Source organism: Rhinatrema bivittatum, chromosome 2, assembly GCF_901001135.1.
Source record: "Rhinatrema bivittatum chromosome 2, aRhiBiv1.1, whole genome shotgun sequence".
Lineage (NCBI taxonomy): Eukaryota > Metazoa > Chordata > Amphibia > Gymnophiona > Rhinatrematidae > Rhinatrema > Rhinatrema bivittatum.
Window position 1 is genome coordinate 795,930,984 of NC_042616.1, and position 144,179 is coordinate 796,075,162.

Consider the following 144,179-nt stretch of genomic DNA (forward strand, 5'->3'; position numbering starts at 1 on the left):
ATTCTGCTAGCATGTAGGCTCTGTATAGGGGATCTCTAGTAGTCCAGCTTGTTCTTTATTCTCGCCGGGAGGTGTATTGGTGTTTTAGGGCCCAGGTGGAATATTTGCAGTGTTGACTTTTCATGCGGGGTGGTTTGCTGATTGAGTTCTGGGAGTTAATGCTGTGTTGGTATGGCAGGCTTGCTATATAGGTTCTAAGTGACTTTTTTTTTTGCAGGGTTTGTGTGTTACTTCACAAAGTGCCTGGTGACTGGGGAACATTGTTTCAATGTAACTGAAGTGAAAACATAATTTGAATGTTTTTCCTACGGTGAGCAGTAAAGAGAAAATAAAATTCCAGTTCGGCCCAGCCAGCCGTTTCAGAGACTTACCTTCTACAAGGGTAGTATGAATATCTTTTAGGGGTCCGTATTCAAACACATTTAGCCAGATAACTAAGAAATCATCTAGCTAGATGAAAATCTGGCCACTTGTTTGGCTAAACTGTAGCTGGATTAACTATTTTCCAGCTAGAATTTGGCCGGGTAAGTGAGGGGCATTCCAGGGGAGGTCCAGATAGGCCGAGAAAACGTATCAATCTAACTTTAAAATATCCGGGTATATTCAGCTATATACATAAGTTTATCAGGCTATCTAGCAGAGCCGCACAGCGGCTGAATGTGGAGGCTCTTAATCGATACGTTTAGGTATTCCTTGGGATCTTTTTTAGTTTTGCAATCTCCTTCCAAAAATCGCAGAACACCTAGTCATCGGACACTGCGACACGATTTCTGAAACATATATTTTGCAAAACCAGTTTTAATATTTAAAAGTATGATGACTGGGAAGGGTCGTGGTGGGGAACCTAATGATAGTTCGGTTTAATTAAAAAACCTCAGGGGGAGCCTCTGAGCCTGAAAATTAATTGAGGCGGGTGCGCAAGGCTGAAGGACGGTGGGAAGTGGTCTCCCAAATCTGTTTTGGGGGACCCCCTGCCGCTCCTGTTTTCAGGATCCTGCAAGGAATAAGCCTGTGCAGGAGATGGGTCGGGGCTGCCTGGTGGCTCACTGGCCCTGGCTTGATTTTTAAGTTTCTTCGGGCTCTTGCGGCTGTCACTGCAGAGAGATCCTAGAGCATTGCAGGCCGAGGAGCGTAGGAGGCAGGAGGGACAGAGAGGGGAGTGGGGGGGGGGGGGGGGGGGGGGGGGGGGCTGCTGCTTGACAGGGGTAAAGAGGGGAGCCAAAGCAGGGACTGCTGAGTGGGGGAGGGGGGAGAGAGAGAAGGCTGCTGCTGCTGGGGGGTGGCAGATGGGAGAGAGGAGACTCCCACTGCTGGGTAGGGGGTGGCTGAGAGTGAAAGGGGGATGCGAGACAGGTAGTGTGTGTGTGGGGGGGGGGGGGGGGGAGGAGAGAAATAGGAAGACCTAGGGCTAGTGGTAGGGCCTGGAGTTGGGGGACAGAAAGAGGGCACAGAGTGCATGGAGGGGGGGGGGGGGGGGATGGAGAGCAACGTATGGGGGAGAAATAGGAGGATTCAGGGCACAGAGTAGAGTGGGGGGAGAAGGGGTTACAGAGGAAGGAGGGGAAGGGTTTGCTGGGCAGGGTTGGGGGACGCTGGGTAGGAGAGTTGAGAGACAGAGGGGGTGCTTTGCAGAAGCTGCCGCTGCTCTAAGAATAGCTGTGGCTTCGTAGCTAAAGGAGAAAGCGCCGTATCAGAGCAAACACCGACGAGTGAAAGGAGAGGGGGAGGAACCGGAGCATAATCTTATATATGCCCCCCCCCCCACCCCCCGGTACAGGAAAAGCTGGTCCCAGCTCTGTGACAGCGACACAAAGATAAAATATAGCAATTAATATGTCCATATCAGAACTCAGTGAGCGCTCTTATTTTAAACTGTGCTCCACAAGACGTGGTTACTAAATCAATTTACAATTTCTCTTTCCAAATGAGAAGTCATGGGCAAAAAGAATATATTGGAGCAGTTTTGCAGTAAAGAAAACAGTCATTGCCACACTCATGACAAAAAAAAAAAATACAATAAAATAAATAAAACAAGATAAAGAAGAGGAATGCTGATTATCCTAGTCCAGACTGACTTTGGTGTCCACAGACTGATAATTTGATCATATCTGTGTATTAATTGGCACAGGCAGGCTTGCAGGTGAACCTGTTGTGTTGGAAACGGCTGTGATTGTACCTGATCCCTTCGAACTCTTGTGAATGCTGACAATATCTCCGCTGGCTTGCTCAGGCTCCTGCTTCCTGAAGATATTCTTCATGGTGGACTGAAAGTTGTTGGTGACAAAACAGTAGACGATGGGGTCCATGCAGCTATTGAGGCTGCTCAGGGTCACGGTTACGTGATAGACAATCAGGCTGACATCTCTGGGCACGGACGGATTGATGCAGATGGCCGCCTGGGTGACATGAAAGGGAGTGAAGCAGATGGTGAAGATGATGAGCACCGTGATGAGAAGCTGAACTGCCCGCATGCGCCGCTCCCGACTCTGGTTCATGAGGCTCGATTTTGACAAAGCACACATGATTCTGAGGGTGAAGAAAGTAATGATGATGAGAGGCAGGAAGTACTCGAAGACTGTCAGGGCAAAAAGCTGGAAGAGGCAGAAAGACGGATGGTTTATGGCAGTTGTGAGAAAAGAGAACGTGACGACAATGGCGAAGAGCCAAATGAAGACGCAAATCCCTTTGGCACAGTTGGGATTCCTCCATTTTCGGGAGGCCTCCACTTGGACAATAGCCAGGTAGCGGTCCACACAGATGCATGTCAGAAATAGGATACTGCAATACATGTTCACAAAGTAGCTGAAAATGTGAACAAAAGAGCAATTCAAACAGTTCCCCCCACTGTAGTAGATGATGATACGCGTTGGCAAGGAGAGGCCAACCAAGAGGTCTGTAATAATCAGGTTGATGGTATAAATGACAGAAGTCATTTTTGTCTTGGTACGAAAACAGAACACATAAATGGCCAAGCTATTCAGCACGATGCCCACCAGGAATATGGTGGTGTTTGCAGCCATCAGGCCTATCCATAAGCTGTAGAAGTTATTGTACAAAGTTTCATCCAGATGTGCCAGCTGGAACAGGTAAGGCTCGTACTTCTTTGTGGGGGTGACATTTTGTGGCGCAGTGAGAGTCATGTTAGTGAAAGCTGGTTCCTGGGTGGAGAAGGTCTGCATATTGTCAGTGTTTTAATGACCTGGAAAACAAAAAGGAGGGATTCAAGGTCAGGACATATTTGCAAAGTCTGTTCCTTCTAACAGAAGACAGGCCTACCTTGCACCGCTTATATGTAACTCATGGTTACTAAACTGGCATAGTCTGGTCATCCAATTCTCAGTTTTTATTGGGTAGAGTTTGAGTGATTAAAAAAGATGCTTTGAGTTGAGCTGCTGGAAGGGAAGAAGTGAAAGCAGCAGAGCGGAAATGCAAAGAAGCCTATCCGTGTAGGCTTAGGGAGGCGGGTGAAGCAGTTTTAGAAAGTGTGAACTGAAGGAATTCAACAGAGTGCGGAATACGCGAGCTGTGTCAGCAATTCGGTCGAGCATTGCTAGCGCTGAAGGAAGACCGTGTGTTAAACCAACGGACTTCCTGCTCCATTTGGAAGATCAGCAGGGCGGACTGTGAGCGAGCACTCCGGGCCTTATCATGAGCACGGTGCAGGAGAGGTGATGTTACGCTTAACCGCATGCAGCGCGTAAATGCCAAGGAAGAGGAAGCATGGCTGTGCAGAGGCTTATAAAATTGTTTGGAAAGGATTTTACATCAGTCCAGTTGCTTTACTGCTGGCTGTGAGCTTGGTCAGTGCTGTATTACTATGAAAGGGCGTCGGACCTCACCGCTGAGCGCGGCGTCTTTCGCTGGCCTGCCTTGCACACGCTGACGCACAGTTGCGATGGGAGATGATGCACAGATAATCCCGAAGGTGTCCTAAACGAATGCCTTTGTAAGCAGAGCACAGTGAGCGAAAGGCACTTGCGGCACCCAGCAGTTAAATCACAATCAAAATCACCAAAAAAAAAAAGGATGAGCTGCAGGATTCACGGCAGCAGTAACAAAATAAAACACATTTTACACTTCTTCTTCAAGAAGGCCGTACTGGCTCTAGGGCAAATGGTGCTGCCCCTCCCCCAACTGATGCCCACCCCTGGCACCTGGTGTGGATTTGGAGGGAAGATGCAAGTGAATGGTGGGGGACAGGGGTTCCCACCTCTCCAGCATCCTCTCCCTTGCCTCTTACCCTTCCCAGCATGTTCTCTCCTGCTTCTTAACCGCCCCCATCCCCAGCATCTCCCTCCTGCCTTTCCCTCCGCCTCTTCCTCCAGCGCTCCCCCTGCTGCCACCACTACATCTGCCCATCCCCCATGTCCCCCCCCTGCCTTCTCCCTAGGTAAAATATCTGTTTAGAGGCACAGCTGAGCTACCGCCTTTCCCCCATTACTGCCGGCCCTGCGAGCATGTCCCAGACTCACAGGCCATCACTTCCTGTGTGCCGACCTTGTGTATAGCACGAGATCAACCTAGAAGAAGTGCCGGCCTGGGAGGCTTGAATGTGTTTGCAGGGCCGGCAGTGACGGGGAGGAGCGGCGAGGCAGACTCCGGCTGCTCCTCTCCATTGCCTGCTGGGAACGGCTCTCTGTGACTTGAGGGGCGGCGTGTGCAGCTGCTTCAGGAGCCCTCCTTGGCCACTAGGTTAATTTCCCACCCACCCCAAGCACATCCGATGTTTCTAAGACTGTTATCCTAATTAAGAAGTCAAGAGGGGCATTTTTCACAAGAGTCAGTCAAGTAACCCAGCTTTTATCACATAGATGATTTATTTATTTGTCTATTTGCAATCTTATATTCTACATCATCCCCTAGTGGCCCAGTGCGGATTACAATAAAATATACACAATTAAAACCAATACAATACAATGCAACAGTTAAAACACAATAAAACATTCTTAAACAATCTTCAAATGTATTGTTATAATAAATTGCTTTTATCTGTTTCCTAAAAACCTTAATGTCTTTCTCGCTGCACACCTCACCTGGCAGGGCATTCCACAATTGTGCCCTTGCAGGTCATTGCCAAACTAACATAAAATACATCAAATAAATGTAAAGGACTTTACATTAGGTTAAGCATCCCTACTCCCTTAGCAGCCTTAATTAACTAAGAACTCCACAATACTAAGATGCAGTCAGCAGTCAAATGGCAAGATGGAAAGAGCTCCTGGCTCTCAGAGAATGAGTCCGATCTCTGACATCTAGAATGGCAGACCTGGAGGAGCGGAGGCAGACAGAGAGGTACATAGAGACCTTCATGGACTTAGTAAACCGTTCCCACCTCCAGTCTGGCAGCCCCTGTGTTGCCTTGGAGGAGCAAGTCACCTGGAGGAGAGCATCACCGTAGGGTGGCAGGAAATGATCCTGTAGCTAGGACCTACACACCGAGTGATGCAGTATGCTCTTGCACCAAAGATATGTCTCCAGGAGCATGTGTCTAGGTTACGACCGCTATTGTAGTTGGTGATTCAATCATTAGGATTGCAGATAACTGAGTGGCTAATGGGCATGAGGATCGCTTGGTAACTTGCCTGTCTGGTTCGAAGGTGGTGGACCTTGCGCATCATCTAGATAGAATTTTAGACAGTGTTGGGGAAGAGCCAGCTATTGTGATATATGTCAATATCAATACATGGGAAAGTGTGTGAGGGGTGTTCTGGAAGCCAAATTTAGGGGTAGATTTAAAAAAAAAAAATGTGCGTCCATGTGTGCATGTTACCTGGCACCCACACATGGATGTGAACATTATAAAATCGTGGGTGGCGCACGCGGGGGGGGCAGACATACACAAAAATAGTGCGGCGACGCATCGTCCAGCTTTCCCAGTTCCCTCCAGTCCGTTCCAATCAAGAAGCGGACTGAGAGGGAACTTCCCTACCCGCCCCCTATCCTTACCCTAGGTACCTCTATTTTTTTTATTACCTTTTGCTCCTCCAAAGGAGCAGTAGCAAGTTGCGCGAGCCGGCACCCTGCCGGCGCGCGATCCCCTGGCACAGCGGCAAATGGCGGCTGTACCGGGCACCTCTAGCCCCGCCCCTCCCCGCCCCTTTGCCGAGGCCCGGCTCTTGTGCTCGTATCAGGGGTTACGGGCGCGGCTGGTCCCCTTTTAAAATGCGCGCAGCACGCGCAAGGCCAGACGCCCGCGTAACCCCTGTTTTTTTGCACACGCGGGCCATTAAAAATCGGGCCTTTAGGCTTGTAGATAGAATGTTGAAATCCAGATCCTCCGGGCTGGCCTTCTCTGAAACGCTTCTTGTTCTGCATGCAGGACCGCAGAGGCAGGCGGAGCTCCGGAGTCTCAATGCGTGGATGAGACGATGGCGCAGGGACGAGGGTTTTAAACTAGTTAGGAACCGGGCATCGTTTTGGGGGAAGGGAGGCCTATTGTGGAAGGATGGGCTCCACCTTAAGCAGGGTGGAACCAAAATGCTGGCACTTACATTTAAAAAGGTGATAGAACGGCTTTTAAATTAAGTCACGGGGGAAAGCCGACAGTTGCTCAGGAGCGCATGGTTTACTTCTATTAAAAATGTATAACCCAACAGTCTAAGAGGTTCTAAGCAGTTCACCAAAGATTCATCCATAAAATGAAAACATAAAAAACAGTAATATAAAAGATAAACAGTGGTTCAGAGTGAGGAATCTTCAAAAGATACTGGCATAACAGAGAAGTTAGAATATCCCCATAGTGAGGTTGTGAGAGAACGGAAGTGGCCCAGATGCATTTAAATAAAGAGCAGACAGAGATAATTAATTCCAAACTACTCATTTCAACTGTATGGAAGGCTGAGAATACGATTAAAAATCATAAGAAAATAAGATTTTCCATACTGGGTCAGTCCAAAGGTCCCTCAAGCCCAGCATCCTGTTTCCAACAGTGGCCAATCCAGGCCATAAGAACCTGGCAGGATCCCCATGATTCCATGCTGCTTATCTCAGGGATAAGAAATGGACTTCTACAACTCCACCTTGTTTATGCTTGTAACGCTTGTAAACTACCGTAAAAATCCCCTTGATACGTGCGGGTTAAAAATCTTTTAAAGAAATAATAATGGTTTAGGGACTTTTCTTCCACGAACTTCTCCCAAACCTCTTTTAAACCCATCTACACATCCTCCAGCAACCAAATTCCAGAGGTTGAATTATGCATTGAGTAAAAAATGATTTTTTCTCCTATTTGTTATTACCTAGTAAATTCATTGAATGTCCTCTAGTCAGACATTTCTTCTTCAAGCTGAAAAGCCCTAACCTCTTTAGCCTTTCCTCATAGGGGAATCATTCCATCCCTTTTGTCATTTTTGGTCGCCCTTTTTCTAATTCCATTATATCTTTTTTGAGATGCGCACAAATTTTAGCCAGATAACGAGTTATCCGTCTATAAACCCCCAAAATACCTAAAAGTCAGTATTTAGCTGGATAGCTCGGAAGTTTTCCCAGATAAATGTTTTTGAATTACGTGCCCCAAAATGACCAAAAGGTAGAGGTTAAGTTGGCAATATTGGACCAGGGTAAAAAGGACATATTACAAGACCAGAATTTGAAGCCTGGCCATATAAACTACACTAGAAGATTTATGGTATTAACACATGTATCAGGAGGTTGAAGTCCTTTCATTCACTAACAGATTAAATTGCAACTGTACACATCAGAGATGGTGGGTGCTGGAGCGAAGCAGGTTTTGCTGTCAGTAACAAATCACAGTGCGCCCACTCACAATCAGAGAGGATAATGGGGAGAAGCTCCTCTTGTAACCTGCATATTTCGAGACTAGGGGGACCTCTCTCACTAATACATCAATGTGTTTCCCACACACCTCAAAACACACAGTGGGGGGTGGGGGAGCGTGTTTCCCATTTAATAGATCACTGTGTATCTGCACTCGTCAGACAGGGGGCCATCTCTCACGAGAAGATCACTGTGTACCTGCACCTCGGAGGTTGCTGGTAGTAGGGGAGGGCTCTATCACTGTTAGATCACTGGTAAAGACACACACACCTCAGAGATGGAGGGGTGGGGGCAGGGGGGGAGGCCTCTCTCTCACTAGCAGATCATTGGATACCCTCACATCTCAGAGACACGAGTTCTCTCTTAAACGACTTCCTGATTAACTTCTGCTGATAGATTTGATGGTGTTATACTAGTTATCAACATAACCAAGGGAAAAAGATGTATCATTCAATCAAGCAATAATATGTTTAATACAAAAATTCCCAATTTAATGCAAATTAAAAATTCAAAACAAAACCCAAACCACTTAATTTAGAACATATTCAAAAATCAAAATGCAAATAAGAGCATTGCAAACCACCTTATTCTAAAAATGAACACAAATAATAAAGAATGAAAAACCACCCCTGAAAAAACTATAAAGAAGGCCATGATAAATATACAGAAGCCAAAAACACCTGTCATATATTTCCAATTCAAGTCTCTGGCACATTTAAGTCTATGGCTATGCAAACTGGTAACTATAGCAAACAAAGCTTGCCTATATGAAATCATAGCCTCCTGGGAGCTACGGCAGGTCAAGTTGGAATGGAGACCAGATGGAGGACAAATCATGGTGAAGCAACTTTTTAACTAGCCTATAGCTGCTATGTGGATCAAGTGGGTGCTGATGTCTTTCCACTGTAAGATCTGAGCATATTCAAGGAAACTCTCTATTTTCCCTCTCTAGCAATTGGTAGAGAAGGATTTATTTTGAGGAATCTCAGAGTTTAAAAAAGCCTTTTAAAAATTGACTTTTGGCACTGGTAAGGGCTGTTTCTGATCTTCTCTGCTGGTCTACCCACTGTGACAGAAAGAGAGGCAGTGGCAACTGCATTCTTTGCTTTCTATGGTTACTGGGGGAGGGCAGTAGTGGAGAAGAGATTGAAGCTAGTGATTTTTCTGTCTTTGAGTGGTCTGACAGACAAAGCTCAGTGCAGTGCAGTGAGGTCAGCATAGACTTTGGAGTGAAGAAGAGCCTGCCAGGTTACAGGCCTTCTTGGTTTTATTTATAGTTTTTTTATGTGTGGAAAAGGAGTCAGCAGTGCACCCTCACTGTATCTGTGTGTGAAATATGCATTTTGCACACACTAGAGTGGTACTTTATCAATAAGTTAAATTCCTTTGTGATATGAAAAACCCCCAGAAGGCACTTCAAATTTCATTATGCCACTGAGAGGAAAAGGCAGTGTAGGGAATGATAGGGGGAGAGGATTTGCTGAAGTGCCAGCCCAGCACAGTAGTATCAGTAGCAAGAAAAAAGCCAGTCTGCCTCTAAACTGAAAAAAGACTCTTTTAGCCTCAGAATGGCAGAAAATACAAGCCAGCCAAGGCAGAAGAGAAATTAAAATTTGAAGAAAATATGTCACTGCCACCTGTTCCTCTTCCTTTTGATTTGGAGCAGAGGGAATAGGTGGGGAAAGCCATCTAAAGTTGGCGTTAGCAGGGCAGGGGTAGCAGAAGTGGCAATGGCCTAAAACCAGTGGCATGATCCTGTATGGTTACTGCTTCCCAGGCAATGGAGGGAGTATTTTCATCAAATGATTCTGAGAAAGAATCTTGTCTGGGATTCCATGAATCAGAAAAAGAGCTAATAGCTGAGAAACTTTGGGAGGTTTAGTAAGTAGCGTTGTAGCCTCCCGTGAGGGTGATGGGGGAGATAGATGATACTGACGATGTTGAGACCAACTCCTAGAAAAGGTAGACTGTTGCAAGTAGAGAACGTGAGTGATGCCCTGGGCTTTTTTCCTCAGGGACTACCCTCAACCATACCCTCCAGTGCCAGCATCAGCTCCCAAGGATGCAGAGAAGAGATAGAAACATAGAAATGATGGCAGAAGAAGACCAAATGGCCTATCCAGTCTGCCCAGCAAGCTTTCACACTTTTTTTTTTCTCTCACTTACTTATCTGTTTCTCTTGGCTCTTAGTAAGCTTTTGGTTCTATTTCCCTTCCACCCCCACCATTAATGTAGAGAGCAGTGTGGAACTGCATCTAAGTGAAATAGCTTAATTTAGTTAGGGGTATAACCACCGCGATAAGCAAGCTACACCCATGCTTATCTGTTTATTCAGACTGTGTAATTCAGTACTTGTTGATCGTTGCCTGAATATAGATCCACCTTTCTTCATTCTCCCCTGTCGTTGAAGCAGAGAGCTATGCTGGATATGCGTGAAGTGTCAAACTTCCTCCCCTGCCGTTGAAGCAGAGAGCTATGCTGGCTTTGCATTGAAGTGAAATATCAGACTTGCTCCCCTGCCGTTGAAGCAGAGGGCTATGCTGGATATGCGTGAATTGTCAAATACAAGATTGTGCAAGACCTGCATTTTGCAACTGCCACCTGATGATGATAGGTTATGTAGAAATGCAATGAATTATAACCAAGGCTGGCAAGGCTATAGCAGATAAGCAAAGTAGTAAAGGTTTATATGACTGATAACAAATGGTAGAAGACCATAGATTACATAAACACATTAAGCTGATGCCTCGGCTATTCTGGTGCAACAGCTTTGGAGAATGACAGCTGGGCTTTAGGCTTCAGGCTTTGAGGTCTTATTTATTTATTCCCCTGTCTTCCCACTCATTTTCTGCTTGTGTCTGAGAACCTGCCTCCTACTCTGTTTAGTTTTCTGTGGTGAGTGTTTAGTTTTCTCCTATGATTTATTGTGATATTTATAATGAAGGGTTAAAGCATTCGAAGACCCTGCCTGAGTTACTTGGTTCGAATGGATGAAATTGTTTGGCAGTTTCATGTTTGACTTTGGCTCTGACTGGCCTAATATGGTATTCCGGAGAGAGTCCTGGGCCATAAATATGAGGTGATGATATCACTTGTTTTAATTAATGTTCTGGGGCAGTGGGGGAGACTTGCTAAATGATTGGAATGGCCTGTCAGGAGGAGGAAATCCTGAATAATGGACAAATCTGTCTGGGGGAGGAAAGGGGACTTGTTTTGTCTTAACTATTACATTTGTATTTGTATGTTTTATTTATTTTGTTATGTATGTTTATTTTACTTTATTTTATGGGTGTTGTTTTGTATAACTGCCTAGAAGTGTTGATAGTGCGGTTTATAAATTATATGAATAAAATAAATAAATAAATAGGGATGCACGTTTGCAATGGAAATTCATAATGAATTATCAAAGCAGTATAAATAGTGACTTCATGCATCCCTGAGGGGGAGAGCTCTTGAGTAACTGGCTGGAGTTCTTCTTGGTTAATTTCAGACAAGCACTGTCCAAATTGCGAGTGAGGGGCAGCCAAGGGGCCGTGGATCACTGAGCTCATGGAGAAGAGAGGGTTAGTTGCCTTTTTTTTTTTTTCCAGTTTCCAAGGAGCCCTGTGGGAGTACTAAGGTATTCAGATCTAAGCTGGTTTCCTGACTCCAAAGGTGGAGGGAGGACACAGTGCCTGGTCAGGGAGCTGATACGGCCGTCAGGTGGAGCGCTACCCTTTCTCTGAGTAGGAAAAGAGGATTTCCCTGGATTCTAAGGGCTTTCAAAAAGGAGAAGGCACCACTGGGAGAGAGCTAGGAGGGACCCCTACGTCCTAGCCTACACTCAAGGGGCTTCCAAGACTTCTACATATTATTGGGACTCTTTGAACTTATTCTTGGATAACGGCTATTTCTGTTTTTGTGTGCTGAACTTTTCATTCTCTTCAGTAAAATCTCTTTCTGTTTGGAAGTGTTTAGTTTTTTTAAGAGGGAATCCTCCATAGGGCCCTATAGATTTATCCTATCCCCACCACAGAACCCATGTCCCCGGTCCTGCAGCGAGTGGGTCAGTGCTCAGCAGGGATTGGAAGCGCAATCCCTTGGGGGTGAGATAATTTTCAAAGCGAACGTAAGCTCATAAGTTCACTTTGAAAAGCACTGTAACTTCATAGGTTAAACATAAGTGCTTTGGCAAGGTATAAGCTAAGCTGGGTTGTTATAAACTTACTCTCCCTGAGACTGGTCTGTTTATATGTTACATTTTGCTTTGAAGAAATAAAGTGCTGATGGGAAGCAAGTCACGTTATCTCTCCCTGGCTCAGGTACCCACAAGGATTGTAAGCTTTATGGTGCAAGGGATCATAACTGTGTGAAATTTGTTGGGTCGGCCTCTATAACATAAACGTAACTCTGGCTGCCGTCTCTGATCAGCTGCCTTTATTCTGCTTGTACAACAAGCCTGAGTTCCGTCCTGGAGGCATGGAAAAGGCAAATATTTTCTACCTCTTGGCCTCAGTGTTGGGAATTAATTCCAGCACGCCTGGCCCATTTCCACAACTCGGCCTGGAAGGGATGATGTGTCGGAAATGCAGGTGAGAAGCCACAGCGGCAGCTTGGTATTCACAATGCCCCAAGTTATTTCTGCAAAGCAAGCCCTCGGGCTGTACCAGCTGTCAGCGTTTCTCTCCACGGCTGAGGGGTAGGTTTGGGGGGCACATTTCAAAGTCAGAACACTGCAGGGTACAGCAGCAATGAAGAGCGGACGCATCAGGAGTGCGTGAACGCTTCCGCAGCCTTTTGGCACCCTGCTCTGTGAGTGCTTCCCAGGCCTATGCCTGCCTTTCTCGGGTCCTGTGCCATGGGAGCAAACACTAAAGGAAGATAGGCACTTGGAAACGCTGTTAGACTGCAATTTTGGAAAAAGCATTCATTAAAAAAAAAAACCTCACTGCATCCTTTATATATTTTTCATTAAATTATATTTTATTAAAACGTGTGTGTATATATATATTTTGTTTCGTTTCTGCATTTTAATGCACACTAATGCAACAAAATGAAATTCTGGTTTTGTATCATATTGTCATTTTGGAAGGGAAATGCATTGAAATGAAACAAATGGAGTTTTCCATGCCATTTTAAACAATTATTACAAAACAACACACACTCTCTCTCTCTTTCTCTCACTATATACAAAGCCTATGCTCTTTTACAAAATGTTCACCTTCTATTTGGTAGTTATGCACGTAAATAGCATGTGCTCACGTAAGTAGTATTTTGCAAACGCATGAAGTTCACAGGTACTAGCAATGCTGTGGGGAAATGTTAAAGAAAGAACAGGAGGCTTAGAGATGTTCTAGGGTGGGGTTCGGAAATGTGCACGTAAGTTGCTATTTTGTAAATGTATATGTGCATACATTACTGAATTTTTTCCATAGGCTTTTTGCACCTGCCATGGACTCTGCTATTGAAATCACACTTCTCTTTTTTGGATGGGAGGTTTAAGTGAACTGATGGAAGTTCAAGGAGAACTACTGGAGAGCCTAGGTGAACTGCTAAAGGTCTAGGTGAACTGGTAGAGGTATCGGAGAACTGGTGATTTCAAGTATGTGCACAAATAAGTATTTTCACAAGTGGAATAATCACATACTTTATAAAATATCTGCTTCCATATATACGTGCAGCCAGAAAACTTTTTTTTTAAATTTTTTAAATCATTTAGCGTTTTGTTTCCATTTAGTGCACATTAACTCAAAAATACACTATGCTAAATTGTACTGATTCACATGATGACAGGATAAAATTCAGCAGTTCCTGTTAGTTCTGTCTGCTGGACAGTGCCAAAGCAAAGACTCAATCACTAGCACCAAATGAGCTGTCAAAAGAACTAAAGTTATGGAAAGGCTCAGATCTGGGGATGGCTGTAAATGAATTGCAAAGTCATTGAATATCGCTCAAAGTAAGTATGGTCAAGACCATTATTAAGAAGTGGAAGATATATGGCACCATCAAGACCCTGCCTAGGTCAGGCCAAACTGGATGGCCAAGCAAGAAGGAGACAAGATCAGTGAGGCAAACCAAGAGGCTAATGGCAACTTTGAAAGAGCTGCAGGCTTCTATTGCTAGACAGGTCAACGTGTACATGTGACAACAATATCCCAAGCGCTCTGGAAATCTGGCCTGTATATGGGAGGTGTCAAGAAGGAAGCCAATATTCAAGAAAGTCCAGCTTGAATACTGTTTGAAGTATGCAAATGAGCACTCAGGGGATACTGTATTTATTTAAAAATACTTATTCAATTCAATTGATTTACAGCAGTTTGCAAATTTTAAATCATAAAACCCAATATAATATGACAAACAACCACACAAACAATAAACAAATAAATCCTCATGAAGCCCTTCGTAGGATGGTATCTTCAAACCAGAAAACAAATTAAAGAACAAAGCAATTTTTAGTTTGTAAAGATCCTGCAAAAGGTACGCTTTAACCTGTTTACAAAAAGTCTTATAGTCTAGTAAGTCCCTGAAATAAAGAGGAAAATAGTTCAAAGGGCTAGATCCAATGACTGCAAAAGCATGGTTATAGATTTCTTCTAATCTGACATTTGTAAATGATGGGACAAGATTTTGATACTGTAGCAATGTCTCAAAACATTTTGTGGTCTGATCAAACTCAAATAGAACTTTTTGTTTAGCACAAACCCAACCCAGTACATCACCCAGAGAACACCATCCCTACTATGAATGGTTACTCCAAACAGGAATTCGTGAAAAAAGCTGATGAGTTGGAATGACGATTATTAGTTCGAACCTCGAACTAATAATCATCATTCCAACCCTTATAAACACATCAAGAAAGCTTACAAACGAGCTTGGAACGCTGAGAGGCAATGGTTGCTGTTGGACAGAATAGTAGACAAAGAGGACAGTTGTATGGTGTGCTCATTGCTATATTCTGACAAGGCAGCTGCAGTTGCATCATTAATACGGCAATATTGGCCAATACTGAAAATACATGAGGTATTTCGGGAGTCTCCTATTATAACTTTCTGTCGAGGCAAAAATATTGGTGACGTGGTGATACATTCATTTTTGAGACCTATATGAAATTTAGACAACACATTGTCACCAGGACATTGGTCATGCCAACACTGTTCAATTTGCAGTCAGGCCATTGTAGGTGCCCAATGGACAGATGTACATGGGAACACACATATTGCACGAGAGTATACAGATTGTTAGTCTGCACAAGTAATTTACTTAATAGTGTGCCCTTGTCAATTATATTACATTGGGCGCACTAAACGTTCCATCCAAGTAAGGACTCACAGAACATCGAAGTTGTATCACAACGGGGAAGGTTTTAGCGCCGATGGTAACACACTGCTTGGAAAAAACAACATACGTTCCAGCAATTACAATGGAGAATTAGGGAGCAAGTTCCCACTAATCCTAGAGGTGGTGATCCAAACATTATATTAAATGAGCGAGAGATGCAGTGGATCTTTTGCAGGGACACAGTAGCTCCAGCAGGGCTGAATGCAGCAATCGAGTGGAATTCCTTAGGTTAATTGATTGGTGACGTCAGTGCCCTTTTTTGGACTAAAGTATAAGTCAGGTGTTAGATGAGTATGAATTTAGATTGCTTAAAAATGAGGTTCCGGGGTAGACCAGAAGTGAAATATTGGAAAAACGCCGAGAGATTCCATGATGGTATAGGTTGCCGGCTCAGTACGTTTGACCTAGGCTGCTCTGTAGAAATGTTGTTAACAAAAATTATAATTGGATGCATATTAAGTTTTCCATCATTTTGACGCAGAAATAGCCCTTGAAAAAGGACTCCGTTGTCCGAAACATGGCCCCGTGTCGGGCATTGGCACCGTTGATCAGCAGAATGGGCGAAGAGCATTTTGGACAAGATAAGTTCTAATATGAATGTCGACAATTGATGAATTTTAATGGTTATGGTATACACAATGGAATGAACGTTTAATAGCATGGGACACTTAGCAATATGAAAAATGAAAAAAAGTTGTTATATCGGCCTATGATTAAAAATAAGGCAGAGCAATAAAGTGAATCTTTGTTGTACAATGAAGCCTATTATGACGGCCAAATATTTGCGTCTTTAATAGACATAGATTGGAGGATTATAGTTGAACTTAAAACATTGAATTGTACATTTTCAGCAATCCCCCAACTTTAAAATGAAAGGCACTGGTTAGACATATTGGAAAACAAATAAACATGGGGATAACTTGATGATGCGGCGCTTACTACCCTTAATCGCTTACTACCCTTAATCGCTAAGCCTGATACTTTTGATGCAACTCCAACATTGCTTTCTGCTTCCACGGCAAGGGTTAAGGGAAACTGGATTCAAACAGCATCCAAGGGCCCTGACTTTTACGGTCTGGGAAACCGATAAGCATGAGGGTAACTTGCACAGTGCGGCAGATACTGGCATAAGCTTGCTGGGCAGCTGGGTGGATAATTTGGTCCTTTTCTGCCGACATTTCTATGTTTCTGTGCTGTTTACCACTGTCCTCTCTATTTGTTCCAAGTAGGTTTGAGTTCTGTCATTGTTCCTACATCTGCAGGTTGGTTATTCCAGACAGCCACCATCCTCTCCATGAAGATGTTTCCTCTTACTCGCTCTGAGTCTATGTTCCTATCATGATCCTTTCCCTTGCTCTTGAGCTTCTTTTTCTGTGGAAGGTGCAACCTTCTTGTTTTTTTGTTGAACCCTACTTAATATTAGAATGCTTATATAATTTGCCCCTAAAAACCCCCTCCTGGAGGGGAGGTGGGTAGAAAGCACATGATGACATTGAAGTGAATTACAATAGGAAAAGGCAGTGTAACATGAGCTGCCAGCCCGGGAAAGTCAGAGCAAGACTGAAAAGGTTATCAGACCCCCTTCTATGAAGATGATTGAAGAGGTATGAATCAGAGTTTCAGGTCGGTCATTTGCATATGACAACTCCCTATTACTGCAGAATTATATTGAAATATCACTTAACAAACAGATATTGGCAAAACGTTGACTAAAAGAGGGATTTGGTTTGGAAACAAATAGACCCTTACCCTAAAGGACAAGAGGGGTGAAAACCCTAGGGTAGCTGATTTTTGGAGCTGATTAAAAAATGCTGGACAGTATGAGAGAGTTTGTACTCTTTCTATAAGCCTACACAGGTCTTTCTAGTTGAGAAGATTAGCTAGTCATGGGTTTAGCTGAGCTGGGGTCACTGGAAAGTTATAAGGAACGAGCAAGCCATGGGTCTAATTGAGCTATAAAACTCAAGTAATGGAAAACCCCTTCTACTGAGCAAGAAAGCCTCAGGATGTTGGCTGTGCAAAAGTAGAATTTGGTCCTTCAGTAGGATGTGGATCCAGCAGTAGAGTGGACGTGGAGCAGAGGAGACAGCAGCAGCAGTCTGGATGCAATGGATCCCTCCCCTTATGACTGGCAATTACTCACTGGACCAGTTGCAACTGGTCCAGTGAGTTATATAACCCAATTATATATAGTTATATAACCAAATTAAACTTGAACGTATTTGTAAATACTGTCAGCCCTGGTTACAGTCCCATCTGTTTTTTGGGGGGTTTCTTGGGGTGAAGGGAGAGAAATCCCATCCATTAATATCACCTTCCCCAGGTAGAGGCACCAGATGCCAAGCACACAAGGACCAATGGAGACTGCCTGAGGAGAGGGGGCTCCCGCCAGATCAGCACACAAGGACCAATGGAGACTGCCTGAGGAGAGGGGGCTCCCGCCCAGATCAGCTCACAAGGACCAATGGAGACTGCCTGAGGAGAGGCTGCTCCCGCCAGATCAGCACACAAGGACCAATGGAGACTGCCTGAGGAGAGGGGGGCTCCCACCAGATCAGCACACAAGGACCAATGGAGACTGCCCGAGGAGAGGGGGCTCCCGCCAAGATCAGCACACAAGGACCAATGGAGACTGCCTGAGGAGAGGGGGCTCCCGCCAGATCAATCTTGAGCCCAGGAATGTCCCCAGAAAGTAAATGGGCACGGGGGCATTGCACCTCTTTTCCTTCTTTCTAAAGAAGGACTGGTGTGGAAATAGATATCATTTGCAAAATAATAGCGAAATCAAGTAATTAACCTGTTTCCTTTATAGTAACAATCTTTTTTTTTTTGTTTGACCGTCAGTTTCCTCCAGTTCCTATGGGCTTCTAGCTCAATCGGAACAGAAGCCGGGGATGGGTGCTGAGAGCCTTCATTTGCCTGGGAATTTTTCTCCTATTTATATATCCTCTCCCACTCCAGTCACTGTGGTAACAATCCTTGCCAGGGGGGGACCATGCACTAGGGTCTCCTTCTGGAAATCTGCGACCATGGGCTCTACATCTTGCCACCAGTTGCTGTCATCGTGCAATGACTGTGACTCCCTCTCTTCCACAGCATTTCCAGCCCAGTCAACCTGGCGATCAGAAGACCTGAGTCAGGAGCCGAGTCCAGATCCCTTTGTTGGCAGTGCACAGCTCTACCATTGAGCAACCGGGGCCAGCCCCATAGTGACATTTTTTTAACAAAACAATGAGCGATGGTCATCCTTTCTATTCACGTAAAAAATATTTAGACATTTTAGCATGATGTCCTAGCCAACTGTTTTGACACTGGCCATAAATAGGAAACAGAGAGTATGGAGAAGTTGGCCGACTGCCAAGCCCATCAAGTCTATTCATTTTCCCTTCCTGTTGCTATATTGCAGACCCTACTCGCACTCTGGCTTTCCCCTTGAGTGATAGCGCATCCGGTCAGGCAGCAGGCTCTCAAGCCTCTTTTGGGCAGCTCCTTGGCTACTTGCACATGAGGGTCCCATAGGAAAGGGGGTCAGGCTTTTAACTTGTAACTCTTGCTGCACAGATACAGAGGGCGGTGCAATAATTGCTTCATAGAGCCGACCCCGCAGCTCAGCACATACATCGCTGTCCTCTTCTCGTCTTTATTCCTTCACTATTTACCACAAGTCCAACTCCACCCCCACCCCCCAAGCTAGGGCACATAAAATGAAGGGTGCACGGTGCTGGGATTTTGTGGTCCTGGCACCAGCCTCTGTGGGTTCATGAAAACTACAGTCTGATTGGGTAGATGAGGGACTGGGCCTGGCTCAGGGCTAGTGGCAATATTTTTCTCATGCCTGAACTGGGAACATACCCAATAACATCTGCCTTTCTCCTTTATGACTATCAGGACCGCCCCTCCCCCCTCCCCCAACCAAAATCTTCAATCTTCTCTTTCTTACATTGGCAAACTCACCTCTCAAACAAAACCACCCGGTGTTTTAGCAGACTGAGCCTGGCTCAAAGGGTTATATTTCAAAATCATACAAACTTTTATTTTTCTGGGGCACCAGCAGTCAGTTCACAATAAAAATCCCTAAAAAAAAGGGACGAGTCATGGAATTCACAGCAGAGATAAACAGCAGCAACAAAACAGACACACTTTACACTTCCTCTTCCTCTAGTATAGCATTTAGTTCTCAATCTGCTTCTCTGAACATCATCTTCTACCTTAATCTCATCAATATTTATATCCCATCAATGAATTCTTCTCAGCAGGAACTCTAGGTAGGGCCACAGGATCTCCCACACTTTAGTTGTGTGATGTACTCCTTCCAAGTGCCTTTGGCAAATGCCAGTGAGCATATTGTTTGCTCTCCAGTATAAATGGTGACAGAGACCACTTCAGAGTCACACACTCCCTCTAAGAGCTTAGTCTTATATAACACAGGGCACACTCTTCCTAGAGTTCCTCCATACACCATTACATAGATAGGCAAACAATCTAGTGTCATACTCCCCTAACACCAAAATCACAAAAACAGAGGGTACGTGACACTATTGGACCAATTTTAAAGGACGTTAGTGGCTTAGGATTGGAATTTAGAGTCTGATATCCTACGAAAACTGCTAAACCCCCAATCAGCTAGCTTCTTCAACCCTTTGGCCTAGATATTCACTACCAGCGTGATAGCTCACGGGTTCTGTTTGACCTGTCTGGTTGGGCCTCAGCCTTGCTGGCCATTTCTAGGGCCCTGCTGCCTTTGTGGCTTCCTGGCCTCCACTTTTCTGGCTATTTCTCTAAGCGCTAGCCCTTTTTGCTGTTTCTCTCGCAATGTCTTGACTAGCTACAGCTGGATTTCCAGGTCCTTTATCCCCGGGGCTCCAAATCCCAGAAGCATTGACTTAAAGCATCTTTCCTTCTTCTTCTCTTTCAACATGTCCTCTAGTGCCTGGAGATGCCATCATTTCAGGGGAGAAATATATACTTCGTAATACCTTTGTTTCTTTGCAGCTAAGACTCCTTTGTGCTTGTCCCAGGCTTTCTTGAATTCTGCTGCTGATTTTGTCTCTACCACCTCCCACGGTGAGGCTGTTATATGCATTCACCACCCTTTCTGCAAAGAAATATACTACTACTAAAATGTATCATGTTTAAAGTGCTACAAGACACACTCAGCACTGTACAAACACACATAAGAGATAGTCCCTGCTCCATGGACCTTACAATCTAGGTAAGAGAAGCATACATGACAAACAAGAATCTGTAAGAAGTGTATTATAGAGAAGTACTTAGATTTTAAAGACAGTGTTGAAACAACAAGTTTTTAAACAGAATATGGCTAGAGAGGGAGCCTGACGCACCAGCTCAGGAAGTCTCATCCAGGCATACAGCACAGCATGCTAGAAAGCCTGGAGTCGTGAGCTGGTAGTGGAGGAGAAGGGCACAGACAAGAGCAACTTGCTGGATGAATGGAGTCATGAGGAAGGGTGTAGGGGAAAGAAAGAAAGAGAGATGCTGAGGAGCTGCAGAATGAATGCATTTTATAGGCAAGTAAGAGAAGCTTGAACTGTATGTAGAAGTAGACAGCCAATGCAGTAACTTGAGAAGAGGAGTTCCACGGTCATAGCGATGCTGAATATAATTTATGCAGCTGAATTTTGAAATAGATTGCCATGGAGAAAGATGGTTCAGTGAGAAGCCAGCAAAGAGCATGTTGCAGGAACCTAAGCGGCAGGTGATAAGAGTGGATGAGCATTTTGGACGGGACAGATTGGATGAGCAGAAAAGAAGGGACGATTTTCATGATGTTTTAGGGCAAGAACTGATGCACTTTAGCAGTGTTTTGGATGTGTGAAGAGAAGGAGAAAGAGACATCAAAGATGGCCCCAAGTTTATGGACCAAGAGAATTGGGAGGATGAGAATGTCATCCACAAAGAAAAAGAGGGAATAAGGTAGACAAGTTTTTGGGGAAAGCCATGAAGTTCTGTCTTGGCCATATTAGGTTTAAATTTAGATTTAGATTTATTTACCGTCACTAGGGACCCATCGTAACAGTTCACAAAAAAATAAAACATGCAGCTAAATATTCATACAACATTAATAAACCTATAGTACATTTAAAATACATTATTAACCTAAAATACATTATTACACCTAAAATACATCATAATAAACTAAAAACACATCTTAAATATCCTAAGGTTTACAGTGGCAGTGGGACATTCAGGCAAGCAATGTCAGACAAACGGGCTGGAATTTGGGATTGGATTTGTGATGAAAATTTGTGGAGGTTGCGGTCAAATGAAACAGTGGAGGGTTGCGGTCAAATGAACACCCTACACATCACCTTATTCAACACGTGTATATTTTATTTTATATTTTAGTTTCACAACACCAAAAGATAAGATATAATTATTAATTCATTTTTTCAGCTGATACGGATAAGAAAGGACAATGAGTTATCCACACCCACCAATTAGTATGTATTATGAAACTAGTGTTACCGATCTTGATGGCACCTGTTTAGTTGATATATTAATACATTTAGCAACATTAATTTTGTGCCTTATTGAAAACCGTTGTGACGGCATATAGCTTAACGACGGTATAGAAAAGATTTTAAATAAATAATAAATAAATAAAATAATATACAGAGAGGAAGATCTGGGGGGAGCTTGGTCCTGGAAACTTTGGGAGGAGATTAGAGTGCCAAGGGCGAAAGTGTAGATAGAAAAGAAGAAGAGGGCCCAGGACAGAGCCTTGAGGCACACCGACTGATAGCAGAATAACAGTTGAGTAAGAATCACCAGAGGATACAGGTAAAAATACGATGGGAGAGGTAAGAAGAAAACCAGGATAGAGCAAAGTCCCGAGTACAATGTGACAAGGCGTAGATAGTGATTAATGGTATCAAAAACAGCGGATAAGTCCAAGAGAATAAGAACTGAGTAAAGGCTTATGGCCTTGGCCACAAAGAGGTCCACTGGAGACTTTGGTGAGAGCAGATCCTGTAGCATGTAGAGATTGAAAAGCAGACTGAAGAGGACCCAGAGCTGCTGAGACAACAGAACGTCAAGACAGAAGAAATGAACTGCACACTCCAGTAGTTGGATGTAAAATGGGGAAGATGGGCTGATAGCTGAGTAGGTTAGAGTCCAGTGTAGGTATTCTGAAGAGCAGTTTGATCACAGGCTTGTTTGAAGGAAAAAAAAGAGAGTCACAATGGAAAGTGATTGCTTGAAAAATGTGACAGAGGGCAGGGTTGACTGTAGGAAGCTAGACCTGAGGAGCTGCATAAGAATGGGGTCAGAGGAGCAAGTAGTGAGTTTGGAGGAGGAGAGAAGATGGGCAATTCTATCCTCCATGAACTGAGAAAAAGAAGAAAGCATGGCAGAGGCCAAAGGAAAGGCGAATAAAGTGGGCAGTCTAGAGGAGAATTCATGATTATTCCAGTCACTTTTGTTATGGAAATAGTCAGCCATAGTCTGGACGGAGAGCAAAAGGGGATGGGAAGTGGAGGCAGTTTGAGGAGGGAAGTGAGCGTGGCAAACGAGATGGCGGAGGTTGTTGGAACATGTGCCTGTCAGATGGCAATAATAATCTTGCTTGGCAAAGGGAAGATGAGCATGAAGCTGAAAAGAATGGAGTCAGCATGGGATGGGACTTCAGCCATTGACATTCAGCAGAGTGGGCACAGGATAGAGGTCTTTAAGATCATGAGAGGTCTTGAACGAGTAAATGTGACTCGGTTATTTACACTTTCGAATAATAGAAGGACTAGGGGGCATTCCATGAAGTTAGCAAGTAGCACATTTAAGACTAATCGGAGAAAATTCTTTTTCACTCAACGCACAATAAAGCTCTGGAATTTGTTGCCAGAGGATGTGGTTAGTGCAGTTAGTGTAGCTGGGTTCAAAAAAGGGTTGGATAAGTTCTTGGAGGAGAAGTCCATTAACTGCTATTAATCAAGTTTATTAGGGAATAGCCACTGCTATTAATTTCATCAGTAGCATGGGTTCTTCTTAGTGTTTGGGGTAATTGCCAGGTTCTTGTGGCCTGGTTTTGGCCTCTGTTGGAAACAGGATGCTGGGTTTGATGGACCCTTGGTCTGACCCAGCATGGCAATTTTTTATGTTCTTAAGTGAACTCTGAAGGTGAGCCAAGGTTGGAGTTTGTCATGCCTTATAGGATAGCAGAGGGGTGGAACAAGAGCATCTAAAGCAGTGGAGAGTATAGAGTTGTAAGAAGAATGCCTCATCAACGGAATCAAAGATGTAGAGAAGAGGGGAGATTAGACATTACTGGAGAGGACAAAATGGTCAACAGCCTGAATATTCCTGAAGGTGCTGGTGGTGCTAGATCAAATATTTCATTATGCTACTCCTCAGCTTACATCCTTTCAGCCTCATATAATGATTTCCACCATCTAACTTCCTTTACAATGAAAAGATAGCAAAATAGTTTGACAGGGCAGTGGCAAGAGACAGAGGAATGCTAGAGTGAATAGGAGGAGGTATAACAAGTAAAAAAAAAAAAGGAGGTGATTATGCCTTGCTACAGGTCGTTGGTGAAAGCTGACCTGGCATGCTCTATCCCTAGAGACTTATCTCCAAAAGGATATCAGTAGAGTAGAGGCAATCCAGGGAAGGATTACCGAACTAGTGCAGGGACAGTGTTAAATCCAAAATCCCTATGAGACTTAAGGATCTACATATCTATATCCTAGTGTAAAGGAGAGACAGGGGGAATATGTACAAAGGATCCCTAGGTGCAATGGTGTGAAGGAAAAGCCCGAGATCAAACTGGGGTCTTGGACATTGCACCATGAAGAAAACTAGAAGGGCCTTATGGTCCTTATCTGACATCATATTCTTTGAAAACTATCTGCTTCTAGTACATTCCTACATTTCTGAGTGAATTTTCAAACGCATATATGCATGAAGACAAAAAATTAGCCTATAAAAGTATGCACTGAAGCATTTTCACGTGTACATTTATGCGAATTTGAAAGAGGCAGAGTTAGGGCGGGGAAACCATTTACGCACGTACTTTCTAAAATCAAAAGTATGTGCCGTGTGTAAATGTACACGTCAACGTTTCCACCTGCCCCCGTTCAGGTGGGAATGTGTGCGCGTCTGCTGCGCATGGGTTCACGCGTACCCGTTAATTTTCAAAATGGACTGACCCGCGTAAATCAGATTTGAAAATTAAGGCCAAAATCCACGTGGAGTTTGGACATGTGGACTTCAGCCTTCAGTGCTATATTAGAAAATTGGGCTCCTTAGGCTTTAAATTTCTTTATCATACCTCTTTTTTCCGCCTCTTCTTTAGGGTTTACATATTTAGGTCCTTAATGCTTATCTGATAGGGCTTTCAGTGCAGACTTGGCACCATTTTGGTTGCCCTTCTCTGAACCATCTCTACTCTGGTTTATAACTGTTTGAGGATGCAGTTTCTGGAACTGGGCGCACTATAGTGTATTAAATGTTGCATAAGATAATAAAAACATATTTTTTTATTCTAAAACCTCTTTGTGGCGTTCTTTGCATGTTTGCCATTTTGAGCAAGCCCCCTCCCCCTGCCTCCCCGGCCCCACCCAGAGACATCGCTTAACTTGTAATGGATCCCGCATCAGGGACGGGTATGCCTTCGCACCTGTCCTGGTTGGCGCTATTTTCCAACATGGCGCCGACTTTATCTTGCCCCAACCATGTGACTGGGGTAAGGTGCGAGGATTGGACTCAGGCTGGACGCAGGCCACGTGGCTTGAGTCAGATCCCGTGGGGAGGGGAAAGGCGGGGGCAGGAAAGAAGAAAGCCATGGTCATTGCTTAAGGGTGACACCTAGTGGCCAGATTCAGGAATTATGATTGCAGGGCTCCAGAAGGAGCACCAGGACTGTCACGGCAATGACCGGACTAAACGTAAATTGTGAGGTGTGGCGGGGGGGGAGACAAAATCCCCAGTAGTGACGAGTGAAGGCTCATGGCACCAGATCCCAGTCCTGGAAGTACAAAGGAGCAGGAGGAAACTGCTAGGTCAAAAAAAATCAAAGCTATTATGCTATTTTTCTTTTCTTTTTTAAGAACTCGTTGGAATTATTATACACATCGTTGAATAAAAAGTTTACCAAAATCATCCTCCCTCCCCCCAAACCATTTAAACATGCATTCAAAAGTAAAGTAAACCCCTTCGCCATATAAAAAAGTAAAATTCACATTACTTGACATTTTTCAATGTTTTGTGGATGTAAAATGCGTTAACTTTGCTCATTAAGGAAAAATGTGTCACCCCCACTCTGCTGTAAATTTGCTGTTCACGCTGAAGTCCGGTACTTATAGCTGTTAAGTTACACGAGGCGATGCCTTAAGGAAGACGTCCAACTGGACTTGGCTACAGTGCTCGGCATATTTTAACATTTCAGTGTAAATTTTACCTCCCTTGTGCCTGGAAGTTCCTCTGGTTGAAAATACTGTGATAATTTCTTTTGTAGATCTCTTGAATACATTTTGTGCTGGTATGAAGCGTTGCTAGAATTCTCCCATTTGCGGTTCTGGATGGTTTACTGTGATGCAAAGCTATGCAAATAGGGCCAGATTTTAAGATTTACGCGCGGGCGTAGATTTGTGCGTGCAACCTGGCGTGCACAAATCTACGCCCGATTTTATAACATGCGTGCGCAGCCGTGTAATTTACACATGTAACCCTTTGAAAATCCGCCCCATAGTCTCTTCTTGGAAGCAAATACATCACTTATAGGCTGTATTTTCCCCCCCCCAGTGGATCACAATTGATAGAGCCTGGGTTCCGTTCTCCTCTAAAGTTCACTAATATCATTTGCACTGATTTACCAAACTTGAAAATTGCAATGGAAACAAAGTTATTGCTAGGATAATAATAATTTTTAAAGTGTCATGACTAATTTCTGTCCACTGATTTTCTCCTGTTTTTGTTCATTATAATAAACACTGATCAATTCCCAGAAAACATAAAACAAAAACTGAAAACAAAGGTTCTTAAATGTAGGCCAGACTCAAGCACAGAGCAGGGCAGTGCAGAGAAACTCAGATTGCAGCTGCCCCCTCTCTGTACCTGTCCTGTGAATTGATGAAGGACCTCCGTCTTTAATGCTCGTAATCCAGCACCTTTCCCAATCAATAAGTTATTTAAAAAAAACAAGAACTTCTTTTGTTACATTGGTTGCAATCCAAGTAAGAGGACTTGAGTGATATGTCCACAAAATCAAGCCATTTTATTCCGTGTATGGGAGTTTTGCTTCGTTGAGATATTATTTTAAAACACTAGATGGCGCCAGAAGGAAATTTTTTTTACAAAAGCAGTTTGGATTTTGTGATATCATAGGACCAACCCATAACAATTCTACCTAGATTTTGTCAGCTTTTGGAGCCTCATAGCTGGTGTTTTCCTTAGATGTCTCTGAAGTTTTAGAGGGCAGGTCATTTTTATCCAAAGAAATACTTCTTTTCAAAAATCTTATCTTTCTTGGGCCCAATACAACAAAATAACATTTTAAGCCCAAATCCCTATTTGCAAGTGAAAACTTTACCCAAATTTATAAACGTTTGCCAGATGCTGTTTTTAGGTTGTGCTACCTCAAAATTTATTAATTTTTTTATTTAATAACTTTTATATACCGTGTTCGGGAACCATCACAATGGTTTACAGAGTTTTACAATAAATTGTAAAGATAACAGAGTGTAATAATAACAAATAAAATGCAGAATAAAAAATACATGATTAATAGAATAAAATAAAAGATAATAAGATCAAGGAAAATAAAATACTAGAGGCAGCTGTATTCAATAAAAGTGTGAACGGATAACACAGTCAAAAACTCAGGACCGAAACAGAAAAGCTCTTTGTTTCCAGTCTACGCATCATGATTCATCAAAAGCAACACAGATGTACGGGAACTTTTATTCTCAGGTATCGTTTATTTATTATCTGGGTGCATTACCCGCCTTTTTGAATAAGAAACCCACCCAAGGTGGGGTACAACACATAGGGAAGGCAGCAGAACATTTTGGGGTAGATTTTCAAAAACGGCGCGTTGGCGTACTTTTGTTGGCGCTCCAGGCGCCAACTAAAGTACATGGGATTTTAGTAGATACGCGCGTAGCCACGCGTATCTGCTAAAATCCTGGATCGGCGCGCGCAAGGCTACCGATTTCGTGTAGCCGGCGCGCGCCGAGGTAGGCTGCGCTGAGCTGCGCAGCCTACCTCTGTTCCCTCCAAGGGAATTCGCTAACGCCCTCCCCTCACCTTCCCCTCCCTTCCTCTACCTAACCCACCCCCCCCCGGCCCTGTCTAAACCCCCCCCTACCTTTGTTGGGGGATTTATGCCTCCCAGAGGGAGAAGTAAATCCCCGCGCGCCAGCGGCCCGCTGGCGCACCTAGACGCAACCCGGGGGCAGTTCCGGAGGGCACGGCCACGCCCCCGGACCGCCCCGGGCCGAAACCACGCCCCCGGGCCTGCCCCCGAAACGCTGCGTCCCGCCCCGAAAACGGTGCGCCGCTCGGCCCCGCCCCGACACGCCCCCCTCGGAAAATCCAGGGACTTACGCGAGTCCCAGGGCTCTGCGCGCGCCGGTAGGCCTATTGAACAGGGCCCTGCTCGTGTAAATCCGCCCGGATTTACGCAAGCAGGGCTCTTAAAATCCGCCCCTTAGAGATCAGTAGCAGCAGTTTTCAATTAAGAAGGTGCACAGTAAAAAAAATGAACTTGCACAGTAACGGGTAAAATTTTCCATGTGCGTGCGGTTCCTGATGTGCGCACATGGACGCTCCGATTTTATAACATGCCCGTGTCGACTCGAGCATGTTATAAAATCGGCTACCCACACGCACATGCGCGCCTGATTTCATAACGACGCACACATGTGCGCGCAAGTCCCGATTTGCATGCGGATGGAGAAGGGGGGATATTGTAAAAAAAATGTGCGGCGACACAATCCAGCCTTTCCCCGGTTCCCTAACCTCCTTTCTATCCTTCCTCCCTTTCTCCCTCTCCGCTCCAACCCCTAATCCCCACCTAACTAATCACATTTTTTTTGTTTTTATAACTTGCTTCTGCTCAGGAGCTGAAGTAAGTTGTGCGCGCCGGCCAACTGCCGGCGCGCACCTCATTGGACAGCGCCTAATAGCGCTGCCCTGGCCGGCCTCCGGCCCGCCTCCCTTTTAGGAAACCAGGCACTTCCGCATGTACCGGGAGATACACGCATGGCCGGGCTGCTCTGGAAATGCGCTCAGTGCACGCGTGGCCCGGTACAGGCTTGCTTGTGCTGGTGCTATGTTGGATTGTTTGCCTTCCTGTCTGACTTGGTCTGCCTAATAATTCCTTGTTTGCTGCCTGCCACGACTCTGGTTTGTTCCCTGGACACTCTGCCTTCTACCTGCTGCCTGCCTACGACCCGGATTGGTATTGGACTTACCTTGCTCTCTGCCTGCCTACGACCTGGACTGGTATTGGACTTACCTTGCTCTCTGCCTGCCATGACTCTGGACTGTTCTCTGGATATTCTATCTGCTGCCTGTCTACGACTCAAACCGGATTTGGATTTGCCTTGCTTTCTGCCTACCAAGACTCCGGTCTGTTCCCTGGACATTCTGTTTGCCACCTGTCTACGACCCGGACCTGAATTGGGCTGGTCTTGCTAGCTGCCTGCCTTCGACCTGGTCTGGAGTTGGATTACTCTGTCATATCAGGTTACACTGAACTGAGCCTGGTTGTGGACTCCACCTTGCCAGTTACCTCCACTCATCCATCAGGCCTAAGGTAAGACTGTTATCCATCAAGGATCCACAGAATCGTAACACATGCCACATACCAGCAATGTTTTCTTAGAACCCAGGTTCCAGCTCAGTAAAAAAAAAATCTTTAACCCCTGATTTTTATATTTTAACCTCTGGTTACAATAGGAAAACTATTACATGCCCTTTATTATTTTGGTCACCCTTCTCTGTACCTTTTCCAGTGGAACTATATCTTTTTTGAGGTGCGGCAACCAGAATAGCACACATTATTCAAAGTGTGGTCTCAGTTTCGGGCTATACAGTGGCATTATGAAATTCTCCGTTTTATTCACCATTCTCTTCCTAATAATTCCTAACTTTCTGTTTACTTTTTTGACTGCCGTGGAACACTGAACTGATGAATTCAATGTATTATCCATTATGACGCTTACATTTTCCTGGGTGGTAACTCCTAATATGGAACCTAACATCGTGTAAGTACAGCAAGGGTTATTTTTCCCTATATGCAACATCTTGCACTAGTCCACATTAAATTTCATCTGCCATTTGGATGCCCAATTTTCCAGTCTCGCAAGGTTCTCCTGCAATTTATCACAATCAGTTTGTGATTTAACTACTCTGAATAATTTTGTATCATCTAGAAATTTGATAACCTCACTCGTCGTATTCCTTTCCAGATCATTTATATATATATATTGAAAAGCACCGGTCCATGTACAGATCCCTGAGGCTTTACCCTTTTCCACTGAGAAAATTGACCATTTAATCCTACTCTCTGTTTCCTGTCTTTTAACCAGTTTGTAATCCACGAAAGGACATCGCCTCCTATCCCATGACTTTTTAGTTTTCTTAGAAGTTTCTCTTGAGGGGCTTTGTCAAACGCCTTCTGAAAATCCAAATACATTACATCTATTGGTTCACCTTGATCCACATGTTTATTAACCCCTTCAAAAAAATGAAGCAGATTTCTTAGGCAAGACTTCCCTTGGGTAAATCCATGCTGAGTGTGTCCCATTACACCATGTCTATCTAAATGTTCTGTGATTTTGAACTTTAGACATGGCGATTTTTTTTATCTTGGAGAGGTGAAAGTCTTTATCACTGTGAATAAAAAACAAGAGAAGAGAGTCACATGATGTGGTGAGCTCAGTGGCAGCTAGGAGACTGAGCTCCGGCCATCACCCCGGATAAATCCTCCATCATCCTCCCATATAAGGTTTTCCTCGTGACATCTTGATAGATACAGCATTCCCGGGTTCCTGGGGGTACAGTGCAAGTACCTATTCCTATTCTTATGGCGACTAGGACCGCACAAAAAGAAAAAGAGAAAACGAGGATCCCAGATGGTAAAATGGCCGCCGCAAACCCTGAAGAGGACGCTCCACCCGTTGAAACCCTGGAAGATAAAATATCGCAAGCGGTAGTGGCTGCGCTAGATATCCGTTTACACCAGCTATCCGAGCAAATTGCAGAGGTGCGTGCCTCCTAAACGGACTTTGATTCCCGGTTAGAATGCGCGGAAGGATGGGTTGCCCCCATGGAAGATGACACGGGGGCTCTCGAGCGGAAAGTGGCTGACCTAGAAAAAGCGGCGCAACTCAATGCTGAGAAGATCGATGACCTAGAAAACCGCTCCCGCCGCAATAACCTGCGGTTTGTGGGGTTTCCAGAGGTGCTAGCAGAAGCGGACCTCCCCCACCTCCTCGAAGCATGGCTCCTGGGCCTTGTTCCATCGTTGGCCTCTCCATCAGGAGGCCTGTTAGAGCATGCACATCGTATCGGCAGGAAACCAGACGGGGCACAGAATCGACGTCCCAGAGTGATAATCACCCGCTTTTTGCACTTCGCCCATAAATCGCTGGTATTACAACACTATCGGAAGCAAAGGGAATTCTTTTATGAGAATACTAATTTGGTTTTTCAAGACTTCTCACCGACTGTCATGGCTAAGCGCAAAGAATTTACTGGAGTTTGTTCAGATCTCATCGCTAAGAAAATAAGATTTTCTCTCCTTTATCCGGCGCATCTCCTATCAAGGATCTACTAAATCTTTCTTGTCTGTCGCTGAAACCAAAGCCTATGTCCAAATTCTGCATGTTGCTGTTGTTGAGGAAACGCCTTGATCTCTGCTATGGAATCATGGAGGATGGTGAATTGATCTTATTTCGGTTGCACGGCCCACCCTGAACTTTCTTTTGGAGGATGTATGACGTTTGCATGTTCCTCTTGGTCTCCCACACAGTCTTTTTGGACTGTTTCATTGGATACATTGGGTGTGAGGTACATGGCCATATAATCTGTTTCCATACACTTGTCAGTGGCTCCGCTCAAATTTCTATTATATACCTCTTGTCAGCTGGGAATTACTGGAGCTATGGTTTATGTTCATGTTTTCGGGGTAGGGTCATGCTGTATTGGGTCTGGGGGTGACCCCGGGGTGATGGCCGAGCACACTGGTGCTATCGTGTCTCCTCCCTATTGGATACCTATGATTATGGGGTTTAAGAGTGATCTCCCTAGATTCCTGTTCGCTGTTTTTTTCTGTGCTAGTGTTATTTCTAATAAATGTTGTTAGAATTGGAACCTTTGGAGCTGGGTGGGGATTGGGTGTACAGAGATTCTCAGGATTATGGGACAAGATGGTTATTATAACTATTTCATCATTACTAACTCATTGCTGATTGATATGGGCTGGACTCATCTCTCTCTCTTAAAGTTCTTCACAATGCTACAGAGCCTGAGCCACCTCACTCCATGGGGTTAGAACTCATTATATGGAACGTGGCCGGGTTGGGTACGCCGGTCAAGAGAGAAAAAGTACTCGCCCATCTCCACAAACTCCACGCTTTTTTACAGGACACCCATCTATCATCTAGTGAAGTGGTCAAACTGAAAAAGAAGTGGGTATCGCAAGTTTTTTATGCTACTGGAACTACTAAAAGCAAAGGGGTCGCTATTCTCATAAATAAATCCATGGCCTTCACAGCTCGTGAGACTGTCACTGATCCTCAAGGGAGGTATGTTATAGTTAAGGGGGATTTGATGGGTTCTCTGGTAATGCTTGCTTCAGTCTATGCCCCAAATACATATGACCATGCCTTTTTCAGTACTCTCCTGGCTCATTTTTCCAAACTTGGAGCCTGCCCCATCATTCTGGGAGGGGACCTAAATTTTGTGGTGGATCCCCAATTAGATAGATATCCTTCTAGGGGTGGTCATCAGGTCAGTGAGAGGAAAGGCCCTACTTTTCTTTGTAAACACCTGCAGATGCTAGACTTGTGGAGGACCTTACACCCGGGGGAACACGAGTTTACACACATAGCACGTGCTCACCCAACCCGGACACGCATAGACTATCTATTAGTCTCTGAAACATTATTTCCTCGCTTTTCCAAGACTTCCATTGGGTCCCTGGTGATTTCTGATCACTGCCCTGTAGTGGGTGAGATGACTACCGGGGATTCTTCTAGCCCCAGTCAATGGAGACTCCCAACATACTTATCTACTGACCCGGATTTCCCAGGGTACTTGCGGGGAAAATGGCAAGACTTCTTGTCTTTTAATGCGCAACACTCTACTCAACCCGTGTTACTTTGGGAAACCACAAAAACAGTGTTAAGAGGGGATATTATTTGTTATGCCAGTCATAAGCAACGTAAGGCGGATGAGGCCATCATCTCTCTTGAGAAAAAAATGAAGGCTCTTAAGCGCCGAATTAATATCCTGGGTACCGAAGATCTGATTCCTCAATACAGAGCCTCCCAAATAGCGCTTAATAATCTTTTACATGCGCGTGCTCAAAGGGCTTTAAGGCATAGACAATTTACCTTCTTTCAATTTGGAAATAAGGTTGGCAGCCTTCTTGCACATCTCCTAAAGGCGCAAGAACCCTCCAAATTCATAGCTAATCTGCGCTCCCCAGTGGTGACATAAAGTCTGCTTCCACTGACATTGCACAGTTATTCTCGGACTATTATCATACTCTATATTCTGGGGAACAGGTCGATGAGGTAGCCATTGCAGAGTTTTTGCGCAATATCCCTTTAACCACATTGACTGAGGCGTAGCGTCTTTCCCTGAACTGTCCTATTGAGACTCAGGAAATCCTGGAAGCCATAGGTTCTTTGAAAGATAACAAAGCCCCAGGACCTGATGGGATGACTGCGATTTTCTACAAATCCCTATCACAAGAACTTGCCCCTATATTACAATCCCTATTTGAAGAGATGGCTACCCAAGGCTCAATGCCTATCACTCTACGGTCTGCAACTATTGTGGTCCTCCCCAAACTAGGCCATGATCCCCTGATGGCTTCTTCATACCGGCCAGTTTCGCTCCTAAATTTGGATATCAAATTGTATGCAAAGATTTTGGCCAATAGGCTAAAGCCCATCATGCCTCTGCTCATTTCACCGGACCAAGTGGGTTTTGTGTCAGGTAGGAGGTCAGCAGTCATTCTTCATAAGGTACAAGCCACCTTGGAGAATTGCTCTATCTCTCTTCTCACGGACCCAGTGCTTGTGACCTGTGACGCTGAGAAAGCATTTGACAGGGTGGCATGGCCTTTTCTCAAACAGGTTCTTTCCAAATTGGGATTTATTGGGAGAATATTCGAGTATATTACCCTTCTTTACTCTAACCCTACGGCGAGAGTCTTAGTTAATGGTTTACTTTCTGCGGAATTTCATTTGGGACGGGGCACACGTCAAGGATGTCCTCTCTCTCCCTTGTTATTTATCCTGACGATAGAGCCTCTTGTCCGCAAAATACATGACACCCAAACAGTGACTGGGATTCCGGTAGGGAATCAAACTTATAAAACGCTACTCTTTGCAGATGATATTCTTCTCCTCTTAATTAATGCCCGAACTGCACTCCCTGAAGCTTTAAAGATTTTCTCTCATTATCAATCTCTTTTGGGCTTCAAATTAAATTTAGATAAAACTGAAGCTCTTGATTTACAAGGAACACTGGCTCTCATGTGGTCGGCTTTTCCGGTGAAATGGGCAGGCCCCACCATTATGTACTTGGGGGTTCAGATTCACCCGAATCCGGACAAATGGTACACTTAAACATCCCACCAGCTATAGACAAACTTATCCGTACTCTCCATAGTTGGCAAACTTTACCCCTCTCTTTACAAGGTAGAATTGCACTCATCAAGATGGTACTCGCGCCCCGTTAATATACTTACTCTCTATGATCCCATGCTTTCTAGGGACTAAAGATAACCGCAAATTGCAGAAGGAGATTCGATTCTTTTTTTGGAGGGGCAAGAAAGCCTGTCTAGCTTATGTTACGTTAACCGCACCAAAGGTCCATGGTGGATTGGGTCTCCCGGACTTTATGTTATATTCTAAAGCGGCCAACCTTCGCTATTTGGGGGACTAGATCCTTGGAACATCACAACATACAGATGCTCCATTAATCCATGCTCTGTGCGAGCCGTTGGATCCCAGATATGTGCTGCACTCTCAGTCTACTGAGTTGGTGGGGCCGCAACTTCGGTTCGGCTTGGTTAGAATCATGCATAAATTTGGGCCTACACTCGTACTGTTCTCAAGTTACCAACCCATGTCTCCACACAATATCCTCTGTCAAGCATATTTAAAGAATCTCACCTTCTTCCAAAAACCCACTCCTTCCGCATTTCTGATGGGTGGCCCCTGAATGATTTTTTGGCCCCCCAGACGGGTCAATTGCGATCCTTTCAACAGTGCCAGGAGCATTTGGGAATGCAGCCCCGACACTTTCTACTGTATGGTAATATTCAAGCAGCTTATACACCCGTGTTGAAAGGGTTTACTGGTCCTATTGACTCTCCTCAATTTTCTGACTTGATTAGTAGTTTTGTTGCCAAAACAGCCTCTTTGTCTTGTATGTACTCCTATTATTGTTTTGTACAGGTTTATTCTATATATCCTTCTCTACTCCCTAATTGGACGCTGGACTGTGGTGAGGAGTTGACTGTCCGAATGCTCCAAGATGCCTATGTCTCCATTTCTAAGATGACAATTAATGTTACTCTTCGGGAACTTCAACAGAGGATTTTCCACAGAACTATTATTTCTCCGGCCAGAGCAAAGAAAATGGGCCTCATATTGGCGGATTCCTGTCTTAAATGTCAACAACCGCAGGCTTCCCTAGTTCATTGTCTGTGGTCGTGCACCTCCATCCAAGCATTTTGGGAAGATATACAGAAATCTTTATCTTCCCTCATGGGAACAGACATCTCTTGGTCATGTTCTTTTTGTCTTCTGAACAACGAAGTGGGAGATTCCAGCATTTCTGTAGACAATGTTCTTCTCTTGTCCAAGGCATGTCTTATTGCTAAAAAATGTATCATGCTCAGATGGATAGAGCCCACTCCTCCTACACGTCAACAATGGTCTACTCTCAACTGGAATACGGCTCCCTATATGTAAGATTTTCTCCTGGTAAAAAGAGACTCTTCAGAGACATTTGGCAGGCATATTATGCTACTCTCTTGTCTTCTATTCAGAACCTCATGCCACTTGAGCTGAGTTCATCTGCTTCGGGGCAAGCAGAAATCTGAATGGTCCCATAATAAATAAAGGGAGATGGGTGTTCCATAAGGTCTGCTATACGTATATCCTGGTCTATTGTTCAAGTGCATTAGGGTTGGTATATTGTCATTATTATAACATTTTATATAGCCTCTCACATGTTGCCTATGCTTTACCTGAGAATCTCTGTACGGGATGGGTGGGCGGGGGATGGATAAGATTTAGAGGGGATGGGATAGGGTTGTACGGTGGGTGTATATTGAAAAGTTTTTTGAGGTGTTCTACTGTTCAGTATGTTTATGTTTGTTATTCTTCTGTCATTATCGACTCAATAAAAATTACTTTTAAAAACCCCAAAAACAAACCAAAAACCAGGAGAATCGGATGGAGTGTCCAAAAAATAAACTTTACTGTAGGTGTCTCTTAATAGTTAATGGCACATTTCACATCAGTTCTTTTACATCAGGTGGCTTTTACAGTTCTCAGTTTTCCTTATCTGTGCAAGGATCTCGTTTTAGCAGAGCAAGGGAAACACTCACCCTCCAGGACCTGGACAAAAGAAGCTCCCAAACGGGCAGGGGTATCCTTGTTTGGGCAGATTAAACCCCCTGCAGTCTGACCAGAAAGAAAGGATAACACACTCTCTGCACAGAGTCCAAATATGTTTCTTTTTCCACAGGGGTGAAGATTCCAATTGGGGGGTCCTCAGAATTAGTTACATTTTTGGTCTTACTCACAGTTCTCCAGATGTCTAGTCTTCAGATCCTTTGATGGAAAAGGATCCACTCAGGAACAGTCAGCTCTCCGATGCTCCTCCTTCAGGGTAGGAAGGGGGCAGGAAAACTCTTCCTCCCAGGTCTTCTAACCAAAACGTCTTTTCCCAAAAACTAAGTAAAAAAAAAACAACAACCCACCAGAAGGTCTTTGCAGCAGGTGTTTGCACCCTCCATGAGGGTGCAAAGAGGCAGATCTTCCCTAACCTGGGACCTCCACCCCCCCCCCCCCCCCCCGCCCAGGGAAAACTTTTAGTGACCTCTCTCCAGGCAACACCCAGGGGTTTCACAGGGCTTCTTAAAAAGAAAAATTCAGAAAAGGCCCAAAACAACTTGGAATGTGAACCCTACCAGCAAGGAAGTGGACCAGAGGGGCGGCCTCCCAACCTCTCTGAGGGACACCAGGCTGGAGTGCCCGGGCCCCCAAAATAGGCCTAAAAATCCAAAAAAAGGATAGGTAAAAGCTCCGGCACCTCCTATAACTCCAAAACGTAGATAGCACTGCCCCGAGCGTGCTGGGAGAGAGCTGCCAGGGGATGCCCATCCCGCGCCCTCAAAGGGAGAGCTGTGCCAAACGGTGCCTGCCCTTAATTTCTAGCCCATCTTCCCTAGCTAAAGGAGTTACTGGAAAAATGACACGCCTTTAAGTGAGCCTTGAGGATTAAAGAACCGTTTTCTGCCATGATTTTTGTAATCTGGACTATGTCTATTTTCTCAGTACCTGCTGAACTCTTCATTCTTTTAAGTTTAAGCAATTTTTCTGCTTCAAAGAAACCACCTTGAAGTAGGACTGTTTATTTTATTTTCAAGTGTGATCCTTTTTAGAGCTCTACAGGTTATCTAGTCTCCATCTGCATGTCCCCACCACTGCAATGAGTGAGATAGTACTCAGCAGTAAGCGAAGCTGTGAACCTCTTGTTAAGGGGCAGTTACATGTGTATAGGAATCTTGATTTGGTTAATTATAATATGAAGATTTATTAGACAATGTTTAGATTTAATTGGATTATCTCCTTTTTAGCATCAGTTTTTCTGTATATGAGTGAAGTGATACCCTTAACAAAAGTGAATCTTGTTATTTCTGGATGTACGATTAATCTTACGAAGATTTTGTCCCATCCCCCTTCCAAGAGCAAGGATTATATGTTCAAACTTTATATTTAAGTTCTTTTTTAAACTTTGTGAAAGCTTTGTTTTATTTATACCATTCGATGTATAGCATAAGACCACCCTGTTCGAATTTTTAATACAAAAAAGTCAATAAACATTAAAAAGTTAGCTTCAAAGTGCTGAAAGCATTTGGAGAGTAGTTTTATAACTCCCTGCATAGCAGTGAAGGCTGCGTGCACAATGTGCATGCAGATTTTACTGAGATTTTCAAAGTGAATTTTTGAGCTTAAGTTTGCTTTGAAAATCTTTCCTTCATGGGCAGGGTACATGTGGCACAAATTTCTCCTGCTGCAGGGAGGGTATAACTTGTGTTTGGTAACTTACACGAATGCTTCTGAATACAGGAAAGCACACATGCAAGTTGTATTCCTGCTCCAACTCCACCCTCTGGAATGCGTTTTATGTGTGCAAGTCGCTTTGAAAATCGGGCCTCAATGCGTAAGCTAAAGCACAAGAGCATGTACTGATATTACTCGGTTTTGAGAACTTGGATGCGCTAGATCTGCCCTATGCTACACGGCACCTGCACAACCAGAGACCTGCCTTCCTCTCCACTTGAACGAAGTGACATAGAGGTCCATGTTCAAAAATGTGTCTGGCTAACTTTGGAGTTAGCCAGATAAATCTTCTGAGTTTAAATTTTCCCACTTCCTCCGACTGTGATAAATTTATGTAAAAAAAAAAAAGAATTAAAATGGCAAAACTTTGCAAAAATTCACTGTTTGTGCAGGGCATAAAAACAAAAAGAAGGGAAGTTTACGAATGGAGCACAAACCTGCAATATAGGGCTGTTTCTTTTTTTTTTTTTTTACCTTTTCATTTTTAAAATTTGCCTTCTCTGGCATAAGGAATTTGTGACAGTCGAATGTTTCCACTAATTATGTTGCAATTATCCTTCTTCTACTGATGCTGCCATTGCTTCCTCTGTGCTCTTTCTGTTCCACCCTGCTGTCCGACACTACAAAAAAAGCCAAGTCTATTGGCCATGTCCGGCCACAAGCATAACGACCTCGCCTCCTCCTTACTCTGCCTTACAATTAAGAATTCTGCGATTATTGTAAACTAGGATATGATTGTAATTGCGATTAACTTTCTTTTTAATCTGCCTTGGAACCATTTGGTAAAAAAGTGGAATATTGAATGCCTATCAATAAACAAAAATAACATTTTAGAGGTGAAATTTGCTCTGCACAGCGCTGTGTATTTTCTTCCAGAAAGATGCACGTGCACTCTCCCTCTTTCTCTCTCTCTCTCACACTCACATGCAATTATCTATGTAACTAGGTAAAATGAAAGGGGCAATTTCAAAAACCTCCTTCAAAATCTGCTCCTCCTCTCTGCGGGGAAGAGTTTGTGCAGTGCCCATAGCATGTGTGCTTTTCCCCCAGGGGTGTGAAGGGCCCACTGAAGTGCGGGTGGGGGTTTTTGTTTTCAAATCCCAGTGCATTCTTTACCTTGCATGCTTTGCACCTGCAGAGTGCATGAGTTAAGACTCCCTGTGGCGATCCAGGTTTCGAACTCCAGAGGCCCAGCTTCCAGAGGCTCCACACTCTTTGCAGTAGAAAAGGACCAGAAGCGCGTGCTGTTAACCTCTCAATCCTTTCAATGAAGATCAACTTAATGGTGGTTGAAGAGGATTGGTAAGTAGAGCTTTGGGAAATCTTAGGACTTAAAACAGTTTGGAGAGAGGTGACATAGTGAGATAATAAGCAAGCCAGAGGGAGTTAATTCTAGTGTCTGTCTTTATCTCCTACCCACCCCTAGCTCAACCCTTGATTTTTAGGCAAGAGACACTTTCTCATTAAAAATCAATCAGGCTCTTCTCTACATCAGCCTATTGCACCAGCCCTTATTGAGAGTTTAATCATCCCCTTGTAGGTCACTAGCAGATTAATTAGTGAATACACCTATACATTTAAAGTGGTCTAATTCTAACTCCCTTAGCAATCTAAACTTAACTAGGAACTCAACAAAATTAAGATGAAGGCAGCAGTCCAGCAGCAAGATTTTGTAGTCTTTTGCATCGAGTATAACATGTATGATTTTTTTACTCGCTGGTGAAAGATTTTATGTGTGTACCCAGTGGAAAGAGTTCCTGGCTCTCAGAGAAACAGTCTGATCTCTGGAGGCTAGAGTGGCAGACAGAGGGAGGAGGAATAGCCTAGTGGTTAGAGCAGTGGACTATGAACCAGGAGACCAGGGTTCGAGTCCTGCTGTCGCTCCTTGTGACCTGGGGCAAGTCACTTTACCCTCCATTGCCTCAGGTACAAACTTAGATTGTAAGCCCTCTGGGGATAGAAAAATACCTACAGTACCTGAATGTAAACTGGTGTTATATCCCAATTGAGATCAAATGTCAGTATATAAAAATAATAAATAAATAAAAGGTACATTGATGAGTCCTTCAGGAACATAGTAGCCAAATCCCAAATCCAGTCTGGCAGCCTTGGATCAGGAAGGGCTCCCAGTTGGAGAGCATCACCCTGGTGTAGCAAGAAGTGATCCTGTAGCAAGGACATGCTTTCCAGGTGATGTGTTGTCCTCTCGCACTGAGGACAATTCTCCCAGGGCTACAGGGAAGGGTTAGGTCAGCCATCATAGTTGGTGATTCAATTATTAGAAATGTAGATGGCTGGTGGACGTGAGGGCCTGCCTGGTGCAAAGGTGGCAGACCTCACATGTCACCTAGATAGAATTATAGACTAGGGATGTGAATCATTTTTGAACGATTAAAATTATCGTCAGATAATTTTAAAATCATCCAAAATCGTTAGAGTGCACGATACAATACAAATGCCCCCGATTTATCGTCAGGGGCATTTGTATTGTATCGTTAAATAGGGTGCGGGAAAACTGGCACACCAAAAAAACCCTAAAACCCACCCCAAACCTTTAAAACAAATCCCCCACCCTCCCGAACCCCCCCAAAATGTTTTAAATTACCTGGGGTCCAGTGGGGGGGTCCCGGCGCGATCTCCCTCTCTCTGGCCATGGCTGCGTTAAGAGAAATGGCGCCGGTGGTCCTTTGCCCTTATCATGTGACAGGGCAAAGGTAGCGCCGGCGCCATTTTGGTTCCTGGCTCCCGACGTCACGCGTGCAGGAGATCGCCCCCGGACCCCCGCTGGACCCCCAGGGACTTTTGGCCAGCTTGGGGGGGGGGCCTCCTGATCCCCACAAGACTTGCCAAAAGTCCAGCGGGGCCGTATTGCCAATCTTCAAAATGGCGCCGGCGCTACCTTTGCCCTCACTATGTCATACGGTCGATATTGACTGGGTAAATGTAACATCAGGACATGCTAGAGACAAAGAGTTCCTGGATAGAATAAATGACTGCTTCATGGAGCAATTGATTCAGGAACCAATGAGAGAGGCAGCTATTTTAGATTTAATTCTTAGTGGAACACAGGATTTGGTGAGAGAGATAATGGTGGTGGAATCACTTGGCAACAGTGATCATAACATGATCAAATTTGAACTAATGACTGGAAGGAGGATAATATGTAAATCTACAGCTCTAATATTACATTTTCAAAAGGGAAACTGATAAAATGAGGAAAATAGTTAGAAAAAAAACTGAAAGGTGAAGCTGCAAAGGTTAAAAGTGTTCAACAGGCATGGGCATTGTTCAAAAATACAATCTTAGAAGCGAAGTCCAGATGTATTCCATGCATTAAGAAAGGTGGAAGGAAGGCAAAATGATTAATGGCATGATTAAAAAGTGAGGTGAAAGAGGCTATTTTAGCCCAAAAAAAAATCCTTCAAAAATTGGAAGAAGGATCCATCTGAAGAAAATAGAAAAAAGCATTAAGCTTTGTCAAGTTAAGTGTAAAACATTGATAAGACAGGTGAAGAGAGTATTGCACCACCCCTTATTGAGAGTTTAATCATCCCCTTGTAGGTCACTAGCAGATTAATTAGTGAATAATACACCTATACATTTAAAGTGGTCTAATTCCAACTCCCTTAGCAATCTAAACTTAACTAGGAACTCAACAAAATTAAGATGAAGGCAGCAGTCCAGCAGCAAGAGGGGGGCTTTCTAGTCTTTTGCATCGAGTATAACATGTATGATTTTTTTACCTGCTGGTGAAAGATTTTATGTGTGTACCCTGGGTGGCCAATGTAACCCCAATATTTAAAAAGGGCTCCAGGGGCGATCCGGGAAACTGTAGACCAGTGATCCTGACTTCAGTGTGGGAAAAATGGTGGAAACTATACTAAAGATCAAAATCACAGAGCATATAGAAAGACATGATTTAATGGAACACAGTCAACATGAATTTACCTAAGGGAAGTCTTGCCTCACAAATCTGTTTCATTTTTTGAAGGGGTTAATAAACATATGGATAAAGGTGAGCCAGTAGCTGTAGTGTATTTGGATTTTCAGAAGGCGTTTGACAAAGTTCCTCATGAGTGGATTTTATGAAAACTAAAAAGTCATGGGATAGGTGGTGATGTCCTTTCGTGGATTACAAACTGGTTAAAAGACAGGAAACAGAGTAGGATTAAATGGACAATTTTCTCAGTGGAAAAGGGTAAACAGTGGAGTGCCTCAGAGATCTGTACTTGGACCAGTGCTTTTCAAATTATTTATAAATGATCTGGAAAGGAATACAATGAGTGAGGTAATCAAATTTGCAGATGATACAAAATTTTTCAGAGTGGTTAAATCACAAGCGAATTGAGATACATTACAGGAGGACCTTGCAAGACTAGAAGATTGGGCATCCAAATGGCAGATGAAATTTGATGTGGGCAAGTGCAAGGTGATGCACATAGGGAAAAATAACCCATGCTATAGTTAATCAATATTAGGTTCCATATTAGGAGCTACCACCCAGGAAAAAAAATCTAGGCGTCATAGTGGATAATACATCGAAATCGTCGGCTCAGTGTGCCGCAGCAGTCAACAAAGCAAACAGAATTTTAGGAATTATTAGGCAGGGAATGGAGAATAAAATGGAAAATATCATAATGCCTCTATATCACTCCATGGTGAGACCGCACCTGGAGTACTGTATCCAATTCTGGTTGCCGCATCTCAAAAAAGATATAGTTGCGATGGAGAAGGCACAGAGAAGGGAACCAAAATAATAAAGTGGATGGAATAGCTCCCCTATGAGGAAAGGCTAAAGAGGTTAGGGTGTTCAGTTTGGAGAAGAGACGGCTGAAGGGGGATATGATAGAGGTCTTTAAAATCATGAGAGGCAGGTAAATGTGAATTAGTTATTTACTCTTTCAAATAATAGAAGGACTAGGGGGCACTCCATGAAGTTAGCAAGTAGCACATTTAAAACTAATCGGAGAAACTTCTTTTTCAATCAATGCACAATTAAACTCTGGAATTTGTTGCCAGAGGATATGGTTAGTGCAGTTAGTGTAGCTGGGTTTAAAAATGGTTTGGAAAAGTTCATGGAGGAGAAGTCCATTAACGGCTATTAATCAAGTTATCTTAGAGAATAGCTTCTTTTATTACTGGCATCAGTAGCATTGGACGGGACATCATACCATCTGGACATTACAGCTTGACATTCATAAGAATGTCACACCTATAAGATATTGAATCAATATTTTGGTTATAAATAGAAGAACAAGAGATACTTTGTTAGAATGCTCAATAGTGAATGTGATGTCTTATTCTGCATTTAAAAACATTGTCCTAACTCAGGTTAGTTTTAGATTTGTAGCAGTTTAGATTTGAGGATTAGTATTGTTTATTTTTGTACTCAACATATCAATGAATAGCAAACATGTGTCTAATGTGTTTTAAGATATATATAAGTATTTTTAGGAACTCTTTAAGGATGAGCATATGTAATCTGTTCTTATGAGGTTATTTTTTGAATAAAAAATTGCTTTAAATACTTATATATTTTTCTCATTGGAGAATATAGATGTGCTTTTTTCCTTCTCCTTTTGGAGTTTTTTTTGGGGATATATAACAAGCACTAGTTAGCTCTATACATTGACCTATTATATATATATATATATATATATATATATATATATATATATATATATATGTGTGTGTGTGTGTGTGTGTGTGTGTGTTTGAATATGTAGATTGAATTTGAAGAAGCATTAGATTTTTTGGAACCTTTGTATTATTCTCAGTAGCCTGAAGTAGAGGTTCCTGCTCTTTCTGTATTGTTACAACAGGCTTAATACCATATGGATTCCAAGTGCCTATTTTGCAGGTTTTTCTGTTAAGTACCATAGCAGTGCGTGTAAATAGAATACAAATGCTGTATGTTATATTTTTACCTCAGAAGACTGTACTTTGAATGTCCTTTTCCATGTCAAAACCGGTTATAAATGCTTAATTTTTAATTATGTGTGTGTGTGTGTGTGTGTGGGGTGTGGGGGGTGTCGCACAAGGCTGCAAGCTTTGCCTAGGGCAGTGTATCTCAACAGGTGTGTCCAGGGGTGGATTGCCCTATTGGGGGATCGGGCATCCCCCGGTGGGCCGGTCGCTCTAGTCACGTGGTCTGCCGAGCGCGGCTGTGATAGACCACCTGGCATCTCCTGGGCTGGCCTGGGCAGCGAATCCCCGGGCCGGTCGTCACAGCGGGAATCCGCCCCTGGGTGTGTCAGGACACAATGGTGTGCTGCGAGCTCCTGGGTGAGGTCACTTGGCCAACAAGAGGCTGCCGTCTTCTCATCAGCCCGGGTGGGAGTCAGCTGACTGCTCCTTTATCAGGTCTGAAGCTTCTCTCGCTTCCTTCTTTTCTTTCTGGCCCAGTGGGAGGCTGTTTCCTCCTTCACCCATCGCCAGCTCCCGTTCTTCTGAGCCCGAGGGGACACCCGACTTTATCTTCCCCTGCTGGGCCTGGAAGTGATGCTGCTGATGGGGGGGAAGGAGCTTGGGATGCTGGGCAGGGAGAGGTGGATGAGAGAGAGGGAGTGTGGTGGCTGCTGAGCAGGAAGGGATAGGAAGGTGGGGTGTCTGAGCAGGGAAGGGAGAAGGGAGGAAGGGGGCAGGGAGCATAGGGAAGAGGATGCAGGGAGGAGATGTCGGGCATGCTGGACAGGGATGCAAGTGTGAGGGGATGAATAAAATGGAGCAATAGGGAGAAATGAGGGCTGATGGGGTCATAGAAGGAGAGGGAGGGGTTCAAGAGCCAGAATATGTCAGTTTTGGGAATGGGCATTTCTTCTATCTTTGTACTTTTCTTAGCGTATTTCTGTTTCTAGCTCTCCAACTTTGCACTCATGCAGAGTGGCATTTTGGGATTTCCAGTCCCGGTTTTGTCTCCACATTTGTAATTTGTGGTCTCTTATTCTATGTTTGGGGAAGCTTGTAACATCCTGGATAAAAACCTCCTCCTCCAATTTCATTGTGCCCATCCGGGCAAACCATGACCTCTTGCGTGTGCCGGCTGCGGCAGGCCCGCGGCCAGGCCCTCTTACCCTCTGCTGCCTAATCCAGCGTCTGGCTCCACTTCCCTTGCGACTGTAGGCTGCCGGCTCCGTCCCTGGGCCATCTCCAGCGCTCCTGGTTCTACGATGGACTCCTACGCTCCACGGCAGGCCTCTCCCCGAGTGGCCCACGGAGAGAGCCGCCGTCCAGCACCGTGCCCGTCCCTAGGCGGGCATGCATGCATCTCTGCTTCCTTTAAAGGGCCCCCGGCGGGAACTTGGCCGCGGCCCCAGATGATGACGTCGCTGAGGCTCAGGTATATAAGGCCGGGCTCAACTCCTATTAGTCGCCTTTGCAACAGGTCTCCATGCTGGTTGTGTACTTCATTGCCTCCTGGTGATTCCTTCGTGTTCCTGGTTCCTGATCCCTTCAAGTTCCTGTTCCTGGTTTGTCTTCTTCGTTCCTGTGTTCGTGCTACCCAGCGTTCCTTACGGATTGATCTTCTCCTGGACCCGACCACTGCTTTGCCTGACTACGTTATTGATCTTCTCCTGGACCCGACCACTGTTTTGCCTGACTACGCTATTGATCTTCTCCTGGACCCGACCACTGCTTTGCCTGACCACGCCACTGATCATCTCCTAGTCCAGACCTCAGCTTTGCCTGATCACACTACGGATCACCTCCTAGGCCAGACCTCTGCTTCGCTTGATTACGCTACGGATCATCTCCTAGTCCAGACCTCTGCTTCGCCCAACCACGCTATTGCTTCTCTCCTGTACTTGACTTCAGCCTTGCCTTGCCACCGCTCCTTGATTGCCGCCTGCCCTGACTTCAGCTTGTTCTACGATGCCTCCACTGTCTTCATCCTGGATTTGGCCTTTCAGGCTTCGGCCTGTTCTTGCTCAGGTGCCCCCTGTCAGACTTTGGTTCCTATTGGTGCCTGGGTCTCTGGGACGCTGCTTTTTCCAGTACAGACTCTTCAGTTTCTCTGTTGCTGCCTCTAGGCTGACCTCATCGATGACTACACATGGAGGCCCACTTAACTCCAGCTGGCCCCGGTACCCAAAGGCTCAACCCGCGGGGAACGAGGGCTGATATTGGCGAAGCTCCAGCCGGCCTCCATCAGTCAGCCCACTCTGCCTGCCAATGGTGGGAACCCGTAGGATCTGTCCTACGGGTAGCGTCAACCCCACCTCGGCGGAAGGGTCCAACTCCTGCGCAACAGGAGTCCTGTGGATGCAAAGCATATGCTTACATTTAGCCCCATGGCGGTCATGAGTTCAGTGTGTCATGCATGTGAGCACGATCTGTCAGGAGTGGCCCGATCTAGGGACATAATGCCCTTGTACCAGCCCTGTGATGGTAGTGGTGGATAAATGGGTGTGATAGGTGAAAAAGACGAGATAGTTTGTGTGTGTATGGGGGGGGGGGGGGGGGAGTTGGTGTTGGGATGCATGTGGGAATATGTAAACTCATCTACCCAATGCAGAGGAATCTTAACTGGGCAAACTGGCTGGACCAGTCTGGGCTTTATCTGCCATCATCTGTATCTTACTATGAGACTTGATCACTGGCTCAAGGGATAATCAACAGTAATGGAGCATAATAGATTTAATGAGCTATTAGAAAGTTTGTGTGGCCAGATAGATGGCAAGCACTTGTGATTCATCAACTGTATGTTTTCCTAATGGTGCGGGTTGCAGTTATTAAGTAATTGTAATTTTTCTGAATGTTCTATTGGAATGTTATTGATGTTTTTATATTTGGGGTCTGTACTTCGCTTTGTACACAATTTTCTAGTAATAAGACAAGTAATAAGTTTTTCTTTTTAATAAATAGTCATATAAAAGGACAAAAATGAAAATTTTACTCCGTGCATCTAAGTGTTCAGAATTTTCACAGTTGAAAGTTGGCAACCCTACTCTGAAATGATAGTTTTCCCTTCCAAGGGACAGATTTACAGCAGCTTCAGATGGACAGGCATGATAAAAATAGAAAGATAAAAATAGATGTTTATTCAGTTTTGGCAGATTCCAGATACAATTACAAGCTGGTTCTTAATGGTTATACTTGTTAACATAGAATGATTGCATGAGTCATAAACAGGAGATTAATATAAGAAGGGCTTTTTATGACCGAATGGGGGTGATCTGGCAAGCTATAGACCGGTGAGCCTGGCAACAGTGCCTGGAAAAATCATAGAGACTATTCTATTCTATTCCATCTATGTGGCTCGCTTATAACAGCAAAATGCCATCCTAAGCAAGGAACATAATACATAAACATAGTTTGTAAAAAATAAATAAATAAACAGACAAAATTACAGAACCATATAGAAATATCTGGGCTAATGGGACACAGCCAGCATAGATTTACACAAGGGAAATCTAGATTTACCCATCTGCTTCATTTTTTGAAGGGGTTAATAAACACGTGGATAATGGTGAGCCGGTGGATATAGTGCATTTGGATTTTCAGTAGGCATTGACAAAGTCCCTCATTAGAGACACTGTGGAAAATTAAAAAGTCATGGGATAGGAGGAAATGTCCAGTTGTGGGTTTATTTATTTATAGATCACTCTTTCCATCAGTCTAAACGGAATGCTTAAAAGATAGGAGACAGAATACAACTAAATGGTCAGTTTTCTCAGTGGTGGAAGGCAAATAGTGATTTACTCCAGGCATCTGTACTGAGACCAGTTTTAATATATTTATAAATGATCGGGAAAAGGAAACAAGTAAGGCGATCAAAATTATTCCAAATTGTTAAATCACAAGCGGATTGATAGAAATTATGGAGAAGCCTGTGAGATTGAGAGACTGGGCATTCAAATGGCAGGTGAACTTTAATGTGGACAAGCGTAAAATGATTCACAAGGGGAAAAATAATCCAAACTGTAGTTACACGATGTTAGAGTCTATACTAGGAGTGTTATGATCCTGGAGATGGACCCTTAGTCCGAGGAAGGGTTAGCGCTACCTAGGAGAGAGTAAACCCTCTTAGGTCCCTACCGTCGGAAGGCAAGGCCGGGAACAGCAGATGTTGAACCAGTACTTCGCCACTGGAAGCCCGCAGTCCCCCCAGGAGGAGCCCGTAGGGACCTGGGCTGCTTGGACAGGAGAATCACTGAAGACTGAAGATAGGTCTGGATGCAGGCGCCTCCTGCAGGTCGTGGGATCTAGACAGCTGGTGCCGCCAGCAGGTCGTAAATCAGTCCAGGAGTGGAGGCCGAAGAATGGTCAGAAGCCGGTCCAAGATCAAGCCAGGAGAATGGTCGGGAGCCAGTCCAAGATCAAGCCAGGAGAATGGTCGGGAGCCGGTCCAAGAGTCAATCCAGAGGAATCAGTCCAACGAGAGAGAAGAAGCAGAAGTGGAAACGGAGTACAGGAACAAAGCCAAACAGCGGAACCAGGAACTCAGAACCCAACCAAACTAGAAGCCTCAATACCAAGGCAAAGTTTGAAGAGCAGACCTTGCCTTAAATACAGGAACTCAAGGAGGAGTCCCAAGGAGGAGCCATGACAACTTCCTGTCATTGCTCCTTTAAATTTACTCTTCAGCCGCGCGCACGCAGCTCTATGCAGCTCTGGAGGGGGAGGAGTCAGCCTGGCAAGGAAAAGGCCAAGTGTCCAGGTCTCATAAGGCAACGACCGCGAAGGGAGCGTCGCGGGAGGCTGCCTGCTCCCATAGGAGCCCCAGAAGTGTTCCGACTTCGCAGGTGTGTAGTCGGCCCTGGTTGTGGACCGCCGCGGCCATGACAGTGGGGGCCTCGGAGGCGGCCTGATGCCGCGGATGGGAGGCTGGCCCTGGTTGCGGAGTGCTGCGGCCGGCGGCCGTAACAGGAGTCACCACCCATGAAAAGGTTCTAGAGATCATTATGGACAAAATGTTCAAATCATTGGCTTACTGTGCAGTGGTGCTAAAAAAAAGCAAACAATTTTAGGAATTATTAAGAAAGGAAAGCAAAATAAAATGGTGAATATCATAATACCTCTGTACTATGCCATAGTGGGCCTGCACCTAGAGTACTAAGTGTACAGTTCTGGTCTCTGCATTTCAAAAAAGATATAGCAGAGCTAGAGAAAGTACAGAGAAGGGCAAAAAAGTGATAAAGGGAATAGAATGGCTCCCCCTATTTGGAAAACTAAAAAGATTAGGACTTTTCAGCTTGGAGAAGAGGTAGATGAGGGGAGATATGATGGAGGTCTATAATAATCATGAGCGGAGTGGGATGGGTAAATGAAGATCGGTTCTATACTCTTTAAAAATAAATAAATACATAAATAAATAAATAAACTAGGGGACAAACAATGAAGTTATTAAGTAGCACATTTAAAACAAATAAGAGAAAATATGTTTTCACTCAATGCACAATTAAGCTCTGGGATTCATTGCTGGGGGATTTGGTAAGGCCAATTAGCGTGGCTAGGTTTAAAAAATCGTTTGGACAAAGTTCCTGGAGGAAAAGGTTTTTTTTACACAAGGCCATTTGGAGCCTCCTCCCGCTGCACCGTGGCGCTCCCGCCTGGTGCTGCGCCCTGAAGCTCTGGCATTTCCCTTCGTCTCGAGGGCTCCCTTTACCACTGCTGCGCGTGAGCTTTTCAGGCCGCTTTGCCGGTCTTCCTCAAAATAATGAAAACCCTCTGCCTTGGCTTTACTATGGTAATTATCCTCGCCCCGCCCTCGGAAATGAGTAGGGGGGGGGGCTGCTCTGCTTGAAAACGAGGCACATGGAGGCGGTGGGGTTTGGGGGAAGCGTGTGCGGGCCTGACAGGGGACCGGGGGAGTCAAGTGCTCGGCCTCCCGATCATCGTGCATCATCCTGCCTGGGCCGCCGGGGGTCCCTCCCACAGCACAGCGGCTTTTCACGTTTATTTCTGTCAGGAGCCTGGGAGACGGGAGTGTGGGAACTTTTTTTTTTTTTTTTTCCCCTCTCCCCGAAAGCAATGGAACAAAAGGTTCCCTTCTCTTGTAATCTAAGCAAACCGAGTGACTATGAGAAGGGCAAGCCGAGCCTGTATTAATAGAAAGTATTCACGCAGGGTGGATCCGCTGAGAAGCAGCTTTAAGTTCTCAGGGATATCCTGTCCCTCCGGTATCTTTCCCAAAACACGGCCTCCTTGCCAAATGCCAGAGCGGATGACCCAACAGTAGCTCTCCTAACGCGGGCAGCCAGCGGGGGTGAATAGTTTATTCACTGCCCAAACTAAGTCGTTTGTGCTTTTCAAATCCTCCCCTACCGGGGCACTTTTCTTTGGCTTTCGTATGCAGATCTGGCCTCCAGCAGTCTCCCTTTCTTTATCCCCCATTTCCCTCTTTATACAAATGGTAATAGAGGAGGGGACTGGAAATTACAGGCCACTTAGGCTGACTTTGGTGCTGGGACAATGCAATGGGGACTTGGGGGCAGGATAGCGAAGCATCTTGAATCCCGTGGGTTGTGCGATCCAAAGCAGTGTGATTTTCCTCGAGGGAGATCACGATCAGATGAATCGGGATCAATTTATTTGACTGGGCCACCGTATCAGGGGTAGGCGCTGGGTGCGGTTTACTTGTATTTCAGCAAAGCTTTCCATACTGTCCTGCATAGGAGAATGATAGATAAGATGAGCAGTCTGGGAGTGGACTAGATTAAAAAATTGGTTTAGGGCTGGAGGGGGGTGAAGAAGGTCTTTTATTGCTGTCAGTACTATTATATGCAATCTGTTTTGCTGCTGGTGTTGTATTTGACTATATAAATGGTTATATTATTCTGGGTTATCAATAAAATATGAAGGATAAAGAAAGAAACCGGTTTAGGGCTAGAGAGGGCAGAGCACCGTGGTAAATGGAGTTCGCTCTGTAGAAAGGAAGGTGATGAGTGGAGTGCCTCAGGAGACAATTTTATATCTTTGTCAGCAATATTGTGGCAGGATTAGGTGAAAATGTTTGCCTTATCATGTGTCTGGTACGCTGTCTGTAAATAAGGCTTGTGAATAATTTATTGTGACCGACCTTGATATTTGAGAGAGGCAGGATAGAAATGCTTTTAAATAAATCATTCTTCCGGACGACGGTATGAGAACTGGTCTAAGAATGCTGGAGACATGGTTGGCTACTTTGAAGTTAAGTGTCAGAGGGGTGTTATGGACTGTACTCTCTTGTAAAAAAAACAAAAAAGGAGACTCTGATTCAGCTACGAAACAAAGGCTTTCTCCCCTGTGGCACTAACTCTGTGGTATATCTGATCAATATTAGGTCAGAACCCAATTATCTTGCCTTTTTCCCCAGTGATAGGTACTTTAGGATACTGGGAAAGGTATTTTCTATGGTAGGATGGCTAGAAATGTGGATGGGCCCAAGGTGTTGGGATTTTTGTGTTCTTATGTATATTGATAAACTGCAATTACTACATAGACTGAAACCATTACCGACGCACGTGGACTTCTGCATGGTCCGGCAAACCCTCATCTTCTCAAACTTAACAGGGTCATTCATCAAAATGCGCTATACGCCATAACACATGCGATAATCGCAGTACCGCATGGCACGAATGCAAATTTTTGAAAGGGGCGGGATTAATGAAAACGAAGAGTGCTATTGCATGTTTTTGAGCACCGGAAATAACTACCCTGCGCTGTGCGATATGCCCGAATTTGTGATAAAGACTGCTATGTCTGTTTGGCAGGCTATAGGCTTCTTATCTGGAACGGATTGGTGTAGCGGGTTAGTGGTGGCCCTGGGGAGCCATCCGAAAAGGCCAAGAGAAATTGTTACCTGGATGTTCAGGTAACAGTTGCGCTGGTGTTGGTGGCAGTTTAGATTATTGTGGGACCTTGCGATTGGGAGGAAAGGGGTATTATTTGGTATAAACTAAAAATAAATTTTAGTTTATACCAAATACCAGCGCAAGGGGATCTAGCATGCTTAGTTACACAAATGGGTGGAGTACGGTAAAAGCTGATGAAAAAAAATGTCTTGGATAAGGAGTGAGAGCCTAGAGATAGTCATGCTCTGTGGCTTTCAGCTTCACTGATTCCTTGACAGCAGGGAATAACTGTGCAGAATGGATGGCCTAGATTGTCTTTTTCTGCTGTCACCTACTATGTCACTAGGGGGCGGATTTTCAAAGGGTAACGGGCGTAACCCCGAAAACCCGCTCTTGTGCACGCCCAGCCTATTTTGCATAGGCCCAGCGACGCGCGCAAGCCCCGGGACGCGCATATGTCCTGGGGCTTGAAAAAAGGGGCGGGGAGTGGGTGGGGCGGAGATGTCCGGGGGCGGGGGCGGGACCGAGGCCTCTGGCACAGCGGCTGTGCCGGGGGATTGCGCTCCGTCACTCGGCATGCGCGCGCAACCTACGCCTGCCCAGAGGCAGGCGCAACTTATTTAACAAAGGTAAGGGGGGGGGGGGGTTAGGTAGGGGAAGATGGGGGAAGGCGGAAGGAAAGTTCCCTCCAAGTGTGCACCCCCTTGCGCGCGCGCCGACCCAGGATTTTATAACATGCGTGCGGCTGCGCGCGCATGTTATAAAATCGAGCGTAGATTTGTGCGCGCCGGGTTGCGCGTACAAATCTACGCCCGCGCGTAGGTCTTAAAATTCGGCCCTATATGTACTCCTTCCATCAATCTCTTCTGATCGAAAGAGCAGGATGCACTGCAGATTTGTAAACATCCACTTAAACTGATGGTGGACAGACACATACATTAGTATTAAAAGCTACAATTGAATAAACATAAAAGGTTACTGAATATCTTGGACATCACGTTACCAATTGAATAAACATAAAAGGTTACTGAATTCTGACAATAGGCAAGATCATCTGACACAACGTTTGCTGACCCAGAAAATGTTGAATGATAAACTGCAGCAGAGGGCTACGTCCTCAGTTTTTCTTTACAAAAACATCTGCTTTTTCTCTATGAGAACAGATCGGGCAAGATGTTGGCTAATCTTGTGAGGGGGTTCTGTAACTCCACTTATGTTACTAGTCTAAAAAACAAACCAATCAGGTGAGGTAGTCACATCTTCTGATGGTATCAGTGAAATCTTTCCAGAATTCAGAGGAATCATCTCTATACAGCAGAAGGAGAAGACCAAATGGCTAGGGAGAAATTCTCAAGGGATATTACTCTGCCTGCCCCTTTGGCTAACTCAGCTGGAGAAGTTACATGCTCCCATTCATCTCAATAAGACTGGTGTAGTGATTAGAGGGGTAAAGATGTTTCGAGCCCCTGGTCCAGGTGGTCTGTCCACACTGTTCTACAAAGCTTTGAATCCTTGTGCCCTGGGGAGTATCAAGGAACTCTCTGATGCCGTGATGTCACTGAGCCCAATGCCAGAAACTCTGAGGATGGCACATACTATTGTGCTCCCTAAACCGGGTCGTGATCCTTAATTGACTTCATCTTACCATCCAATTTCTTTACTGAATCTGGCCATAAAAATGTTTGCAAAGCTTTTAGCCAATCATATGGTAGATGGTCTGCTTACACTGATTTTATAAAAGGGAGATCATCCACTAACGTGAGGCGTACTCTCTTACTACTAGATCTTCGTAAGAGAGCATGCTTTTGGGGTTCGACATGGAAAAGGCCTTTGATCGGGTATTGTGATCTTCAGTTTATTTTGGGTTGGTTTGGATTCTCCGGGTTTATTTTACAGGTAACTCAGATTCCATATGCCAATCCTATGGGTAAACAATCTTTCCACTCAGTTCTCACTGGCGAGAGGGACTAGGCAAAGGGTGCACCATTCTCCACTGTTGTTTATCCTTACTTTGGAGCCCCTTGCTCAAGCTATTCAAGTGGTATTGCAAGACCAGGCTAGTTTTAATAGCTTCTCATTTCTTTTGACAATGCTATTTGTAGACGACATACTATTATTTATTCCTGAAGCAAAACAGTTATTACTGAATATCTTGGAGATTTTCCAGTTTTATAGCAGCTTTTGCAGACTAAAATTGAACATAGAAAAGTCTTAGGATTTGGACATTGGAGGCCATCTACAAGAAGATTGGGTCAACTTTACAGTGGGTGGGAAAATCGATCAAATATTTGGGAGACACCCACTCTCTCAAGTGACACAAGTACAAAATGCCTTCTCTGTAATGGATAATGAAGAAGCTCTAGCAATGGAGATTGAAGTGAAAGGAAAGAAGAAACCCAATGCATGCTGAAATCCCATAATACAACCAATAACCATAAGAAAAAGCTCATTGGGCTGGGTGACTCCAGGGAGGACGAATCAGAACCGTCAGGAAATATTTCTTCATGGAGAGGGTGTTGGTTGTTTGGAATCCCCTTCCAGAGGAGGTAGTGAAGACAAAAATGGTGAAAGATTTCAAAGGGGCATGGGATAAACACTGTGGATCCCTAAAGGCTAGAGGATGGAAATGAGAAAAAGAGTGCATCGGGGTAACTTGCTGGTGTGGCGATTACTACCCTTAACCAATATCTTAACCAATATCTCAAAATGCCTGGGCCCCTTTCCTAAAATACAAAGGGATTGGCAAATTCAAAATATGCATTTTCATTACCTACTTTTGATTTTGCTGACTAAAACTTAATGGCATTATTATATCAATTTTTTGTGTACATCTGTTACCAGGCACTGGCCATCCCCCCACAAACACCACCTTGCAACCTTGGCAACACAAACAAGTAACTAAGGAGACAGCCAATGGGAATGCAGAACCATACTGTAATTATAAGAAACACCAGCTCCCTCTTTTTTTAAATCTTTATTGGAATTTAAACAAAACATTACATAAAACAAAAAATAAGAAAAAAGAAAACTGAAATACAAAACTATATTGAAGAAAAACTGTTAAGGAAACATAGTCTCAATTTCTTCCAAGTCCACAATAATGGAGCCTACAAAGGAAATTTAAATAAGTAAGAATATTAAAACATAAGACGTTGCCATACTGGGTCAAACTGAGAGTCCATCAAGCCAAGCATTCTGTTTCCAACAGTGGCCAATCTAGAATTCAAGTACCTGGAAGTACTACCAGTAGTAAGCAGTTACTATTCTCTAATTCAAAATGATTAATAGCAGTTTATGGACTTCCCCTCCAGGAACTTATCAAAACCTTTTTTAAACCCAGCTACATTTAACTGCCCTAACCATGTCCTCCGGCAACAAATTCCAGAGCTTAATTGTGCATTCAGTGAAAAACAATTTTCTCCAATTTGTTTTAAATGTGCTACTTGCTAACTTCATGGATTGCTCTCTAGTCCTTCTATTATCTGAAAGAGTAAATAACCAATTCACATTTACCCATGCTAGTCCTTTCATGATTTTATAGACCTCTATCAACACCCCCCCCCCCCCCAGCCATCTCTTCTCCAAGCTGAACAGCCTAACTCTAGCCTTTCCTGATAGGGGAGCTGTTTCATCCCCTTTATCAATTTGGTCGCCCTTCTCTGTACCTTCTTCAGTGCAACTATATCTTTTTTGAGATGCGGTGACCAGAATAGCACACATTATTCAAAGTGCGGTCTCACCATGGAGCGATACAGAGGAATTATGACATCAACCGTTTTATTCCACATTCCCTTCCTAATAATTCCTAACATTCTATTTGCTTTTTTGACTGCCGCAGCACACTGAGCCGACGATTTTAATGTATTATCCACTACGATACCTAGATCTCTTTCCTGGGTGGTAGCTCCTAATATGGAACCCAACATCATATAACCACAGCAAGGGTTATTTTTCCCTATATGCAACACCTTGCACTTGTCCACATTAAATTTCATCTGCCATTTGGATGCCCATTCTTCCAGTCTCACAAGATCCTTCTGCAATTTATCATAATTTGCTTGTGATTTAACTACTCTGAATAATTTTGTATCATCTGCAGATTTGATTACCTCACTCGTCATATTTCTTTAAAGATCATTTATAAATATGTTGAAAAGCACCGGTCCAAGTACAGATCCCTGAGGCACTCCACTGTTTACCCTTTTGCACTGAGAAAATTGACCATTTAATTCTACTCTCTGTTTCCTGTTTTTTAATCAGTTTCAGCTCGATACAGTAAAGTTCAGTTGAAGATTTCTCGTCTGTAACGAGCTCGCTGCGCACAATTCGAACGCGTAAGGCAAACCAGCGATACAGTCTCCAGTTTTGCGCGTCCGTAGCGCTTCTTAAAACAGACGCGTAACCCTTCCCGCACCCGGCATGTAAATGAACGAATTAGCTGTATAATGAAGGAATTAGCTATTCCCCTCCGATACCATAACGGGCACTCAGGTTCTCTCATTAGTAACGCACTGTTTTGCCGCGGCCGTAACGTGTTAGTTTACCGCGCTCAAGGAGGAGTTTGCAAAGTATAAAAGGGACTCCCTAACCCAGCAGTTTCAGTCTCCTGCCGGGGACTGAAGGAGAAGGACCATGCTACCTGGTGCTCTGAGTCTGAACTCCTCCTCCTCTGCCAGCTGATTGGCTCCGGGGAAGTCCCACCCTTAACCTCCCACACCTGTGTGTTTGTCTCTATGGTTACAGGGAACGCCACCAGTGTATATCCTTGACTCTGTGTCGCCTGGGTTTTCTTCCCCCTCCTTCTAGAACTTTGGATCCAGGGAGGTTTTCTGTTCCTGGCTTTATTCTACCTACCCGGACTGGCATAGTGACCCCGTCACACCCTGATAAAAAGACCCGTTGGAACCCAGTATCGCAATGAAGAACACCAAGAAGAAGGCCATATCTCGAGGACCCTCCAGTTCTGAAGGACCACAACTGTCTGGGTACCTCTCCAACACCCGTCTCCACTTGTACCGCGATCATGCCTCGTTTGCACCACAATGTACATGTGCATGTAGAACAAAACGGAGTACCGCAGAAACTCCAATGCCAGGACTCCTGGAAGCCTGCTTATCTGCTAACCAATCAACCATGCATTGCCATGCCAAAATACCCCGATGACCAAGCACATCACCTTAGATGTATGTGCCGACTACGATGGGGGAAACAGCTGTGAAATTACTGGTAGATGCTTGAATGAGGCATTTGATAGTCTAGCCCACATACATTTCTCGTGCGTGATGGATAAGTAGCCGACTATCCACGTCAAACGACATTAGACGACAGCAGTGGGCTGAGGAGAACTTAAATCTTAGCATGCACATGACAAGGAGACCGTCGAGGCCAATGTATTATGTGTAAGCTCCTGACCTCCATTGACACAGCTGCTGCATAACAGCTGAAGGTATACTGGTGGAGGGACCACTGGAAGGGCTCAATGTGCAGCGACATTGCTCAGAAGCCCTTCCTCCAGGAGGGTTTCTTGAAAACTGGTAACCGCTAAAGGGATTTATTGCGATGAAGCAAAACAACCTTTCCCCTTTTGGGCATAGGGTTGGGCTCCTTGGTAGGCCTTGAGCTGGGTTGTTCATGCTAGGTATAAGGCAATCCCCCGTTAAGCCACGTAGCTGTGATGTATTACACGATGACGCTGTAAACTCACCAAGCTCCAAAGAATACCAGCACGAATGCAAGCCGGAAGAGCATAGTCTTGAATTTGCCTATTACCTATATGCTAAAGCCACAAACGTAGGTCATGGGTCAGAGGCCTTTGTACATCACACCGAGGCAGGAGGAACCCCCTGGCCCCACCGAGCATTACCCCTTTAAATGGCAAAGTGTTGCTCCTCGCGGCCCGAATAAAAGAAAACCAAAGCACGAACAAACTTACAACATGTCTGTATGAGCGCTTTCACCTTGCAGTTTGATGCTGGCAGTGTTGAATCTATTCTGAAGAGTTCTATCTTGTACAGGCCACTGTCCCACAAAAACAAACTTTGTATTCTTAGGTGCCAATAAGAACAGCAGGCAGAAATACGATTTCCTTAAGTGCATAATTTGTTCCTCGCCTGAAAATATTGAATTATGTATTGGCAAACTTTTGCAGCTGTCTCGGCTCCCCCTCATCACAAAGAAAGTTCTGAAACATTTCCCCTCGCGGACCCGGAACCTTAACGTGAATGAACAGAAATGTTCCCTTATAAGTTTTCCTCTGCTGTACATTGACAGCTACTATGGCACTGATTTAAGAGGGAACTGATTCAGATTCTTAGAAACGCTAATTTTCACCGCCAATAACAACTTTCCGGGAGCAGAATGTCACTTCCCCTTTTAAAAGTACTGATCAGCCCAGCACGTTTCCGCTTCAAGAAACAAGAGTTGCTAGGTGTGAACAAGCCATTTTCCTGGGCGATCCCTGTAGCTACCCCAGGACCAGCGGTGAGCAGTGCGAGATGCCTTTTCTTTGCTGTGGTTATGAATGCAGGCGCTCCATAAGGGTGGGGCCAAGGACAAGCCAGCGAATCAATAGGTAGAGCCTCCCACCTGGCTGGGTATCCTATGCCTCTACTTGACCCTTACTGAAGGGGGAAAACCAGTAGACTAGGGGGACATGATTGCTTCCTGCTTGCCCCTTGCCCTTCCCAGTCATGGGGGCCAAAAGGGGACATAAATTATGAGGAGAAGGTGGAGTCAAGCTCCATAGGACCATGAGGAATCACAGATTTGCGAGGAAAGTATGAGACTTCGAGAGAGGCCACAGATGCAGCCCCCTCCATGTACTGCAAAATTGACAGGAATGCTGAAGAGTCAGAATGCAAGGCGTGGGTGCACCGCAGCCACCGAAAAAGCTGTTTTGTTTTTTTTTTAACTTGGGGCGACAGAAATTGGGCCGTTCCCATTTAAAAGCGGGCCTGGACCTGCTTAACCATTTCTCGACGTAGCGGGAGAGATGCCGAATTGGCGGCACGTTGCAGACAGAACCGCGCACCAAGGGGGCCGACTCCAGGGACCATCAGCTGTGTCGGAGGAAGCGTTTTTCGCCGCAGCCTTTCAACGGCGAGAAAGCAGCCATGGAACGTGGTCATCAGAAGTTGCAACGAGGTAAAACGGGAATGATGGGGGAAGTAGCGCCATCAGGACGCATTAAAACACCGAGGATGTGGCGCAAAACAGATGTAGAACCCCCCCTCCCCCGCTGGCAGCCGCTGCCATGTGTTGCATCCCACTGGAGGGGCTCGGCACCCCCTCCGTTGCGGCCAAGCCGACAATCTCGGGAAGGGGAAGCGGAAACAGGGTAGAGCCTCGATGCTCAAAATTCCTTACACAGGAAAAGGAATTTTTTTTTTTTTTTTTTAAGAGTGGGAGTGCTGATACAGCATCACTCAGCAGGGGGACCCGAACGCTCGGTCCACAGAGAGATGGAGCAGCAGCAGAACGAGAGACAAGGAGAAGGTTTCCAACAGCTCCTGTCGGGGCCGAGGAGGAAGAGGCCAGACCCTGGGGAGCCAGCGGGATTTAAAGTGCCCGCCAGCCGCCCACCCCCCACGATGTCACGTCATGTGCTGCCCTGGCGTCAGGGCGCATCCTGATGATGTTGCAGCTGCTGACACCGGGCCAATCGGCCGGCCCGATGTCATAGCCGGCGCCACTGTGCCACTGCATCCTGCAGTGCTGACAACACAATGCCAGCGCCATTCCAGCACCACACGGAGGGGAAGGGGATCAGACCCTTCACTCCTCCGAACGGAAGTGAGCCATTGGCGCACCGGGGGCGGCCACCCGCATGGGTGCATCAGGAGCCCAGTTATTTGTGGCACCCCTTTTTCATTGTCCGACTCATCATTTTGTCCAGGTGGACGGTAGTATACTCCTATCGCTATACTCTTCTCCATCTCACATGGGATTTCTACCCAATAGATTCTACTGAGCATTTTGCCTCTTGTATGATCTTTATCTTGTTGGACTCTTTGCCATCCCAGACATAAAGTGCCACACCCCCACCAAGCTGATCCTTCCTATCATTGGAATATAATTTGTACCCTGATATAGCACTGTCCATTGGTTATCCTCCTTCCACCAGGTCTCTTGAGATGCCAGTTATGTCAATCTCATCATTTGCTGCTATACACATCTAACGCTCCCATCTTCTTAGACTTCTGGCACTGGCATACAGACATTTCAGTGTGTTTTTTGTTTGTATTAATAACCTGCTTTTCAGTTGATAGGGATAATTTGGAAATCTTTAGCTCAGATGATTCTTTACTTATAAGCACATGGGCAACTTTTGCTTTTATTGGAACCTCTCTGTTGGGAAGCCCTAACTCTCCTGTTTCATTAATATCCTTCGAAGGTACCTCCCTCTGAACCATGCTCTGCTGAGCGACTGTCGGCTTTCTTCCTTGTTCTAGTTTAAAAGCTGCTCTATCTCCTTCTTAAAGGTTAGCACTAGCAGCCTGGCTCCACCTTGATTAACAGTAAAATTATTAATAAGCACAGAATCCCGCTGTCAAGTTTAAGCAACATCAAATAGCCAAACTCATTAAACAATTATATGTCCTAAGTAGCAGTCAGAATATTAGGAGACTTATCCCTAATAAAAATTTCCAGACGGGAGGGATCAACGAAAGTACATTTGTTCCCCTGGAGGGTAATTAGCCATTTATAAGGAAATTTAAAGAAAAATAACCCCCCACCCAAGGACTGAAACTTTGATTTTAAAGATAGAAAATATATCGCGACATCTGGAAAAATCCACACCATAGCTCCACAAAAATTCTCTAATTTATACTTAAAACACTGACAAGAAAAATTAATTCACTCTCATTTGATTGCCTGAATGCTGCTTCTTCTTTTTTTTTTTTTTTTAATTAACTCAGCTAAATTCTTAACCAGGTTTGATCAATGTCCTTATGAAAGGAAATAACGAGCTAATCCACTTTTTCTGGCTTTTGAAGCCATAAATGGGCTGAGGAGTGGAATCCACAGGGCGACTTGTGCACTCAGAAGGCTCAGAACGAGACGAGGCCTCCCCCCCCCCCCCCTGCTTACGTTAAAAAGTTAAGCAGCGCTACGAAAGGTCGGTGGGGTGGGACAGGCCTCCAGAACTGTACTGTTTTGTTTTTTTTTTTGCTCTTAGCTTTCTCTTCTTCTTCCTGGAATTCCTGCGATTATATATTCATACATACAGTTTCCATAAATTTTGTCGTACCCTCTGTTCTGAACGCGTTGTACCACAAAGGCAGATTTACTCTGAATAGCAAAAAAAAAAAAGAACCACCCTCTCTTTTTCTCTCTGCATTTATTACTTTGATTGGTAGAGGATGCCAGGCAATACAGTAAGATTAATTACTCTCTCCTTAAGGAGAAGCTGCACAGACGTAGCAGTTGCATGTCTTTAAATGGGCAAAAAAAATAAATCAAAGGAATGGAGGCAGTAGACACATGGCTCTGATGGCAGCCGAGCGGCTACGCAGCTTATTCATCCACACATCGAGCATCATCTGAAGACGGCGTCATTAACGGGGGAATCTGAATGTCACAGAGCAGCAGCCGTATTTCCTGGAAACTAATGTGAGTCAGGTTTTTTTTTTTTTTTTTTTTTTAATGAGAGGGGAAGAAAGGAGATTTATTTCTTTATTTCTTTATTTAAAGATTCTTGTATACCGTCGTTCATAATATACATCACAACGGTTTACATGTTACAAAATCATAAAATCAAAATAAAATATCTAAAAAGTACACTAAAATATGATAAAAATAAAATTGTTAATAAATTATTAATAAATGAACATAAAACAAAATAAAATAAAATAAATAAAAATAATGCATCTCTTTACCAATTAGTCCTTTTTTTCAAGATAATCAACATAAGCCTGTTCGAAAAGCCATCCGTCAAAAGAAAATATTTCATCAGTAACGAGCATTAATGCAGTAACACAATAGCAGCAGAGTAAATGACGTCAGAAAGAGACCAAAATGGCCCAGGCAACTCTGCCCAGCAGCGATCTGTCTACCCCCGGGGGGGGGGGGGCAGATACGCACACAGATTCCTGCATGGGGTCTGACATCCCACTGCCTCTTCAAGTCCATAAAGAACAGGGAAGATAAAGAGGAGCAGTAGGCTTGAAGGAAAGGAGCAGGATCTTCTATCTAGAGGCTGCTGGGGGTCACCATTGCTCGTCGTTAGGGTGCCGAAAATCCTAGATCTGGAGATGCTAAAGACAAAGGCAGGTTTGGATATTGTTGCTGCCCACGGAGAAATGGCGCAGTGAGTACTGTGACATGACAGCCCTAGTTCCAGGCAAAACCCAGGCATTAATCTGTTTAGGAAGGATAGGGTAGGTAAAAAAAAAAAAAATGGGAGAAGTGTCACGTAAGGAAAGAATAATAAAGCATTTGAAATACAGGGAAAGGAGTAAGTACTGTGGGTTATCCTAGGGAGGGGAAATGGAGTTTCCATTTACGCTGGGAATGATCTGCAGAGCACTAGCACAGGGAGAAGAGATGGATAAAAATGTAGACCCAAGACATCCATAAGACTGCAGAAGAGGGAGAGGTGATGCTGATGGTAAATTTTCATCTGCCAGGTGTTGAGTGGGATATCTTGATTTCAGCAATAGCTAGAAGCAGAGAGATCCCAACCTCTCTGAAGAAGTTGCCTCCTCAGACAACTAGTGACAGGATCTATATGATGGATGAGTATAAATGGGGGAACACAAATTTATGTGCGTAAAATACCCACCCCCCCATGTCATTGACTGCATCCAGCCCATAAGGCTGAACCAAAGGTGGGCCTGAAGCTGAAGGGCAGTGCCAAAGGGCTTGTTTCTTTGTGCCCAACCTCATGCCAACCCCATGCCACAAAAAGCAGCAAACTCCAGCAAGGAAGCGATACCCAAAGCAAAACCACATATATTGGGAATAAGGTATGTACTGTGAATATGGTATATTTTCAATCAAGAAAATATTTAATAAATATTATGAATGTCGCTTGCCTCCCAATTAAAGAGATACATTAAACATTATGAATGTGGTATATCTGCCAAAGAAGGAAAGACCATTTAAATGTTCTGAATGTGGTATACCTTTCAATCAAGGAGTGTCCAGTTAAACATACACCTTTCAAACAAATAAGCTTCCAGCAAGCACAGAGAAATAGCCACACAAAAAATACCACTTAACAGTACTTAAGACTGCAAAAATAATAAAGGCATGTACCAAAGCAGGCAGAAGAAAGCAAGGAGAGAGAATTTCAGTGGTGGACCCTGAGTTTCTTCCTTATGCTACCAGTGCCTCACCCTTGACCCACCCCTAGGATAGGCCAACCTCATCAATCAGAAAGAAATCATTTAAATGTACTAAATATGACATATCATTCAATGCTAAAAGTTATCAACAGGTACCTGCATATGCTATTTAACCAAAGAGGACCCATTTAAAAGCACATGCATTGTTGCGCTCGGGGGTGGACCCTTGTCCTGGAGATCCGCCTCCTGGTAGGGACCAGGAAGCAACTGCCCCCAGGGGGCAGAGCACTGGAGGAGACAGAGGCTAGGAAGAGCTTCACCACTGGAAGCCCGAGGTCCCCCCCGGAGGAGCCCGTAGGGACCCAGGCCGCTTGGACCTAGGTGGGCCTCGCAGGGTCTCCTGGAAGGATGGAAGTCCGGCGTGCCCACGGACACAGGGGGAGCGCGGTCAGGTTCGAGACTGGAGGTCAGATGGAACAAGGAGGACCAGAATAGCATAGGTGATGACAAGGCTAGGAACAGAGCCCAGAATCTAGAGACGTGGTCAAGCAGTGCAGAGGTCAGGAGTCCAGAGGTCAGTCCGAGAAGTATTCAGCAAAGCAGAGGTCAGGTTCCGGAGGTCAGACGAGGTCACAGGCAGGCTGAGGTCAGAAGGCAGGCAGCAGGCAGGCGAATCTAGGAACAAGCTGAAGTCAGGAGGCAGGCAGCAGGCAGGCAGGTCGAGGAACAGACTGGAGTCAGAAGGCAGGCGGCAGGCAGGCAAGTCGAGGAGCAGACTGGAGTCAGAAGGCAGGCAGAAGACAAGCAGGTCAAAGAACAAGCCGAGGTCAGTACCAGTAAGAAAGTCCAGAGGTACTACCTGGGGAGACGGACAGACAAAACAGGAACAGAAGGACGCTGGAGTACTAGGAAGCAGGAACAGAACTGGAACAGAAGGATCCTGGAACGAGACTTGGAACAAGACTGGAGCAAGATACAAATGCAGTGACAATCTAGCACACACGCCGACCCGATTTCCAAGGCAAGGAAGTATAAGCAGGGACTTATTTATAACAGGGAATCAATCAGGGCGTGCCGTGGAGCTAGGACCCGCCCTTGGCCCTACAAGAGGCCGGGCGGTCCGGGCGTGCAGGGGTGTGGCCAACACAGCCAAGGACGCTGAGCTCCGGCGTGAGGCCTGGTGCACAGTGGAAGGCCAGGCGACCACCGCCGGGGGAAGCCGAGGCCTGGAAGTGCTTGCAGCTGTCGCTAGGGAGGCCGACCCGGGACCTGCAGTGGAACCATGGAGGTGAGCAGGCCCGTGCGCGGGCCGGATGCGGACGGGATGTGTAACATGCATATACTATACAACCAACTCCTCCCCCCAATAAAATGTACCAAATGTAATACAAATCAAAACTAAAAAACTGCCAACAGAAGCATGAAATACAAACACACTGCAGAACCTTATACCCTGAGAGAAAGCCCCAGCTATCACCAACAATCAGTGTTATGAGATTTCCTATCAATGTATTATATACACTGAACACATTCAAAATCTTCTCTACTCCCCCAAAGTACACAGTGACCAAATACAAACATTCAGCAAAACTACAACCTGAGGACCAGGAGCCTAACCCACCAATAGTCAGAAAGACCCTGCTAAAACATGAAAAATCCCCAGATCTGGTCTTCATAGTAGAAATCTGGCTTACTGAGAATAAAGGACCGAATGTAATATAGTTTGTGCCAGCAGGATACAAAATCATCAGTCAATTCAGAATAGGTAAAAGAGGTGGTGGGGAGCAGCAATCATCTATAAAGACAAAGTAACCATTTTAAAAATAGAAGTAGCATGCGCTAGAAAGAGACTGGGCTCGACATGAAACTGGGGCCTCCTATTACTGTATCGTTCACTTACATCAATAAGCAAAAGAAATGAAGAAGCCAATGACCTTGCGACCAAGCTATCGCTAGACGCACCACATCTCCTGTTGATTCTAGGGGACTTCAAAATTGCCATTTTGAAGACCCAAAACCCAGTGCAATTTCCTAACCACAACACAAGCACTCGCCCTGCGACAAATGAACTTCACACCTACCCACAATGCCAGACACCTCATTGGTTTGCTACTTGCCTCCAATTTCATGGAAGCAAGCAGTTCCACCTACAAACGTAAAACCAAACCAGTAATCCGGGCAGACCTCGCCATGATCACGTTTAACTTCGGCATATAGTCATAGAAAAAAACACAGAACACAAAACATGCTCTGAAAACCAGAGGAAAAAATGAAGGCTCTTCAATTTAATGAAAATCTGAACACCAAATTTAAAACTTTCCCAGAAAAAACATTCAACAGCCTAGTCCATTACTGAACAAGTCTTTTGTGACGGTTTCGGATCAGGTGATGCCACTGAAAACTAAAACAGTTCACCCCAATCTCTCCTCACCGTGGTTCACAGAATGCAAAAGGCATCTAAAAAAGACCTGCCGAAAAGCAGAAATAAAAATGAAGAAATCAAGAAAACAAAAAGATAGGACAGAATGGGCACTCGCCTTTAAGAACTACAGGAAGGTTCTAAATGAGTCAGAACAGCCTGCCACGCATGTGCCATGAAAGAAGGAAAAAATCTACCAGAAAGCTATTCCACATTGTTACTGACCTCCTAAACCATTCCACAACCTCATAACAATGCATTCGAAACACCCCAAGCTGTCATCAGCTCTCTGAGTTTTACTATAACAAGATAGCCGACATCCAGAAAGGACTACATACCAAGTCTTAATTAGGTCCAAAAGACAAATCCACCACAATAATAGCCATACACTCACCTTAGAGGAAGAAAAAAAAAAAAGATGTATCGCAGAACCTCCCATGATGAAAGACAGTGGAAGCAAGCACAAGCCCCTTCAAACAATGTTACAATGCAGGCCCGGAAAACATAAAAGGCTCACTGAATGACTAGGAAATTGAAGTTGCGTATCAGACCCATGCCCGCCATCCTACCAAATATAATCCTTTCCTACCTAGTAAAAGCCATAAACACCTCCCTACAGCAAGGACACTATCCAGGCTCATTAAAGTAAACCCATATCAGACTTATCCTGAAAAAACTCTTGCTAGAGGCCTCAAATAATGCCACTTACTGTCCAATTCAAACCTGCCTACCCTGGCCAAACTCTTGAAGTCTGTAGTCACCAGACAACTACGAGATTATCTTGAAGAAGCCAACTGTACCTGGCACAGTCTGGTTTCAGTATAAGATACAGCACGGAAACTGTTCTAGTATCTCTATTAGAGGACATGTGGCTGATGAATCACGGTGGGCGAGGCCTCCCTGACACACTCAACATAGTCGATCACCAAAATCATGTTTATTAAGCGCACAAACATAACATAAGTATCCCGGGAAAACTGAAAAGCTGGTTTGACTTCTTCCTTACCGGCAGAAGCCAAGAAATAACCTGGATTGTACAATTGTTTAAATATTGGCCCCTAAAATGGAGTATACCCCAAGGCTTACCGCTATCTCCCATTGTAAGGAAATTTTGACTTTTTTTTTTGTATAAATCTGTTTATTTAAAAAGACATATGGATATACAATAAAAAGGAAAATTAACAACATTTTGCTTTTTGTTTCTTCTCTGTTCATCCTAACAATCTTATATCAACTATTAAACCCAGTGCATTCCCGTTCCAATATTTATGGAATAACTAGTAATTACCTGACGGAAGGGGGTTCTGCCAACTGTCAGGCTTGAGAGAGACAACATAATAAGTAATACACAATCAGAAAATCCCCAAATCCTCCCACCCACCCTCCCCCCATTCCTAGAAGATCCTGAACCTTAGCAAAAACTACTAATAGGGTAATGTCATATTCGCTTAGCTTAGAGCAGAATACCATCCAAGATCGTCCTGTGGGCAAATCGTTGGGAAGTAACTCACGTGCAAAGGGAGACAAAGAGTTTAAATAGACCTCTCCTTGTTTCACAAAACCCCTCTTTTTCTTGAACCATTCGATTTTTTCAATATATTTATCTAGTACACGTTTGATGAAGAAGATTTCTGAGTTGTGTCAAAGTCGATGGATCGGTGGATATCCACTTCTGCAGCATACATTTCTTGGCTAATAACAACACTACTCTTCCCTACCATTTAACATATTTGCTAGGAAAGGAAACTCCTTGCATATCATCCCATAAAGAGGTATTCACCTGAAATGAAAAGGAGACACCACGCACTCAGGTAATATACCCATGAAAATTAGCTCAAAAGTGTGCAACATTGGACAATTTCAGAACTGGTGACCTAGTGTACTATTATCGTTTGCACATTAAGGGCACCACCCGGAGTCCAAGTCTCCCAACTTACTGGCCTGCGTAGAGGCTATGTAAAATCTATGTAGGAACTTAAATTGGAGTTCCATAAGAGGAGTAGTGACAGATAAAGATCGCACCCTCATGAAACACTCCTTATAATATGCCGAGGTCAATTTGGTCCCTAATTCCCTGTTCCAACCCTTTACTAAAACATCCATCGTAGAGTCGGTCTTTGCTTACACATTAATTTATACCAAAAGGATATCTTGTGCCTGCTAGGATCCTCCAAAGCTAACAAATCAGAGAGGAGTTCCCAAGCATGATTATGTGGGTCAGGCAGGGTCAAAGAGTGAATATAGTGGCGCACTTGTAAGTAGGCATAAAAATATTTGGGATCAAGGCCATATTCATCCTTAAGTGTTTGAAATGGACGCACCTGATTCCCATCATCCACCACTTGAAATATTGTTCTAATACCCTTATCATACCAGTCTTGGAACACCTTATTGTGCATCCCAGGGCTAAAATCATTGTTTCCCAACAACAGTAAAAAATGGGTAGTCTGGGGAGTAAGACCCATTATACGGCAAAAACACCGCCATGCATTTATAATAGGGCGTAAGAGAACACTATTCTGAAGGTGTATAGGAAGGGCTTGCAATGTTTTATGCAAGATAAAATGTAAATGCAGTGGCTTAACTCTAAGCTGCTCTAGATGCAATGGGGTATAATAACTAGTATCCATAACCCAATCTCCTATGTGCCTTAAATTGCAAGCAACATTATACATTCTAAAGTCCACCAATCCCAATCCCCATGCTCTTTAAGACATCGTAATTTAGTCAGAGCTGTAATTTAGTCAGACCTTTCCAGATAAATCTCCGCATCTGCTTATCTATATCCATCAGCTCTTTCTTAGACCAATATGTGGGAACCAACTGCATCACTGAGGAAGAATCATCATTTGATATAATGCCACCCTCTCGGACAATGAAAGCGGCAGAGCCGTCCAGCTTTTTAACTGATTACTCGTCTTCATCAAGGTAACCCCATAGTTTTAACGATTGTATCCTAGCAGAGATTTGAAGATCGAGAACCCCTAAGTAAGGTAAGGATTCTTCAACTCTCGGGACCAGAAATTTGGACTTTAAGTATACATCTATGTGAATGATCTTCAAATCCTCATGCCAACATCAGACATCTGTGAAGAAACCACTGCAGTCCTAAATAAATGTCCTAAAGGTGATAACAATCTGGATGACTAACAACTGACTTCAGATAACCAGGGACAAAACAAAGATCATATGGGTGAGCAATTTATCATGACCCAAAAAAAAGTCTCCCCCTGCTCATCTTGGATGCTATCCCCTTATACTCACAACAGAAGGTGAAGAGTCTAGGAGTTATTCTAGATTCTGCACTGATCATGGAAAACCAAATAACAGCAATGACAAAGAAAGCATTCTGGCACTTCTGAACAGTGAAGCAACTGCTCCCTTTCCTGCTATTAATCAACCTCAAAACAGAAATGCATATCATACTAGTTGCACACTTAGACTACTGCAATGCCATCTATACAAGTCTAACAAAAAACCCCCAATGGACAAACTATGGGTATGCCAAAATGCCACTGCCAGAACCATCAAGGACAGCCTATACTGCTTTCTCATTTTGCTATGTATCAAATTTGAGATCCTATCACTCACATTCAAGGCGCTTAAAAACATTGGCTCCATGTATCTGATCAAAAAGGTAAAAGCCGCCCCATCCCTTAAAACAATCAGATGGAAAAAATCTAGGTCCAGAGTCTTTACAAGTGCAGCACCAGATTTATGGAATGCACTTTCCTCCTACCTACGAGGGATCAATGATAGACTTCCAGCGCCAACTCAAAAGCTGAATGTTTAACCAACAGATTGAAGCCCTCTTTAACTTATCCCACAATCGACAATGGCTAATCACAAGGAAACTAACGTTCAAAAACTAGCAGCTCGATTCGAGAAATTGACCTATGTAAAGACCTCGATATACACTATACTGCATGAAAATCTGCCACTAACATAATGTCTCCCTATTGGCTTTGTAATGTAATACCTTAAATGTAATACACTTTTAACCTCATCTAACTCACTGTAATGTTTGACATAATCTACCCCACTATATCATAACCCCTAAGCTTGACCTAATAATTCTATGGATGATTTCCTGACGTTTTGGAAAATATGTAAAGCCTGGTTTACTATAAAATGTTTTGCCTGATCTGGTTCTGTTTGTATTATGTATTAATTAATTGTATTAGTGTGGGATAGCTGAGCAAACCTCAGGCCGGAGACACACTGACTCCAGCCTCTTTCATAAAAGATTCAAATTTATTATGATAGCATTCATAACATAGCAGTGTGCTCGCAGCTTCACCTTAGGTCAGAGATATTACAGGAGCTGTCTTCTCCTGGAGATGCAGGGCCTGTCTGTTTCCCCCCTCAGCCCACACCCTTATTCCAGCTCATTGAGGGTGGGCAAGTTTCCAAAAGCCAGTTTAAGTGGGTTAAAGGTTTTTTTTTTCATACGTGCAGAAATCAGCCTTCAGAATTGCCCTCCCTTTCTATTAGATGCCGCCAGCATCTCTGTCATTTTTGTTGAAAGGGATCAAGTGGAAGCCAGTGCCTGAGGATACTGCCATGGAATTTACTGTATTATACTTCACTGCTCAACTCCAAAATTGAGGTTGTCTCCCCTCATTGTTCCCTATGGAATGCAGCAGCTAGTCGGAACATATTTACCCCAAACAAAGTCAGGCCAGTTCGGAACTACATCAGCTTCATGCATTGGAGTTCACGTACAGGATCGATGCGTTTTCCCCCCAAGAGGATTTCTAGCTTTACAGTGATGAGTAAATTCCACCTGCGGTCCGCTACACCATTTGATAGACCATTGAGTGGAGAACCCTAAAACTGATCAAGACACATCCCCTGAGTAACTGATTATACTTCCTCATTATTACATGATCAAAAAGAAAATGTTTCCCAATTCCCATGTCTACTGCATATTCTGTTACAAAGACAAACGTTAATCATCTGTACTCTGTGGGCATCCAAACTGTTGTCTGTAACATCTTAGTATTGCCCTGACATTAAAAAAGGGCATTCAAATTTAGGACCTTAAGTCTCATCTGATAGGGCGTTTGGTGCAATTCTTGCAGCACGTTAGTTGCCCATCTCTGGACTACCTCTACTCCGTATATATCCTCTCAGGGATTCAGTCTCCAGAACTGTGAATACAAGGTCCTGTACACCTCCTTTCTCTCTGCTGGTTATGTCTGTCCCTGTGCAGCCTTTGCATCCTTATGGCTCTGGACACTGCCCGGTTGCACAGTTTTGCAATCTTTTAGATCATCAAATGCGATCAGCCCGAAGTCTCTCTCCTGTGTGGTGCACATTAGTATCTCACCTCCCAACATGTACTACTCCCTTGGATTTCTGCAGCCCAAATGCAGGACTCTGCATGTTTTGTTTTGCTTTTCATTCATTTTTAGTTACCAAGCTCTTGACCATTCCTTAGGTTTTTAACAAGGAAGATCTATCTTTTAAGTTGCACTGGGCAGGAATCCACCTGAAATCTCTTTCTTAAATAAAATCAATGCATTTTGTGTTGTGATTGACCTGCACATTTTCAAATGACTTGGTCCTGTGCTGGACAACATTTCACAACCAGTAGATTCCTCTCTTTCAGCCTCTATTCCATTCTAGTCCAGATTTGTGGTTCTCAATTCAGTCCTTGGGAGCACTGTTAACAGGTCTGGTTTTCAGGGTACCCATAATGACTATGCATGAGAAGCGGTTGGTACACATCAAACATGGGTTTCGAGACCCATGCATGCAAATATATTTCTTGCAAGGTCGTTTATTTATAACCTGGCAACCGGACTATACAGAGTGCTCCTGGGACTGGGATTGAAACACTGGCCTGGGCTTACTGGTACATGCAATTAATGACTGATTGTCAAGGCGCTATAGTGATACTTTCCTCCAGCAATAAGCATGGGGGGGCTCATTCCTGGCTAGGGTTTGATTTCAGGCCTGGATTTGGCTACAGTGGGGTCATTCGGGTCAGGGTGGTGAATGAGGTGTGGGAAAACCATTTTTATTTGTGTAGGAGCTTATAACTCACCATTTCATTCATGTTCATGGGGAGATACTTTATATTTTAATATTCATCTTTTTATTTCTATTGTAACACTACACTTTATAATAGAAACAAAACAGCAAAGATATAATATTCTAAAACTATTCACAGAGTCGGAGATGACATCATGGTGGGGGCGGGCTCGTTCCATGTTCCTCGTCCAGATCTGGGTGCTGGTGAGGTCAGGAAAGTGGCTCTGCATATTGGTCATATAGATTGTAATGAAGCTCAAAATGCATTGCTGTGCTCTGAGTGCGTCTAGAAATCCACAGGGGGGGCATTTACACTACTTCTGAAATAGCCAGGGCCTCTGAGCTGAATATTTCCATTGCCTGAAGTTGGCTTAGAACTTCCTGCTGGAAGTTCCAGATTTGAGAGAACTGGGTTTCTGGAGGTAGCACCTGCGGAGAATAAATGTGCTAAAAGGATGTGCCTTTCTCCAGCGTAAAGGCAGGTTAGGTCCCCCCAGGATGTAGCTGTTGCACAGATGCTTAAAACTTGCCCCCCCCCCCCCCCCCCCCCTGTGGGAGGACACAAGCAGCCTGGCAAGAACCGAAGGGATCGGCAAGCTGCGGGTCTGCTGTGGGCTGCTGTCCGGTGCAATCAACCCCATTTCTGTATCACCTCCCGGGGCAGAGCTCAGCCTCCTCTCCTCTCTTTCGGAGGAAGAGGGTGGTGAAAAAAACATTAAAAAAAAAAACCATAAAGAGAGGCCATACTGGGTCCATCAAGCCCAGCATCCTCGCTCCAACAGTGTCCAGTCTGGGTCATCTGGAAGAAGCATTCAGCAGCTCTTACTGGGGAGATCCATTCCCTGCTGCTTTCTCCTAGCTTCTGGCTATAGGAGCTGGGGTTCCCTAAGCCTAAATGGCTTTCTAATGAACCTGTCTGCCAAAAACCTTTCCAAGCCTTTTTAAAATCCAGCTGCATTAGTAGTCTTGACCACATCCTCCGGCAACAAATTCCACAGATGAATTGTGTGCTGACTGAAAATTAAAAAAAACCCTTTCTTAAAATTTGTTTGAAATCCTGCTACCTGTTAATTTCAAAGAGTGTTCCCGAGGTCTAGTTGTAGTTCAAAGGGTAAATAACCATCCTGTTTATTTGCTCCACATAATCATGATTTTATAAGCTTCCTTCACATTCCCTCTCAGTTGATGGACATGTCCATGAGGTAAGTTATTTGGTTAGTAAAAATGTGCATATTGACGTTGATCAAACGGTATATTTTCCTGTGACAGAATTAACTACTGCATTGAATTTGCTGAAGTGTACGCTGCTGCTTTGATGTTCTGACTGACTTTCATTGACTTGCAATTCAAACGAAGCCATGCATATATGGACAAGCTATAGGTGCTACCACAAAAACATCCTGTGATTGATCGCATTACAGTAGGAGCTGCTGTGCAAGCAGCACAAGCCAGTTTTACTCCATGGATTCGATGCCTGCCACAATCTACCATATTATCATGTAGCATGCCGCAATATTTCAGCTTGGGTTTTACGCGTACTAACAGGGCGCCTTTCATTTTTGTATATCCTTTAGCCCCCTGGGCACTCCTTTATTTTTGCAAACAAATCTTCTCACTTTTTAACAATAATAAAAAAAATATATGTGGAATTCTCAGTCATCAAATGCACAGTCCAAGCTGTCTTGCGGCAAGATTCCTAAGGCAGCGTTGGATAAGCCCAGGATTAGCGAGAAAATCTTTGGACAGATTGTCCAGGCTCAAGAAAGTGATGACTGCCCAGTTTGCTGATCTCTTTCTGTCAGAATGCTGAGAATTTGCATCTTGGCTATTCCAGGTTTGTGCTCCGTGCTGCATGTATTGTTTTTAGAACTGATTTATTTTATAGTGAATTTTTTTTAAGTGTGAACAATTTTCCAAGTTATGAGCTTTTTCAAAGTGTGCCAGTGAAGAAAAAAAAACATGCTATGAGTAGACTAGATAGGCCTCAGATGCATTGTTCGCAGTCCTATTCATATTCTTTGACACCAGAAGGGACCGATGACGAGAGGCAGATCAGACAACTGTCTGGTATTTGGGGGGCTCAAACACCCACAGCACCCATGGATCTAGCACCTATGTTTAAGTGTTTCCAAGCTTCATAGCACCCAACTCTACTGTAATTATGGACTATGCCAGGGGTGGCCAAATCTGGTCCTTAAGAGCCACAAAAAAGTCTTGTTTTCAGGCTATCCAAAATGAATATGCATGAGATAGATTTGCATACAATGGTGGCAGTGCATGCAAATCTATCTCCTGCATATTCATTGTGGATAACCTGAAAACCAGACCTCTTTGTGGCTCTTGAGAACTGGAGTTGGGCACCCTGGATTGTGCTATAAAAGTGTTATTACGGGTGATGGGAATTCCTAAGTATGACTTTATACACTGTAGCAAGCATGCTGGCTGTTTCTCCCCCCTCCCCTTCATCCTATAACAGGATGCTGCCTGAAGCAGTGGCAGAAAATACTTGCTTGTTATTTTATCTTACCAGGGGCAACCCCTCTCATGCTGCAGAAACCACTCTTTTGCTAGAGTTCCCAGGGACAATAAACCCATTGACCATTACAACACGCCAGCAACATCACTAAGACTGCAGAAAAACGGGGAGCTCCAAGGTGCCACGCCCTGCCCTGGGAACCCTGAAACAGAAGATTCACCCTGGGCTTTCTGCAGCTGGCTGTGTCAGACTGGGGGACGGCCCTGCAGGAATCTGTATCTCATTGACAGTCACAGTTCACTGCCGTTGCTTTTAGGTGAAAAGCTGCTGTTTCTTATCCACACTGCTAAGTACTGCAGAGATCGGATAGGGGGATGCAGTGTATCTTCTCTTCAGGACTAGATGTTAAGTTTATTTCTTTCTGTAGCGTCTTTGGTTTCAAGCAAGGGTCCCCAAATTTGGTCCTCAAGGGCCGCAACCCAGCTGGGTTTTTTTGAATTTCCACACTGAATATGCATGAAATCCCCTCTGCATTTCATGGAGACAGTGCATACAAATGCAAATTTATTGTGGAAAAACTGAAAACTCGACTGGCTTGAGGACAGAGTTTAGGGGACCCCCCCTGGTCAAGACTCCTCTTTAGCGGTGGTTCCCAACCCTGTCCCGAAGGCACACCTACCTGGCAGGGTTTTCAGGATACCCATAATGAATATGCATGAGATACATTTGCATATGATGGAGATCCAGTATGTGCATAGAGAGCTCATGCATATTCAGGCTGTCTCTCTGAATCTCTGGTATGCCAGCACCTTGTGGCTGGTGCACAGGGTGCAGTACAGCTTAGCTCTTGAGCACACAGGTTCATGGTAACAGGCCCGGGGTAAGCGGGTGGTACAGACCTAGAACTGTGAAAACTCGACACGTGGGTTCAAATGCTGCTGCCACTCCTCTCAGGACAGCCGTGAGCACATCGCTACCTTTCCCTTCAGGGGTGCTAACTGGCTCCATGTCACTTTGAAAGGTGGAGCCAGTTTCCTACTCTGGATCTATGGACTTTTAATTCTGCTATTGTTAGGGAAATTGAAACTATTCAATTCGGTGGGATAAAACCAGGAAAGACTCTGGAACTGAGGGTGACATGGAGCCTGCTGATATCCCTCTTGCCCTTCTCTGCTGGCAGCTGCTTCACTCTTATGTGCGTTGCTCCTTTCAGCCTGTCCATCACTATCGCTGTGTGCAGCTCTCTGACTTAAAAGTGCTCACATGTTCACATACTATATATGTGTCACAAATAATTAGCCATGGTAATAATAACAATACGGAGCAAAGAGCTCTCAAACAGACACCTTCTCTGGGACAAATGTGCTGAAAAGTAATGTCCTTGTTGATGGCTCTGCTTTGGGCACTGGCAGAATAATTACGACCAGTCAGAGCTGAAAGAAAGGTTTTTACCTGTACAGATGTCCACCAGCAGTACAGATGTCCACCAGCAGTACAGGCTAATGGGACAGTCTGAGGTTACCCCGCTGCACCTTACTGACTAGACTGTAAGCTCTATGGAGCAGGGGCTGTCCCTTCTCTGCCTCTGTACAGCACTGAGCATGTCTAGCAGCACTACAGAAAAAGTAAGATTATATGGGAGGGCCCTGCACTGCCTGATCCTTCTCATAGGAAGCAGTCACTTTTGGCTGCCTGAAAACCCTACTAGACCATAGCAAACATGCCACTATGTGCCATGGAGACATTTGCATTGAACAAGTACCACCATTATTTTCTTTTTTTTTCATTTGTCTGATGACATGCAAAGAAAAAAAAATCATATATTAAATAATCTAAAATGTAAAATGTTAGGATAAGCATTAGCGAACTAATTTCCCATGTAGGCTGTATTACCAATCCCCTAAAGATTAACCTAGGACACAGTGGTAAATAGCAATGGTAAACAGCAATCCCGCTAGAAAGAAGCACTGTTTTGGAGACACAATCTATGGGAAAGAGATCTTCATACTGCTGCGCTTTAGAATTGCATCTTCAAGCAAAATTGCACATCATTATAATCACAGGTCTGGAAAAGTTCACTGTCTTTAAAGAAATTTCACATGCACACATGCAGGAGTGCACCCAGTGACCCGGCAGGCACGCCGCCTTGCACTGACGAACCCCTGACGAAGGCAGCGAATCGCTAGGCCCCTGTTGGCTATTGCAAGTTGGAGGGCTGCTGTGGTGAAATCACTAGGCGACACAAGATAAGTGCTGCACAATCATTTTAAATGCAGAGGAAATTTCTTTCAAAGTACTGAACTTTTCAGACCCATGCTTAGAAGGATGAGCAATTTTGCTTCAAGATGCAATTCTGAAGCTCAGACGTATGAAGGGTTCCATGCTCTCTGCAATACAAGTTAATACTACTAGGAAACTTCAGTTTAATAATAATGATAATACAGTGGAAGGTTGTAATAGTTTCTTACTGCCAACCTTCTGCTATTTATCTTTCTTCCTGATCACATGGACAAATTGAAAAGTTTATTATTTAATACACTAAAAGAAATGCATATATTTATGTATTTAATATTATTATTATTAATATTCTATTATTTAATACACTAAGAGAAATACATATATAAATGTATATATATGGTGTGTGTGTACACATAAACAAAGTGCATGCAAATGTATAATTAGGTGTGCAAAATACATTCCAAAAGGACTCTAAAACAATACAATAAGTACACAGTGAGAAAGAAATCTGTCCATTTCCATTCTCAATTGAAAACCGAATTCCCAGCGGGAGCGTCACCAAGTTCTAGCAAACACTGATTAGCAGTGAATTCATTTACCCTTCGCGCTCTGCTCGGGATGGCGCAGAGGTCCTCCGTGCTGCATCCTGGGGGCCAGGCTTTATCCTTCAGGCTGGCTCGGCTGGGCACATGCCTAAGAGCTGCTGTGTGAAACTGGAAATCTGGCATCCCCCCCCCAGCCCGCCTCCTCCCCCTCCCAAAGTGCTGCTGAAGAGAGAAATCCCCCAGGGGCGCAGCATGAGAAGCAGGAGCGGTACTCACCCCGGCTCCACTGAGCGAGTGCAGCTGCAGCGTCTCGAGCCTGCTCCCAGGTTCCTGATTCCCCGGGAACGCGGGAACCAGAGCGCCTGGGCTACTTATCCATTGACGTCAGCACTTCTCCTGCCCTCCCCAGTTAGGGGGGGAGACAGAAAAGGAATAATAATGTCCAAAGCTTTCTGACTTTCAGCTGGAGTGCAGCAGGATGGCCAGGGTGGACTGGGGGGTAGGGAGAGAGAGCGATGTGACTTGCCACTCACATAGTTGTCCTTTTTTTTTTTTTTTTTTTACATTTCCAAGTCTAAAAATACCTCAGATGCAGCGCTCCTGCTGCATTAGGAACTTGATGCTCGTTACCAGCTTTGATGAGGGGGGCTGGGGGCTCCTGGGGGGAGGGATGCTCTCATGATCTCCTTGCTAAGGTATTTTATTAAGGAAAGTGCAACAGAGCTGGCCAGAAGCAGGTAGCACTTTGTTAGTTATAGATAGGGACCGCTTTTTGTGCTTATCAGAAGAAGCCAAAGAGGGTTGCGCTCCAGCCCTGTGCAAATCCATGCATTTAGTGCTCAACAGGATGCTTTCCAAGGGGCCGAAGCAATAAAGTCGCGTAGAAAGCGGGCGCTGAACAGTCAGCGCCTGCTCTCTTAACGCGCCCCCAAGGGGGAGGGGGTGCCATGCAAAATTTAAATTATGGGGTCGATTTAACAAGGAGGAGCTAGGGTCGCTTGTGCGACCCCTAGCGCATCCTTGCCAACGCGAACTCAATCGGTTTTTGTGACTGCTGTCCGCCGGTCACAAAAGCCGACACCGAGTTTATCGGCGTCGGTTTTCCTTACCGGCGGACAGCAGTCACGAAAATTGACGCCGGGTTTATCGATAACGGCGTAGGTTTTCGTGATGGGTCAGACTGTCTATTTTTTTTACTTTTTTTGTTTCTTTAATTTTTCATCCTACTTAATATCACAACGATATTAAGTAGTAGGAGGCAGTACAGAAAAGCAGTTTTTTCTGTTTTTCTGTCCTTTTTTTTTGATGCGCTCAGCTATTATCGCCTGCTCCAGGGGACTTTAGGGGATGGATTAGCGCCTATTCCACCCGATTCCGACTGCAGGTTAACAGTGCGCTCGGCCGAGCGCACTGTATTGCTTTGGCCCCAAAGTGTGCGACATGCATGCGGCCCGTATGTCTTTCTGTAAGAGATCCTCGTTGCTTTTGCCGGAGGCAGGGATCGGGTTCTGGGACTGGGCAATGGGATGAGGGGGCCACAATATATGCCTCCGGCGCCGGCCGTCCACGGCACTTTGTCCTCGCTAAATGTTCTTTGGCGGTTGAAATTATGAATTTGTCAAAACCTTGTACCTTCTCTTCTGCGTTTGCGAAGGAAAATGGAGTCTCTCGGCAAATACGTCATCTTGAAACGGAAAAAACAATGACAAGGGCCGCATGATTTAGAGAGATGTGACTGAATGGGATGTGTCAAAAATGTTAAAACTACTTTTCGATATTATTATTCTACTATGTGCAAAAGAAAAAAAAAAATACCAGCCAGTGTATTCGTTTAGTAAGCTGAAATGCTTCTGTTCTTAAGGGAAAAAGGAAATGCACTTTACTGAGAATATATATTTTTGACTGGTTACCCTATTTGATGGTTTTAAAATTCTGTTTTGAATTTATACACTTCAGTTGCCCAGAAAGGAACAAACTGATCCATAGCCTTAAGACAGTGACTTTGGGACTGATTCATCCATGTTGCGGACAGAAAAGCGGCCATGGCCAGTAGCTTGGCAGGCAGGCCAGCAGATACACATCTTTTGCTTTTCAAAGCTAGTGCAGACGCTACCTGCGAGGCCGTGCAGAGGAAAACGAGTGTATAAATGAACCATCTGGGGCCAGGGATGTGCTGTGTTGCTTTCAATGGCAGGGAAATCACCATGACATTTGCTCTTTCGTTTGGTGTCGTTTCCCACCTGAAACAACACTAAAACGACAACCAGATGCCATTTTGTTTCTGAGTTTTAACGCCCGCCTCCTGAGGAGGTCATAAAAGCATTTGTAAGTCAGGGCTTTCCCCCTCTTCTTGTCCCAAGGGGCGGGTCCTTACTCTTGGGGGGAAGGATAACCTTCTAGGCCCGGGGCCTAGGTGACTTCCCTTTTCTGAGCATCACCAAGGCTCTTTGGGACAGGCATCTTTACAAAACAGGCTGGACTCGCTGGATAGGTGTTCAAAATAATTTTTTCTTAGGGTCCTTCGTTTTCAAGTTTACACGGATTTTCACCCATAAGGTCCCAGAGGCGACAATCGACTTAAACTGTCAAATCTGCTGATAAATTCATCCAATTAAAAACTCGTATAAAAATGTTTAAAATATTACCAAACACTAATAAAATATTACCAAACAGCAGATACATCACATCCAATAATTAGAACTAACAAGGATAAAAAAAAAAATCTCCCACTCTCCATACCTGGGAACTTAAGATTTCCAGACCTCCTGAGATCGTCGTAGATTGGAGGAGGGTGCACAAACTTTAACCTCTCTCACACACATATATACAGGTACTCTCACACACACATGAGCACAGGCACTCTCCGTCATAGACACACATATACATGCAAAAAACCCTCTCATATATACATACACACACACACCCACCCTCTCATATACACGCACACACACATACTCACACAAACACCGTCTCATGTATACCCACACACACTCTCTCATATACACGCACACACACATACATACTCACACAAACACCATCTCATGTATACCACACACACTCTCTCATATATATAGGGCCGGTGGAAGCACTGGGCGAACTCGGCGTGGGGCCCTGGGCACCATGGTTCCAGGGGCGGCAGCAAGAGAGAAGAGACAGCCACTGCCGTGGCAATGGATGACCACCTACCATGTGACAGCGGCCGGCCAAATGGCACGGGTAGCCTCCTGTCACATGGTAAGGGCAAAAGGCCGCCAGCGCCATTTTGATCACTGGCAGCCGACGGCCTGGGAGCGATCTCCCCGCTGGACCACCAGGTACTTTGGGCGAGTCTTGTGGAGGTCGGCGTGATGGGAGAGGAGAGCCCCCCCCAAGGCAGAAGGTTGCTTAGGGTGCCCAACACCCTTGCACTGCCCTGCAAATACACACACACACACACACACGCACACACACACACAAGCAGGCTGCCTCACACACACGCACACATACACACAAGCAGGCTGCCGCACACACACACACATACACACAAGCAGGCTGCCTCACACACACACACACACATACACACACACACATACACACAAGCAGGCTGCCTCACACTCACAAACACAAGCAGGCTGCCTCACACACACACACAAGCAGGCTGCCTCATACACACACACACATACACACACACACACGCTGCCTCACACACACCCCATACACAAGCAGGCTGACTCACACACAACACACACATACACACACAAGCAGGCTGCCTCACACACAACACACACACACACACACACACACAAGCAGGCTGCCTCACACACACACACACACACACACACACACACGCTGCCTCACACACACCCCATACACAAGCAGGCTGTCTCACACACAACACACACGCGCACACACACACACAAGCAGGCTGCCTCACACACACCACACCCACACAAGCAGACTGCCTCACACACAACACCACACACACAAATTGTGCCTTTTCCCATTCTTCCTTCGTCACAGTCCTGAGCTCTGGTGGCGGCCTGTGGCCTCCGTTACCTTTTCTTTGGCCGACATATCATGCCCATATCAATTTCTAACAGCCCCAAACTCTATCGATGTATCAACGCTGATAATGTCACATTACGGAAAGACAGAGCAGGTCTCCTACATTGGTTACAGGGGGAGACACCACTGGAGGCAATGAGGGGGATTAATCTAAATCTTACTCCAGCTTTTCTGTAATGAAAAACATGTGCTCCCATTTTGCACCAGCTGCTTGCCAACAGAAAACTGGAATCTCTTGGATATTTTCATGGTTAAGTTTGAAGCAGTTTTTGCCCTAGAGTACTCTGGTTTCTTGTTGTATGTGCTATACAGAAAATTGAAATCATGTAAATGGCTGTGTGATAACGTTGATAGGAGACACTAATGGCTAAGCTTGGTAGTTCAGGCTGGGGAAATAGAAAAGAGCAAATTAAGAAAGAGCCATATGTAATAAATAGAGAAGTAGTCTACTAGTTAGAGCAATGGGTTACAAGCCAGAGCAAGTCACGTCCCCCTCCATTTTGTATTATGTAAACCGTTAAGATAGAACCTTGTGTTCTGGGTAACGGTATATAAAAATTGCATATACAATAATAAAAATAATAAAATTGCCTCAGATACAAACCAACCGGGTCAATCATCAAAATGCGATATGGCGTTAACGCACGTGATGATTGCCCTAGTGCATGGCGTGAATGCAAACTTTTGGAAGGGGTGTGATCAGGGAGGAGTTTGGGTGGGATTTAGGAAAATGAGGGGCAATATCACACCATGCAATAACATAAAACATGCCATAGCACAGTTTTAGTGCCAGAAATAACTACACCTTTTTTCCTGGCGTTAAGCTGGGCAATATGCCCATAATGCACTTCATGATAAAGTTTTAGAATTTCATTTTGGCCATTTCTGGGGGAAGGAGGGAGAGAGAGAGAACCTTTGGGGTGCCCCTGACAGTGTGTAACTATTTATATCTCTATAGGAGGGCCATCTAATAGGTTGAGGTGAGGTGTTGGTGGTGCTTTATTTTTAGGGGCCAGTTTCTCATACAGAGTGAGACGTACGAACAGCACAGTACACCTTGGTGAAGATTTGACGTCATTTGGAGTGAGGAAAGTCTCACAAAGATGCCATTTCTACTATGTTCTCTCACCCTAGCTTAATTGACTCTATAACAGGGTACCATCAAGCTAGGGTGAGAAAACAAGGTACAAAAATTCATCTTTGTGAGACTTTCCTCACTCCAAATGACGTCAAATCTTCACCAAGGTGTACTGTGATGTTTGTATGTCTCACTCTACATGAGAAACTGGCCCCTAAACCCTAAAGCACCACCAACACCTCACCTCAACCTATTAAATGACCCTCTTATAGAGATATAAATACTTCACTACTATAAGGGCCTTTTAGATAGGCTCACTTGCTCATCTCTCTCTCCCTCTCCCCACCACAAGATATGAAAATAGGAATAATCACAGTGTGTGATAAGTTTACCACACCCCAAATACTACTGATATGAAGCAGTATGTTATCACATGGGGCAGTAATTCTAACATTTCCCTAAACACACACTCCCTTTTCTTATTGTGGGCGTTATCCATGTGTTAATAACGAATTTTGATGAATCTAGGGGAAAGATTGTGAGCCTTCTGGATCAGGGAAATATCCTCAGTATTCGAATGTAATCCACTTTGAAGTGTCTGAAAGGTGGAATATAAATCAAATAAGTAAGACATGAGTATAAAATGTGCCTGAACTTCAGCACGCATTTTCTTTACTCATATGCTAAAAAAAAGTTGAAGTTAATTGCTGGTACAGTAAACAAATGGTTAATAGAGTTTTCCTCCAGGAATTTGTCCAAGCCTTTTTTAAACACAGCTACACAAATAGCTTTCACCATATCCTCTGGCAATGAAATTCAGAGCTTAATTATGCATTGAGTAAAAAATTATTTTCTCTTATTAGTTCTAAATGTATTGCCTAATAACTTCATTGTGTGTCCCTTATTCTTTATACTTTTTGAAAAAGAAAACAACCAATTTATTTACTCGTTCCATTCCACTCATTATTTTATAGACCTCTTATCATATCTCCCCTCAGCCATCTCTTCTCCAAGCTGAAGAGTCCTAACGTCTTTAGCCTTTCTTCATAGGGGAATTGTTCCATCCCCTTTATCATTTGGTCACCCTTCTCTGTGCCTTTTTATAATTCTGCTATATCTCTTTTGAAATGTGGCGACCACTGCACACAATACTCAAGATGAGGTTGCACCATGGAGCTATACCGAGGCATTATGATATTCTGGGCCGGATTTTACAAGGATTACGCGCATAAGGAACTTGCGTAACCCTTCTAAAACGGCCCTGCACGCGCCGAGCCTACATTGCATAGGCTTCCAGCGCGCAAGTCCCGGGGCTTTCTTGGGGTGGGCGTGTCGGGGGGGGGGGGCGTGACGCGATTGGCGCGTCATCTGGGGGCGGTGCTGCAGGTGTGGTTTCGGCCCGGGGACGTTCCGGGGGTGTGGCCGTGGCCTCCGGACCAGCCCCCGGACTGGAACATGGCGCTTGGCAGCTGGCCCGGCGTGCTCAAAGTTACGCCTTCTTCGAGCAGGCGTAAAGGTAGGGGGGTTTAGATAGGGCTGGGGGGGTGGGTTAGGTAGGGGAAGGGAGGGGAAGGTGGGGAGAGGCGGAGGGAATGGGCAGCGCGAGCAGGGCTCGGCGCACGAAAGTTGCACAAATGTTCACCCCCTTGCATGCGCCGACCCCGGATTTTATAAGATACACGCGGCTACGCGTGTATCTTATAAAATCCGGCGTACTTTTGTTCACGCCTGGTGCGCGAACAAAAGTATGTGCGCGCTATGTTTTAAAATGTACCCCTCTCTGTTTTATTTTCCCTTCCTTTCCTGATAATTCCTAGCATTCTATTTGCTTTCTTGGCTGCTGGTGTACACTGAGCAGAAGATTTCTTCATATAATCAATAATAATGCCTAGATCCTTTCCTTGAATGGAGACTCCTAATGTGGTACCTTGCATTGTGTAGCTATAATTTGAGTTACTCTTCCTTAAATGAATCACTTCGCATTTGTCCCCATTAAATTTCATTTTCCATTTGCATGCCCAGTCGCCCAGTTTTGCAAGGTCCTCCTGCAATTTCTCACAATCCTCTTGTGTTTTAACAAAATAATTTTGTGTCATTAGCAAATTTGATCACCTCATTCGTTGTTCCCATTTCCAGGTCGTTTATAAATATATTAAAAAGCAGTGGTCCCAGAACAGATCCCTGGGGAATTCCACAATTCACCTTTCTCCATTGAGAAAATTTACCATTTAGCCCTACTCTCTGTTTTCTGCCTTTTAACTAGTTTGCAATCCACAATAGTATATTGCTCCATCCCATGACTTTTTAATTTCCTAAAAAGTCTCTCATGAGGGACTTTGTTTAATGCCTTCTGGAAACCCAGATACACCACATCAATTGGTTCATCTTTATCCACATGTTTATTTATGCCCTCAAAAAATGTAGCAGATTGGTGAGGCAAGACTTCCTTTGGCTAAATTCATGTTGGCTTTGTCCCATTAATCTATATTTAAGAATTTTGTTGTTTTATGATAGTTTCTACCATTTTGTTTGGCACACATGTTAGGCTCGCTGGTCTGTAGTTTCCTGGATCACCCCTTGATCCTTTTTTAAAAATTAGTGTTACATTGTCAATCTTCCTGTCTTCAGGTAACATAGATTATTTTAATGATAGCTTGCAAATTTCCAATAGAAAGCCCACAATTTCATTTTTCAGTTTTTTCAGTACCCTGGGATGTATACTATCTGGTCCAGATGATTTGCTACTCTTTACTTTGTCAATTTGCCCTAATATATCTTTAAGGTTCACTGAGATTTGTTTCAATGAATCTGAATCATTAAATTTGTATATCATTTCTGGCATGTTATCTCTATTATTCCTCAAAAACTTATGCTTATGAATTTCCAAAAAATTCCAAATTTGAAAATAACTCCAATATTTAATAATTACTACTCAGAAACACAGCATCAGAATTTTTCTAAAGTGCTATTCTAATTTCCGTCCACCGCCTCTCGCCATACAATTGGCCTCAAGCAGTATCAGAGGTATGCACGCTAAGGGGCGGATTTTAAAAGGGTTATGTGCGTAATATACGTGCGTAACCTTTTTATAACCCTCCTGCATGCACCGAGCCTATTTTGCATAGGCTCGGCGACACGCGTATGTCCAGTGGCTTGAAAAAAGGGGTGGGGTGTGGCGGTCCGGGGCGGGGCCAGAGGCCTCCGAAAGCCTGCTAGGTTGGGGGATTGCGCGCTGGCACTAGGCCAGCGCACGCAACCTACGCCTGCCCAGAGGCAGGCGCAACTTAAATAATAAAGGTAGGGGGGGATTTAGGTAGGGCTAGGGGTTGGGTTAGATAGGGGAAGGGAGGGAAAGGTTTGGGGGAGGGAACGGGGAAAGCCATCGGGGCTCCCCTAGGGCTCGGCGCACGCAAGGCGCACAAGTGTGCACCCCCTTGCGCGCGCCGACTCCGGATTTTATAACATGCGCGCGGCTGCGCGCGCATGTTATAAAATTGGGCGTAGATTTGTGCACGCCGGGTTGCACGCACAATTCTACACCTGCACGTGTGTTAGAAAATCTGGCCCTTAGGTTTCATTCATTTGCTGGTTCTGAACTAATAATGTCAATACCCTTCTTCTTATTAAATGTTTATTAATATCCTCAAAGATATAAAAAATCTTGAAAATACACATATTAAATCAATTAACTGTCCAGAGTTCTTGCTCTCATTCAGCATACTTTATCACTCGACATGAGCTTTGTCAGGGGTTATCCGCTCTAGAACAGAACAAAGAAAAACAAGTTAAAAAAAAGTGAGTTAAAAAAGCATTATATCCCTCAACACCACTTGTTTACAACAAACAATTGGGACTTTTGTATAGACTGTGTTTTCTGTTGCAGATGTTCATTGTTGTGGGTTTGTAGCCATTGGGCATGTTTGATGATTGACATCATAGGTGACCACGTTTGGATGGTTTCATCAGTTACATCAGACGTGTGAGCTGATTTGTATTAACTGTTATATAAGCTAATATGTTATGAGCCTTGTATCTGAGCTGGTCGCTATTTTAGGAGAGTCTTTGTAAGACAATGAGATGAGGTATTCAATATATAGTATCTTGTGGGCACTTAAAAGGTGGGATGTCCTGAAAGCAGGGGCCCCCAAATAGGGCCATGGCCTAGACCCGAGCATGTTTCCAGAAGGTCTTGGTTTAGACCCATACCTTCCCTCAAACATTTTGCCGGGTGGGGAAATTTCCTGACAACCACTTACCTGATCCATTAGGTAACCAATGCGCAGCCAGGCCGGGTCTTGATGCCTGGACCTCGGCCTAGGCTGGAGCCTATACCCATGCCCAATAACAGGGCTCAGTCTAGAGGCCAGGACATGATGTCTGGGCCTTGGCCCAGGCTCGTTGCTGGGGCCTGGCCCAAAGGCTGGGTCTGGTCATCTGGGCCTCAGCCTAGACTGGAGCCTGGGCCCAGGAGCGATGATGGGGCTTGGTCCGGAGGCTGGGACTAGATGCCTGGGACTCGACCCAAGCCCAAACCCGACACCAGGGCCTGGCCCAGAGGCTGGGTCTCAATGTTGGGCACTGGCTACATAGGTTCTCTTTTTGTCTTCTTTCTTCTGCAAATGACAGTGTCCACTGGGGACATGCCGGATTAAATTAACTTTGGCACATCCTCCTCAGTGGAGGGTGCCATTTGCTGTATAGCAATGCTGTATAGTGCCGTACAACAAAATGTCACCCTCCACTGAGGAGGACGTGTCAGAGTTAATTTACTCTGGCGCATCCCCAGCGGATGCTGTTATATGAAGAAGAAAGAAGACAAGAAGAAGAGCTCGTCAAGCAGTGCTCTGGCCTCAGGGTCTAGGCCTGACCCTGGGCCAAAGTCCCGGCGTCGAGACCCAGCATCTGGGCAATGCACTGCTGTTGGGCCTAGGTTTGGGCTGAGGCCCAGGCAATGAGTTTCAGCCACCGGACCTGGGCCCAGCATCAGGCCTGGGCTTGGGCTCTGGCCTACACCGAGGCCCAGGCTTCACTACCTGGCCAAAGCCAGGGGCCCTATGTCCAGCTTAGGTCCCAGCGTTGGGCCTAGGGCAAGGAGTCGGGACCAGGCTGCCAAGCCTTGCTCTTGTATAGAGCCTAGTCTGAGTTCACAGTGACCTACTAGGCCTGTGCAAGGCTTTGCCTTGAGCATAGGCCTCACCAGTGGATCCCCAGTGGGGATTGGGGGGGATCCTGACCCCAGCATTTTTCCATGTGGAAAGGATGGGTGGTGGGGATGAGAGGCCTTAGGATGTTCTGTTTTCTTTTTTTTGTGTGTTTGGTGATTTTTTTTTTTACGTTTCTTTTTTTTCTTTAAATGAAAGAAATGAATTAGATAGGAGGCCCCAAGAACTCGAGGACCAACAGAGTCTGGCCTAGGGGGACTCCTGCCAGTTCGGTCCCAGACCCAGGAACGCCCTGCGAGGTAAGTGGTGAAGGGGGCATCACAAAAATGTTTCACAACCTGCTAAAATCCCAAAGCTCTTTGGAAGGAAACATTTCGGGACACGGCAGAAGGGAGATAATATTGTGACCTCTCTCTGGAATCCGCTGGGTTAAGGGATCATTTAGGAAGCAGAAATTTGAAAATGCTCTTTTTTTTGGGGGGGGGGGGTGTCAAATCAGATGCATCTCTGTCTTGACAAGGGATAGTTGCAAAGTCTTCAAATTTGTGAACTCACGCATGGATGTGATAAATGTCAGCAAATGAAGAAAGTATTCTAAGCTAGGATGAGGTGTTTGGTTTGAGAAGTGAATCCCGGGCTGATTTTATATGTGTTTGTGAAATCTGTGGAGAAGGAGAAAGACATTTTATTGTGTTTTAAAATGATTTACTGTATGGAGCAACATAAATGTCATAGAAATACTCAACCAAAATGGAGACTGTAACGAGAAGGCCGTAGCAAAAGAATGCGCTATTTAAATAAATATTGCAATATCTTGAGGGCTATTATGGCGTAGATTTATTAATAATCATACATTCATTTGTTTAACTTGGAATCGCTTTCCTTTTCAATATAACCCAGCCTCTTTTTGTTTAATGTGGATTTTTATAATCTATCGTATTCCAAAGCCATGTGCCGTAGTCACCGCATCATGTAAGCTTGTCCTTAATATTAACAAACTGAGCTCAAGTCACGCCTTCAAAAATGAATGCATTTGTTTTTAAAAAAAAGATCAACCCTGGGTGGTCCTGTTCAATACATGAGGAGAAATGCCAAGGTATCCCTCGTATTGCAGGCAAAAGTAACGACTTCAGGCACTGTTTGAATGAGGGGTAGAAAGAAAGTTGGGACATATATGCTCTGGAAAAATGAACTCAAGAATTCAAACAAAATAATCCTGATGTATCTGAAGTTTGGAAGTCATTTCTAAGTTGGGAGGTGATGGCTGAGCAATAGAACACAGAAAGATGGGCATGATGCCTTCGGGCATACAGGAGTACAATATGGCAGTTTTCTTTTGTATTGCTTTTTCCTTTTAATTTTTCCTCTTATTTGAACAAAACTTTTGATGAAACCTTCTTCCTGATATTTGTGTGTGACTGTTGTGGGGAAGGAGAGGCCTTAGGTGTTAGGTAGATATTGAGCCATGTTGTTGTTTAGGTCATGCTCAATGTAGCAGGTCATTTACCTGCACAAAATATGGGTTTCTGCACATAAATGGCTTGTTATTAACTTGCCCGAGGTTTGTGTGCATAAAAGTATGCACATAACTTGATTTCACGTGTGCTTTTATGTGTGCAAAAATCATTGGGGATTTGGGGGCCGAGTTTGGGTTTGTTCACAACCTTTTTGATTTCAAAAAGTATGCATGCAAATTAGCACACACAAGTTACCCCCTGCAACAAGCGTGCAAGGGTGTAACTTTGTGTGGGCGAGTTTGTGCATGTTATTTTGGATCATTTTCAAAGTGAATCTTTGCGCTGTATAAATTACGCACGATGTTACAAAATTACCTTTGTAGGACCAACACTACGCCAGCTAATCACTTTCTTATAGGCTGATTGTCAGTGAGGTCCCACGTTTATATATTTTTTTGAACATTTTTTTAAATATCTGCATGTAAAAAAAAGTCAACACTGTTCTTTGACCGTAGAATACGCCCAAGCCAAAGTCGTTCCAAGTGAGCACAATAACTCTTATACCAAAGCAGTACTTAGCTTGTGTATCCAAAATGGAAGTGTACCCGACAAAGATCCTTGTTTCGAAAAGAGTCCGCCCCAGGGGGTTTTAAGCATCTAAATGTCACTCTCTTGTATCCAGTATTTTAATAGTGCTCACTCGTGGTCAGTCCTTCCTTTTCATCACGTGCTACAGGATGTAAATTAGCTGGAGGGGAGGAGTCGGGGCGGGGAGGGGGAGGAGTCGGCCACGGCACCGCTGCCAGCGGCAGTAGCACGGTGAATAACACCACCTTTTACGGTGTCGCTATTTGTGCGAAAGGCTGCAGCTGGCCGCACTGCGGTGCGAACGGCTGTGGCCTTTCGCAGGCCCGCCCCCTGCCCCCTTTTTCGCGGGATTCATCATTCTGCGAAGGATGATGAATCCAGCCAGCATGGATTTACCCAAGGGAAGTCTTGCCTCCCAAATCTGCTTCATTTATTTGAAGGGGGTGAATAAACATGTGGATAAAGGTGAACTGGTAGATGTAGTGTATTTGGATTTTCAGAAGACGTTTGACAAAGTCCCTCATGAGAGGCTTCTAAGAAAACTAAAAAGTCATGTGATAGGAGGCGATGTCCTTTTGTGGATTACAAACCGGTTAAAAGACAGGAAACAGAGAATAGGATTAAATGGTCAATTTTCTCAGTGGAAAAGGGTAAACAGTGGAGTGCCTCAGGGATCTGTACTAGGACCTGTGATTTTTAATTTATTTATAAATGATCTGGAAAGGGATATGTTGAGTGAGGTGATCAAATTTGCGGATGACACAAAATTATGCAGAGTAGTTAAATCTCAAGCGGATTGTGATAAACTGCAGGAGGACCTTGTGAGACTGGAATATTGGGCATCCAAATGGCAGATGAAATTTAATGTGGACAAGTACAAAGTGATGCATATAGGGAAAAATAACCCTTGCTGTAGTTACACAATGTTAGGTTCCATTTTAGGTGTTACCACACAGGAAAGTGATCTTGGTGTCATAGTGGATTGAAATCGTCGGCTCAGTTTTCTATGGTGGTCAAAAAGGAAACAGAATGTTAGGAATTATTAGGAAGGGAATGGCAAATAAAATGGTGAATGTCATAATGCCTCTATATTGCTCCATTGTGAGACCGCACCTTGAATACTGTGAGCAATTCTGGTCGCCACATCTCAAAAAAGATATAGTTGCACTGGAGAAAGTACAGAGAAGGGCGACCAAAATTGATAAAGGGGATGGGACAGTAACTCTATGAGGAAAGGCTAAAGAGGTCAGGGCTATTCAGCTCGGAGAAGAGACATCTGAGGGTGGATTTGATAGAGGTCTACAAAATAATGAAAGGACTTGAATGGGTAAATGTGAATCAGTTTTTTACTCTTTCAGATAATGCAAGGACTAGGGGACATTCTATGAAATTAGCAAGTAGCTCATTTAAAACAAATTGGAGAATATTCTTTTTCATTCAATGCATAATTAAGCTCTGGAATTCATTGCCAGATTATGTGGTTACAGTAGTTAGTGTAACTGGGTTTAAAAAAGGTTTGGCTAAGTTCCTAGAGCAGAAGTCCATCAACTGCTATTAATCTATAAGGATTAGTAGCTTGGGATCTATTCATCTAATGTTTGGGTACTTGCCAGGCACTTGTGACTTGGTTGGCCACTATTGGACACAGGGTTCTGAGTTTGTTGGACCCTTGGTCTGACCCAGTATGGCATATCTTATGTTCTTATGCAGAAGAATCTTGCGAGACTGGAAGATTGGGCGTCCAAATGGCATTTTGGCGTCTATTACTTCTGCTGAAAGTCTGTTTAAGGTCTCCACCCTCTCTCTTTAAAAAAAAAAAAAAATGGTATGTTTATCACATTCCTTTTAAACTTCTCTCCAGGTTGATACCTACCATAACCTCAGTGATACTGTCTCCATTTGTTAGTTCCAAGTCCAGTGTCATCTCCTCAACTAGCTACTTGAGAAAGACTTATCCCAAGGATTAAAGTAACCTCTACCTTTACTTGATCCAGAATCTGACACTCTTTAATTTGCATTTGGTAGGTTTACAGTATAACTCCTGTTAGCAGCATCTCACCTTTACCGGCAATCCTTTGGATGGCTTCTATCATATCTATAGCTTTCTCTTCTGTTTGTGATGACAGCCTATATATTGCACCCAAAGATGATAGGCCCCTTAGGTTTATACAAGATAACCCACAGCATCTGAGCTGCTCCTTATGTAACCTCCTTTTTGGTGGGAGTAATGTTCTTATAAACTGTCTGCTTTTGCTTGAATTGCTAAACAGTCAACTAAACTTCTTTTTCCCATCTTCCAAATATCATAGGACTCAGTTCTTGAATGTCAAACAACTATTTTTTGAATGAAGAAAAAGTTCAACACTCACTGCTCTGCCTCCGCAGTATATCAGGCCGATACAGTACAGTGCGCTCTGATGGAGCGCACTGTTAACCCGTGTTTGGATGCGCGTTTTTGACGCGCTAGCTTTACCCCTTATTCAGTAAGGGGTAATAGCATGTCGAAAACGTGCGTCCAAACCCCCGAGACTAATAGCGCCCGCAACATGCAAATGCATGTCGATGGCCCTATTAGGTATTCCCGCGTGATTCAGTAAGTAAAATGTGCAGCCAAGCTGCACATTTTACTTTAAGAAATTAGAGCCTACCCAAAGGTAGGCGTTAATTTCTGCCAGCGCTGGGGAAGTGCACAGAAAAGCAGTGCACAGAAAAGCAGTAAAAACTGCTTTTCTGTGCACCTTCCGACTTAATATCATGGCGATATTAAGTCGGAGGTCCCAAAAGTTAAAAAAAGTTAAAAATAAAAAAAATAAATTTAAAATCAGCCCACGGCTCACGGGTTCAAAACCGGATGCTCAATTTTGCCAGCATCCGGTTTCTGAACCCGTGGCTGTCAGCAGGCTCGAGAACCATAAGAACATAAGAACATAAGAAAATGCCATACTGGGTCAGACCAAGGGTCCATCAAGCCCAGCATCCTGTTTCCAACAGTGGCCAATCCAGGCCACAAGAACCTGGCAAGTACCCAAAAACTAAGTCTATTCCATGTAACCATTGCTAATGGCAGTGGCTATTCTCTAAGTGAACTTAATAGCAGGTAATGGACTTCTCCTCCAAGAACTTATCCAATCCTTTTTTTAAACACAGCTATACTAACTGCACGAACCACATTCTCTGGCAACAAATTCCAGAGTTTAATTGTGCGTTGAGTAAAAAAGAACTTTCTCTGATTAGTTTTAAATGTGCCCCATGCTAACTTCATGGAGTGCCCCCTAGTCTTTCTACTATCCGAAAGAGTAAATAACCGATTCACATCTACCCGTTTTAGACCTCTCATGATTTTAAACACCTCTATCATATCCCCCCCCAGTCGTCTCTTCTCCAAGCTGAAAAGTCCTAACCTCTTTAGTCTTTCCTTATAGGGGAGTTGTTCCATTCCCTTTATCATTTTGGTAGCCCTTCTCTGTACCTTCTCCATCGCAATTATATCTTTTTTGAGATGCGGCGACCAGAACTGTACACAGTATTCAAGGTGCGGTCTCACCATGGAGCGATACAGAGGCATTATGACATTTTCCGTTTTATTCATCATTCCTTTTCTAATAATTCCCAACATTCTGTTTGCTTTTTTGACTGCCGCAGCACACTGCACCGACAATTTCTTTTTTTTTTTTTTTTTTTTACTTTATTTCTGAATTTCAAAAACTTAATTCAACAATACAATTGAACATCAAACAAGAAATTAAATTTCATTTTACAGACACTAAATTGAATCATTTTACATTTTACCCTTTCTTGTTACAATGTACTAAACAAGATACTTCGGGAGGAGTACTTAAGCAAGAAATAAAAAAAAAAAAAATTTATCTCCAAAAGAATAAATATAAGGATAGTGCATGCTTAATTTTAAACCCAATTTGCAGGATTAGGACTGATCCTCCCTCCTGTGGCTACGATATTCTTCTAAGAAATTCTCCAGATGTTCAGGTTCATAATAAATATATTTTTTACCATCAACAAACATCACTACTTTGCATGGAAATCTTACAGCAATTTTAATTCCGAAAGTTCTTGCTTGATTAGCTAATATCAAAAATTTCTTCCTACGAAGCTGAGTTTCCCTGGCAACATCAGGGTATACCCACAGCTTTTGGCCAAGATATAAGGAGGACCTTTTTTCCAAAAATTTTTTCAATACTTTTTCCCTTTCTGACGATAGGGAAAATTTTACTAATAGGGTACCCCTCCTTTCAACTTGGGCACTAAAAGATTCTTCTATTAATGCTGTTACATTCAAGGTTGTTTCCACCTGATCTGTAGTTACCTCAGTATTTTTCCAATTAATAAAATAAGCGCTAACTATTTTAGGTATTTTCTCAGGAGAAAATGATAAAATTTCCTGGAAATAATTTTTCAGCTGTTCTTTTGGGGAGGTCATTCTACATTTGGGAAAGTTAACTATCCGCAAGTTTACTTGCCTTATAGTATTTTCTATCAATTCTACTTTTTTTGAAAGAATGGTTTCACCCTGTATAATAGTTGCCTGGGTCTGTTTCAGCTGAGTAATTTCTTGCTCTACTTTTTTGATTATTAGCTCATTATTTACTACCAATGGGTTCATATTAGATATTGTTTTTTGCATGTCACTTACATTTAAATTTAATCTCCCAATATCTTTGTGTATTACATTAATTGCTTTCCATATCATTTCCAATGTTACATTTTCAGACACTCTTCCAAATAAATCCCCATCCCTCTGTATAGATTGATCATTAGATTTCTCAGCATTATCTATGCCAATATATGAAGGGGACTTTCCCAATCCTATAACCGGTACAGTTCTTATGCCGGTTATCTCTCTGTCACTGAAGGAACAGAGGCCCCTTCCATCAGTAAGAGGGTCTTTCCCTCCTACCTCTTCTTGTATTACAGTCAATAGACTTTTCACCTCCTCAATCGGGCTTGACTCCATAGACGCCGTCCGTCTCAGAAATAGGCCTGGTTCATTGTCAGACGTAATACTCTTTGGAGGGGTCGGTGTCTTGGGAGCCCCGGGACTTAGCGTCACTTCTCCCAATAATGTGAGTTCTTGCTCTACACTCGACTTTATAACGGGATCCTCCGGGGTTTCTTTGCATGCTTTAGAATAAAATCCTGGCAAAGTGGTTTGGATAGGGGTAGGTCGAGCAGGGGTCGAGGCTTCCTGCCTTACCCTCCCCTTCCGTTTAGTGTGTGGCATTCTAATTTGGAAGCCACTCACTCCGGAACAAAGTGTATATCAAATATATCAAGCCAGATATTCTATCCTTATATATTAACCACATTTATAGGAGAGAGAAAGAATTGATGTAATTACCTCCGTGTGTAGAGAATGGACCAGAGAATCTCGCCTCCTCGCCTTCACCGGTCTAAGCCGGTCAAAGCCGCGCGCCCCTTATGGAGCGCGCGGCTTAGGCAGCGCGCCGACGGCACTGTGCACCGTCGGCCGCTTGTTTAAAATAGCGGCGACGCGGCCAGATGACGTCACCAGGAGGACGCCGTGAAAGTCTCCACAAGGCTGCTGTTTGAATTAAGTCCCGTCAAGAGTATCCCGGGGACTCTCTCTCCAGTGCTGGTAGGTGCCTCGGCCTTCCGGTCTCTCTCCTCTCACTCCCGGAATTCCTCCGTCTGCCGCTTGTTTAAATAGCGGCGACGCGGCCAGATGATGTCACCAGGAGGACGCCGTGAAAGTCTCCACAAGGCTGCTGTTTGAATTAAGTCCCGTCAAGAGTATCCCGGGGACTCTCTCTCCAGTGCTGGTAGGTGCCTCGGCCTTCCGGTCTCTCTCCTCTCACTCCCGGAATTCCTCCGTCTGCCGCTTGTTTAAATAGCGGCGACGCGGCCAGATGACGTCACCAGGAGGACGCCGTGAAAGTCTCCACAAGGCTGCTGTTTGAATTAAGTCCCGTCAAGAGTATCCCGGGGACTCTCTCTCCAGTGCTGGTAGGTGCCTCGGCCTTCCGGTCTCTCTCCTCTCACTCCCGGAATTCCTCCGTCTGCCGCTTGTTTAAATAGCGGCGACGCGGCCAGATGACGTCACCAGGAGGACGCCGTGAAAGTCTCCACAAGGCTGCTGTTTGAATTAAGTCCTGTCAAGAGTATCCCGGGGACTCTCTCTCCAGTGCTGGTAGGTGCCTCGGCCTTCTGGTCTCTCTCCTCTCACTCCCGGAATTCCTCCGTCTGCCGCTTGTTTTAAATAGCGGCGACGCGGCCAGATGACGTCACCAGGAGGACGCCGTGAAAGTCTCCACAAGGCTGCTGTTTGAATTAAGTCCCGTCAAGAGTATCCCGGGGACTCTCTCTCCAGTGCTGGTAGGTTGCCTCGGCCTTCCGGTCTCTCTCCTCTCACTCCCGGAATTCCTCCGTCTGCCGCTTGTTTAAATAGCGGCGACGCGGCCAGATGACGTCACCAGGAGGACGCCGTGAAAGTCTCCACAAGGCTGCTGTTTGAATTAAGTCCCGTCAAGAGTATCCCGGGGACTCTCTCTCCAGTGCTGGTAGGTGCCTCGGCCTTCCGGTCTCTCTCCTCTCACTCCCCTGCACCGACGATTTCAATGTGTTGTCCACTATGACACCTAGATCTCTTTCTTGGGTTGTAGCACCTAATATGGAACCCAACATTGTGTAATTATAGCATGGGTTATTTTTCCCTATATGCATCACCTTGCACTTATCCACATTAAATTTCATCTGCCATTTGGATGCCCAATTTTCCAGTCTCACAAGGTCTTCCTGCAATTTATCACAATCTGCTTGTGATTTAACTACTCTGAACAATTTTGTGTCATCTGCAAATTTGATTATCTCACTCGTCGTATTTCTTTCCAGATCATTTATAAATATATTGAACAGTAAGGGTCCCAATACAGATCCCTGAGGCACTCCACTGTCCACTCCCTTCCACTGAGAAAATTGCCCATTTAATTCTACTCTCTGTTTCCTGTCTTTTAGCCAGTTTGCAATCCACGAAAGGACATCGCCACCTATCCCATGACTTTTTACTTTTCCTAGAAGCCTCTCATGAGGAACTTTGTCAAACGCCTTCTGAAAATCCAAGTATACTATATCTACCGGTTCACCTTTATCCACATGTTTATTAACTCCTTCAAAAAAGTGAAGCAGATTTGTGAGGCAAGACTTGCCCTGGGTAAAGTCATGCTGGCTTTGTTCCATTAAACCATGTCTTTCTATATGTTCTGTGATTTTGATGTTTAGAACACTTTCCACTATTTTTCCTGGCACTGAAGTCAGGCTAACCGGTCTGTAGTTTCCCGGATCGCCCCTGGAGCCCTTTTTAAATATTGGGGTTACATTTGCTATCCTCCAGTCTTCAGGTACAACGCCGGCAAAATTGAGTGTCGGCTGTCAAACCCGCTGACAGCCGCCACTCCTGTCCAAAAAGAGGTGCTAGGGACGCGCTAGTGTTCCTAGTGCCTCATTTTACCATGGGCCCTAATTTAAATATTTTGTTTTACTGTATCATGCACACAGGCCAGTGTCCTGTGTGCGCGCCGGGAGAGCGGGCGCTCACCCATTCTCCTGCGAACCTTACTGTATCGGCCTGTATGTTTCTTTATTACACTGCTACCTGCAGCAACTTATGATATTGCTTAGCTTACAGTCTCTGAATGGGTAGAGCTCCTTTTCCTTCTTTAAATGTTGCTGAATCCTCTACAGGCTCCTAGAAGCATTTTTCTTTTCACCTCTCTCTATCTCTTTATCTATTTCCCCTCTGTAACTAGTCTTTGCTGTATATTAGTAGTTATAGCTTCCTCCATAGCTACAGTTGTCTGCCTGTGACTGAGCTTTTAGAGATTCTCATCACATCTGTACCAGGTTTGCTATCTATGTGGCTATCTTCAAAACCTTGATTCATTTTAGTAGCCTTTCTCTAAACTCATCTACTAAATTAACTTTTGAAGTTTTGCATATAGAAAGACATGGTTTAATGGAACACAGTCAGCATGGATTTACCCAAGGCAAGTCTTGCCTCACAAATCTGCTTCATTTTTTTTGACGGGGTTAATTAAAATGTGGATAAAGGTGAACCGGTAGATGTAGTGTATTTGGATTTTCAGAAGGCATTTGACAGGAGAGATTTCTAAGAAAACTAAAAAGTCATGGGCTAGGAGGTGATGTCCTTTTGTGGATTACAAACTGGTTAAAAGATAGAAAGAGAGTAGGATTAAATGGTTAATTTTCTTAGTGAAAAAGGGTAAAAAGGGATCTGTACTTGGACTATGCGTTTCAATATATTTATAAATGATCTGGAAAGGAATACGACAAGTGAGGTAATCAAATTTGCACATGATACAAAATTATTCAGAGTAGTTAAATCACAAGCAGATTGAGATAAATTGAAGGAGGACCTTGTGAGACTGGAAGATTGGGCATCCAAATGGCAGATGAAATTTAATGTGGACAAGTGCAAGGTGATACATATAGGGAAAAATAACCCTTGCTGTAGTTACACGATGTTAGGTTCCATATTAGGAGCTACCACCCAGGAAAATGATCTAAGCATCATAGGGGATAATACATTGAAATCATCGGCTCATTGTACTGTGGCAGTCAAAAAAGCAAACAGAATGTTAGGAATTATTAGGAAGGGAATGGTGAATAAAACTGGAAATGTCATAATGCCTCTATATCGCTCCATGATGAGACCGTACCTTGAGTACTGTATACAATTCTGCTTACCGCATCTCAAAAAAGATATAGTTGCCCTGGAGAAGGTACAGAGAAGGGCAACCAAAATAATAAAGGGGATAGAATAGCTCCCCTATGAAGAAAGACTGAAGAGGTTAGGGCTGTTCATGGTGGAGAAGAGACAGCTGAGATGGGATATGATAGAGGTCTTTAAAATCATGAGAGGTCTAGAATGGGTAGATTTGAATTGGCTATTTACTCTTTCAGATAATAGAAGGACTAGGGGGCACTCCATGAAGTTAGCAAGTAGCACATTTAAAACTAATCGGAGAAAATATTTTTCCCATTCAATGCACAATTAAACTCTGGAATTTGTTGCTAGAGGATGTGGTTAGTGCAGTTAGTGTAGCTGAGTTTAAAAAAGGTTTGGATAAGTTCTTGGAGAAGTCCATTAACTGCTATTGATCAAATTGACATAGGGATTAGCTGCTGCTATTACTGGCATCAGTAGCATGGGATCTAGTATTTGGGTACTTGCCAGGTACTTGTAGTCTGGATTGGCCTCTGTTGGAAACAGGATGCTGGGCTTGATGGACCCTTGGTCTGACCCAGTATGGCAATTTCTTATGTTCTTATATGGAAGGTAAAATTTAAACCAAAGTCCTGTCTGTGCTATAGAGAATTATATATTCTTCCATATTTTGAATCACTAGTAGTTTCATCCCAGGCATTTTGGTGACTTCCACTGAGTACATACAATGAAATCTGAAGAAGGGTTTTGAATAAAGTGAAACATTGGTGGCTAGAAGGTGGCTATATGAATTTTCTTAATTGAAATTGCTATAGGTGTACCCAGTTTTTTTGATATGCAGCTGTATTGTGTACCCAGTTTTTTTTATATGCAGCTGTATTGTGTTTGTTCGGTTCTGGGCACCTACCAGTACTTCCCCTTAATTCTTCCATGGGCCTCAGAAGATGCCACCATTATCCATTCCAGAGGTGGCCATTGCCATAGTGGATGAGTGCATTAGATGTTTTTGAGATCTTGTTTTGATAAATTATTATTATGGTACAATATTATTCTTAAAGGATGGCCTGTGAAACCAAGAGGCTTACGAACAGCAAGATTGTATTCATTGATGCCTTTCGTCCGTACAGGATCTCAGCCAGTACATTTTGTAATTTAATGTTTCAGTAACGTACATCTAGTTTTCTCAGAGGTGAAGGGTCTGGCAGCTGATTTTTAATACCGTGGAAATCAACAAACATCAGAGACAGCATTCATCAAGGAATATGTGAGGAGGTTATTTTACCACAAAGCCATTTCTTCTTTTCTGTTTTTTTAATTGGCAATTTCTAAATATGGCCCTTTGACCCCCCTTGTAAAGATGAAATCCAGTCTCATAATAAAGTTGGAAAAGGATGAAATAATATGAAGACATCAACAATACCAGCACAATAATAATGAAGATTGAAGTGTAATGCTCTGTTAAGACCTTCAAATCTTTCCCCAAACAAACTTGCAGCCCAAGAAGTGGAAAACTCCTAGTTCCTTCTGAATTTCCATTAATAGAGAAGGATTGTGAATCAAGGCTACAGCGTGCATATGTAGATCTAATGTAGGCGAGGGGGGGAAACCATGTTGCATTTAGAATTAATAAAAGCATCCTGTGTGCTTAATGGGCAATAAAATCTTTTCTTGAACGGCACTCTGGCCGAGAGGGCACTCAAGCTCATTTCATATTCCCCCGCTAGGAGCTTTTTGATTCCACTGCTTGCCAGTGCAAGATGCAAAGCTCCCAGGAGGGCTGTTTTTCTGAAAATGGAAGGACCTCTGCAGTCGCCACCCAGCAAGAGGGTGGCGGATTCTATTCCTCCAGGGTAAGGGTAGTATGGAAATTACCCTGGCACGCAGGCCATGTGTACACAAATATGGCTCCTGGCTATTTGCAGGGAATATCCTGAAAACCAGATCTATTTTGCAGTCTTCAAGCACCAGAGGTAAGCATCCATAATTTTGAAGCAATAGCTAAGTGGGAATGAAAATACGTTATGTTGCCTTTAAGAAGCATCAGGGATAAGATTCTCCAGAGTTCCAGAGGGCATGACAGTACTTTCTGTGTGAGGTCAGTGTCACTGATAGCAATTAATCAGCCACCAGTCAATCAGCCAGCCGTTTGGCAGTTCTTCGTAAATGGCTACCTCAGTGTCTGTGCCGCTGTCACAGAGAGCTGGCCAGAATCCATCTATTCCGTCTGAGAGACCTCGTATACTGTTCCTGTTAGAATGTAAGCAAACACCTCCCCCAATGCCCCAAACCAACCCTGAATTTTTCTCAGGGTTATTATTCCACTAAAGTGACAACAATCCACTGAACAGAACGCCTGATCAAAAAGTAAAAATGCATTGCTAAATAAGATAGCAAATAAAATCTTCTTTTGTCCTCAAGGTTAAAAACATTCCACAATAGCGGCCCTTCGAGTTCTTGCTGGTCCTTTCAGTGGCCTCCGTCAGGGCTTTATCTTATGTACCAGAAACGCAGAGGCGAGTCCCCACTGGTGTCGGCCATTCAGGTAAAGCTTAAGCTGTCCCAGATTGAACACCACAGATCGCTGGTGGAGCTCAGCGGAACCCCGGCCAACTCTGCTACTTCAGTCTGTGCATTTTAAAGGCAAATCTCAAGCTTGCCCGCAGGAGAGCCAAATCGGCAAGCATCTTTTACTCGGGGATTTTGTACCACTTTTCAGAGGGAAAAGAAGATTCCCTTCGAAAGGTGCCTAAGAAAAACTCCTTTTTTTTTCCTGGGAAGCTTCCATGGATGCTTTTGAAAACCAAAAAGTAGGCACGCGCCTGCACTCCTGTCCCCGAATCCATTCGCCGGGAACGCCTTGTTTTGCGGTGGGTAAAACATTCTGCACGCAGTGGCACCACACTCCCTCCTAGGATGAGCAATTTTCAAAAACCTCCATTTTCTGTGGGTAAAGCGCTGTATTCCCAGTGGAAATAAAAAATAAAAAAAAAAGCTTGCACGCATCTTGCCCAATCATTGTCAGTTCTTTGAATTTAAAAATAAATGTAATCAAAGGTTAGGCAAATTAAGTTAATGTCCTGTACATATTCCAAGGGAAAAAAAACAGAACATGCTCTTTGCTTCTGGCTGAATCACCTCATTTCTTTTCCTCTGTGTTGCAGCAGCAAGAGATGCAAATTAAAGCACAAGCAAAAGCCCATCCTGTTGCGTGACTTCCCTCTCGCGCTCATGACTCTCTGTTGCTGCAATCTTCACACCTTTGGTGCAGTACCAGCACTAGAGAGAAATGTGCTCAATCCGCATTGTACGCAGTGGGGTAGATTTTTAAACTTGCGCGAGCGCGTCCATATGCATGCTAATCAGCTTATTATTACCCTAAAACATGTAAATAAAATAACACCACTTACCTCAAAAACAACAAGCCGCGTTATATGAGATGATGTTAACTACAACTCAAGAGCTGAGCTAACTTCTCCTAGGAAAATCGAGTTACTAACATATATTTTGATGCTCTTAGGGATGTGTCTTAAAGGAGGCAATTGTCTTTGATTAACACCACCCCTGGTGTATAAAAAACCCTGGGGATTTACGGATATACACTGTCCCCCACTCCTCTGCTACATCTGGAGGCAGCTGAAGGGAAATAAAAACCATATTTTAAGGATTATACCTCTGAGGATAGGTCCAATCCCAACCGCCACCCATTCCCTTTAGACTTAAAATTCACAATCCAGAGACCTGCTCCACCTTCTGGACCCACATGGACTCATGAAAGAAGCCCTGATGGTGTAGTGGGGCCACAGAGTGCCCCCTAGGCTCTGGCCCGGTAATGGCCATTTTCAAGAATGATGCTGGCTACCCTGTCATATGACAAGGCAAAGACATATGGCTGGAGTCATTTTAGAAAATGGCCACCACTAGGCCCAGAACCTATAAGGTACTCTGAGCCTCCACTACACCATCAAGGCTTCTTTAATAAGTCCAGGGGGGTCTGGAGAGTGAGCTAAAATGGGGAGTTGGGGTCCAGCCTTTGGGGTATGAATTTTAAGTTTCTGGAGGGGAGTTGGGTTGGGGCAGGGTCTATCTCCGGAGGTATAAACCTTTCGGTCACCTCTGGGGCAGTGAGAGAGAAAGATGGGGACAGGTGTACTTCATACTCGGGGGAGTGTGTCATGGTTTTGCCTCCTGTGCAGCCTCACCTTGCCCTGTTTTTATCGGCTATGATACCTCCCCACCAGCAGAGGCCTCCAGCGGGCTTTGCGCCCAGCTATCGGAGCCTTCTCTTCACTGACCACCTGACTCAGCAGTTCCTGCACTACGTAAGCTAGTCTGTCCAGTCCATCAAAGCCACTTCATCGAGTTCACCTTGGCTCCCTGACCACCTTTTTCAATTTCCTGTCTTGCCTTGCAGCCTACCCAGGACTCCTGATTTGCCTTACAGCCTACTCTTGCTCAGTAGCCTCTCTTGGCCTCCTGCTTTACTCTGTGACCACCCAGGCCTCCATGCCTCATTCTGTGGCCTTCCAGGCCTCTTTGCCTTGCTCTCTAGCCCCCTGGGCCTCTCTGACTTACATTATGGTCTCTGGGACTGCTAGATTCTCATGCCCAACCTTGTGCCCTGTTGGATTCCCCTGTTCTTTGTTTCCTGTTCTGTCTAGTCCAGTCCTGTCCTTGTCTAGTCCAGCTGTGATCAGTCTCTGTTCTGTCTTGTGCCGCCTTGACCAATTCCTTGTCTGTTTCTCTGTTCTTGCCCTTGTTCCTGGTTCAGCTTGTACACTATATCCAGTCCCCAGCCTGGGCCTGTGTGTAGTCCCAGCCTAAGCTTGTATCCAGTCCCCAGTCTGAGCTGGTATTCAACCCTGTCTGTTTCCAGCTCCTTCCACACCCTCAGTATCAACTTAGCTTCCAGTCTTGTCTGTATCTAGCTCCTGCCTGTCCAGACTCATCCAGCTTGCCTAGCTCATCTAGCCTGTTCAGCTTGCCTTGCCTTACACCATGATGTTAAGCTATCGAAGCCAAGCTCTACCATCCCCCAGAACCCAAGGGCTCAACCTGCGGAGGAGGGGGCTGGCTAGGCAAAAGATAAACCTAGTCCAGCCCTGCAGTCCTTTACCACTCCTGTGGGAGAGTTTCCAGACTCCAGCCCAGCACCCCATGACAGAAGGAAGAGGCCAACCACCTCCCACAGGAGTGCTTGCAGGACCACTAGTCAGTCTGGGTAAATCTTATAAAAAATTTTCTACTCATGATTGTGTTCCTGCTATAGCCAAGTTGAACCAAAGGGTTTTAAAATTTGTACCTTCTAAAGCAGTGGTTTTCGACCTTTTCCCCATCGTGATACACCTGATGGACAGTAGGGATGTGAATCGTTTTTTGACGATTTAAAATATCGTCCGATATATTTTAAATCGTCAAAAATCGTTAGGGCCACGATACAATACCAATTCCTCCGATTTATCGTTAAAAAATCGTAAATCGGGGGAAGGGGGAGGGCAGGAAAACCGGCACACTAAAACCCCCTAAAACCCACCCCCGACCCTTTAAATTAAATCCCCCACCCTCCCGAACCCCCCCCCCAAATGCTTTAAATTACCTGGGGATCCAGCGGTGGTCCAGAACGGCGGCAGTCCGGAACGGCCCCCTCAATTGAATCCTTTTGTCTTCAGCCGGCGCCATTTTGCAAAATGGCCGCCGCAAAATTGCGGCGGCCATAGACAAAAACGATTCGACGCAGGAGGTCGTTCCGGACCCCCGCTGGACTTTTGGCAAGTCTTGTGGGGGTCAGGAGGCCCCCCCAAGCTGGCCAAAAGTTTCTGGGAGTCCAGCGGGGTTCAGGAAGCGATTTCTTGCCGCGAATCGTTTTCCGTACGGAAAACGGCGCCGGCAGGAGATCGACTGCAGGAGGTCGTTCAGCGGGGGTTCCGGACCGCCGCTGAACGACCTCCTGCAGTCGATCTCCTGCCGGCGCCATTTTCCGTACGGAAAACGATTCGCGGCAGAAATTGCTTCCTGAACCCCGCTGGACTCCCAGAAACTTTTGGCCAGCTTGGGGGGGCCTCCTGACCCCCACAAGACTTGCCAAAAGTCCAGCGGGGGTCCGGAACGACCTCCTGCGTCGAATCGTTTTTGTCTATGGCCGCCGCCATTTTGCGGCGGCCATTTTGCAAAATGGCGCCGGCTGAAGACAAAAGGATTCAATTGAGGGGGCCGTTCCGGATCGCCGCCGTTCTGGACCACCGCTGGATCCCCAGGTAATTTAAAGCATTTGGGGGGGGGTTCGGGAGGGTGGGGGATTTAATTTAAAGGGTCGGGGGTGGGTTTTAGGGGGTTGGCTCACGATTTTAACGATTTTTCACGATATTTTTAAAACCCAAACGGCAACAATACGATTCCCTCCCCCTCCCAGCCGAAATCGATCGTTAAGACGATCGAGGACACGATTCACATCTCTAATGGACAGTGCTCACTTGTGTGACACACCACTTACAACAATCCACAGCTAAACTAAAAAAAAGCCTCAATATTACTTTTATTGTTAAGAATGACACAAGGGAAAGATAAGAATATTCTTTCTGAACAGAAATACATTTTTGTACAAGTTGCATTCTCTGTCTCTCGTGGAGTTACCAACCTTTTTTCTTCTGCTGTCACTCTCGGGCCCAGCAGGGGAAGATAGAATCAGTCATCACTAGCCCAGAAGAGAAAGAGGATTGCCATTTCTTGCTGGGCTCCGGCAGGAATGGAGGACAAGAGCTGTGTCCTACTGGGCTCGGTGGGTGAAGAAATCTGCCTTGTGAGCTGTACAGCTGAGCCTTGCGCATCCTCCCTCCCCGCACAATTAAAAATTATGCATTTATAATAGATTTTATATGAAAAATGACAAAAGTACAGTCTGAGGTAAAATAATATCGCTTACAACATGTATATTATATTTATATGAACTGTTGTGGTACCAACAGAAAACCCTGCAAAAAAAGTTAAAAAAAAGACACTTGGAACCCATATGGCATAAGGATTATTGTAACACGTTCAATGTGGGCTTAGCACTCAGAAATTCATGAGTAAAAGAATTATAACAATAACAATACAGTAAAACATCCATACTAAAACAAAATTAAGTATCCAGCATGCAAATAGTAACAACCCTACTTATGAAAAGGTAGAAGAGCTAATATTACACCAGGCCCTAACATACCAATACACCTCATATTAGGAAAATAGAACAAGCCAGGCTGCTATAGATCCCTACACAAAAACTACACACTGGCAGAATACCTCACCTCGGTCATACATGCAGAATACAGATAGACCCTCACCAAATACAGAATAAAAAGACCATATTGTAACTATGAATGGAAATATACAGACAAAAACTGAAATGGAAACCACAACAGTACAATAATGGAAAAACAGAATCACCATTCCTCATAAAAAAAAAAAAAAAAAAAATAAAATAAATAGTAATAAAATCATACTAATAAAAATACATATTTCATAACAGCTGAAGAATAGAATAACATCCAACAATTAAAAACTGGTTGAGAATCGCTGTGCTAAAGAGAATTTGACTGCAGAATCCAGAGCAATTAAGCTGGGGCTCCAGGCAGGCAACTGTTTTGTTTTATTAGAAATGTGAAACCTGCCAGCACATGAGCCCACCTTTGGAACCAGTGTGTAGATTCTGTAAGCTTCCAAACCCAGCAACACACTTCTGGGAATGTAGCCAGTATCAGGTGGAAAACAGTTGCTCTGCACAGACCTTCTTTTTCCTGTTTGGCCCCTAAACCAACTGCCTCTCAGAAAACAACCAGCTCTCCCTCTTTTGAAAAGTGTAATCAGAAATTGCCGCACTGATTTGAACTCTGTTTCTGTAAAGGCAAAGTCAGCTCCAGCTGCCGCAATGAAATCCGTTCCTGACTCAGACTCATATTAGGTTTGCCCCGGCTGCTAGCTCTAGAATCCTCCAACCGTCTCCTAATGTATATATATAGCTACTTCCTTAATCCAGCAAAGTGGAAGTGCAAAAACTACCTATACCCTAAGGATGGGCATTCGTGAAAATCAAAATAGAAAATGAGACAAAATTTCTTATTTCATTTCATTTTGTTCTCAAAGCAAAACGATGGAAAATCCAACAAAATGTCATTGTTTTTTCATGTTTCATTTTGAAAAGCGAAAAATTAATCTGTCAGGCCTAGGCCCAGGCCCAAAGCTGGAGCCTCTCCTAGGGAATTAGCAGAGGCCCAAAGCAGGACCTCATCCTATGCCCAAGCACAAAACCGAGGCCTCGCCTAGGCTTAGGCTGTGGCCCAATGCAGAATACTCTGCAATGACCTAAGTGCGATGCTGGAGTCTCAGCCAAGGTCCGGGCCCAATTCCGGAGCCTTGGCTGAGACCACAAAAATTGAAAAACTTACCCGATCCATCAGAGATCTAGCATTGTGGTCCAGGCCCAGGCTCGATGCAGAGGCCCAAGCTGGAGGCTGGGGCCCAGGCCCAGACTCAGTGCCGTGGCCCAGCCTAGGACTGCTCCTCACACCAGGGCCTTGGCCCGGACCCAGGCCCGATACCGGGTCCCAAAACCTGGGTCTCAGCCTAGGCCAGGGACTGGGCCCAGGCCCAAACCCGACACCACAGCCTGGCCTGGAGACCAGGTCCCGACACTAGGGCCTTGACCTGGACCCCGGCCTGGCATCCAGGACTCAGGTCTTCAGTCCCATCTTCTTTCTTCTTAGACAAAATGACGCCGTCTGCTTGGGAGGCTCCGGAGTTAATTAACTCTGGCACATCCTCCCCAGCAGAGGGTGCCATTTTGATGTATGCCAGCTATGCAAGGCCGAGGCCTACGCAAGGGTGAGGCTTCATCCTGGTCTCGATGGCTAGGCCCAGACTGAAGCCTTGGGCTTGTGAAGGCCTAGGCCATGCTAGGTGCCACAACCTTGGCCTAGGCCCTATGCAAGCCTGGGCCTAAGCCTCGGCATCGGATCCCCCACCCCCAGACCTGGTAAGTGGGAACCGGGGAGTATCCTGGCCCCGGCATTTTTTCGGGTGGATGGGGGGAATGGGAGGCGTCGGGAGGCCCCATTTCTTTATTTTTCACTTTTGTTCTTTTTTTAAATGAAATAAACATGAGATGAAATTAAATTCATGGCAAACCAACCCCCCCAAAACAAAACAAAAGTTTTCTTCTTCCCACCCCTACCATAAGATACATCCTACCTTCTAGAGACTTGCAGTAATTGTTGTTTTTTTAAAAACCTGTCTAAAACCAATTCCATCAGTATCTGCCTGTGAGCAGGCTACTATAGAAGCTCCCAGCACAGGGGTTTTAAAAACCACAGATTCCCTGAAGTCCACAGGGTGCCAAATTTATTTAAACTGCTAATCTAGAAACAACTTGTGTAATCAAGTTAAATCATTACCTGGAAAGGTACAATTTCCTCCTGAATCTAGACCAGATAACCAGGGGCAACAAAAAAAAAAATGCACTGAATAGTTCTGCTCTGTCTCCGTCTGCAGAAATTCTGGGTTAGAAAGAGCTAATTAAGCCAGACCAAGGAATTCACCTGGCTCCCAACTGCAGACAACCACCCTTTAACGAGAGCAGCTCTGCGTCCTAGGAGAGTAGCATGTAGCTTTTTCAAGCTTGCCTTCTCTGGATTCCTCCTGAGTGAGAAGGACTCGGAAACCAACTCCAGCCCAGCTGTACAGAATGCAGCCCAACTTGTTGTTCCTAACACGTGCGCTGCCAAAACTCCAGAGAAGTCCAGAGCCTCTGTTCAGCCTATGAATGATGCAAGAACACCTTTAAAGCTGTCTGCTCATGTAATACTGTTATGGTTGAGCGGTGTTTGGATGAATCCTTGGGTACTGTGGTAGATGACCATGCCCATGGAGAGGAGCCCCGTGAGGAGCCACAGTACTAGGCTAGACTCAGAACGCACAAACATAGTTAGTTCTTTATTATACAGCTTGAAGAGTACACCAGAGGTGGCAGTAGTGAGGCAGTCTGGTAGTTGCAGTCTCAGGGACCTCGGCAGAGGGAGCCCTTCTCACCCCATTGGTTTTGGAAGGTTCCGAAGCAGGTTTCCCAGCAAGGAAGTACTGTGGATGAGATAGACTGAGAGTTAGAATACTCACTAGGTGTTTGCTGTAAGTATGTGATTCCACCAGGTTGTAGAAGAAGGTACAGGTACCGAGGCAGGGAGAGCAGGCCCTCGAGGAGTGAGTAACTGTTCCCTGCAAGGCACTTGAAATAAAACAGAGGGCCCCCGAGGAGCGGGTACCGAGGTTAGCAGTTACCCCATAGGGCAGAGAGAGAGCTTCCAGCGGCAGCAAGGAAGCGGCAGAGTAGCGTAGACAGGAACGGATCAAGTCCAGGAACAAGTCCAAATCAAGTCCTTGCTAACTCAACAAGCTAGCAAATTAGAAGAGGTTATATACCCGGATGGCATGACGTCAGCAAGGGGGGAATGCCCCCGAGGTTCGCGCCAAGGTTGGAATAAAGACATGGGTGAGGTGCGTGCACCCTAGTAGGTACCTGGGAGGAGCATGGCAGGAGGCTGCACCATAGCTGTTCTGGGGACGCCGGACAGGTCGGCTTGTAGACGCGGCGGTAGCCATCTTTCCTAGTTAAGCGGGAGGAGCCTTGAATAAGGTGAGGCAAACGGGGCGAAGCCATCTAGCACCGATGGACGCAACAAATACTTCCATTTCAGCCTGAGTGGAAGGTAAACCCAGTTCAAGCACTATTGGTCTTAGCTGTTCCTCGGCAGCCAGGAGAAGCCCATTCCATCGATTTCTCTTCAGGAGAGACCAAGTCCTGCTGATCCATTCCAGAAAGAGCTTGCGGGCACAGCCTTGCTTCAGGGGGAATCTGCCTCTCCAGCCTTTTCTCTGAGGGACTCCAGTCCTCTAACCCAGTGCCAGAAGGGAGGCACTGTTCTAGTCACCCAGCCTCAAAGAGAACCGCATCTGGCCATCCAATGCTACGCAGCTGGAGTAACACCGCCCAGTGCCAGGAAGATGCTAGTCTGGCTTCCTAGCCCTCAAGTAATCCTGAGCCAGTGGTCCATCCACTGAGACACCCTATTCCAGTAGCCCAGGGATCGAGACACCTTGAACCTGTAGTCCATTTCCGGAGACACCCCCAAGTCATTAGTTTAGACTTAGAGAGACCCCGAACTAGTAGTCCTGCTTCGAAGAGGCTCCAATCTGATTATCCAGCCTCAGAGAAGTTCATATTCCTCTGTCCAGTCTCAGAGGGGTGCCAGCATAGCCTCTCATTACCAAAAAAACCTTGATTCAGCGCTTCGGCACCCCAGAGAACTTGTTCCAACACTTCGGCACCCCAGAAAATCTGTGGGTTCAACACTGTCAAGCCAGCAAGCCTTCAGTGCAAGACCAGTATCGCAAAGAAACCCACATCTGGTAATCCAACCTCCAAGAGATTCAGCTAAAAGTCCTTGACCCAGTACCTGCAGAGCAGACATGTAAAACCTCTGCCTCCACTTTGAAAAACCGAAGTCCTAGCTACAGCCTCCATGGTAAATGGATCCCAGGAGGAAGGGATTTTGAAGGGGGGGGGGGGGGGACTGTCATGATTTTGCCTACCGTGCAAGTTCACCATGCCCTGCTTCTACTTGCTGTGATGCCTGCCCACCAGCAGAAGGATCCAGCGGGCTGTGCTCCCACCTATCCAAGCCACCTCCTCACTGACTACCTGACCCAGCAGTTCACGCACTGTCCAGTTCATTGTTGCTCCCTGACCTGGCCACCTTTTCTTACTTTCCTATATTGCCTTGCGGCCTACCCAGGCCGCCTGTCTTGTCTTGCAGCCTACTCAGGCTTTCTGCCTTGCCTAGTGGCCTCTCTTGGCCTTCTGCTTTACTCTGTGGCCACGCAGGTCTCCTTGCCTTACTCTGTGACTTTCCAGGCCTGTGGCCTCCCGAACCGCCTTGCTTTGCTTTTTGTCCCCCTGGACCTCTCTGTCTTACCTTATGGCCTCCGGGCATGCTAGGTTCTTATGCCCAACCTTTTGCTCTGTTGTGCTTCCCTGTTCATTTTTGCCTGTTCAGTCAAGTGCAGCCCTGTTCTGTCCTTGTTCTGACTTGCGCCACCCTGTCCAATTTTTTGTCTGTTTCCCTGCCCTTGCCCTTGTCCCTGGTTCAGCTTGTACACTATATGTCCAGTCCCCAGCCTGAGCCTGTATCCAGTCCCCAGTCAGATCTGGTATTCAACCTTGCCTATCTCCAGCTCCTGCCACGCCTTCAGGATCAGCTTAGCTTCCAGCCTCGTCCAGTCTGTCCAGCTCGTCCAGCCTGCCTTGCCTTACACTGTGGGGTTCAGCCATCGAAGCCAAGCCCTACCGGCCCCCAGAACTCGAGGGGGAGGAGGGGGGTTAGGCAGAAGATAAGCCCTAATCCAGCTCTGCAGTCCTGCATCGCTCCTGACTCTATCCCGGCACCCCATGACAGAGTATTAATCGGGGCCAATCGACCCCTTTAAGAGATGGTGGCTCCACAGTCCCAGAGTTCCGATCATGTGAAATTTAGGGGCCTTGTAATACAGCGGTATTTTTCCTGGTGGCATTTTACCGCCAGAGAAAATAGCACAGGATGTACAAAGCAGCAGTGCTGAATACTGCTGGTTAGTAAGTCTCGCAATTATTTCCCTCCCCAGGGAAAAATATCACAGCTTAGCAACCGAGGTCCTTCGATTGTAAGCTCTCTATGGTTAAAGAAATACCTATGCTACTAAGGCAGAATATAAGTCAAATAAAGAAATAAAAATGCCTATGCACAATAGATCCCTTATAGTACTATATTATATATATATATCAACACTTATTGGGCCAAATGTACTAAGAATTTTCTCATAGATGCAGAATGGTGCTTCTGGCTCATGCTCTCTCTAACAGGGAAAAGTCAAATGGCACGAGGCCCTAAAATATCATCCAGTCACAACAAGAGATCATCAACCATCTGAAGTGGAAAGTAAAATAAGTGCCCGAGATCTAGCCAACAGAAACAAAATTAAAGCAATCAGCTCGAATAACCAGAAAAGCAGCTTAAGAGAAGCACCGTTGAGAAGCAGGAAGGCAAGAACTTCTGTCTATATATGGACTGTATCCATCTATCTCGCCGACCGTACACATACAGATTTCATTCCCCCTACACAGTGCATTGCCTCTTGCTCTGTCCGTCAGTCTGATCTAATTTGATTCACCCAAATTCCAGGACAGGGTCATCTATTGACGTTAGCGAATAAATACGCTCACATCGTACCGTACAGCTCGCAGATCCCGCCTGTCTCGGGGAAAATGAATAATGCCACTCCCTTGCGCAGGTTTTTAGGCTCCTCCCACCTCGAATGCTATAAGCGCGGCAGAGCTGCAATGCTGGGTCAGACCAGTGGCCAGTCAAGATCACTAGGAAGTACCCGCTGGATCCCAATGGAGTGGTCCCTTCCTTGTTGCTCGCTCCCAGAACGAATCCCCTAGTCGGCTAAAAATGGTTGGTGGATCGGTCCTCCAAAAACCTGTCCACAGCCTTTTAAACTCAGCAATACTATTCTTCCTGAACAGTAAACCCTGTGACAAATTCCACATTATAATTGTGCATTGACTGAAATTATGCTTTCTTAAATTTGCTTTGAATCTGCTACCGACTGGTTTCATGAAGTTGTTTCCTAGTGCTGTTTGAAAGGCTAGGACACTACAGAAAGACGCTACAGCCAATCAGGGACAGCCCGACGGCCCTTTAAATCTTCTCAGCTCCCAGGCGCCACGCGCCGTGCGTCGCGCGCCTAAGGAGCGCAACAAAAGAGCAGGCCCCTTTGTGCGCCCCTTAGTGCAGCACCTTAGGAAAGCCCCAGTACTCTTATAAAATTCAATCCAACTTTAGCACAACCATTTCCTCGAACCTGACTCGCAGCAAGTAGGTCCACCTCTCCCGCTCATCAGCCTTACATAGGCTGCACCCACTCTTCCTTTCTTCTTCCTTTCTTCTATCAAGATCAAATGATGATAGATTACGCAATTCCAATCATCTACAATATCAGGAGATACACAACTTTTAAACACACCTCGACTTCCAACCAACAAGAAAGGCTCATCCCTATCATGATGTCTCCACTAAACCAACTACTGGGCCTCACAATTATCTCACTAACTCTTCTTAACACACAATCCCTCTCAAAAAAAACTCACCTGCTCTATGACTACCTCATGGAAGACCAACCGGAGTTATGTGCCATCACTGAAACGTGGCTAAGACCAGAAGACACTGCACTAATTAACCAACTTCCACAACATTCTTACGATTTCTTCTCTATCCCCAGACCAATAAAGAAAAGAGGAGGCGGTTTACTATTAGCCGCCAAAAAAAATCTAGGTCTGACCCTTCAGATTACAAAATATTCTTCCCCTCTAGAGTTTGCTGTTTTTAAATCTACCCAACTTCAGTTAGGCCTTGCATACGCCCCCCCAGGATGCCTTGAATCTGACCCCTCTTTATTAATTGAACTCGTAGCTAAACACATCAACATGGATGCACCGGCCTACTTCTTGGAGATTTTAACCTCCATGTGGATGCAACCCCCCTTTCATCCAGCTGCGACACTCTCATCAACACACTTGGCTTTATGGGCTTCAAGCAAATCATCAAGGAACCCATACATAAAGCAGGGCACACGCTAGACTTAATTTTCATAAACGACAGCTTTGTCCTCCCTACCCACATTGCTTGCGTACCAATCCCATGGTCAGATCATAAGTTGATTTCCACATCCTTGAAATTTAATCAACCCACCACTACCAACATCACGAAGCAAAAAACTACAGTCCATTTCAGGAAATTATGCAACAAGGATACCCTCAGTATTCACCTAGCTCCTGAATTAGAACAACTTGATTTAACAGACGCAATCTCAGCATCATCCTCTTGGTCCAAAATTACTAAAAAAGAGGCAGATATAACCTGCCCATTAACCACCAAGGTACTACAATCAAATAAGGTCAATAGGAAACCATGGTATACCCCGGAGCTAAAAACCATTAAGAGAGAACTCAGAAAGAGAGAACAAACATGGCGGAAAACTCCTTCAACGGCCAACCTGCAGGCATACAAATCCCTCATGCACCAATACCGGACTGCCATACTACGAGCAAAGAGAAACTTCTTTTCACAAAAAATCCATCATTTCACTTTCGATCCAAAAGCCCTATTTTCTTTGGTCTCTTTACTCACCAAACCGGTCGCCGTACCCATCCCAGACGTCCAAGCCGCAAACAAAGTCGAGGAACTGGCCATATACTTCAAGAACAAAATCACTAATCTCTTGGACTCCCAGACGGATAACCTTGAACCCCATCTAAGATACGAGAACCTGATGTCGTCACCTCCGACCACTATCATGGAAACCTTCGAGTCCACCTCATCGCTAGAAATCGAAAATGTACTTAAGAAGATAAAACCAGCATCTCACCCAATGGACACAATCCCCACCAACCTTCTCATCACAATCCCCGAAGTCATCGGTAAACCGATTGCAGAGATCATCAATTGCTCTTTATCTCAAGACATAGTCCCCGACCAGTTCAAACTCGCCATCCTCAAACCACTGCTGAAAAAACCCAATCTATCTCCAGACGACCCGGCCAACTTTCGCCCCATTGCAAACCTACCGCTCATTTCCAAAATTTTGGAAAAAATAGTAAACAAGCAACTCTCAGAATTCCTGGAAAACAACAAACTGCTCTCCCCATCGCAATTCGGCTTTCGCAAAGCCCGAAGTACTGAATCCCTACTGATATCATTGACCGATTCCACCCTACTGACTCTCCACAACAAACAACCATGCCTGCTCATCTTACTGGACCTATCGGCAGCATTTGATATGGTGAACCACGCCATTCTCATCGACCAACTAGCAGACATCGGCATCAAAGGCATCGCACTCAACTGGTTCAAGTCCTTCCTCCAAAATAGACACTACAAGGTCAAAATCAACAACTGTGAATCACAACCCGTTAGTGCCACGCTAGGAGTCCCAACAAGGTTCCTTGCTATCTCCAACCCTATTTAACATATACATGTTACCGCTTTGCCATCTCCTCACAAAACTAAACCTAATGCATTACATATACGCAGACGATGTTCAGATTTTATTACCAATAACTGAATCCCTTTCCAAAACCTTGGAATACTGGAACTCCTGTCTTCAATCCATTAACAACCTTCTAAAAGCTCTTCATCTGATTCTGAATAACAAGAAGATTGAGATCCTCCTCATCACCCAAGAAGGTAACTTCCCATTGTACAACACACACCCTACCAACCAAACAGGCTTCACTTCCAAAGTTAGAAACCTAGGAGTCATAATGGACAACCAACTGAACTACAAAAGTTTCATCAACACCACTACCAAGGACTGCTTTTTCAAACTTCAAGTTTTAAAACGTCTGAGACCCCTCCTCTACTTCCAGGATTTCCGAACAGTTCTCCAATCCATTATATTTTCAAAGATAGACTATTGCAACTCTCTACTCCTCGGCCTCCCAGCTAACTCCATTAAACCATTACAGATGCTTCAAAATGCTTCAGCAAGGATTTTGACAAAGACCAACAAAAGAGACCACATAACACCCATCTTGCGGAACCTGCACTGGCTCCCAATCAAATACAGAATCTCTTATAAAGTTCTAACGATCATCCATAAAGCCATCCACAGTATCGCCCCCCTTGATCTCAAGTTCCCATTTCGCCAGCACATGCCCTCCAGACCAGTGAGATCAGCGTACAGGGTCACCCTGCAGGCCCACCCGATTAAATCCACTTTAAGGAAAAGAGCCTTCTCCACTTCAGGACCGATGCAATGGAACTCCCTCCCTCCGGAGCTCAGACTAGAACAATGCCCAAACACTTTCAAGAAAAGATTAAAGACATGGCTGTTCTGCGAAGCCTTCACCCAAGTCGAATGACTATACAAGCTCATATTCAGGCAGCGTTGTTAGCATGAATCTTCATCAGCTGTAATACTCCAACCAAGTTATCTAAATGTTTCTTCCACAATTATCGATTCCAAGTTTCGTTCCCTGTTCAATGTAATGCAGACTTGTGCAAAATTTATTGTTTGAATGTAAACCGAGGTGATTTGTAACTTGTTACATGAACATCGGTATATAAAAATGCCAAATAAATAAATAAATAAATAACCGCTCCCTATTTACTTGCTCTGCACCACTCATGCTGTTAGGGACTTCTGTCCTATCCCCTCTCAGTCATTCTTTCTCCAGGTGGAAGAACCCTAACCTGTTAAACCTTTCGTCGTAGGGGAGCCATTCCATCCCCTGTATCGTTTGTCTCGCCCTTCTCTGTATCTTTTCTAATGCTACTATATCTTTTCTTGAGATGGGGTGACCGGAACTGCACACATCATTCAAGCTGTCCTCGACTGAGGACCCTTCTCTTGATTACAGTGTGCAAGAGACCATGTGCATTGTTTCGCAGGGGACAAGTATCTTCAGGAGAAGCAGATGCAAATTTCCGCAGGAATTTGTTCCCTATCTGGTACACTCTTGTTTTTCCTCGGAGAACTGGTACAAAATCCATGGTGGGGGAAAGTACCTGCTGACTTTACATCCACCCACATAGTTTTGAAAATTGCCACCTGTAAATGGACGGAGAATGGAAAACACACGGACATATTGGTTTGACATTGGGAGCCCTCTAGCCGTGGGAAGTCCTAGGGTGAGTGATGGTGGATTCCTTTCCCCAAAAGGGAATGGAACAAAGGAGGGTGTATAAAAACGCCTCCCACACGGCACAGGGTGGTGTTTTGAAGGAGTCTGAAGCTGAAAGATTTATGTATTGGTGAAGAGAGAAGAACTGGGAGGCAGGGAGGCACAACAAGGAGACATTGTCCCAGCCTAACTCTTCAGCGCTTAAGATGATCCTTTGGAAGGAAGAGAAGAACAAATCTTTGGGCAGTCCAGAAGTGGCAGCTAGTGGGGGGGATTTTCTGTGTGTTAGCTACTGAGTTGCGAGTATCGCAAGCAAGAACAAGAGAGACTCTGTAACTTTTGGGGAGCAGCAGAGAACCTGGGGAAGAAGGCGCAGAGAGAGAGGGCCAATCCTGGGATGACTTATAAAGTGTTGAGATCTGAATTTTGGAGGAATGTTGTATTCAGATTTCTCTGTTATTTATGCTGTGGATATTTTTTCCGTTTCTCAAGTACATTTTTCTTCTGCTTGGAGCACAACCTTGTGTGCGTGGCCTGTGTTTTGTTTTAGAGACGTGTTCTGCCTGGGAAGGTCGACCCCTGGCCAAAGGTGGTGAGGCGATTGCGCAGTGCGCACTAGTGAACTAAAGAAGAAATGAATTCTCATGGCCACCGCACACTTTGCCTTGCCTTCATTCCTTATGAGCAGCATTTCATATCAAGGAAGACTATTCCTTTCACTAGCAACACCCCAGGTCTTTGCAGAACCAGGAGACATTATTTTCTGTCTCACCCATCGTGGGATACCATGGCCTGATATCATCTGTAAACTGCATAATACAAAACAAAGTTACTTACATTGAATTGGGGGGGTTTACAGGACCGAGGAAAGCGTAGCCATCTGGCAAGGACACGGGGCACTGACGCCATCCTCGGGTCATCATGTAAATCCCTAGTCCACACTCTACGCAGACAAAACGCACAGCTGGGAGTGCTGGGGGGTCAATCAGTGCCAGGGTTCTTCTGACAACTGGGGGAGGGGAGGGCAATTTGCTTCTATACTCTTAAGGTTTTGGACCTCCGTGCTACCACTTTTAGTAATAAACGAGCCACACAGTTTGGGGGTTGTTCCAAAAAAACCCCCAAATGTTTACTGCAGTACTCGTGAAATAAGTATGACTTAACAAAAAGATACGCTGTCTTCCGGTGACATCCGCAGCAGAACTGAACATCCAGACAGTCACAAAACCTGAGTGCATACAAGCAAGGGTTTCCTAGGTGCAGTGGTTTTGCTGGGGGTTGCAGGCCCATCCCAGGCAGAACCACTACACCTCCTCTCTGACATACATGCCAAGTGCCTGTAGAGGTGCCTGCAGCAACAGTAAGGGATAGGGACATTTTATGACCCCCCCCCTTACAATCACATAGAGCTCTTTCGCAGTAACCTATTAACGCCTCTAGAACTAGCATAACAGATGTGCCGAGGGAATGGAGGTTTTCTCTGCCTTTCTTTTTCTGACTGATGCTGAAAAGGGCAGGGTCAGCCATCTGTCATGAGGAAGTGATCAGTGCCTCCTGTCTCCAGTATTCCCAGCCAGGGGGGGGGGGGGGTCACTGGGATGGCAGAATATTCCGGTGGCTGAAGAATGGTCCAAGAGACTATCTCATGCTGGCTGTGAAGGTGGGGGGAATAGTACTGGCACATCGTATGTAGGGGGGGGGGGAGGGAGGAGGGGGTGTGAGTACTTTTTCTTGTCTGTTGTATTCAACGTCTGAGTGTCTGTATGAATGTGTCTGGTGGTAGGTGAACGCCCTGTGCATGTCGCAGCACGGCAGCTGCGTCTTCCTTATGCACACGAGTATATCGTGGACTGCTGATAAGTGTCAGGGCCAGTGCAAGGGTATTAGGCAGCCTTGCGAAAGTTCCCACTTCTGCCTGCCCTCCCCCCAGCCCCAATCTCGACCACCCCAGACCACCCCCTGAACCCATCCCTTGCTAACTCGTCTTGTTAGCGAAAACTGAGATCTTAAATATCTGGAGCTGATGACATCATCTCAGGAGGACGCCCCTGAGGTTCGCGCCAACGCCAGTACATCAGTCGGGCCGCGCGCGCGCCCTCCCTTAGGCATCTGGTCAACATGGCGGCTTGCAGCGTCGAGCCGGACCGGGAATGCTAGAGGAGGACGGCCTGGAGACGCCGCAGCAGCTAGCCTTCCATCAATCCCGGAGGGAGTCGCCAACAAGGTAAGGTGGGCGGAGCAGAGACGTCAGATAGCGACAGACACAACACATACACACACACACACACACACATGCATCCTTAAACCCACAGGCTCCCTCTCCCCCTCACTGTCATACACAATCCCTCACACAGGCTCCCTCTCTCTCTCTCACACAGTCATATATACACAAACACACACACACATTCACCTTCATACACACAGGCTCCCTCTCTCACACAAATACATTGAAGTTTACACACATTGGCTCCCTTTCTCTCACTCACATACATACTTCCTCACACAGACTCCCTCTCCCTCTCTCATACCCATCCTCACATAGGCATCCTTTCTCTCTCTCACATACATACCCACACAGGCTCCCTCTCTCTTTCTCTCTCTCTCACACACACACACACATGCACCTTCACACACACAGGCTTCATCTCTCTCTCTCTCACTCACTCACATACTCCCTCACACAAGCTCCCTCTCTCTCACACACACTCCCCCCACACACAAACTTCCTTTCTCTCTAACTCACCTAGTCTTATGGGTTCTCTTGCTTTCTCTTTGTCTCTATAGTCATGGTGTCTGCAGCTAAAAATGAGTATCTTTCAAAAAGGATAAACTTTGCAGAGAATCATCCCAAACACTTTTCTAAATTAATCGTGCAGTTCTAAAATAACATCAAAGATCTACCTATGGATAGTTCTGCACTCACTGTTGACTTTTTTGACAATAAGATTACTCAGATATGGAATGAAACTTTGGCGCTAGACCATAACTGTTCTCCTTTTGATGAACAAGAGGACTTGAGGTGGGCGGTTGATCTCTCCTCCCTCTTCTGTTAGGCTGAAGCAAACCCATGGTGTCTCTTTTAGCTATCAGGCTTCTTCTCTATGGAACCCCTTAACCGCCTGACATTTATTTGGAACTTTACTTTAAGTTCAGAAAACAGATGATGGCCTGGCTTTTTATCCAGGCCTTTGTCAACTAGATCTTTTGTAAGAGAGATGGCTAAGTTATGTGTTGTTCAACAGTGGTTAAAAATGACGAATGCATTTGGATCCTGATTTTCTGTTTAGGATTTAATTTCATGGAGAGGCTGGACCATTATAGCTTAACCGAGAAAGCTTTGCATCGGCCGCTGAAAGTGTCCTTGTGGTGGAGTTCTGGGGTATGGGAGGGCTGGAATTCCAATCCCCACCCCCCACTCCAGTAGAGCCCAGTTAGGAGCACAACAGAAATGACAGCATTCAGCACAGAGTTGAACCGGGTGTGGTGCAAGTCGGAGACAGATGACAGCAGCTAAAGGGTCTCATGAAGTCAACCCTGGAACCCTACAGGAATGGAGAGGAGAAAGACCAGAAACTCTGATGGGGGTTGCAGCATCTCTCATTTGCCTTAACTGCTACCATCAATAGGAGCAGAGGTAACTACAGAGGCAGCCTGGCGGACACCCCCCTGTCTTAAACATTATCAGAGGCCAGTGCTATTAGAGATGAGGTCTGGCAAGGAAAGGGGTGAAAAATGGGCGCTAGAGAGAGGAGGATCTAGGGTGGCTATGGGGGTGGGAGAAGAAAGGAGGAGATGGGCTGGGATGGAGAAGAGATGGCGTGATAGCTAACAGGCGTCCAAGGAGAACCACAGTCCTTCAAATGGAACTGCCTGCATTTACTTGTAGTTCCCCCTTATTTCGGGGTCGTAGCCTGAAATGTTCATGGGGCTCACACTCAGACCGAGCTGTGGGGCCTGATGTTGGGAGCTCCGAACAGGGGAATTCTCCTCCTTCAAAATCTAAACCACAATTTCCGTACACTGCTCTGTAACCCCCCCTCCCTCCTGCAGTCCCCACTCCCAGCATCCTTGGAGGAGGTGCTGGACAGGGACGGTCTGCTCCCTCCTCACTCCCCACTCAAAGCCTGAGCTAAGGACATCGGATTGGGGGGGGGGGATGGGGGGGTCTCTATATCCTTATGGACTGCTCATAGATTTCCTTGGATATGTTCAGGCTTTTTTTTTTTTTAATATGTATCAGTGTCAGACAAATGAGCACTGAAAAAGAGAATAAAAACTAGGCCTCTAGCTTTCACAAGAAAACCACCCTGCTCTGACACCTTCTGCCGCTCCGACCCTGACGGTGGCCTGCTCGAGTTTTAGTTTTTCACACCTTTTGGCAGTCCTCCAGTTCCCTTGTGAATATCTAAACTCTCTATCCCCCTCCCCCAGCTAAAGCCCTCTCCATACCATAGACATATGCCGGGCCTCTGCTTTCCACATTTCTTTTTGGCACCTAATAAAAATCTTACTTCGCTATTGCTCCTCTGTCCTTTCCCTTACCGAACAAACCGGTCTTTTATCATCTGTAAAAGCTTTCATGGGCCGTATTCAACCTTCATCTCCCTTCCTTTTATAGGCAATTCCAGTTTCCTTTTGCTAAAACCTTCCAAAATGTTTTACATATAATAGCGCCCCCCCCCCCCCCCCCATAAAAAGCAATATACGTTCCTCCTGGAAATAAAGGCGAGTCTGGGCTGCGAGGTGAGGCACCGGGAAAGGATATTTCATAGCCCTGCATAAACCATACAATAAAAGAATAATGGGCGATAATGGCTATGCAAGATCAAATAAAGAGGAGAACATACTGCCCTATTATTTACCACCTGCCATGTCAGCCAGCCCTGATTGCCCATCCCATTGCTTATTTTTCAGAGTTAAAATGTGACTTGAAGGATTATACGCAAGTGACTCATTCTCTCCAATCCTGTCCTTGCCCTGGGAATGCTTACCCTGTAAACATGATACCTGCACATTACTGAGCCTGCTAACGCATCATCCATCAAAGTTACTACTCTCGTTACAAGGGCTTTTTCCATCACAGAAATGTAACGGGTTACTGTTATTCTTTGTAGTGAGTTTTAACATGGCAGTGGGGCAGGGGAAAGAGGAGAGGGAGGACACATTCACACACCGGGCCTCAAAAGTTCATACATTGGAATATTTTTTTTTTTTAATTATTATTATTATTCTCACGTTGGTCCATAGAATGGAAAGCTCACTGACAGGAGATCCTTATGTGAAGCTGAAGGGAGCAAGGCTCAAACTGAACGTGAAAGGATGGTGGATACCTGGAGTAGATGACCAGCGGAAGTTATCGAAGCCAGAACAATGGCAGAATTTGGGTGTGCACGGGAGAGGCACAAAGAGAACTTAGTGTCAGGAGGAAGATGACCACAGATCAAATGACAGATCAGTTGGTCCTTTTCTGTCACCACCTTCCCATACTGTATATCTGAAAGTTATCCTAACCGACAAGGAACATCATTTTCTCCAGGACCAAATAGGCTGCAAGAACTCTGTAATTTTAAAAGCTTAGATATATGACGTTGGCGCTGCCTCACATAAACCACAATTTGTGGAATCTGAAATTAATATTTTTGCCACATTATTGCATGCACTTCATGCTAGGAAACTGTTAAAATCTGCAGAGTCTTGAAGATGATGACAAGTGCAAATTTTTGAAGCCACGGACGTGACATTCAGGACTGGTTGTTTTTAAGTCATCTTTGTTATCAGCAATTCACAGAATCCGTCCAAAATGTGATCGGACGTTGATGAATGAAACCATTCGAAACTGGCGGTAAGAAAGCAACTTCTCTCAATGGCAAGGCAGTAATGAGGTGCAACTGGGTAAAAATCAACTATGAATATTAGCCAGATTTTCCTTAGTTTTACGGAGAATCTATCTTGCAATTCATGAATGCTTCAGTGGTAGTTTTTAGGATATATTTTTTTTTTAACCAGAGAATAAGGCTATAGATGATATCTGTATACTTAAGATGACAAGATGTCCACTGATTTGTCTCTGCACATTGGTTTGACTCTTGCTTTATTGACCACTAAGAGAAACATTACATGGAGTAGCTCTGTGATACTTTCACAGCGGGGAGCAGAGCAGAGCCGACGGTGTAAATCGGTTCTGGCTCCCCTGAGGAAACAGAACAGAGCCAGTAGTTGCATGGATCACGTATGTCCCCTGGCCCTCGGAGGAAGAACAGAGCGTGCTGGAGCTGAGCCGAGCTGAGGGCAGCCGCGTGGATTTGATTTTTTGTGAAATTTCCCAGCACAGTTGAGGGGGCAGTGAAGGGGAGCAGCTAAGGTAAAGAAAGACACGGGGTGAATGCCTGCCAGCCCCACTGTTTCTTATACTTCACTTTCAATGCATATACAGCATAGTTCTCTGCTTCAACAGCAGGGGAAAAGAAAAACTGTTACTTCACACATCCAGCAGAGCTCTCTGCTTCAACGGCAGGGGAGAAGAAAAAAGGGTTCGCACTCACAAAGCGGGGAGTAGCTGGCTTGTTACGGCGTTTACTACCCCAAACCAAATGTACCTGATACTTCACTCTCGACGCATATCCAGCATGGCTCTCTGCTTCAACGACAGGGGAAAAGAAAAACTGATACTTCACGCATATCCAGCATAACTTCAACGGCAGGGGAGAAGAAAAAAGGATTCACACTCACAAAGCGGGGAGTAGCTGGCTTGTTACGGCGGTTACTACCCCAAACCAAATGTGCCTGATACTTCACTTTCGATGCATATCCAGCATAGCTCTCTGCTTCAACGGCAGGGGAGAAGAAAAAAACTGATACCTCACGCATATCCAGCATAGCTCCCTGCTTCAATGGCAGGGGAGAAGATAAACAACCAATAAGGGCTGTATAACATAATCTGGGTAAAAACAAATAAGCATGGGTGTAGCTTGCTTATTGCGGCGGTTACTACCCCTACTACCTCTAACTAATCAAGCTAGATATTTCACTTGGATGCAGCTCCATCACCGCTCTCTACATTAATGGCGGGGGTGGAAGGGAATTAGAACCAAGAGCTAAGAGAAACAGATAAGTATGAGAGAAGAAATGAGGGAAGCTTGCTGGGCAGACTGGATGGGCCATTTGGTCTTCTTCTGCCGTCATTTCTATGTTTCTATGTTTCTATGTTTCTGCCACTGCTGATGGTGACCACACTGGTGAGGGTGAAAGGGCCAAGAGGCTGAATGTGCAGGGGAAGTGGGCGGAATGAGTGAAGGGATCGGAGGGAGGGGTGGGAGAGGGGGGAGATGTGGTGGGGCAAGAGAGAAGTAAGGGAATCAGCGGGAGGGGAGGGCAAAAGAGTGAGTCAGGTGATCACCGGTTCTGTGGGCTGTGAGTGAGGGGATCAGAGGAAGGGGAAACAAGTGAGTGATGAGATGTGGAAGGGCAAAAGGGCGAGAGATGGGATTGGAGGAGTTATGGATTGTGTAGTGGAGAGGGGGAAAGAGTGAGTCAGGAGATCAAAGGTGCTGTGGGCTGGGAGGGAGGGGGTCAGAGGAGCTATGAGATTTGAGTGAGATGATCAGAGTGGGGGCCAGTTTGTGAATGAAGTGATCAGAGAGGGGAGAGAAAGAGTGAATGAGTGGACAGGAGGGGTTAGACGTAGGTGTGGTAGAGGAGGGAGAGAGAAGTGATCGAGTGAGGAGAGCACATGGTGTTGCTTCGTTCCTTCCACCCCCAAGGAGGCAAAGAGCAGGCCATGCTTTTGAATTCCAGGTTCCACATCCCCTCTCCAAGGATGCTGAGGACCGCAGACAGTGCACCCTAGTCTACTCCCACCCAAGGCAGAACCAGCTGGTTTGCACCCTGCCCGAGGAGGGAGAGGAGAAGAACTGTTGGAGAGGATAATTTTCAAGGGAGAGAGGAGGCTTGAGGACCACCAGGGTTAGGGGATGAGACTTAGGGGGCTTCAGGACCACTGGGGGGAGGTGGAGAACCATGGGGGAATTTATTGGGGGGGGGGCTGGGAATGGAGGATCACGATCCCCAGGGCAAAGAGGAGGAGTGGATTAGACAGAGAGCCCCATTTTCTCTAAATGCATCCCCAGCCTCCACCAGTGCTTGACCCTCAGCGGTCCTTCATGTAAAGAATACCACAAGGGCATTTGGGTATGCGTGTGTGTGACTGAGTTCGCATCCAGCACTGATCCCACTCTTTTGTACAGGCCACGCCTAACCCTAACTCCGCCCACCTCACCCCAGGTCACAGTTCCATTTCCTTTTTTGTCTGCACATTAAGGAGGAGATTTATCATCTGCGCAATTTTTTTTATCACAGGAGGGGCCACATACTGCTGGTGGGGGTGTCCCCACGATATTGAAGCCCTCCCTGATAAACTATCGCGGCAGTATCGTGGCGTGATTGCTTATTGCAGCACAAATGCATGATAAAAAAATTGCACTCTGATACTGGGCCTAACTGCGTGATGGCGGTCTGCCATCACTTGAAAGGGCCAAGTGGCTCAAAACAATCCCCACCTCCCAAATCTCCCAAATCAGACTGGCTGTCTTTGGAGACCCTCGCCACGCTCTGAGGCTGCTCTGGCCCCCCATAAGCCAAAAAAAGAGCAAGTCAAACTACATGGTGTTGGCTCACCCCCTTCCCCAGCCCCTCTTGTTTCCAAAAAAGTCTCCCCATTTTCTTTCAATCCCTCTTCTAATGACCCCCCCCGAACAGCCCCCATCCCTTCCATTCCCCTCCCCTCCCTTTCCCCCTTGGTTGAAGAAAGAAAATATCCCTAGAGTTTAGTAGGGGGCACTCTGGCCCCCTCACCCCTTCCTCAAACCCCTCCATACCCAAAAATGGAAGCAGTGAGGTCTTAGAGTGCCCCCTTGCTCCTGGCCTGGTTGACGCTATTTTCCTAAATGGTGTCGACCTGACCTTACCCCATCATATAATAGGGGGTCCCGGACTTTGATTACTTGGTCACATCATCTTATGGTGGTCAGTCTGGCACCTCCAGATTATGCCACTACTGTACTGTCCTTCATAAATCCTTTTATGCTTTTCTTTAAAGTGTTTGACCATCCTAATTTCAAATGTTTTGCATTCCTGCTTACTCCTGAAATTCCCTCTATGTACCCTGATTGTGAGGTTGTGAAGGGAGTGATCTTTCTTTGAGAGTTGAGAAGTGTTCACCTACAGGGGTGTCACTCTATGCTGCTCTAGGAGGGTTAATTCTTGTCCTTAATTTTTGACTCGTTTCACCGATGTAGCAGCCTTCTTCACGTTTTCAGAACTGGATCATGTATACCCCATTCATAGACAAGCTTGAATGCGAACCCTTTACGTTGAATTTCCTTCCCAAGCAGGATCCTGAGGTGTGTGCCGGTAGAGCTTGTACTGACTCAATGTGCAAAGCTTTATACCATTTTCTTCGTTTTGAATTTCTTATTTGTTTTTATTTCAGGCTAGGTGGTTGCCGGAAGGCTAGAACAGGAAGATCAGGAAATAATCGCTTTCTGTAATTCATCCTCCAGTACTACTGGTTGTAGGTTTTTTATGATTTTTCTTAGCTTCATATGATTTCTTCTCTGCTTGTAAACTTGCGATAGGTTTTCCTGAGGTGTTTTGAGTGAGGGCACGGTTTTCTCTTTAGGGGATTTTTGGAGTGATATCCTTTGATTTGAAGGATTCACTTAGAACACTGAGGTGTTTAGCGCCATCCTTTAGGTACTCTGTAGCTTGGGTGCGTATAATGGACCTTTCTTTTTTGTTTTGTATGCAAAGAATGGAAACTGGAGCGGTGGTGCTCCTTCCATCTGTCAGTTTCTCATTGATTAAGACTGTAGTGTCTAAGAAGTTAACCCTTTCCATGGAGTAGTCCATTTTGAGCCTGTTGTGGGCTAGAATGCATTGAAGGAGATGTAAAAAATTCTCAAAGCTAGATCCCGCCTTTTTTTATAGATCCTTCAGTGCATGACTTCTTGCTTTTGAGCTTCTCATTCTACAGATCATGCCAACCTCTATCACTTTAATGCAGTTTGTTAGATATTTGGGGATGAATTTTCAGGCTGTAAAGTACTGAGCCACTTTTAGCACCCACGCATAGGGATGGTAACTTTCAAACATCCGTGCAGGCGTGTGGTTGTCGGCATGCGCACATGGTCATGCAGATTTTATAACATGCGTATGTTATAAAATCTAAAATTATAAAAAAATTATAAAAAAAATATAAAATTATAAAAAACAAAATCTGCTACCCGCATGCATGATTTTACATCGGCACGAGCATGTATGTGCGAGTGCCGTCTCACACGCATAAGTGGGGGGAATTTAGTAGATGCATGCGGCGACACAATAGTCCTTTTCCCCAGTTCCCTTCCAGTCTGCTCCAGTAAAGGAGCGGTCTGGGAGGGAACTTCTTAAACCCCCTAGCTAACCTGCCTCCCTTTTACCCTACCTGCCCCAACTCCTAATACCCCTCTGACTACCCTTGCTTATTTTGTTTTTTTACTTACCCACAGTCCGCAGCAGCAGCAACTTGCACGGGTCCATCGTTTCCGGCCCGGCCATGCACGTAAGTCCCAATATAGGCATGCGTAGGCCTTTGAAAATTCGGCTTTAAGCATACTTTTTAAGAGAAAGTCTCTCTTTGAAGATGGGAATATAAAATATTTGCACTAAAAGTGGCCGTGTACTTTTTACTTGTCTTTTGCACAGGCTAATTTTGGCATGGAAATAGCATGTGATCTTTTGAGAATATTAAGTACACTCGCTGTTTTATCCCACCGGCCAAACACACCCTTGGGAATGTCTCTCCTTTTCAGGGGCGAGCAAGGAAAAGGTTTTGTTTCATGTCATTCATTCATTTCTTTTGTCATTTCGTGTCACTTCATTCATTTCGTTTCACAAGTTGTCATTTGTTTTGTTATGTCGTTTCTTTTGTTTCCATTAAAGTCTCCCAGGGAAGCAATGCATCCTATTTTGGCTTTTACATTAGGGGCTTTTCATCCAAGTTTTAGAAAACTTGCAAACAAGCAATAGCATCCCAAGGCACTGCAAGGGGAAAAACAGCATGAACAGTGGCACGTGCATCCCGAGGCACGAGAGAGGCAAAGCAGCATGAACAGTGGCAACAGCAAGGGAGAAGAAGAGCGGCATGAACACCTCAAGACACTGCATGAAGAGCAAAACAGTACAAGTGAACACTCTAGGCATCATGAGTGGGGTAAACCAGTATGACCCATATCGAGGACACCCCAAGGCATTGTGAAAGGGGAAAAGCATCCTGAAATGCCACACATTGTTTCTTTCGCACCATCTTATTTGTTTTCTACAAATCATTGATAGATTATATTTGAACATAATCCTGATGACTGAAGACTAAATTATATTCTGTAAACAACATACTGGAGCTTGATCTCATGGTATTACTAAAGTAAAGTTTACAATAAAGCTAGTTTACATCAAAGACTATTTGACTGTGAAAGTATAGCTCTGGACCAAGATATTAAAGCGAGGAAACGTGTTGATTCCCAAGTTCACAACTGTTCCCCTTGAGAATGTATTTGACTAAAAATTAAATTAGTATTTTCATCTAGTTTCCCTTTAATGGATTTCAAGCTGGAGATTTGTGCAGCTCCCTCTGTGGGTCCCAAACTTACCATTTTAAGATTTTAAGACTAAATTTAAAGGTTCAGATGATTAAAATGCTGCACTCGATATTTTCTGTATATCTTTGATACCATCATGCCATGCTACCGCTGCTTATCAAACCTTTGCATCCTTTCTTTACTCTCCCATCATCTAAACTTCAGTTGGTGGACCTCGGTCCTCTCTTCTACTGTATATGTACAAATATGGCAGTTCAGTGTATATGTACAAATATGCCAGTTCAGTGTTCAGTAAAGAAGAACCTGGAGAAGGAGCCGAACTCCTGCACAACAAGGATTCATTTCAGAGGCTCATTGCATATTAGCCAAAAGAAAGTCTTCTACAGGCTAAGCATCAGGGGACTCCAGCCCTGGTCCTAGAGAGTCACCAACAGGTTGGGTTTTCAGGACATCATGAGATCTTTTACATGCATGAACTCTAGTGCAGGGTTCTCAACCTAGTCCCTGAGGACCCACCGGCCAAACCGATTTTCAGGATATCCACAGTGAACATGCATGAGATATATTTGCATACAAGAGAGGAAGCGCATGCATAATATTTCTTCTAGGAGTATCCCAAAAATTAGCCTAGCCAGGTGATCCTCAAGGATCAGGCTGAGAACAATTGCACTAAGGTCAATTTACATTTGGCCTTACTAGTCACTAGATGGCACTGTGATATCAGAATTAGTAGCTTATATGGTTAACATGGGGTGCTTTCCAGTTTTGGAAGGTTCATCTGGAGTACAAAGGGGAGGTTTGCATGACAGGGTGGTCCTTCTCTTAAAGGAGCAAAGACATTATAAAAAGTAGTTCCATGTTGAATGGGAATTGAATCACTGAAGAAGGGGTTCCTGAGAAGGGAATCTCAGAAGGGGTCTGAGCCATTGAGAAGGATCATTGGTGCTACAAGTTCCAAGAGGAGTTTTGAGAAGTTGAGGAATCTGGCCTGCTTCAACAAGCCCTCAATGAGTGACCCAGACTTAAAAGGAACTGGGAGCCTAGAGTTTATGGAGAAAGGAATCCGAGCTGAATTCCGGAGTTAAAGAGAGGAGCTGCAGTGGAGCCTGGCAGGACCTGAGGGAGATTTAGTGCAGGGCAGGGGACTGGAAGGGGGTGAGTTACTTGGGAGCCATTCCACGTGCTGTATGAGTAACTGGACTGTGAGAAGAGAAAGTGGCAAAGAGCCTTTGGGAGGAGGAGCTGGTAAAGACATTTTGGGAGGAAAAAGTGGGGAAAATTCTTTTTTTTGTTTTAAATCTGGGACAAAAGAAGAGTAAGCGGGAAAGGAACAAGTGGCTTGAAGAGTGTGGACAGTAACTTTTTAATTTTTGGACCTGTGTTTTTCCTGATTTTGCTATTGTTCTGGACTGCATGTGGTTTATGCTACTGAACTGGTTTATTTTTTAAGTAAAGCGTTTTTATTTTGGAGCTCAATTATGGTCTGAGCATTATTTTGGGGGGAAAGTAGAATTGGATGGAATAGGATGGAAACGCAGAATAGGATGGAAACCTAGGAACCTAAAACCCATCCAGTCTGTCCAGTTTATTGCCAGGACTCCAGTTGATCTCTGGCAATTCTCTTCCGGCAAGTCATCAGAGGTTTTTGCCAGGGATAAAAGAGCCAGGGAGGGGTTCTTCAACTTCTGTGCTCAAGGGTTGCCAAAATATGTATGCAACCCCTCATTCATCAAGGGTCACCTTCCCAGCCTTGGGGAATATTGGCTCGGCTGAACCAGGATTCACACTCTCCAGGCTCGATGGGCTGGGGGGGCAGGATGACCTGCGAGGCCCAAACTAGGCCGAGGATACTTTCCCCCCCAAAATAATGCTCAGACCATAATTGAGCTCCAAAATAAAAACACTTTACTTCAAAAATAAACCAGTTCAGTAGCATAAACCACATGCTGAATTCACAGTCCAGAGCAATAGCAAAATCAGGAAAAACACAGGTCCAAAAATTAAAAAGTTACTGTCCACACTCTTCAAGCCACTTGTTCCTTTCCCGCTTACTCTTCTTTTGTCCCAGATTTAAAACAAAAAAGAATTTTCCCCACTTTTTCCTCCCAAAATGTCTTTACCAGCTCCTCCTCCCAATGGCTCTTTGCCACTTTCTCTTCTCACAGTCCAGTTACTCATACAGCACGTGGAATGGCTCCCAAGTAACTCACCCCCTTCCAGTCCCCTGCCCTGCACTAAATCTCCCTCAGGTCCTGCCAGGCTCCACTGCAGCTCCTCTCTTTAACTCCGGAATTCAGCTCGGATTCCTTTCTCCATAAACTCTAGGCTCCCAGTTCCTTTTAAGTCTGGGTCACTCATTGAGGGCTTGTTGAAGCAGGCCAGATTCCTCAACTTCTCAAAACTCCTCTTGGAACTTGTAGCACCAATGATCCTTCTCAATGGCTCAGACCCCTTCAGAGATTCCCTTCTCAGGAACCCCTTCCTCAGTGATTCAATTCCCATTCAACATGAAACTACTTTTTATAATGTCTTTGCTCCTTTAAGAGAAGGACCACACTGTCATGCAAACCTCCCCTTTGTACTCCAGATGAACCTTCCAAAACTGGAAAGCACCCCATGTTAACCATATAAGCTACTAATTCTGATATCACAGTGCCATCTAGTGACTAGTAAGGCCAAATGTAAATTGACCGTAGTGCAATTGTTCTCAGCCTGATCCTTGAGGATCACCTGGCTAGGCTAATTTTTGGGATACTCCTAGAAGAAATATTATGCATGCGCTTCCTCTCTTGTATGCAAATATATCTCATGCATGTTCACTGTGGATATCCTGAAAACCGGTTTGGCCGGTGGGTCCTCAGGGACTAGGTTGAGAACCCTGCACTAGAGTTCATGCATGTAAAAGATCTCATGATGTCCTGAAAACCCAACCTGTTGGTGACTCTCTAGGACCAGGGCTGGAGTCCCCTGATGCTTAGCCTGTAGAAGACTTTCTTTTGGCTAATATGCAATGAGCCTCTGAAATGAATCCTTGTTGTGCAGGATTTCGGCTCCTTCTCCAGGTTCTTCTTTACTGAACACTGAACTGGCGTATTTCTTTAATATTTCTGCTACTTCTTCATCTTTCTCCACACATTGCTCCCCGTCATGTTTCAATTTCACTGTACTACTATGGGCCTCCTTTCCTTCTCTGATATATCTGAAAAATGTTTTGTCACCTGAATGCTGGTTTTTTTTGCCTTTATTTTTTCAGCCTCCTTCTTTGAGAACCAGATCAGTTTTTTTAATTCTTACTTTTATTTACTTTTCTAACAGATTTGTTACCTTTGTAATAGCTTTTTTTAAATTTGGCCCTCTGTTGTTCCACCTCACCCATTTTCTCCCAGTTTTCTAATTCTTTCTCCAGGAGCATCTCCATTTTGACAAGTCCGTAGGTTTGAAATTCAAAACTTGGGCCTTTGTGCAGTTTCTACATGATCTTATTTGCTATATCAAACCATACTGTCTGTCCGATGAGCACCTACTCGGACATTAGAGACATTAACCCCATTTGTAAGCACCAGGTCGAGTATCGCACCCTCTCTCATGGGTTCCTGCTATTTACATGAGCACAGCCCCTTGAAGGACATGCACTATCTCTCTACTTCTCGTAGATTCAACAGAAGGGATACTCCAATCTCGATGAGCAACACGTCTCCCTTCTTCCCCACTTTCTGAATATCTTTGATCTGGTCTCTGTCTAGCTCTTCTGTCTGAATTGGAGGCCTGTAGACCACACCATTGTGAATGGAAGCACCATCTTCTTTCTTTAGGTTGGCCCATAATGCTTCTTCCCTACCCCAGGTCCCTTGCATTTCAGTTGCTTGGATATTGTTTCTGACATAAAGAGCTACTCCTCCCCCTTTCCTGTCCTCTCTGTCCTTCCTTAATAAGTTATAACCCAGGATGGCCATATCCCAATCATGAGACTCCATGAACCATGTCTCTGTTATAGCAACAGTGTCCAAATCCACCTCCGCCATTAGATCCTGCAGGTCTGTGATTTTATGGCCCAGACTATGGGCATTTCTGCTTATAGCTTTCCAGTTGGATGCTCTTTTTGGACATATTTTCTGCACTATTCAGCTGCTTTTTGTTAATTTCTTCACCCACCTCTTGGAGACGTCGGAGGGTGACATTCCAATTTCCTTCTGTCCTCTAGTTTAAATGCCTTATGGCATATGTTTTGAATTTTTCACAGGATTCTTTTTCCTACCACAGATAGATGTAAGCTGTCTTTGACATAGAGCCCTTTACTGCTCCATACACAGCCCCCAACTTATCTAAAACTTTCTTCCTTACACCAGGTTTTGAGCCATGCATTGAAGCTATCTATATGGCTTAGCCTCTCCTTATCCTTTCCATGAATAGGCAAGACCCAGACAGTATACCACAACAGGCTGCAACCCATCCCACAGACTGCTTACTGCAGGGCTTCCCAAACCTGTCCTGGGGACCCCACAGCCAGTTGGGGTCCCCAGGACAGGTTTTCAGGACATATCCACAATGAATATGCATGAGATCAATCTGCATACCATGGAGATACTGTATATGCAAATGTATCTCATGCATATTCATTTTGGATATCCTGAAAACCCGACTGGCTGAGGGGTCCTCAGACAGGTTTGGGAAGCCCTGGCTTACTGTCTTCTGACTCTCTCCCTTTCCCTAGGCAGACCTAGGCTTAACCCCTGCTGAGTTCAGTGTAGCTGAATATTTCTTTTTCTCCCCTCATCAGGCCAGCTTTGCTGTCTAAACAGTGCCTTACTCAGCTTCAGGTGCATCCAGACACACCTGTTATTCCTCCTGCCTGTAATTTTCCTCTCCAGCTCTCTGGCTCTGACTCTGTCTGGACTCCATTTCCCAGAGAGCTCCTGTTCTCCAGGTCACCTACTTCGAGAGACTCTCTCTATTCCCACTCTTTCCTCTCGAAGACTCCCTTCACAGCGCCCTCTGCTGTCCTGACTGACCATTGCTGTCCCCTTTACCAGCAGTTTCAGATTGCATGAGGCCCTTGTCTCGCCACAGGTTTATGGACCACATCCTCTGCTGCTCCCCACGCCGTGTGCTCCTTCCTCTCCTCACTTTGAGCTGCCATGGTTGCTTCTGTTTTCAAAAGCTCAGCCATCTGGGAAAGGTTTCCGTTCCTTTTAAAATACCACACTTTCCTTGCTTACTCTCTTCACTTTCATCCTCACCTTCTTAGCATTTCTTTACCACTGCCATTGACTGTTGCCGTTCATTTGTTTGCTTTTTAATCCTAGTATTATTTTAGAATATTAGGACTATAAAGCATTCTGAGATTTCATTGGGATGACAAGTGATCAGTGATTGATGATGTCGCACAGGCATTCTAACATTTATAGCCCAACTGGCAGAGTCAGTAGCATTAGAAGTTAATTTCAGGTTTTTAACACGCCGCCCTCTCTATACAGCATAAGCAAAATGATGAACAGTTGCTGCCCAGAGTGTAATCTCACTGCTCTATTAATTTGTCTTTGATTTCTTTTGTCACTAAAGTCACCACTGTTTTAAGATAAACTTTAGAGACTGAAATAAAAAAACAAGTGAGAGAAAGACAGGAAAATGAGATGGATTGGAAAGAAAACATTTTCAGTCTGACCTTAACAAAAAGACAACGCAGTGAGGACTCAGTGGTGAAACCAAGTTAGAGAAGACCAAGGAAGGAAGGCACTGCTAGAGAAAGAGTTAAAATGGAACCATAGGTGCTGTAAAAGAAAGGAAATCTGATTTTACCATGATTGCACGCTACTTTTTCTTTCCTGTGCTGCACAATTCAGCTTGACTCTTGTGCAGCTCCCTGGGATCTCTCCAAACATTGGACCCAGCAGAACGTAGCCCCAAGGGTGCAAGTCACCGGAAGAAGGCGGTGTTATGACTGCTTTGGCTCCTGGCTGCATGTGTTTCCGGTTTTCCCAAGAAACAGACGAGAGTTTTAAATCGGGGCTGTCAGCCTGTTCCTGGTGACCTATAGCCGGGGACGGTAATCCCTGGCACCTTGGTAGCCCAAAGCCGCCTTTGCCACAGCATAAAAATGTGTGGGCCGGGGCAAATAGCTAATAGCCTCATCAACATGGTGGGACGCACGTTTTAGACGCGCTGATCCCTTTATAGTATAAAGGGGTTGTGGGCGCGCGTCCAGCCGCGGGTTAGATAGTGCGCTCAGCTGAGCGCGCCGTAGTGTATCGGCCTCAATGAGGTTGTGCTTCTGAAGCTCTCGGAGAACCAAAGGAAAAGTAGAAAAACAGATTTAGAAAGAAAAGGAAGGAGAACCTTAATTCAAAATGGGCTGGGCCGTTTCCTCTTGTAACATAGGGTCACTGTGTAAGAGCAGAAACTGCAATTTTCTGTCTGTTCAATCAGCAAGGTATCATTGAGCAGGCAGAAGTAAGAGGCAGTGCAGACTACACGGGGAGAGAGAGAGAGATCCGGTCTGCACTGACTAGATAGAACAGCAGCCTTTCTTTCATGTTTTGTTCTCTGACTTTCTGTGGGTAAATAAAGGAATCGGTATACACTCGCTGTATCATGTACGAGGCTCTCTTTTCACAAGCTGTGTCATCCTAGTGGAAGTCTGCAGAGCCAGGCAGAACGCAGACAGACAGTGTAAGCATACTTTTTAAGCAGAGACTGTTAGGCCAACGCATCTTCCTGCCTGCACTTCTGCGTGCAAACCTTACCGCCGATGCAGCAAGGAGTTTTGCACTCAGGAAATGTGCGTTTCCAAACGGGAGTACTGCTTAGTGCTCTCACATAGCAATCCCATGCATTTGGCCAGCGCACCTTCTCTTAGCACTGGGAACTTAACTCCGGCTCAGAGCTGGAGTTAAGTTTCCAGGGCTAATGCGCTGGCACTTAAAACTACTTTAAACCATTTTAGAAAGTCTGGCTAACTGGTGGGCGAGCCATGCCATGAGGCCGCTACCAGATAGCCGGAGAGATCAATGTTTATCTGGGTAAGTGGCGGTGGCTGCCGTTATTTACCCGGATGATGTAGGGACCCTTTGGAAAAGAAGGGGGAAATAGTCCCAGCATACGATTGTTATAAAACTAACTTTGTGCAGGTTATAAAATGGAGACTTTCTCTAATTAGAGTTACTGTTTTTCAGCTTGTTTGAAGTGACCCAGTGGGAATCGGAGGGATCCTCTTCTCTTCTCTCCCTAACAGGATGCCTCCCCACACTTTCCTGAGTTAAAATGTGCATTCGGCTGATGCTGGATTTTAGTTTTTGGTCATTTTTTAAAACTCCTGATGCATTTGCATAACATTAGCTTTCTGCATTGTGAATTAAAAAAAAAATTTAACTCGAGTGTTAAAAATATGCCCTGGAAACACAGCGCACAGTGTTTTAATGCTCAGCTTATTGCCTGTGTGTGTGCTGTCTGGTGTCTAAATGTCCACAGAATCTCTACTTTCCACGTGACATTAGTACTGGTGTATACTGTATTAGAGTGAGAAAACACCACATTTATTGTGTGAGCAACTGGGTCAAATTCCATCATGCCCCAGGTTGCAAGAGGTAGACATGTCATTAGTAATAACAACAACAATGGGAAAGGAAGGGGGAAGGATATTTTCCCCAAAGGAACCTAAGGAGAGCATGATTACTAGTAACACTACCGATGATAGTGCTGAGGAGACAGGACTCCCTCTTCCAAGCTAAAGAGAGATTTTTTTTGTGCAGGGAGAGCCACAGGCAGGGCCGGGCAAGAAGAAGCTGAAGCTGGAAAAACATCTGCTGCCTGCTCCCACCCTTATTTCTGTTTCCATGGTGCAAGGGCAGGAGAAAGCAGAGTCCGTGGAAAGTGGTATCAGCAGTAGAAAGCAAGGGGCACTAAGAGCGGAGCACACAAAAAACAGCACAGCCATCCCCCTGATTCCTCTTGAGCAGTGTCTGCAGCAGATACTTGGAGAAAGCGCTGATTCAGATGAATCATATGAAGGAGTCTCAGACTCAGATATTAAACTTCAAAAAGGTTTGGGGACTCTAGTTACTAGCATGTTATCCTCTAGTCAGCACTTTTAGGAGGCAGAAAGCGATACTGCTGAGGCAAGGAGCACCTCCCAGGAAAAAGCTGGTAGTGTTCCTTCTTCAACCCCAGCCTCAGCAGCAGTACCCAAGCATCCAGGGAGGGAGAGAAGATCCCGCAGGGTACTTGAGGTTTGGAGGTACTTTAGAGTTAGAGGACCTGCCTTTTCCTGAATATTTTCACTGTTGTAAGGCCATCAGTAGCAGAAAGATACTGGGTCATCTTTCAAAGAGTGGCATGCAGCACCATTTAAAAAAGAATGCCCATTAGCATTGCTTTCAGGGGAGGCTGATGCTACTAGCTTGGGGACCCTGTCTATCACTCAAGGTAGAAGCTGCAGCAGTAGGAAAGCTAGAGAAAAGCAAAGTAGTCTCTTAAGCTGACCCCTTGGCCTCTTCCTCCAGTGAGGTGACAGGCAAGCAGCCCCTAAACCCATGTCCATGACAAGCCATCATGGAGATGATGGGGTGTTTTAGCACCTCGTTGTTCTGAAATAGGAGGCAGACATGGTGTAAAACATTATCGCCCACAGCGCTTCCGGGTCCTAACACCGCCCAAACCCCGCCCACATTCCTCCCCTTCCCCTAATTAGCATTTTACCACCATGATACGGCCGGTATCGTGTGCATGCGATAACGCCCTAATGCATGCGATAACGGCCCATCGCACAATAAAGAATGACCCTATTGGTGTCTTGGAGTGCTCTTCCCTCTGCTGCTGATGTCTTCCTGCAAGTTACAGTAAACTTGAATAGAAAATTCTAATTCTTAAATCCAAAATACTGTTAATTTCTTCCTCCATTGACTTAAATGAGAAATGAATGAATTCATGCAAAAAAATGAATACATTTTTAGTGTAACCAAATAATACAAATCACTCATCCAAACAAATCGCATGAACGCACCAAAAGTTTTCTTAGTGCACGTCTCCACTGGCAGATGTTGCCAGCAGGGAGCTCCAGGATTCCCCAATTTAAGGGGGCTGCTCACGTTTCAGCCCAGGTATTCTTTGACAGTCTCTCAATAAAAGTCTTCACATAATGGGTGGTGCTCCAAAACAAAACAGTACTTTACTGTGGTAAAAATCAAGTAAATCCTTATAAAAATGGGAAAACGTGCAGGCAAAACCAGTTCTTCACCATATCGCATCCGAATCATTCAGAAGGGAGAGAAATTAAATCACAAGAAGTCAATCTATCATGCTGCTTGAGTAACAAGTGCAGAAAGGTAGGCCCTCCTTCCTCTCCCTCAAGACCCCCGCTTGGAACTTGAAATCCTTGTCTCCCACCGACAATTGGTATCACAACACCTGGTTGGTTGGCGTTCAGCCTCCCAGACGAGTCTCCTCCTTCCCTTGGTCTTGGGAAAGTTAACCCTTCTGAGCTCCTCCTGGAATTCACTCCAACCCAGTATGAGAAAGCAAACACATCGCTCCCACGTGAAAAGAAAAGGCGATCTCCCATCTCCTCTCCTGCAGCCCCAGAGAGCAGGGCCACTCTGCTGCCTACCTCCAGCACCCTGGCTGATATCTCCCCTAGTGACTCACGGAGATGCCATTGTAGAATGTGGACCAAGACTCGCCCTGTTGGGGATGGGCCCTATCACTCACCAAATGAATGCACATCTCTGAAACCTCCCACTGCTGGAGGTTTCCAAATTATAAATATATAGTGAGGTCTAGTCAGCCCTACACCAGTTACCTGCATTTTATAGATTCTCCCTCCCGCAGTCTCGCACGCCTACTCCATTCCACTCCCCAAAATTCTCTCCCTCAACACTTTTTTGCATCTTGCTCACTCCACTCCTTCATGCTTACTCTTCCACCCTTCACACATTTGCACTTGAGCCCCCCATGTTCACTCCTGCTTCCCCCCACACTCTGTCAAATATCCTCTCTAGACCCTCATGTTCTTGTATTGTTCTAATTCTTGTAAAAAAAAAAAAAAAAGTCTATTGGTATTGTAAAGGAACAACAAAATTGGAATACAATTCCTATTGCTCTCAGGTATATTTATGATTTGAAGTTTTTGATGCACTGATTTTACCAGGCATCATAAGTGGAATCTAAAAAAATTGCATTCTGACAATTTAGCATCACTTGCTCTTGGGTTTGGACGAGACGCAGAGAGAGGAAAAATCTGACCGGGAGTGTTGTTTGAATTCTAAGGACCCACCCATCCACAGAACAATTATACACTTTAATTTTACAAGCTATAAAACATAAATATGGAGTGGTTGTATTTTACTGCCACCTGTCCTAATCTCATAGCTCTTTTACGAGGTCGGAATGAAAGGGATTTTATAGGTTTTGAGAATGCCGATTCATTTCTCCGAGGGATGCTTCTTTGAGGGAGCTGAAAGGAACAAACATACCAACCAGCATTTTTAAACAGTCCAATCACTGCTACAACTGTCAAAATCCTGAGACTCATAGAAACGAGGGCAGAAAAGGACCAAATGATCCACCCAGTCTGCCCAGCAAGCTTATGCCAATGTCTGCTGCACTATGCAGGTTACTCCCATGCTTATCAGTTTGCCAGACCATAAAAGTCAGGGCTTTCTGCTGCTTGAATTCAATTTCCCTTAACCCTTGCTGTGGAAGCAGAGAGCAATGTTGGAGTTGCATCAAAAGTATCAGGCTTAGCTATTAAGGGTAGTAAAAGACACATCAGCAAGTTAACCCCATGTTTATTTGTTCCCCAATCTATAAAGGTCGGGGCCCTCAGTTGCTGTCTGAATCCAGTTCCCCTTTTCCCACTGCCGTTGAAGCAGAGAGCAATGATGGAGTTACAATAACAGTATCAAGGCTTATTTGTCAAGAGTAACCACTGCCAGACCAGCAAGTTACCCCATGCACTCTTTTCTTTATTTCCATCCTCTAGCCTTTAGGGATCCAGAGTGTTTATCCCATGCCCCTTTGAATTCTTTCACTATTTTTGTCTTCAACACCTCCTCCGGAAGGACATTCCAGGCCATCCACCACCCTCTCCATGAAGAAATATTTCCTGATGTTGGTTCTGAGTCGTCCCACCTGGAGTTTTGTTTCATGACCCCCTAGTTCTATTGATTATTTCCAACGGAAAAGGTTTGACGATTTGCATCATTAAAACCTTACAGGTATCTTAAGGTCTGCATCATATGTCCCCTGCACCTCCTTTCTTCCAGGGTGTACAGATTCAGATCCTTCAGCCTCTCCTCATAAGTCCTCCAATGCTGAGCCCTCACCATTTTGGTCAATCTTCTTTGGACCATCTCTATCCTGTCTCTAACCTTGTTGAGATATGGGCACCACTTTTGAACGTAGTACTCCAGGTGAGGAGTCCCCTATCTTTGTTACAGATTTTTGCTCCTTTCCTGAATAGAGTATTGAGGTTGCCAGATTAGTGCACTTGGATATGTACAAATAAAGGCCAACAAGCACCTTAAGGCAGTTGTGACTAGTTTTCGGGAGCTGTGCTCCCTTTAGGAGGTTCTGCACTGACCTGATGAAGGAATCGTAGCTCTTGAAGGCTAGTCACATATGTATTTGGCTCACACCAATGTAGTCACAGTTTTAGTGGGTAACTATATTGAACTGCACAAGAAGTGACTGTTTCGGGAGGTGGGCTTGGGCCTGATAAACTGAATTTTCAGAGATACATGTGCAATTTTTCCTGTTGGGAAAAGCAGGGGGAAGAATATACAGGCACTTTTGTACTTGTGTGAGTTGTAGCATGTTATGAACGCTGCCCATGGGTTTCCCCGCGAGCAGGCTCACTTACCGCGCTGCCTTTTCTTCACCGACGCGGCAGGATGCCACCGTCGGCTTGCCCACGCGGCCCGGAGGCCACCCTGGATCCTCTTCTGCTCCGCGGTCGGAGCCGCGGCCTTCTTCGGGGCTGGGACTGCCCCCGATGCTGACTTCCTCTTCGTGGTGCTAAGGCCGCAGCCCTGGGCTGGAGTGGTGGCTGGAGCCGCCCCCGGGGCCTCCAGCAGTGGCTGGAGCCGCTGCTCACGTTGGGCCTGCGTCCCAGGCCAGCCCTGCCTCCTCTGACGCAACTATGTCGGTGCAGGCCGCTGTCCGCGGTCCTGCACAATTCCTGCACTCTCCCTAGGTGCGCGGCCGCGTCTTCCTTTACAATTTAAAGGGCCAGGCACAGGAAGTGTCTTGGCCCCACCTTGATGACTGTTTCCTGCTTCAGCCCTATAAAGGGCTGCTCTGTCCTTTGTTCCTGGCCTTGCATCGTTGTGGAGTCTTCGCTCTGGAGGCTCCTGCCTGCCAGAGCCTTTGTAAGGTCTTCTTGTCTTGTGGAGCTCCTCATCGTGATATCTTCTCATCTTGCCATGTTACGTCTTCGTGCCTGAGGTCCTCGTCCAGGTGTCTTGATCCTCTACATCTTGGTGTTCCTGCCCTCCGTGATGTTCCTTCCCACGTCTCACCTTCAACGCTCTCGAGCCTTCTGGTCCGGTAGGCCCGGGGTCCCTCAGATGCAGTACTCCTGAGTGGACTAGCCTGCTGGTGGACGGTTGTCCTGTGCTCCTGAGCCGTCAAGTCCCGGTTGTGTGTTCCTGTGTTGTCCCGCTCCCGTCGTGGTCCATGGGACAGGGTGGTCCGTGACTCAGTCCCACGGGTGGCCTGAGTAGGGCGCCCTGAGAGACAGTGCCAATGTCCATGCCTTGCGTTGCCTTTGTGGATGTCAAGAGTCTTCGAGCCATGTGATGCCATCGCATCAACTCAAGTCTTCGCCATGGATGCCGTTGCATCAGCCAAGTGTCTTTGCCATGGATGCCGTCGCATCAACCCAAGTCTTCGTGCCATGTGATGCCGTCGCATCAACCCGAGTCTTCGTGTCAAGGTCCGTCTGCCCTCAACCTCAGGCCAGGCCTGCTGCTCCATGCTGCTCGCAGCAGGTCTGAAAGGGCACGGAATGGTCGGAGGACCATTCAACTTCCATCATCCTTGGATGTTGGCCATGGGAGCTTGCCGGCCTGGCCGAGGGCAGATTGTTCAGCCACGTGGAGCCACCGTCAACCCTTGGCTCGGCCTTGAAGGTCTGGGTCGGGCCGAGGCCCATGGGCACACGAAAAACACCGTTCTCAACAGAATGCAAGGCCTTTCGAGGCCGCTCTCAAGATAGCAAATTTCAAAGAGAGAATACCATACCCAGGGGCAAAAATCCATGGGAACTTCAGATCCGTGGACCATGACGTACTTTTCCTTTAGAACTTGGTGTACAGTCCAGGGCAAAAGTTATCCACGAACTTTGAACCGGGGTGGGTAGTCTAAAAATCACTCCCTGTTTATGTACAGAGAACAGTATCAATACGCTGGTGAGCGGCAGAGTTATCCGGGTAAAATTATCTGCATGACTTTAGCTGAATGTTCAGCGGAACTTATCTTCTGCTGAACGTACGGCAAAAGTCGCCCTGATAACGTTATCTGGGTAAATGCCACTCACCAGCTTACTGAATATTTAAAAAAAAAAAAAAAAAAAGTGCAGCTCGATGTCACCCTCCCCCACCGCCTCCCAAATTTAAAAAAAAGTTGCAGCCCAATCCCCTCTTTCCTTTCTCAAATGTAGGGCACTACCCCCCAAAAGCCTCCCAGTACCCCAGCTGCACGCTCTCCAGGATTGGTTGCTTCACTGACAGCTGACCAATCACCGGTCTGCGTTCAGCTCCGCCCAGGCATTGGTCTCCTCACGCCGGCAGTTCACGATTCCAGAAGCAAGGTGCCACCTCTCACAGTTCCCTGGGGTCTGAACCAGGGCCAGCGCCTTCTGGTCCTGGAGAGCCGCAAACCAGCCTGGGCTTTCGGGATTTGCATGAGATGTATTTGCATTCCACGGAGCCGGCGCGCGCAGATGTATCTCGTGCGTATTTGTGGCGGAATCATGAAATCCAGATTGGTTTGCAGCCCTCGAGGACTGGACCCTTGGACTAAACTAATGTTTATTCACGGGACCCTATCACCCGGGTGCGAAAAAAAGCCACCTTAGAATTTCGAGCATAAGAATTTCCCTTTAAATTCGCATCTGTCCATTCCTGGCATTTTTCAGTATAAATGCCTGAACTGCCTCCATGGAAATAGGTGCAGCCAGTAGGCCAAACAAGTTTATTTTTTAAATAATCACTTTCCAGTAATTGCATGGCAAGGTCTCAAATGGAAAGATAAACTCAGACTGCTATGTTTATCTCTTTTAAATAGACAATAGCTATTTTTAGACTAATTGCCAGCAGCGCACTTCACAAAATGTTTGTTCCTCAGAACAGAGAAAGACATGGGGAATGCTCCAAAATTAGAGAAAAGAAAGCTAAATGCAATCTGCAATGGTGTGTGCACATGTGGGACCTGGGCGACTGTAATGCTCATGAGCTCTGGTAGTGTACCGAACTATACCTCTCTACCTTCGATGTGCCAAATAAGGGGGTTAGCTCTGAAATGCAGGGTAAACAGGCAACATCCAGGAAAGGCGAGATCTGGTCTTCTTAGCCCCACAGCTCCTAGATCAATAGCACTGATGCCAAAGGTTGCCACTGGTCTTCGGTCACCTTAACCAAAGTTTCTATGGCACATGTGGCCAATTCGGGTCCTCACACAGGTCTGGTTTTCGTCCACGTATCCATCCTGAATAGGCACGAGATAGAGAAACACAGAAACAGAATATTTCCATGCACCATTTCCCTTGTATGCAAATCTATTTCATGCACATTCGTGCTGAAAACCAGACCTGTTTGTGGCTCTTGAGGACCACAGTTGGCTCCTTTAGAGAAATTGCAACCTGCAAGCCCATGGACCTAAGAAAAAGAGCGCTACAAGTCAAGAGCCAGAACGGGGCAAAATCAGGACTGGTTCAGCTTGGCAAGGTTGAGCGGAGGCAGTTGGGAACTCCCCTTACATCTGAACTCTCTGCTGTTTCTGAGTCATTGTTGGCATAGGAATAGCTCGTTTGCTTGCAGAGATGCGGACGCTGAGCACGCTCTGCAATCACTCACTCAGGGTCCCGGGCAACATGGGGTAGATTTCAGAATCAAGAGGGCAAAAAGCAGGACTCATGATGGGGAGAGAAAAGCCCCAAAAGGACCGTGTATCAATGTGCCAGTCTTTCAGAATTTGCAAACGTAGCAAATAGAATGGTTTGCTCCAAACATCTCTGAGGCGGGAGGATCCTTAGCAAAGGCCAGGCTGAGGCTTGTTGGCTTGTGAAAGCAGAGAGGGACTTCCCAAAGTAAGAGATGAAGGGCTGATCTGAACGCCAGAGGGAATTTCTAGAGTGCAGCGCAAGAGGCGGAGTTCCACAAGAGGGAACTTTAACACCTTACTCTGAACATGGCAGCGGGCATGGACTGGGCATTTCCCTGAGAGAAAATCATTTTTCAGTCGAACACTGAGAACAGAGCATGGGGCTACTGATTGCCTATTCAAGTGCTTCCAGATTGTGTGAGGTGTTAAATGTTAAAGGAAGGGAAATGAATTACTGTCTCCATGGCTCCATGGTTGCCCCACAACTGCCTGAACTGAACTGACGCTATTAGCATGGATAGATCTGGTGGTCACTGAATCCTGCGAAGATAATGTAAAGTTCCAGAGATCAACAGCAAATGTTAGAAAGGTATGTGAAGAAGCTGAGACCGCACCTGGTGTACTGTGTGCAGTTCTGGTCACTGCATCTCAGAAAAGATATAGTTGCACTGGAAAAGGTTCAGAGAAGGGCAACCAAAATGATAAAGGGCATAGAATGGCTCCTCTATAAGGAAAGGCTAAATAGGTTAGGGCTGTTCAGCTTGGAGAAGAGACAGCTGAGGGGGATATGATAGGGGTCTGTAAAATCATGAGGACAAGAATGGATAAATGTGAATTGGTTATTTGCTCTTTCAGATAATAGAAGGACTAGGGGGCAATCCATGAAGTTAGCAAGTAGCACATTTAAAACAAATCGGAGAAATATTTTTTCACTCAATGCACAATTAAGCTCTGGAATTCATTGCCAGAGAATGTGGTTAAGGCAGTTAGCATAGATAGGTTTAAAACATTTTGGACAAGTTGCTGAAGGAGGTCTACAAACAACTATTAATCAAATTGACTTAGAGAATAGCCACTGCTTATTACTAGCATTAGTAGCATGGACTCTATTTACTGTTTGGGTACTTGCCATGTACTTCTGTCCTGGATTGGCCACTGCTGGAAACAGGATGCTGGGCTTAATAGACCTCGGCCTGACCCACTATGCCAACTTTTTATTTTCTTATGAAACATGTCAGCAGAAAACTATTTGTTGATCAAGTCCCTGTTGTTAAATAAACTTAGCCAAGGTTGGAATGCATTCCACTGTGACGTGAAGTTTGTGCCTGAAATAGTCTGAGATTTAAGACACAATTAGCACCTGAAAACAGTTTAGAAGTATGTTTTAATGGCATGTCTGAACCTAATAGTAGTTCTTCAGGAGAACCCAGCTGTATGCATATATGGTTTGCTCTCCTAAAATATTGTAGGTGGTGCAATGTTATTTAACTGGCCTGTACATATTTTCCTCACTAACAGAAGACTTTTCGTGGTGGCAGTGGAGATATCTGCTGGAGTGGTGGAGAATCCTGCTTGGAGTTGATTGCTGAAAGGTTGCAAATTCCTGTGTAATGAAGCTAGAGGGGGCGCCTAACAGATGACTCTAGATCACCTACAGGAATCGCCAGCATTGTAAGGGTTCGAACTGGTATAAAAATATCTGGATAGCATCATGCTGTTCTTGTGCCCTGGGGCAATATAGTTCATATCCTATGGCCCAAAGGGCTCACAGTCGAGGTCACAAAGTGAGAGATGGGTAGAAGAAGTCTCTAGGCCCACAGCCTTTTGCCCAAAACGTTACCCTACACTGGCAGCCAAGTGAAATACTCTTCCCATTTAACTTTGTCAGAATCCATTTGAAACCAGTTTTGTGAAATAGGTATTTTGATTGAGACTCACACCATTATATGCATTTTACAGAGACGTATTACATCCATCGTTAAGACTGGAGCAGAAAATATATTTTGCTGGGAATCTTGTGTTAAGTACAAAGAAAGGACATTGAACATATAAACAGAACATTATAACTGTATCTGCTGAACAAGGCCCTTTCAGGTATAGTGGGGGGTGATAAGCTTTAGACATATGTAACCCAGGTTACTAGAAATAAAGCAAGCGTCTGTATCTTTAAGGCCAGAGGTGCTGGTTTCCCCCTGAGAATCCCAGATCTAGCTTCAGATCTGCAAAC

At 45.0% G+C, this 144,179-nt stretch overlaps 1 protein-coding gene across 1 annotated transcript; it reads right to left on the bottom strand.

Moving 5' to 3' along the window:
- Positions 1 to 1,168: 1,168 nt before the first annotated feature.
- Positions 1,169 to 76,906, bottom strand: GPR20 (G protein-coupled receptor 20). The gene is made up of 2 exons (XM_029592120.1): positions 76,712 to 76,906; positions 1,169 to 3,199 (listed from the first exon to the last, which is right to left on the bottom strand). The coding sequence occupies exon 2, from the start codon at positions 3,177 to 3,179 to the stop codon at positions 2,103 to 2,105; it is 1,077 nt and encodes a 358-aa protein (XP_029447980.1). The 5' UTR covers positions 3,180 to 3,199; positions 76,712 to 76,906; the 3' UTR covers positions 1,169 to 2,102.
- Positions 76,907 to 144,179: the final 67,273 nt, after the last annotated feature.

Excerpts from the sequence above, each read along its gene's own strand:
- GPR20 (XM_029592120.1), bottom strand. The coding sequence starts at position 3,179 with ATGCAGACCTTCTCCACCCAGGAACCAGCTTTCACTAACATGACTCTC.